The following is a 139,326-nucleotide window of genomic DNA, read 5'->3' as shown; positions in this document are numbered from 1 at the left end:
ATTTTTCCTGCTTAATTTACTATTTGCTAAGCCACTCCTTGCTTGTAATTCAACCTCTCTTCATTTCAAGTAAACTACTGAATTACAATAATGGCTCACAATAAAGCTCAAGAATTCAAATGAAGAACAGATACCTGTGTGCCTGTTTGTACTTGTTTACTTCACACTTTTAGCACTTTTCCCACACTGCATCGTCATATAACAACATGAACAACATATTCTCTTCCCCATGCCCTCCTGGAAGCTGTGATGTTTACCTTCCCCATGTTGGCCGGTTTGCCTGTGCCTTGCCCTGTGTGGTCCATCCAGCTCTTTGAAGACTCCCACCTGTCACATATATAGTGAATGTGAAATGCAGACTCTGCATGTGTCATTCATATTGTAATAGCCGGCGATCCTTTGTGTCCTCCTGAAGAGATGGTTATGAGTTATGTTTTTACAGGTGAGAGTTGGCAGGATGTTTGGGATTGGGCAGGAGGTCTTTGTATGAAATGCAACAGATAGAGCTGCTCTCTTTTTCATCAGTGTCCTGGGTAGAGCTTTTGTACAATTCAGAAAATTAGGTCATACTCCTTTTTTTCTGGTTTATATTATCACCCAAACAGCCATGAGCCAAACCTGTATGGCTGATCCAAGTATAATTTTAGGTCTTTGTGTGGATATTTTTTCTTTCACCTGCCTAAATATTGCTCTTCGACTCTAATTATATAAAGAGAAATATATGGATTCATGGGAAATTAGCTTTTTGAGACTTTCTCATCCCAGTATACTCAGTCTCCTAGTCTGTTTTCAATGCCCACCAACAATGCAAGATACATTTAAAATCATTCAGTTTGACCTTAAAATGTTTATTACATTGTTTAATTTTTCTCTTCATATTAAAGTTCATAAATTTGATCTGAAACTATCTTCTAAGATATTTTTTTGTATTTTTTAACAACAATTTCTAGTAAAATTTGTTTCATGTGTGTTTCATATTCTTATTTAAAGATAGTAATATCACTATTAGAACAGGAATTCAAATCTTATTGCTAATTCTGTACCATACCATCCACAAGATCAATATATTGTGAGAGAAATCATAATATTAAACTTACATTAACCTATTACCATCTCAGTATAGTGCAACTGACTAATAGCGGCCAACAGTATATGTCAACAGTATATTATGTTGACCTTTTAACTACAATTTCAACACTATATATTCTCTTACCCACTGCCCTCTGGTGGATGTGTTCAGTGATGCCATCATTCTGTCTTACCTAAAGAAGTGCAGATATAACTGCTCTTCAATGATTCATCATTGGTTAAAAGGTAATAATTTTAAAAAATGATTTGAAATGTTAAAATCCTTAGCAATGCTGGCTGAATTCAACGCATAATGATCCCTACATTCATTTGTAGTGGATTTCTTCCATGTGCTTTGGAAACCTGATTTCCAAAACAATGTAAAGGTTTTCAGTGTGCATACTACAAAGTCTGTGGTTTTATTTTGTTTTGTTTGGGTTTTTTTTAACTGAATTATATCATCATGTACCCATTAAAAGTGGATTGAGTGAGAGGTGGACTGTGGAAAGACCCTTCTTCAGCACTGTAATAGATAACGCTTGACTCTCGGTGTGATAAGTGTCAGCACTGCCAGTATTTTATTCAAGCCTCTGATCAGAACCAGGATGTCAGACCACGACCCCATCACATCCACACCGGAGAACGTGCCCTCCAAACGCAGAGAGCAAGAACAAAACTGAATACACTTGAGCACTGACACCATTTTATTCAGCGTGTGGAACAAGGCAAAGAGCAGACATTTCACAAGAACTGTTCTGTCTTTAGAGATCCATGATGCGCCTGATGGAGCCGATCCTGGGGCTCATGCCGCTCCAGTCGCTGTACCTCCTGTACTCGCCGGGCCTCAGGTAGTAGTGACGGCCTCTGTAGTGGGGCTGCTCGTACATCAGCCAGTGGCCGTCCATCACGTTGCAGGAGTTGAAGTCAGACATGCGGAAGTGGTCCATGCAGTTGGGGCAGTCGTCCATCAGCTCATTCATCTGACCTCCCAGGTCGAAACGCTCGTACAGCCTCATCCTCCAGTTGCCACGGTGCTAATGTGGGCAAGGAAAGGTCACAGGGTCACTTTACAGCGAGGACCATGTTCAAACATCTGGCAATGTCATTCAGACTTACAAATCTCAGTGCTGCCTCAGATAATTTTGCCTCATTAGGAAATACGTGAGAGTTTTGTTCTAAAATGAGATAAAAATGACATTGAGCCTAACACTCACTGTGGAATGTTACTACAGTTATTGGTGGACTTTGGTTATAAAACTGTGTTATATCTTGAACAAAGAGTCATGCATTTTTCTAAATAGATATGTAGCATTTTCCTTCATTTATCAACAGCACCTGCAGGTACAAAAGAATCCTTGAAAAACCCTTCACCGCTTTTGATAGACTTAGATCAATCCCTGTACTGTGAGACTATACTTGCCGATATTTGTCCAATACAATGTGTATGTAACACTATTATAAGAGGCCTTACCATGGGGATCATGCGGCAGGACCTGACACAGTCACTCATGTTCATCATGCGCATGTAGTCGGAGTACTCTCCCCTCCTCATGAAGAACTGGTTTCCCATGTAGTTGGTGCGGTCGTAGATCATGAACATGCCGCTCTCCACCCTGATGGACTGGCAGCGGTTGAACATGGAGTGCAGGTCAGCACAGTCACTCATGCACTCATAGTGACGGCCTCCAAAGTTCCTGTCCTCGTAAAAGATGATCTGATGGAGCAAAATGAAGCAACACATCACAATTAGCTCATTTTTTAAAGGAACATCAGAAAGGTACATCAGTTTGTGGACATGTTTGTCTTCTTTTGTAATGTAAAAAAACAGGATTAAACACAAACCTTTCCCATCATGGTTGCTGCTGTTGGTTGAGCTGCTTGCTGTGCTTCTGCCATGAAGTAGAGGTCATCTTTATATACTTTACCCTGAGGGCACAGGTGCTACTGTATGTGTTGTTATTCAAATGAGGCCTGGTGTCAGCAGAAACTCTACAGGAGTCTTCCCACTCCTGTTTGTCATGTCCTCTGTCATGGTTTACAGACACAGCTCAGCTTCCAGCAAGAGCCACAGCATTGACAGGCACTGGAAAGGTCAATGGCACTGTGATGTAATCAGATTCATATATAGGAAACTAAATGTACTTTGTATACATTAGCAAATAAATGTATACGTGAATAATTGTGTACGTTACTAGTACTTAGTGCTTGAGTGCGGTGGACTAGTCAAGATCTGTAACTGCGTACATTAGTTTATAGATATGTTCTATAGCAAATACAAAGATGGTTGGTATTGGTATAATAACTCCAGTCATATATTGGTCATATACTGTAGGTTCATGATTAGAATGTGGTGGTTTCACTTACTTACACAAAGTTACTAAATCTATTTGTATTTCTGTGTCACACAAAATAATTCCTTCTATTCAAATAAATGGAAAATAAGGAAAATGTGAAATTCTGGGATGCTTGTGTGGCCCCTTTGACCGTTCAGAAACTTTGCCAACAAGCCATTTTTCCCATCTGGTCTTGTGTTGTGTTGTAGTGTGGAGGTTGTGTCCTTTCAACGTTGAACCTTGTGTGACCCTGACCTACCAAAGGACAAAGGTGCCCCAGCAGTGTCAGAGCAGACTAATTCATCACCAGATTTGTACAAAAAAAAAAACCTTAGGAAAAGAAACCTTAGGCCTACTATTGAAATATCAGGCACTTTTACTGGATAGTAAAAGATAATACAATAAAATAATAATTATATTCATACTGATATTGATGAAGAGTTTTGCCCAGCAATCTCCATAGAATATTAATCTGGTCTGGTATTTTGAAAACCGTCTCTTTATGAATCCATCAGCTGAATCAGTCAATACCAGAATGTTTATTCACAAAAAGACAAAATAGTTTACAATAGATCAATTTATTCAGAGTCACTTTAAAACCATGTCATATTCATAAACCCAGGTCAATCCCTTTATCATGGCCAAAATTAAACATCCCACTCCTGTATTGTATCATATAATAAAGACACATTATTTTATTAACAGTGTCCACATAGAGATGTTTTTTAAAGGAGGCAGAAGGTGTTTGTAATGAAATTGAAACTTAACTAAAATTCAAGATTTTTTATCAAAAGATCCAACTCAGATTCATGATTAAAAATCAGTGATTCTACGGAAGGAGCCAGTGGTGGCACAGGTGGCGCCCCAGTCACTGAACTTGCGGTACTCTCCGGGCCTCATGAAGTACTGGCGGCCACGGTAGTTGGGATGCTCGTAGAGGGTCCAGTAGCCCTCCAGGACGTTGCAGGAGTAGATGTCACGGCTGCGGAATTGGTCCTGGACCGACTCGCAGTCGTCGCTGAACTCCATCATCTGGCCCTGGAAGTTGGGCCGCTCGTAGATGCGCATGCGATAAGGGCCTTCGCTGGTCTGGAGAAATACAGAGAAGTGCAGTACATGATTAGGTATATCAGTGCAAGGGGTTCTTCAGTGTTCGCTTTCCCTTTTCCACTCCAATTCCTCCACTACATCCCTCCATGGGTGTCTACAATAGCTTATCTATTGTGTAATTCAGACCTTCCACTTGAACCAGAATGGTCTACTTTCATATCTCATATATGCTGGGGAGATGTTGCTCTGAAGCTCTGAATAATTATCCTTCATTATCTTCATTATCCTCATCATCTAAACATTCATATTTGGAATTTAAGGCCTGCACAACATCTAACCTTAAATCACCCCTAGTTCAATTATATCCATCAAGTCCTCTTGAACTTGAAAGTGTTTAGTGTCTAGTTAGTGAAGCCAACAGGTTACTCACATAAGAGAAGGTACGGCAGGAGCGGATGGAGTCGTTGTAGCCCATCCAGCGCTGGTAGTCGGGGTACTCCCCCCTGGTCAGGACATACTGGTAGCCGGTGTAGTTGGGCCTCTCGTACAGCACCCAGCAGCCGCTCTCCACCTTGATGGAGTTGCAGCGGCTGAAGTGCGGGTGCATGTCGGGGCAGTCTGTGTCGCACTCATAGGAGCGACCCTGGAAGTTTTTATCCTCATAAAAAGTGATCTAGGTGCAGAAGAGCAGGCGGAGAGGCAGGAGAGGATAAATATGTAGCTTGTTATAATGTGATAACAAGCTCAAGAGATGAAGAACCATAATCATCAAGTCATGATTGATGCAGTGTTATGTTGGTGCTTTATAATCTGTAAAGACACCTGAATTTACAGACTTACATCATGTTTGTGTTTTGTCTTTGAACATGCATTAAACACATAACTTTATCTAACATGAAGGCAATGTAAGAAACCAAGAAAGTGATAACTAACCCTAGATGACTTAATGCCAGTCTTAACTACTCCTGACACTATTCCTTCTATATTTGCACCAGTGTGTGGTAACAGTACAGTATAAGCAGTTAGTTGCTCTGGATATGAGTTGCAGCTAAATGCCTAGAATGCAAACATTATATAAATCGCAGTTACATTACAGTTAGAGCAATTTGTTACATTGCTGCCTTGGTCAGAGATCTGAACAGTGTACAGTTTACATTGCTGCATGTCCTGCATTGGTCAAGGTTATAGGTTTTGCCAACTATTTTTTTAAGGATTAGGGAAGACAGATACAGACAGATAACGAGACAACGCAGTCTTACCTTACTACTCATCCTGCCTAGTGCTGGAGCCAGTCCCCGATGCAAAATGGTGGTCTCACAAAGCAGGACCAGAGCCCCACTATATAAACCTCAATCAAAGGGTTAGTAGATCCCACTTTAGTTGTTATTTCAATGAACGGGGATTTGACACCATGGCTTCGCTGCCAAAAGTCTTGATCCAGGGCATACAGTAAAAAACCCTGATTCATCAGCACAAAAGTCCTAGCAGGCAAATTACTGACCCTCCATGCCCTCTTTATTGATATGGACGTCGGAGAGAGACGCACTTTATCCACTAATCCATCAAACTGGATTAATCTTTCCACACAGAATGTCAGAAGTCATCACAAAACAACATGGCCTTTGACTATTTGGTAAACAGAGAAAGGGTGGCAAAAGAATATATTGAGTGGCCGGGCAGAAAATATCAATGTCTGTGTATTAATAACAAGGAAATAGTCCTGCAGTGTGGTTAGTGATACCACAATAAACATCATTATCACAGGTAATCAGCCACTACAACCACCATCATCTTTATTGCCATCATCATCAACTGTTAACGACAGCAAAATAAAATAAATAACATCACTTTTTCATTATCAAACACATCTAAACACTGAAAGGTTAAATTACTGCTACAGTTATCATTCAGTTATCAAGTGAACACCAAAAGTAATATGAAGGAAACAGGAGACTGAAGTAACCAAACACTTTTTCCCTCAAGAGAAAATACATGGCTGAACCCAAATGTTAAAGACCATCATGGGGACATTACACTGCTGGAACTGGTGACCGTCTTCAACAGCAAAACCATACTACTGGCTGAGGAAATACTAGAGGACTGCAGCTTCAGTCCTGCAGGGACTCTTGTGAACCTTCATAGTGTTCAGTTCTATTCTCATGGCACTCGCCGCTGTCCTGTGAGTGAGACAGAGGGGCAGGGGGTGGGGTGTTGGGTAGAGATGAGGTCTGGTTTAGATACATAGGGGGGCAGTAGAGGCCTTTCATTCACTTTTTAAACCACTAAGGCGAAGTTCTCAAAACTTCCATTCATTTGCAAAACATATTTTAACGATGTTTAATGATGAGTTTGTTATATTATTATTTTCAAATTAGCTTCTAATTTGAAATGTTGTTTATGCAGCTAATATAAAAATGGTGATAGATGACTACTGCAGAAATTAGTTCTAGGTATTAATTATAAATATATGATGCTACTCACACTGAGGAAGGAGTGAGATGAGGAGGAAGAAGATGAAGATTGCACTGAGGATCTACGTTCAGTGGGGGCGGTCGCCTTAAACCTCTCAGAGAGCCACCTTTTCAACTTCTGACCTAGGATTAAAAAAGACAGCAGCATCAGAAGAGAGTTTGTGAAGGTTCCTGAAATTATTGTGATACATCCACATGGTAACACAAGATATTTGTGTGGACGTGTTAATGAATAGACACACACATTCACACACTTACTGTGCTTCCTGGAGTGGTCCACAGCCTTGTAAGAGCCCAGCATGGCAAATGGATGGTAGGATAGGGTGAAGGGATGGACAATGGCGCTCTAAGGCGGAAAAAAGGAAAAGAAAGATTGTGTAGAATGAGCCATGTAACCAACATTTATATCATGAAGGTTGTAGATTGAAAAAGTTTCATTTTAAAAATTACAAAAGTAAATGTGTTACTAAAACAATGACAGCCGGATCCACGACTGTATACAGAATCATACAGAGTCCTCAGAATAATATCCTATTAATATTTCATCTGTTACTTGTTCACATGGACCTCAGTTTGAAACCTTAGCCAGGACACATGTTGCACAGTGTACCTTGGAGTGCTGAGTGGGGTGTGAGGCAGATGGTTTACAGCTATACAGAGCTAAGATTTCCTCCACCGGCAGGCTATTCTGGAGCAGGGAAAAGGTGCAAAGGTTAGAGAGCGGTCATACAAAAACCATTAAATCATAGCAGTTTAGTCAGTAAACATCTGGCATCTGCCTCAAGTCACAGCTGAGGAAGGCTTTGGAGATTCTAAGTGACTGGGAAGATATTTAATCTGAGTGGGACCATCTGGTTTAATACAAGCTGAATACATATATCAAATTCTCTCACCAGGATCATCCCAGCAAAGGAGGACAAGATCATAGCTTCCCGCTCCAGGTGGTTGGGATACTGGTCACTCACTGAACTGCTTGCTGCTCCACTGTGGCAGAGGGGAAAGGGAGGAGTAGTCACTTGATACAGCTTCTTGTAAACACAGTGTGGATTCAAACACTTGGGGCCAAGATCATGGCATTCAACAACCTCTACTTTAAGCTCCAACATAATAACGAGGCCATCGTTTTAATATACCAATAAAAGCATCCCTTTTTCAAGTGCAGTATATAATGTAAAGCCCCAAAGGCATGTAAACTGTAGTCTATGTCTATAAAAGGACAAGCAGCTTACATGATGTCTCTGTCAAGTGCATCCTGTCCTTCTTCCTTGTCCAACCACCAAAGGGCAACAGTAATGGCAAGGTCATAATGAGCCTGTAACATGCACACACACCAATACATAGGCAGACACACCCAATATATGTACTTTTTTTTTTTTGACCAACTCTGCTTCAGGTAAGTGAAATCCTGTCAAAGCAATGTAATGTTCTATTTCGGATCTTTTACCAGGTCATCCAGTATTGTGGAGGTCCCCTTCCCCTTGGGGTCAAAGGCATTCTCTCTGAGCTTCTGCCCAATGTAATCAGCACTGTTCAAATTAGAAAACGGGTGCACAAGTTAACGTTTTAAAAAGACACATCATAGCCACGTTGTTTTCTAACGATCTTTGGGCTTTAACATCCACTCACAGAAGGGCCTCGACGTCTCTTTTCAATCGCCTTGCCTCCATTTTCTGAATAAATGCTATTCATCTACAATTCCTGCAAAGAGAACAGGAAAATGTCTATATATTCATAATGAGGATAGTGACTGGAAATTGAGTAGAGGAAAGCCTGTGAAACCAATAGATGTTATGGTGGCAGAGTAGGTCAGCTTGCGTAACCATTGTTGAGGGGTTAATTTACTACTAAGGACGCAGTGCAGTGTAGTCAGGACATGAACCTGACACCTGTGTGGGCCCACACAGACAGCTACCAAGAAATGCAATAAGGTAACTGTACTGTTGTTAAAATAAACATATAGGTCCTATGGAATTAAATTAAGCCTTAGAAATAAATGTTCAGAATTTGCTGGTGAAGCAGTTAGCCTACCACACATCGAAAAAAGAATCCATCTCCTGTACAATATAATTACATAATAACAATGCAATCCACAATAATCTCAGAGAAAACGTATTCTTTATTCCATTTAAAAATGGGAAGACCTTACAAAAAATAAGATTGTCCCATGAAAGATGGGATAACTTGAACATGAACCAGTAAGCTTCTGTACTCACCATACAATTCTGTATGACCAGCAACTGTTGCACACCAAAGACAGTAGGTTACAGTACTTCAATTCACATGAAAATACAAAATCCTAAACATGGTTGACTGTAGTCAAGCTAGACTGCAGCTGGCAGTCTTTCTAGGGAGCACCCGCCTTCAAAAGCTATGTGGACCCAAGAGAAAAGACTTCTCAGGTGAACAGCCTGGACTGAATAATTTATGCCCCACCTCCTGTCAATCTCTCTGACAATTACCAACCAGACAACACTGGGAAACAGGCAGAACACTGGCCATCAGAAAACACACATTCATCTTAATGTTTGTCATGTTATGTGTGCATATTGCAGGTGCAAAAACATGCACAATCTTTGCCCAGTCTAGAAAATGGGATTGCCAGCAAACACATTTGTTAGTTTTACTAATGAACAAGTCTTTATTCAAGCATAAAAGAAAAGCAATGAGTTAAAACAAACCAAGTAAAATATATCAATCCACAAAGAGAGAGCTCTCTAAGTTTGGCCTGTGAAGGGTCTTCTTCGGTTTCTTCTTTTTGCCGTCCTTAAATATTGGTGAACTCAGGAACTTGGTATCAGTGAACTTGTCTCCACGCCTCATTTTACTGTTTTAAATTAAAAAAAATTCAAACAAATTATTATTCCAGGAATGCATTTTTTGCTGCTGGCTTGTAAAATTATCATTATTACCATTATCATTGGTAAACACAAAAAACAACAACACTCTGTTGGTTACATTATGATCAATAATAAAAATTAGTTTAGGACACTGTTTATAGTGTAGAGGTCCTCACCAGTTGAGGGGCGGCTCCTTGTAACTGACTTGAGCATTACGTCTCCTTGTTCGCCCTTGACTTCCGTTACCTGGGATTGTAATGGTGTTGGTCAGCGATGTTAAGACTCTTCCTGCTACAACACACAAAATAAAAGAATAAACAGCTTTGCCTTTAAGAATTAAGCACTACAAATAGTCCCAACAAATAAATAATGCACTAGTTTACAAATATCTGCATTTTTCATATCACTACATATCAAATATCTGCAAATAAAATCTTAAATTCATCCATATCAACACTCAACCATGTGGAAAGAGAAGCAATATATAGGATACCACACCTGGAGAGGCTTCAGCTGTGATTGCAGCAGGCTCCTCAAACACTGCCACCCTGCCTGAGGTCACCCTCCTGGGACTAGAGAACAGGCAGTCCAGTTCAGTGTCAGCGGCGCTGACATCCATGGCCACCCATGGCGGCATCTCATCCATTAGCAGGTCTCTCATATTCTGATGAACTGCCTCACCACTGGCGTCTACTGTGTGACTATAGGCCAATGACACATTAGAGGTCCTCAAATTGTTTGAGAATGAAACCCCATCTTGAGTTTTGCGACTAGAGACAACAAACGTCTCCCTTTTTTGTCTACAGGAATCAGGTGGATTTGTAGCTTGTGTGGGTCTATGTAGCTTGTATGTCTCTCTGTGCTGTTCTGGCTTCCGATCCATCCTGGGCTTTGAGTTTGTGGGTTTGGAAGTAAATAAATGTTCATAGATTTCATCCTTCTCACTCATGTCAGAACGTGACTCGACCACTTGTAAAACTTCCCCTTCTCCTTTATTTGTTCTATGATCTGGTGTTTCAAGATTTGCAACGTTAATATCATCCATGCATGCACTGGCATGGAGGGGTAGGGTGTCACTGGGGTCCTGAGGATAACATACACCGTCCTGAGGCCTAAATCCTTGGGTGCTATGACTACGTTTCTTCTTCTTTTTCTTGTCATTCAAAGAGTCAACAGACTCCTCCCTCTGTGTGGCTTTCTTCTTGCTATTTCGGCCTGTTTTCTCTCTCCTGGCCTTTTTAGGTCTCTGAAACTCTGTGACTGTAGTAGACTCACTACCCAATGGAAGTATTTCATGGTTATGATTGCTACTAAATTCCTCTGGAATGTCTCCTTGCTCCTGAGTGGCCACCCAAGGACGCTTACAGGAGCTCTGTGTTTCCGCAACAAACTCTCCATCGCTGTGTCTTGTGTCAGGGCAACTGTGTGGATTTGGTTCAGAAAACTGCCTCACCACATTTGCATCCATAACTGCTGGCGATTCTTCTGCCACCCAGTTGTATCCTGTAGCAGGAACAAAGACCTGCTCTACAGCACCGACTTCTGATGATGCGCTGTTTGATGCGGAGCTATCCCTGGTCACTGAGATAACAAATGTCTCTCTGCATCTTGTTCTGTGGTTCCCTCCAGAATCTGTAGGAGTCTGTATTTTGCTCTGAGGTTTGTTGCCACTGAGCGAAAGACAGCGCACATGTTCTGACTCTAGCAGTGTGACATTATCATCTGCGCAAGCCAGGAACTCTTTGTGTAATTGCTGGTCTTGGCATGCTTCGTATTCTACCTTATTTTCTTCTTCCAGTTCATCATCATGGTGATCTAAACTGAGTTGCAGAGTTTTAGACCTCTTTCTTTCACTGTGAGTTATTCTCCTGTCTCTTTCACAAGATGGCAAATCACTTGAGATGACAAAGGTTTTCCTTGTGACTGACTGGTCTGTCTTTGAAACTAAAGAATTCTTCTTGCATTTAGTCTTGGACCTTGCCTCTTTTGGAATATCTTTCTCTGATGAGAATTTTGCACTATCTTTGTTTTTGGAGCACTGAATTACTGGATCCATAAAATAATCATCCTGCTCAGGTAAGACAATGTTATGGCACTGTGACTTTGGCTTGGCAGGGTCACATGATTTGACAATCTCCTTTGATGTTTTCTGACGGTTGCAAGCCTCAGACTTGTTCAATTTGGGAATACGAGAGGTAATATTAGTTCTACTTTGTGCATTGTGCGGCTGAAGCTCAATGACCTCAGTGTCTGTAAAGGCCTCCTGTGTAAGGTTGTCTGCCTGGAACAAAGTGACAGTGGGTGCACTTTGCATCTCAGTCAACCCAGAATCTGCAGACTTCGGATTCTCATCCCCACTAACTTGTTCCTTATTCTTTTTGTCTTCCTTTACTGCCTTCACAACTGCTACATTTTTCGTATGTGTGTTTTTCTTCCTTTTCAGTTTGCTAGAGCTACCGTTTTCTTTGCCCTTGGTTTCCACAGTGACTATTTCAGTAGCATTACTGACAGTCATCTCCATCATTGTGTTCAGAAGCATAGTCTTTTGTCCGTTATCATGCTCTGGCTCAGTTGCCATAACTGAGCTGCTGGGATGATAAACGACATCATCAGAAACAGACGGCTGTGGCTGTGTTTTGTCAACTGAGGGGGTATGACCGTTCTGAAGACAGGGGACTGAGTTAATATCAAATAGGGACTGAGAGAATATCTTTGACAACCTCTCTACTTCATCCCTTAGGCTGCTAGACTGGCAGGATGTTCCTGTCGGGATAGCTTGCATATCTGAACCCAAAGGCCTTTCCATATCATTTGTGGTATCTGTGAAGAAAAGATGTGAAAAATAGAACATTTCAGTCAACACTGCATCTGTACATTAAGGCAGAAAATAATGTGAAAGTAATTGATTATAAAAATTCAAAACTTATATTCTCATACCTTTACAAGTATGACTGGACTTGCTGGGTCGGCTCTGGATACCTACAATGTTTGTAGAGGTGTCTTTCTCAGATGGGTCCATTGTTGTCTGTTTAGTGGGACACATCTCATCCCTTGAAAGTTCTGGCTGAGGAGGTAACTGAACTGTAGGCCTACATACGGGAGTTGGGGAGAGAGAGAGAGAGAGAGAGAGAGAGAGAGAGAGAGAGAGAGATTAATTCAAAAACATAAAAACTGTGCTTGGTCCAAAAGCACATATCTAGCCGAGATATTTCCTCACCTTTCCATCTGCATATTGTCATCATTGGTGTCGACAGATTGTCTGTTGTAGTCATCAGACAGTTCAGGTAGATCCTATAGGAAATAATCACAATCAAAGACTTTAGACTCTGGTTCCGTTGACTGCATTTTCTGACATTTTCATACCCTGAGAGACTTGACAGACAACTCAAACATGCCACAGACAAAGAATAATATGTTGATACATATTGAGAGGCATCCTCACAATATCAGAAGAGAAAAGGTCAGCCATCCTGCCAAAGTGATGCAGAGTGTTGCTACGGAGGTCTTTCAGGATGAGGAGCTGTGAGAGAACAAAATAATGAATTACAACCAATTCAGCAAGAGTAGATCTCTTAGACTGTTGGGAACAGACCAACCAGTTTCCTGTGCTTGTATCTCCTGGAGGCCAGCTCGAAGCACAGAGCCTCCACTTGCTTCTGCAGGTACACAGTGTCCATCTCCAACTGCCTGCTCTTCTCCTTCTGGGTCTGCAAGGCAACAGCTAAGTCCTTGTTGTTGGTCTTCAGAGAGACCTTGAAGAAGGAGGAGGTGTCTGGTGTGGGCATGAAGAAGCACCACAGAATTAATTCACGGTATATGAGAATTACTTCACGTTTTGTCTGCCTGCAGCCAAACAATGTCTGAAAACCATAAAGCCTCTCTTTGTAGTACAACACAGTGGAAGAATGCAAAGCACAAACTCATAATGCTCATAATGTGTAACTGTATCTAAGTGAATGACACACTCACTGAGCATCTTATTCTTGATCTTTGAGGCCGCAGCCGAAGTCTGCTTGGAGGCCTTTGAGGGTATCATATTTTTCCCAGCTAACATAGCCAGATGCAGGAAGAGTCGTGTGGGTGGGGAGATGAAGGAACTGAAAGAAAACACAGCTGTTAACTCTAGCAAACTAACGTCGCTTGTCTGGTATCCTGTAGCAATTAGATAACGTTAGGTTAGGCGGATGTGCCTGTCCAGTTGGGTCAAATTGAAATTCCCATATGCATTGATAAGCCGAAAACTGGTTTGAATACCGTGTACTTACTATTAACGGGAGACCGTCGTCCAAATTCTGCGGTGAAAAGAGAGAAGCACGTTAGAGCGGGACGTGTCCGATAATGGACTCAAGTAGTAGAAGTAGTTAGCTAAAGGTAGTTGGTATTGTTATTCTAATGTAACTACCTTAAATGTACGCTAACCTGTTTAGCGCCGTTAGCTCCGCTCATTGATAACGACAAAAGAAAAGAAAACTTAATGCGAGCTTTCTGGCTGAACAATATGAAAACCCCACGCAGTCTCCATTTAAACATAAACAAAAACCCCGCCACTTCCGCTCAACTCTTGGGAGGCGTATCCTGGAAACTGGCAGCCAATCACAAAGGTAGGACAGAGGGAAGACGGAGGAAGGGAAGGCAGGTGGAGAGGAACAAAAGTAAAGTTTACTGTAACGTACACTGTTAAACCAATGTGACATTTATAACATTCAAAATACTTAATAAAAACTAAAGCTAAAAAGCAACTACAAATATTGTATCTTATTAGCTACATTCCCCAAATCATACCACAACAGATGAATAATATCAGATATAAAAGATAATAATATAAGCCTATTTGCATTTAATAGCCTATGTCTTTCACAACTTCTGGAAGTTTTACTTTCTAGTCTTAATATTATTCCGGTAAGCTGAATAGACATCACAGCAATACATTTCTGTGTTCAAGTTAATGACAAAGTCCCAGGCTACTATATGATTTCATGGTTTTGTGTGTGTGTGTGTGTGTGTGTGTGTGTGCAGAAAGGTTTAAGAGCAGTTGGAAACAGTGATTGTGCAGTCAAGTGACTTCCCTGTCAGATGCTATTAAATGTTTCATTAGACATTAGGTAACTTTTAAAAATGTTACAAAAAATCTGTGAAAAACGGGGTCACAAGTGTAGATTTACGGTTGAATCCTGTAGTTTCTCATAACTCAACAGATGTTCAGTCCACTTCCTTATTGCTTTGGAATGAATGAGGCTGTGTCAGTTCCGTCATCTTGCAATCATTAACCTGCAACTCCTTTATTCATAGAACACAATGCCAGGGAAGACAAAGTAGGCTACTCATAATTGGATTCTTAGGTTATTTTGATTTTGATCATGGACTCAGTGCGCACCTGGCTCCTGGCTCAAAATAGAGTACATAGGTAAACTTGGTCTCTCTCTCTTTTGACTGACTGAATAAGGTACTAACTATTCATAATAATAACTTTACTCATGCTGTCTTAAAAAGGTGACAAACTAGGTATTGTAAAATGCCCAGTCTCTACCGAGTAGAAATAGCTCGACTCGTAGTGATAAATATTAGCATAGTCATGTGTAACATCGTACCTGTTATAAAATCACTGTTAAGCACGAGTGTGGCTATCGCTTATAATTAACAATGTTTAATCGACATCTCTGAGTGCTGCGGCTGCTGCCTTTTCTCGTGATCACAACAGTTCGATTTGATTATGCTCTCGATTCGTCAGGCCTGTCTGTGTATGGGAGTCGGCTTTTCGACACCAGTTCAGCTGTTTTACATGTCAAAGTCATTCATACAGTGATGCCGAAGACAGACAGTAAACTGGTAATTTAATGTTTTTGCTACAACAGCAGTTCGTTATTTTATGTGTCAACTGCTCCAAGTGTTGCGCTGTTGCAGCCAGCCATCTAGCTAGCTAGTAAAGGAAGCTAACATTAGCTAGGCTATTTACAGTAGCTAACGTTGGTTGGCTAGCTAGCTAGTTACTGTAACTTATCTCTAGAGACAGTAGTTGCTGGCTAAACTAGCGGATAAAATAGTCTATATTTATGAATAGTTGTCTTGATATGGCTGTAAAATATGGTGAGATATCCCTTGTGTTGAAATTTGATCAGGTTACATGCAAAAGTACCGGTAGTTAGCTTATCTAGTTCTAGTTTTCTTATGCTATCCAATTGCTAGCTAAGTTAGCCAACTTCATTCGGTAAAAATGATGATGGGCTGTCGGGGTCTTGAACGTCTTGCAATCTATCAGCGCATGCAAATATGGGGCGATGGTGAGATGCTATATTTCATCATCGGTTTTATAGTGTCACTGTCACTCCCGCTATGTGGTATGGGTGGAAGGCATGGTCTTGAGTTGTCAGATGTTTAGCCATACCTCGGCCTGTTATGATCACATGATGAGGTGGAGAGTGTGATGCTGCCTGGTGATTTTGTCATTTTCCTCCCGGCGACCCGATCCTCTACACTGTTAGCTGAAATGGCATGCATTGCAAACTCAAACTCTGTAACTTTCTTCAAAGGGTAAGATAGACAAGAGATTTATAGACATTTTCTCAATGTGTTGTACATGATCAGCTAATGCGGAAGAGATGGCGATTTGGTTTGGCCTAGGATGGCTTTGGGCAGGTTATTTTTTGGGCACGTTATTGAGTTCATCTGTTTGATATTACAGAAAGACGCGGAATACATTGTATGGCAGGTTTAGATTACAGGAGTTGGTAGGAGTTTAGATCACAATGTTGCATTTGGCCTGAACATTATGTTAACATAACTTGTCTGTGAATTTCTAAGAACATGTTGTTACTTGTTTGTTGCTAACTAACCTGAAGTGGATTGTTTAGTATCAAAGACAAATTAAGTTAAGATTCATTTCTCAAAATGTTTACATGAGTAAAACTAGATTAAACCTCAAACACGTGACAGGTTGCACTAAAACTGTTACTTCCTCAAATGTTGTGCTATTTGTCACACTTTCTTTTACATGTTGCTGTGCTTATTGTGTCCAGTTTATTGTTTCTCATTTTCTCTGTGTAGGTTCATTAGTATTAGAAAAATCATGTGCCTCCTTGAGTAAGCTTATATAGCTAAAATATGTGGTTCTGTTTCACCATGGCTTTTGTGTAGTCCAGTGTTTCCCACAGAATTCGAATGTACTTGTGGTGGTAGGTGGGTTGGCAAGGGGGGGGGAGTGCCTTTTTATTCTTGTATTCTCTTATATTGTCAATATATAGGCTAATATCAATAAAGGATCCCACTACCTGGATGGCTGAAAAATTATCTAATGTACTCCATTTTAAATAGTTCCATTTGTCAAACAAATAACTAACCTGTATATATCTAAAGTACTTTGTGTCAAAGATAACATAACTTAAAAATATAAACAGTGCTACACTGTTCTGTTTGTTGCTTGCTTTTGTCTACAAGGTGAAGAATAGAAATGAGACTCCTTTTACAGAGAAATCAGCTGTTCTGCCCTCTGCCCTGCTGCATCTCTCTGTGCTGTCAGTCTCACCTGTATCTTTACATCGTTACATTACAGCCTTTGACATTATTATCTACTCTGTTTTACTGCTCAGCAGCTCCTCTGGTCCAGACTGTCCTGCTCCTCCTCAGGACGAGTCCTGTTCCTTCTTTGAAAATATTTTTCAATATTAATCTGGATTGAGGGAGCAAACATTCAGAGTCAGAGTTAAAAAGTTAATATTAACGTTATCAGTCCACTCAGTGGATACTGACTAGCAGCTAGGCTATACAGCGTGCTAATCTGGGAAACTCAGCTGTATTCCGAGTAACGTTAACTGTTAGTTCTTCTTTTAGGGAATTCAGTCGGCCGTCTTCTTGGCATGGAAAAAAAATATCCCTCACGCGTGTGCAGTGGGAGGCAAACAGACGGGTCCGGTGAGAGAGCGAGTGAGCGAGAGAGAGAGAGAGAGCGAGAGAGAGAGGTCGCGTGGAGCAATTAGGGGCTGAGCGAATCAATGCGCTACACGCAGTTTTACGATTATATAGTTTCATATAAAGTTTTCTGTGTGTGGGAAACCCTGGAGGGGTAACTTAGAGTGAGGGGAGATTGTCCACTAGTTAATCGATCGCGGATGGCGTCGTTCTCTCGGACGGATAAAAAAATAAAAATAAAAAATGCTAAAATGGGTCGCCAAATATACTTTGGCGGCCGTTAATATACCTGGGCGGCCCGCCCAAGTAAAGTCTATGTGTGGGAAACACTGAGTAGTGGTTGCGCTTCTTGCAGTTGTAATTATTGCTTCTTCTGCTTTGCAGTAGGTTTGCATATGTAACCACAATGCCTTTTTTTTGTAAATTTCTATTTAGTAATGTAGATATTGAGCTGTTAAACATATTGTTTAAAATACAATGAAAAGACTTTGGCCAGTGGTGTACAGTGCAGGCAGGCTTATGCCTGGCTTACACTGATCATTCTATTTTTTGACCTTTTTAAACTGTATTTAATCAAGTTACAGAGGGAGGGTATTACACACATGTGTAACTGGGAGTTGTTCATTACAGCCACAATCTTGTCATATGCTGACCATTGAGCAGCTCCACTGGATTACTGAGGGGTTGAGTCACTTGAGTGCCTTGCTCAAGGGCTTTTTTAGGGCAATGGTGAGGAAGGGGAGAGCAGTTGCTTTTCCCTTCCCACATCCAGATTTTTTTCAGCTGATCCAAGAATCCATACCAATGACTTTCCAGTTGCCAACTTGCCTCTCTAACAGTCAGACTGCTTTCCCCTGTTGATTTGGATTACTGTTTTATCTTGAAGATTGGCTAGGCCTGGACTATTACTTTTCATACACTTGAACCTAGTTCTTGTTCCCTCTGTGCTTCTCAAGAAATATCAAAACAAATCGTTTGAAGCAAGTTGTCAAATATTGAACATCAGGAACTGAGATATCAGTAGAAGCAAACAAACCTAGTGTGATTACGGGGGAGCAGCTCCAACGACTAGATCAACGTAGAGCATTGCATTCCATGCTGATGGTGTAAAAATGAGCCCATAAAATTGGAGCAGCAGTGGATTTATCTTGACTTTTCTAATGCTGGTGACCAGAACTGACATTAACACAGACATGCTGGCGAGCCGGCCAATGAATGACACCGTTCCTCCAGATGGGCTTGATGAAGCCGGCACAGTTTGACTAAGAGTCCTTATGCCATTTGAAGTGAGGTTAATCAGGTAGACGTGCTTGAAAGCCTTTGTGACAGATTCTTGAAAGCACACCATTAGCCAGCCAGTAATCTAATATGTATTTTCTAATCCACCAGGAGTAGCAGTGACATGGCTGCTGATGACAAGTCCTCGTCTTCATCCTCAACGGATTGGAGTGTCGAGCCACCTGTCATCTCGCCCGCCAGCCCCTCCCACCTGACTCACTTCAAACCGCTGACGCCGGAGCAGGATGAGCCGCCGCTCCGCTCCGCGTACAGTTCATTTGTCAACCTGTTTCGCTTCAACAACAAAGGTCAGGGATTCACACCCACACACAAGGATCTAGATAAAGTAATGGATGTAGACCCATCATAGACCTACAGTTATGTCTTGTTTAGCTAAAGCTGCCTTAGGCCACTTCCATTCTATCCAGTATATGCGGGCCCTGTTGGAAAGTAAATCACAGCCGAACTCAAGCCTGTATTGATGATGTACTGCGTGGCGAAACCAAAAGTGAAGAAATAAATGATATCCAGTTAATTGTCCAAAAAATACATTGTTGCTGAACAGTTCAGGTTTGTATGGTGCCCCATTATCATATTTATCTCACTTTTGTAAATAAACAAGCATATGGAAAATGAAATCAATTATCATCCACATAAGAAAAACCAAGAAAGCTTATGATTTGCTCGGCCTTTTGACCTTAGCACTGTTAAAATTCTGATGCTTGAGAGTCATTAGGAAGTGACCTAAACCATGACCCATATGCTTAAGATAGAATTAAGCTGTAATTCAGTGAAAGGTCAGCACTACATTTGTTAATCTTGTTATGAGAAAGCTCACTGATTTCCAAACAATTGAGGCAGCTCAAATGTTTCTTAACCTAGATCTACAAAAAAAAAATTAAAGCCTGTTCTGAGTATCCTTTTGCCTCAGTTAAATCAAGTGAGTTTTGCTGGAAGAAGTTGGGGCATTTTGCCAAAGTCTTGTGAAGTCATGTGATAGAAATTGGCTGTTGGGACCAGTTCCAGGAACTAGCCAGCCACGTGACCGGTCTTGTGTTCCTAGTCCTGCTTCTCAAGTCCTGCACTCCGTACAACACTCCTCCCCTCGTTATGGCAACATTGTACTGTCACATTGTCTGTCTTTTAGAAATTCTTTTTAAATGAATTACAAGAGGAATAGTGCATCTTATTTTATATTATTAGATTAAAGGGAGACAGAAAACATTTGCAAAAGTACATTCATGTGCAAACTCGGTTTCCTTTACATGGTTACTGTACCGCATGTTTGTAAAGTGACAAGCCTATTTGATCGCTTGAATAATTGGTTATTCATCCGGCTGTCTTGCTCGTGTCATCAGAGGGATTTCCTCACCAAAGTAGTGTATGCATATAGTTTCTTGCTTCTCTCTGTGTTTTATGTAACAGCTGAAAGAGAAAAGTCCAAGCAGATGTTGAGAGGTGGAAGGGTTTGTTGTACCACTCTATCTTTAGACTAGTTATCTCTCTTTTACTTATACAGTCATGTCCTTGTGAAATGGACAAAAACTTTGTGTTAACAAACCTTGTTAACCTGTGTTAACACTTTATATGAAGGGAGGTGAATAAGGCTGACATGTCACTGTCATAACTGTCATGACAACTGACATGAACATGAATTCAACTTTATGAATGTTTACGACTGTTGTCATTAAGTGTCATTCAGTTGATAATGTCACCTTAAATGCAAAGTTGACACTGTTCTAGATGTCTCTGTCATGACAACTTGACATTAACCAAAGGGACATATTCTGTCATAAACATATGTCATGACAGACTTCATTATCAAACACAAATAAACCCTTTGGTTGTATGTGTTCAGATTACATTAAACTGTCATATGTGGTTGTCTTTGACAATGGCTGTCACGAGACCGTCATAGCTGTGTCATGAATGTTTTCCCTGAACTCAAATACAGTGGTAGAATTTGGGACTACATGTATACCTCGCCAGAGCTTTCTCTCCTGTATCACCCTTTATCTCCCTGTCTACTTTCCCACTGTCAAAATGAAAATACTAAAGGTGAGTTCCCAATCACCCTTAAAAATATGAACTGTTATTTGTTGTTTTATTCTCTCTTGACAAAACACTTTTTCAGTGATTATGTTGTTATTTAGCTCCCCCAGCCTCTCGTTTTCATTCTCTTGCTCACTGTCTCCTGTGTGTGTGTGTGTGTGTGTGTGTGTGTGTGTGTGTGTGTGTGTGTGTGTGTGTGTGTGTGTGTGTGTGTGTGTGTGTGTGTGTGTGTGTGTGTGTGTGTGTGTGTGTGTGTAGAGGAGGGACGGCCTCCCTCGACGGTCTCAGAGAAGGCAGATGTGCCGTCCCCTTCCCCTCAGGCAGAGAGGAGGAGCTGGTCCTCCAGTCCTTCCCACTCCATCCACAGCTCGGGGACACACCGGAAACAGCACCCTGACCTCCTCCGACGCACCTCCACTGCCTCCGGTAAAACACACACACACGCACACAGACACACACACAAAATATACTGATATTTGAGGCCTAGGTGGATTGTGTTTTATCAGTTAGCTAATTAGCTAACTGGAAAGAGATTTGTGATGGATAGAAAACACCTATTGCATAGTGTGTCCAGTGCTGTTTTTCAGGATTTGACACCACTCTTTTAGCTGTTTGTTTCAGGAATTCTCCAAAAGTAGTCATTAATCAATCTTGCAGAATATCTGCAGGTCCTGAAGAAGGCTTAAATGTCTTAAATAATATAATCCAAACTATACATTTAAACAAGGTCTTAAAGGGTCATGAATATGATTAAGTGTTGTATTTTATGTGTAACTTGAAACTCTGTGGCCTGTTATTGATTTTGAAGTCTCTGTCTTGGCGTGAATAAACTAATCAGAGGCCACTGATAACACTGAGAGCAGATAGACTAAAGCCAGCTGTAGCCCATAGGTGTTTCTGAGTAAAGGTCCGCTCCTTCAAGATGCTTTCTTGAAGCTCTGGGAAGAAGCTTGTCATGTTCATTCTTGCCATTTGTGGACTGGATTATACATGAAATTCTGCAAGGTAGGAAATAACTGAAGCGTTCTTTTCCAGTACTATATATCCATTATGGAAAAATATAATTTCCTGAAGTTCGGCATTCAGTATCTCTGAAATTTGGAAATCTGGAAATGTATAGAAAAATAATTTGGCAATTTCCAGGTTGATAAGTTCGGAAATGGCACCAAAAAGTTTGGAGTATGGAAAAGGAAGTATGGAAAAATATTGTTGTATTGTTCGATTTAGACCCCTGTCCTCTCACATGTCCTGATATTTGTCGCTTTGAAGAATAATCTTCCTCTATAGAGTGATATGGCATAGTTAGTAAGGGCAAGACGACATTCTCGAATGAAATCAGGAAATTAAGGTCTGGAAAGTGTGTGGAAACTTGAAATTGAAACTGTGTAGGAACCCTGCACAGTTAACCACGGAAAAAGTACCATGATTCGTTTTATTTTTGTGCTGTCAATATTTTGTAGTATTTGTAATAGAGTAGTTGCCACTATCTCAAATGATGGATATCACATTTTGGAACAAAACACTCATGGAAAACCGCATTCTTTTGGAGAGAGGGAATTAGGCAGGGAAATAATGTTTTGTTTTTCCAAATAATCCATGATGCTGTGCCTATAAAAGTAGCAGGCTGGTGAGAAAGACTTAAAGGAAGACTTTAAGAAAGACTAAAGAAGATGTTTGGTGTTGACAAATGTTTCAGCTTTGGAAAAAAAAGCAGAAACGTGAATGGATGCACTATGACGGGCTGTAACATCCATTCTCATGTCTTTTCTGATTACAGTGGATTGGCCAGGTGAGGGGTTCTACTGTGTGGTTTACTAAAGATTGCTTTGTGCTTGACCTTAACAACTTGGTCTGAAAGAATGGCCTAATACAAACACTTTTGTGTGTCTGAGTGCATGCAAGTGTGTGCGTGTGTGTGTGTGTGTGTGTGTGTGTGTGTGTGTAAGGTACTTTTGATATTGGCATTTACACTGGAGTGCTTTCTATTGGTCTTTGATTTGCCCTGATGTTTTCCACCCAGGCACTAATAATTGGAGCGATGTTTGTGGAAAATGAGAGAGCTAACACTTCTATATGTTTATGTTTCTTGCCCAGTTGCACTTTTTGTTGGCCATGTCATGCATTATTAGATCCACATTCACTCTCAGGAGAATGTTACTCACTTGGTGTTGCATTGTCAAATGTTCATGTTACTGTATTACATTATAGCTGTCAGGCCTAAAGGGCTACGGTAAAGCAAGCTGCAATGAAAAATAAATATTTTCCTTCTTTCAATCTGCATTTAAAAGGGGATATTTGACAATGTGGCAGCATGGATTTTAAAGAAGGCATGTGCTGTTTTCAGTTCTTTTGTTGACTCGTGCTGTGTGTGTGTGTGTGTGTGTGTGTGTGTGTGTGTGTGTGTGTGGCTCTGTGTGGTTGTGTATTCTTAGAGGGCCGCAGGAAATCGGAGACGCCTCTAGGCAGTCATGACCCTCGCACAGCTGTGCAACTCCGCACTGCTCTGAAGAGGCTGAAGGAAATCATGGAGGGGAAGAGCCAGGTATCAAATTAAACATACCCAATCCTTTTATGCAGTCATTTGAGTAAACTGGCTTTTGCTGAGAAAAGTAAAAAAACTTTGTATGTTTTTCGGCAGTTGCACTAAAATGCCTTACTACAAATCAAAACCATACTACTTTGATGTTTGTGGACAAAAGTGGTGCTTTGCGGTTGTTGTCCCCCCTTAGGACAGCGATCTGAAGCAGTACTGGATGCCAGACAGCCAGTGTAAGGAGTGTTACGACTGCAATGAGAAGTTCACCACCTTCCGCCGCCGCCACCACTGCCGACTGTGTGGCCAGATCTTCTGCAGCCGCTGCTGCAACCAGGAAATCCCTGGCAAGTTCATGGGCTACACGGGTGAGTGCTTTTTGTGGTTATTTGTCTGCCATGTTCAATAAACCCCACTAGAAACACAGTGAATCAGTGCTGTTTCTGTTAAAACAGCCTGAGTAGAGCTCTGAAATGGCATCAGTACTTAGTCATTTTCAGGAATGTACATTTTTGAATGAGTTTCCAAATCGGCTTTCACAATCAATATTTGTCAGGCATGAATCTGTCATAGCACGGCTTGATTGATGTGATTACATGTATGTATGTACTCTGTATGTAGGAGACCTGCGGGCCTGTACCTACTGTCGTAAGATAGCTCTAAGCTACGCGCACTCTGCTGACTCGTGTTCCATCGGCGAGGACCTGAGCGCCCTGTCGGACTCTCCCTGCTCTGTGTGTGTGTTGGAACCCAGCGAGCCACGGACACCCGTGGGTGGGCGCAAGGCCAGCAGGAACATCTTCCTTGAGGAAGACCTGACCTGGCAGAGGTGAACACACTCACACACACACACACACCTAGGGCCAAATCAAGTCTGGAAATCTTGTCAAATAAGAATCAAGTGAATACAGATTAAATTTGGCACTCCAAATCATATCATCTGATTGCAGATTTTTAGTATTTGAAAAGATTTCTGATTTGATTTAGTCCATGTCTGGTGAAAGTAGAGTCAGAAGCGAGGCACCCTGCATGATGCATGCGTCGTCATCTCTGAATCCATGCCTCACTCATCCTCACCTGTACCTCAGACCATCATGTTTACCACGTGTGAATGCTGCATGCCAAAACTGTCCCATTTACCCGCAACCAGAATCTTGACTTTTCATTGTCACATCTAAGTTAGCTGTTGTACAAATCTGTCATCTTCTCTCATTAGTATGTGCAGTTGACAGTTGTTTTGTCATGTTAGGATTTTGCTCAGGATGGAAAGACACTGCCGTAGTTTTTTTTTTTTCTTGCCTCGTTCTCCCTCCATGCTTGCTTTTCTCCTTTCCCTAACTTGATTTTCTCCTGTTTTAATACCTGTGTGTGCTTGGTGTGTACCCTGTACCCAGTCAAGACTCAATAATTGGCATCAGGTGGCATGGCATATTAGATATATAATTTCTATTTTAGAAATATCCAAACAGGTCAATTAGTGATGCATGACCTTTGAGGACATGAAGTATGCCTACACCATTGTATACCACAGAGATTGGTTGAATCTTCTCTTTCATTCAGTTATCTTTTCAACTATTGTTGTGGCACATTTTAATCTCATTAGCCATGCACAGAACAGACAAATTGGTAAATTGAATGTCTTTCTCAAGGACATCCTTTGTCTGAGGGATCATCCGACATTGCATTCATTTTGTAACCCCGTGCTTGTGTCCCTGTCATAGCAGTGTTACTGCCTTTGAATCAGTGTGCCCCTCCTGCTTATTTCTCTATTGACCTGTCTCAAAGAAAATCTTTTTCCTCTCTCTCCTGGCATAGAAAAACTCCTATTGGGATGAGAAAGAAGTGAGTCTTGCTGTTTGTTTCATTCATTTTTTCACATCTGTTTCAACTTTAGCTGTCTGTAAGTGGAGCCTGATGCAATCTAGCCCGATAAAAACTTGCGTCTGCATGCGTGTATTCACTGGTCATAATTAACGCTGGGCTGAATAGCGGATCAGGGGAAGTGAAATGAGCACAGCAAATAAAGCATGAATTAAAGTGTGTCTCTGTGTGTGCCTTAGTTTGATTCACCAGGAGTCTCAGAACAGTGGCCTCAGTTCCAGACTGACAACACTACAAGAAGACGTAGGCAAATCACCTGCTAGGAAGAGGTCAGTTACTGCTCCTGCTTTGCTGGTATAGTGCAGTGTATTCCAGCTTGATTCAGCATAGTTTGGTCCAGCAGTGTGACCTGTTCCTGTTTGTCTCTCCTGCAGGTCTGCCAGTGTGACCAATCTGTCCCTGGACCGCTCTGGCTCCTCCATGGTGCCTTCCTACGACAGTTCAGTCAGCCCGCAGACCAGCCGAGCCATGTCAGGCAGCAAGGCTGGCACCAAGGCTGGCATCAAGCAGGACCACAGCGAGGAGGAGAGGAAGATCCTACTGGTGACGCCTGGCTGCTATTTTCTTTCCCATTTGCTGCGTTTCATCTCCTTGTATACCTCCTTTTTAAAATTCTCTTTTTTCATTATTTTGCCCTCATTGACTCTCTGACACTGCCCCTCTCTGTGATCCAAGTTTAAAAGAGGAACAAACATGGAGCAAAAACACATGGCTGATATTTACTTAGTGTCATACCATATGTCATGCAGGACTCATCCCAGTTGAAGGACCTGTGGAAGAAAATCTGCCACAACAGCACAGGGATGGAGTTCCAGGACCACAGGTACTGGCTGAGGACCTACCCCAACTGCATTGTGGGAAAGGAGCTGGTCAACTGGCTGCTGAGGAATGGCACCATCTCCACCAGGTAACATCTTACTGGGCAACAGATGTACTGTATGTTCTCTTATGTGTTCCAAGGTGCTGGTTGTCTTTGGATAGAATACTGTGATAATAAGCTCCTCTTTGGAATCACTGGTATGTTTGGGGAAATATTATTTATGTCATATGATCACTGGCAAAATCGCTTTGCGCTGGCTGAACCATTGTTTTCCTATGGAGGGAGTGGTGGCGCCCACTTGAGGCAGCGCTACCTTTGGCATCATCCACTGCTCAACATTTTGACCGAGTCCACTTATTTGAACTTTGACCCAGTTTGCAGCTGACCTTGTGCTTCAAATTAGATTTTGATGTACAAAGATGGAGGAGAAACTCATCTTGTGTATGTCTGAGTTTCCAGAACTGTATGATCCAACGTTAAAAAGTTACCATGATCTCAGTTAAAAAGTACTGCATAGCTTTTTTTGATCTAAGCTCAGGTACATTGTACAAATGTAAAACAATCTGCAACCAATGGCAAAAAACAAATTATTTGAGGTCGCCTAATGTTTTTATATGCCCCGCCTTCCTGCTACCATGTGCACTTCTGTGATGATGTATCTGTAATGATGTGCCTTGCTTAGCTGTGAGCACAGTGCAGAAGGCTCATCATGAGTGGCCGCCCTTATGCATCTAATTTATGTATAAGATGAAAGCTCTTTGTCTTATGTTTTACTGTTGTGCTCCTCCCTCCACCCTCTCCTCCCCCTCCTCCTCTCCCTAAACTGCAGGGCCCAGGCTATTGCCATCGGCCAGGCATTAGTGGACGGTCGCTGGCTGGACTGTGTCACCCACCACGACCAGCTGTTCAGGGATGAGTACGCTCTCTATCGCCCCCTCCAGGTGACAGCCTTTGTCAATAGGGGAATGAGCACACATTTCAAGCTCAGACTTGATCAATGACCACAAATAATTTTAGGGTGCATACAATCCACATTGTTTTACATTTGCTTCTGTATACTGACCTCTTGCCTCTCTCAAATTCAAAGCTTTCATACATCACACATTGACACTTGAAAATTGACTCAACAGGAGCTACTGATAACACAAGAGCTATCACTAGCAGCTTAAAAGATTGATATGTTCGGTGAAGCAAAGTGTGCTGATGTGACGTCTCCCTGTCTGGTCTCCAGAGTACTGAGTTCTCAGAGACGCCGTCTCCAGACAGCGACAGTGTCAACTCCCTGGAGGGCCATTCAGAGCCCTCCTGGTTCAAGGACATCAAGTTTGACGACAGCGACACAGAGCAGCTCGCAGACGAGAACGATTACACCATGCCCAGTATGTATCGCGTATCTGGTGCCTTTTATTGTTGTGCTAACCTAAGCTGTAGCCATACTATGCTGGCTTGGATCATTCCTCTTTGTACAGGCTGTCTTCGGTGTATATATAAGTCTATACCAGGGGAGCGCAGTTCACTCAACTAACAGTAGTGCTGTTTGTAGCGTAAAATCCCAGCAGCAGCTCATTGCCTTGTCTGACTTGTCGTGTCCTGTGTCCAGACTCTGCCAGCCCCAGCAAGAGGACGTCGGTCAGCAGTTTCCAGTCAGCGGTGGACAGCGACTCAGCCGCCTCCATCAACCTTAACATGGAGCAAGACAATGTCAACTTCCACATCAAGAAACAGTCCAAGTATCCACATGTACCTCCTCCCACTGAGCAGAAAGGTAAAAATTATCCCCCCCCACCCCTAACACACACACACAAACACTCTTGCAAGAACTACAGGAACTTGTGTGTATGTCAAACTAGTTCTCTGTACAGTTCTCTATTGGATGAAGTGAATCTATGTGTTGCTTATCTAACAACCTGTCCCGCTATCTGTCTCTTGCTGTCTTACTTTCTTTACTCTCTACTTTTTTCTCTCTCTCTCTCTCTCTCTCTCTCTCTCTCTCTCTCTCTCTCTCTCTCTCTCTCTCTCTCTCTCTCTCTCTCTCTCTCTCTCTCTCTCTCTCTCTCTCTCTCTCTCTCTCCTCTGTCTGTCAGCTGAATTTCTTGTGTCTGAAGATGGAGGGCAGAACATTTCCATCAGTGACGCCTTCATCAAGGGTAGGAATTCTCCACTTCCCTTTTGACTTAATAAAGCAACATAATGGATTGCTGAATTGGCCAAGCAAACGTTCTCTTTCTTTTTCTCTTGGTGTAGAGTCTCTTTTTAACCGTCGTGTGGAGGAGAAGGCCAAAGAGATGCTGTTTACTCCTCTGGGTTGGCACCACAGTTCTCTGGACCAGCTCCGAGAGGAGAACGGAGAGAAGAAGGCCATGGAGAGGCTGCTGTGAGTTTACATGATAGCACTATTTGTGTCCATTGTGATTATACATAAATCCTAATAGGCTTCACATAGCAGAGAACAAGGCAAATGGAATTAACAGCAGTGTAGCACATTGTGGAACCGCTAAGCAGAATTAGAAGCAATTACAGAATTTACTAGTTAGGTTTCTATGATGTTTGTTGCGTTGTGTAGTGGCATGATGGAGCAAAATGCCTCAAACAATGTAAATGACTGCAATGTTCCATTGCAGGTATGGAAATGTACATGATTCAATGTATACAATGTACATGATGGCTGTATAACAGTTACATTAGAAATACATTGCATTTCAGATAACATGTTGTCTATACAGAGCAACTGTCTGACAAACAGTGATTGTATCAAGGTGAATATTTCCAGCATAGTTGCTCTAGAAAGCTCTATATTAGAACTTTGAATGAAGGCCCATTTCATTCATTTGAATGTAATTTCAATGAGGGTAGCATGACAAATGTTTTCGTAATGTGTATTCGAAATATGTTTTTCCTCATCTATCCATCTGCCTCCCTTCATTCAGCTCTGCCAACCACAGCCACATGATGGCGCTGCTTCAGCAGCTGCTCTACAGCGAGTCCCTGTCGCTGTCCTGGCGGGACATCATCGTCCCTGTGGTCCGCCAGGTGGTCCAGACGGTACGGCCCGATGTTCGCAGCTGCGACGACGACATGGACATCCGTCAGCTGGTCCATATCAAGAAGGTCAGGCACCATTCTCGTCACATCAGTCAAACTTTATTTATAGCTCCCAGTTTGTAACACAGACACATATGTTTGAATATAATAAGGATACAAGTGAATTCAACAGATGGAGTTCTGGGCTTGAGTTGGTAACTGAATCTCCACCTGTGTTTTAGATTCCAGGGGGGAAGAAGTTTGATTCTACTGTGGTAAATGGCTTTGTATGCACCAAGAACATCGCCCACAAGAAGGTAGAGTCACGTTCTTCTCTTCAGCAAAAATCACCTTTCCTCTCTTTCCATTATAGGGGAGTGCTACCTGATATTCTCAGTTCAGTCAAAATGTGTGAACACATACTACTCTGTCTCCTAGCTAGAAACCAGTTACTCAATAAGTGATGTATATGAGATGTACAATATGAGATGTTCTATAGACAAGCACTGGCAGATTAGGTTTGTGGATAAGCCGACGGAGGATTTGAGCAGTGGCAGGAAGAGTGGTGCTTCACAGAATTAAATGATCTCCTCTAGATAAGTAGATTAACTTAAATCCCTAGCATATTATACAGAGTGTGCAGTCTTTTCAGTTTTTGTAACTGTTATTCACTTCACCTGTGTATCTTGTTGGTGTCACAGAATATTCAGTGTTTATCTCTCTCTCTCTCTTATTAGTCGGTGCTCGATGTTCACTAAACTGGACTGAAATGAGCATTCTTGCTCTCTTATTCCAAGCTATGGGAAAATTATAACTGCACATGTTCATAAAAGTAAACTGTAAACTGATTACACATTTTAATGGCCAAAACTATTTTTGCCCCACAGGATTTATCTTCATTTTAGTTCATGAACGGTCATCCACAGATTTTGGAAAGCTTGACTCCTTGCCTAAAAAGAAATTCAAAACGATTTTCTATTATACATGTGCTTTTCACATCGTTTTCCTCTTTGGAATTAGCAGTAGAAAGTCATAATGAGTATAATAGGTAATGGTAGTGAATATACAGTCCCAGGACAGCTAATATTGGAAGTGTAAATGTTTCACCAAAAAACAGAGCCTTGTCTCATCTGTAATCAATTCCTTTCTGTAATCAGATGAACTCATACATCAAGAACCCTAAGATCCTGCTGCTGAAGTGCTCCATAGAGTATCTGTACAGGGAGGAGACCAAGTTTACCTGCATCGACCCGATTGTGCTACAGGTCAGTACTTCGCTCTGGAAAGGACTGCCATTTAATTTACCTATAACACAAGTAGCAAATATCTCCTGTTAGAATCAACCTTGTTTCTTCCATAACAGTTTACATTAACTACATATTAACTACAGTTAACAACAGATAATAGCAAAAACAACCTTCTTAGTCTGGGTTGCATTTTCATTTGCCCCACTAAGGTTTTCTGAAACTAAAAATTGGATGTTTTGTCTCACCCTTAGGAACGAGAGTTTCTGAAGAACTATGTGCAGCGTATAGTGGATGTCCGTCCCAACCTGGTCCTGGTGGAGAAGACGGTGTCTCGTATTGCTCAGGACATGCTGCTGGAGCACGGCATCACACTGGTCATCAACGTCAAACCTGTAAGTACAGCATCCACACTATACCCTCTGCATTAGCTGCTGCTTTTTGCTCATAACTCCGGTTTAAGTTATATTTTTGTTGCCCCTGAATCATGCCTGGTAGATCATTGCTTGGTCTTCTGTTTGAGTGTTAATCACCTCTAATATTCCTCCTGTGTCAATGTGTGTAGCAAGTCCTGGACAGGGTGAGTCGTATGACCCAGGGTGACCTGGTGATGTCTATGGACCAGCTCCTCACCAAGCCTCGTCTGGGAACCTGCCACAAGTTCTACCTGCAGCCCTTCACGCTGGCCAACAGTGAGTAGCACATCTCTGTTCTTGACAAAAATATTTTCTCAATAAATACTACTGTGGGGACTGGGGAGAAGGCTATAGATAATGACCATAGCCATGCAGCCAACCATAGCTGCTATTGAGCCATCCTGGATTATTTTGTCTGTCCTTCCAGATGAGGTGAAGACCCTGATGTTCTTCGAGGGCTGCCCCCCTCAGCTGGGCTGCACCATCAAACTGCGTGGTGCATCAGAGTACGAGCTGGCCAGGGTGAAGGAGATCATCATGCTGATGGTGTGTGTGGCCTACCACTCCCAACTGGAGATCTCTTTCCTCATGGACGAATTTGCCATGCCGCCCAGCCTGGCCCAGAGCACCTCCTTCCCCTGCCTGCTGGAGGGCACTACAGCCGAGGAGGAGGCTGACGGAGAGAGCAAAGGGAAAGAGGGAGATGGAGAGAGCCAGGAGAAAACTATAGGACCTGCGGCTGGAATGGAAGATTCTGCTCTAGGAGGAGAAGCAGTAGTAGGGCAACATGAGGAGGAAAGGCCTGCCTCTGAGTCTTCATCCAAGAATGGAGAGACAGACAGCCAACAAGTCAAACTGAACCCAAAGACGTCTTCCTCCTCAGTCCAAGGCGAGGAGGCTGGGGACACAGAGACCATGACCTCCACACCAGTTTCCAGCCCCCCTGCACCGCCTCTGTCTGTGTCTCCTCCTTTCCTCATGGAAGAAGACCAGGAGATGGGGTCAGACACTCTCATAAAAGCAACAGAGGGGGAGGCGGGGGAAGAGGGGAGCCTAGGGAAGGGGGAGTCATTAGGTATGGAGGAAGGGGAAGGTTCAGAAACGCCTCCTCCCAGGTTGTTCCGGGACCCGCTGCAGGATGACACAGGGCTGTTTGTGGCGGAGCAGGTGGCCTCGTCTGATGACCGTCTCAAGTCCATCTCTGCCGTCTTCAAGCAGGAGCTCAAGGACATCATCCTGTGCATCTCTCCCTTCATCACATTCAAAGAACCGTTCCTCCTTACCCCTGCTGGCCTGCACTGCCCCAGCAGGGACTACTTCCCTGAGCAGGTACCTAGTTTTATTATATATGTATTCATTTTACATTGACTGATGCCTGCAGTCTGTGTTCCCTGGCTTTATTCATTGTTTGCAGCTTAACATGCGGCCGGGCTAATCTGTCTTCCCTCTGCTGTAGGTCTACTTATCCCCCCTCCTCAACAAGGACTTGAAGGAGCTGGATGGGCGCAGGAAGCGGCAGCTCCTCAAAGACTCTGCCCCTTCCTCCCTGGTCGGAGGCCAGGCCAACGGGGGCCCCCCACCGCGGCCCATCGATGTTCTGCCCTGCCACCGCCTTACCAGCACCCGTATCATAGAGCAGTTGAACAGCAGCCAGGATCTGGCCAAGATGCTGGCAGAGTACAGAGCCAAGGGAGGCCGCATCCGGCAGAGGGAAGCCTCCGACCCCTTCAGCTCCGCCGGCCCTGGGGTTCCTGCCGCTGGCCAGAGCAGGGTGGGAGAGCGGGAGCGAGACGCACCAGTCAGGCCACCAGTGAAGGCTGATAGTGAAGAGGAGAAGCCAAGCGGACAGAGTGATATGAGCTGGGCCTCCAAGGTGAGACTGGATCTGAAGTTTAAGGTACAGCTGCAAACAAACCCTGAATCCCCATTTTTTTTTGTACACATCCTCAGTCCTCTTGCTTAATGCTTACAGGTGGTAGAAGGTACTTTGCATTTCAGGTGGAGACAAGTAGGTTAGATTGATTCCACCTAAAGAACAAGAACCACACATCTGACCTGTGTCCATTGTCTCGTTCAGCCAGCACTGGTCTCAGACCAGTATGATCTGTTGGTGACAGGCGGAGCCCTCCTCCACACCCCTGATCTGAGATCTGTGAGGGACACTGTGAGTGGCATGGTGTGTGCACTCATGGATTGTTGTGGCTCCTGTTGGCTTGTTTCTGACCTGTTTGTCTGTCTGTCGGTGCTGTGTTTAGCTGGACTGTCTGAACCCTGTCAACCACCAGAGACTGTGTGTGCTCTTCAGCAGTTCCTCAGCACAGTCCAACAACGCCCCCAACCCCTGCGTCAGTCCATGGTAAACTGCTCACATCCAGTGGATTAATGCCAATATACCATAACTGGCTTTAAATGAATTTTCAGTCATTGCCTTTTTTGTTAACAGGATTGTCACTATGGAGTTCTATGGCAAGAATGACCTCTCTCTTGGTGTATTCCTGGAGAGATACTGTTTCAGGTGAGACATAATAGTAATACATTTTGAATTTATTTTAATTCATTTGTCATACTTTTATCATCAATTTAGACTTAGTGAGACATATTGTTACACATCAGAAGTAACAAAATGAGCCACTTACATGTATGTGCTGAAACGAAATGTATCTCTTTGCTTTGTTTGTGTTTTTGTGCATGTGTCTGTATGTTTGCATGCGTTCATGTGTGTGGGTACTTGTGTGTTTTTTCCAGGCCATCCTACCAGTGCCCCAGCATGTTCTGTGAGACTCCCATGGTGCACCACATCCGTCGGTTTGTGCATGGTAGTGGCTGCGTGCAGATTGTGTTGAAGGAGCTGGACTCTCCTGTGCCTGGTTATCAACACACCATTCTCAACTACTCTTGGTGCCGCATTTGCAAACAGGTAAATGATGATAATAATAATACAGGTCACTAATTTATGTTGGCTCCTTTCTGCGCTCTTTAAAGGGGAAATAAGTCCGAGTTTTTACTGCCCCACTGGGGTTGATAGGGTTGTTAATCAAAACGAATCACTCAACAATTACTTGGCCAAACTAGAAGGGCACTCGGAGAGCGCAGACCTCCGCCAAGGTTCGTGCTATTATTGCTTGTTCGTGAGTCGGATCCGGATCCGCTCCAAAATTTAATGGGTTCTTCCTTGGCCCATGTTACACCCTTCCACGAAGTTTCATGAAAATCGGGCCAGTAGTTTTTCCGTAATCCTGCTAACAGACAGCCAAACAAACAAACAAACGGCACCGAAAACATAATCTCCTTGGCGGAGGTAAAAATGTGCCAGAGACTTGTGTAGGAGGAGAAAAGTTCCTGCAATGTTGTTCCAATTCCTACTGGTCCAATAGAGGTCAGATTACTTAAAACCCCTTTAAGCTTGGTGGAAAATGTGGAAAGAGAGACTAAATTATTCATCCTAATCATTTATATTTTCTGATGTTTTTGGTACCTTTCTTTTTTTAATTGGTCTTGATAACAGACCTTGTATACTAAAAGTTTACTTTTGATAAATGGTGTTTTGGTTGCACCTGCTGTTCAACTCAGTGTCTGCCCCTCTTTGTAGGTGACACCAGTGGTGCCCCTGTCCAATGACTCGTGGTCCATGTCATTTGCCAAGTACCTGGAGCTGCGCTTCTATGGCCACCAGTACACCAGGAGGGCCAACGCCGAGCCCTGTGGACACTCCATCCACAAAGACTACCACCAGTACTTCTCCTACAACCAGATGGTGGCTTCCTTCAGGTTGGCCAGCTCTCATTTTATCCTCCTATCCCATTTTATCCTCCTCTCATTTTATCCTCCTATCCAGCCAATCAAACCAACCGTCCATCTGTCCAATTCATTCAATTACCCATCCATCATCTATCATTTCATTAGATTAGATGAAATTTAATGATCTTTACGGGAAAACTGGGTCGTAGCAGCAGCATAGAGAAGGATATAGATGAGAATAGAATATGTACAGTGTTTAAGGTAACACATTGTTGATCCATCCATCCAAACACTGTATGATCTGTCTTATCGATTCCCCTTCCCTTCATTATTGTCAATATGAGCTGTGTGAAATGGTCACTGCAAACCCTACAAGGCCATTCTGTTCATAGCATCCTTGTGGATTAGTCATGATACTCTGACACAAAGTGTTTTCCTGTCTCTCTCCCTCTCAGCTACATCTCTGTAAGGCTGCTGGAGATTTGCCTTCCTCCTCCCAAGATCTTCATCAGGAACCAGGGGCCTTCTAAAGCCAACATGCAGCAGGACCTTAAGGACTTCTGTCAGAAGTAAATAACTACCATGGTCATAACTCACCGCACTGCATTCATTCATACATACATGTCCATGTTGTAAACACATAGGAAGGACGTCTGAGAACTATCTAGTTTGATCAGCGGATCCCTTAATAATAATAATAATAATAATAATAATAATATAATAATGTCAAGTCAAGTCATGTTTATTTATATAGCCCTTTATCACAACCAGGGCTTTACATATCATCATATATGTACATCACTATATACCATACTACATCCTATATACATACTACATATACCTCATATACTACATCATGTACATCATATACTATAATGAACTGTATTTGTGTAGCACTTTTCAAATGGAGTCACAGTGCTTTATAAGCAATAAAACAATAATTTAAAAAAGCCAATAAGAACCTTTTAGAACAAGTTAAAAAGGTATAGAACAGGCAAATACTGCAGTTATAAAATAGTAGAAAACGACTGCATAAATATGTGCTTGAAGAAGTGATTTACCAGCTTAAGAATGGTTTTTGTGTTCTTTGCACATGGCCTGACCACACCCACTCCTCGACTCTTTCCCCCTGCTCTCTCCTCAGAGTGACTCAGGTCTACCTGGCCATAGATGACCGCCTCACTTCCCTCAAGACGGACACCTTCAGCAAGACACGAGAGGAGAAGATGGAGGACCTGTTTGCTCAGAAAGACGTAGGTTCCCATCTCTCAATATGTCTTATCTCTGTGTGTACGGATGTGGTAAAAGGGTTATAATGGTGTTTCTGTGTGTAGATGGAGGAGGCGGAGCTGCGGAGCTGGATCGAGAAGCTGCAGGCGCGACTGCAGGCCTGCGGTCTGGACTCCCCTCAGCAGCTGCAGGCTGTTCTGGAGTCAGTGGTGATGAAGAAACAGAGCCTGTGTGAGACTCTACAGTCCTGGAATACCAGGTCAGACTCACTACTGACTTAATGGTTTTTCATTAAAAGTATTCAGACTCTGTCTTTGCCTCTTATTCTGCACCAGGTCTTATCCTGTTGCCTAGTGGTGGCTGGTGGTTCTGGTTCAGTGGTGACTGGACAGTATTCTAAAAAAAAACTATTGTCTAGGTTTAATGTTATTCTATCACAGACAATGACACAATTTGCCTTAGTCACATGGTGGCCCTATTTGATACATGTCACCAACCCTTAGACTTCTTTTTTAAAAAGATACACAGTTCCGCCATTGTTTTGATCTATTGAATCTATTTCGCTGTTGTATGCTGTAAATCAAATATGGCTGTCATGTGAATAAGGCAAGTTGCACAATACCTGTTGCCGGAAGTTAAATAAATACTTCCACTCTACCTCAGTTTTCTCAATGCTTGCTCTCCTAATTGATATGGATAATATATTACTATGGTTTACTGCATTACACTGACCAACTTTTTATTTCATACAATGACAGCATTATTGGCAATCTATTTAGTAGCCAAACGAAGCTTAACTAATGTAGTAGCCAGCTGTAGTAGGCTAGAGGTTGGTTGGTGACTGGGACACATATTGGATAAATCTCTCAGCGGCTCTTTTATTTGGTGTGATGTCATTTGACTGTCTGTCTGACTTTCTGTCTGTCTGTCTGTCTGACCAACCCCAGGCTCCAGGACTTGTTCCAGCAGGAGAAAGGCAGGAAGCGTCTGTCTGTCCCTCCCAGCCCAGGCAGGCACAGACAGACCACCACTGACGACAGTAAGGTTAGTAGCATCATTCATCTGTTGCTGCTCCTGGGAAAAACCTGTGGTAGAGTAACCTGTGTTCGTTTGATCGATCTATTCAGTCTTCTATTCCATCATATGTAAAATGTCAAGAGGTTGATCTATGCCATGCGATGCACATATGTGTATGTCTATGCACATATACCCAATACCCCATACACATTTTTATTTGCTGTAAACTATTACTACCTGTTGCTGCCAGGGCCCAATATCTCCACGGGGATCATTACAGTTTCATCTCATCTTATGTGATGATTTTTTATTGATAGACGAGCGCCCTGGAGTCCTCTCCTCGTAACCCCTCTCCCGTGGTTCTGAACGGTGAGAAAGGTAAGTTGCCCAAACCTAAACCGGTCCTGATTTACTGTTTGAATGAAAGTGATTGTGACCCTGATTGTGGTGGGTGTGTCTCCATGTTCTGAATGACAGAGGACCGTCACCTCAGCACCCTCCTGTCAGGCTCCTCCTCCATACTGCCGTCGCCAGGGGAACCGGGCGCTGAACCAGTCACCTCTGGCCCCTCCTTCCCCGACCAGGACACTCTCAGCATCCCAGAAGGTACACACACACACACAATTATACACTCACGCATAAACTTGCTTGCAGCTTGTTTCTCTGGTCTTGTCTCTGCTTTCTAAACTCTGTGTTCCCCTGTTGTCAGATGTGTTTGACGGACACCTGCTGGGCTCCAATGACAGCCAGGTGAAGGAGAAGTCCACCATGAAGGCCATCCTGGCCAACTTCCTGCCCGGCAACAGCTACAACCCCATCCCCTTACCTTTGTAAGTGATACACCCATTCTGGGCCATATCTTTTCCTGAACCTCACACTCTTGATTTATTGTCTTTTGGTCTGTTTTCTAAAACACAAGACCCAGGTGCATCACACCAACCACATGATGCTTTGATGGTTTGTCTCTTGACTGTGGTATGATGTGTGTTGCCAGTGATCCAGACAAGCACTATCTAATGTACGAACATGAACGGGTGCCCATCGCGGTGTGTGAGAAAGAGCCGAGCTCCATCATAGCCTTCGCTCTCAGGTAACCTCCTCCCTCCTCCCTCCTCCCTCCTCCATCTGTCTCAGCTCAGCACTGCAGCTTCAGGCAATGGTGTCAAATGGTCTCATAACTGTCGATATCTCATTTCTAAAACATGATGTTACTGTGTCGTTTCTCACCCTCTAGCTGCAAGGAGTATAAGACGGCCCTGGAAGACCTGTCCAAGGCATCAAAGACAGGAGGGGATGAGACCCCACAGAGCATCAGGTAAGCAGAGTTCCCACCGGTCATGGAATTTCTGGAAAATTGTGGAATTCTGAGAGGTGTAATCCAGACAGGGAATTTGGATAAATTCTTTGGGAAGTCTGGGAATATGAAAGAATTTCACGGGTCATTTTACCAGAATGTAATTTCCTCATATTCATTGCATTAGCTGGACATTTTCAGCTGTTTTTCTCCACAGTAAGCCCAACTGTATAAACCAGTCTGTTTACCCTTTTAGAACTCTTCTGAGCGAAAAACAACATTAACAAACCAGGAAGGAATAACATTTTTAGGTCATGGAAATGCAACAACGTCTTCTTGAAGACGTTGTTGCATTTCTATAAAACATATTTTTTACATAATACAAATCCTGTTAGCTTTGCCTGCATATTGGCCTCAATTGTCTCTTTTGTTCCTTTCCTTTGCAGCGCTGGAGAGAGTCGGGTGAAGAGCAGCCCCGCCAAGCCCAACGACTCGGCCTCATCCCAGCTCGGCCGCAGCAGCATGGAGGCCGATCCCCTCAGTAGGTGTCCTGGGCCAGCGGTCACATAACACCTTATTCAGTAAAGAATGAAGACATTAACACGTAAACCTTAAAGTGAAATACTTGACTTAATATGTTATTCTTGTTTTGCGCAGAGGAGTCTGACATGGTGGACAAACAGAAGAAACAGAGCGGGAATCCACATATCGAACTACGTGAGTGTTTCTAACTCCCTCACCCAACCTCACCGTTTATCACCCCTCTGTCCCTCTGTCCCTCTGTCCCTTTGTCCCCCTGTCCCTCTGTCCTTCAACTTCTAAATATATTCCCAAAGTTACAATACAGTACACTATCACATTGATTGAACGGAATTTAAAATACTTGTCCTCAATTCAGTCCCTTTTGGAGTGCATCAGCAAATGCACCCGAGCCTCGCTAACCTTTACCCTCTTCTCTTGTTGCGTCCTCGGATGTGTAGAATTCTCCGATGCCAATGCCAAGTTCTATTGCCGGATCTACTATGCCGAGGAGTTTCACAAGATGCGCGAGGAGATCATGGAAAGCACGGAGGATGACTTCGTCCGCTCGCTGTCCCACTGTGTCAACTGGCAGGCTCGCGGCGGCAAGTCCGGAGCCGTTTTCTACGCCACAGAAGGTTGTGTCTGATGACTAACACATCAACATCAACACACTCACATTAATAAATACAGTAGAATGGTTTAAGTTTAATTACCGCCTGCTCTTGATAACGGGGACCTTCTCCTCTGCCTGTGTGCTGCCAGATGACCGGTTCATCCTGAAGCAGATGCCCAGACTGGAGGTCCAGTCCTTCCTGGACTTTGCTCCTCACTACTTCACCTACATCACTGGTGCTGTGCAGCAGAAGGTACGGACAGAAAAGAATGGTTTCCATCTGTACTGCGTGGAGTTTTTTTGGTGTTGCATTTTATTTTGAGTATGCTGCATAAGCCGTAAAAACTAAGTAAAGAAAAAAAAGTAAAAACTGCCGTATTTGTACCACAGCGGCCGACTGCGCTGGCAAAGATCCTGGGTGTTTACCGGATCGGCTACAAGAACTCCCAGAACAACACAGAGAAGAAACTGGACCTGCTTGTGATGGAGAACCTTTTCTACGGACGCAAGATGGCTCAGGTTAGAAAGTGTTGGAAGTTAGAAAACATGTTTGTAAGAGTAATGGTTAATGGTTTTAGTGCAGGTTGTCTGCAGGTCCTGAAAAAGTCTTAAATATCTTAAATATCTTAATTCCAAGTCTTAAAAGGTTTCAAATAAAATAAAGCATTTTAAGTCTTAAATTGAACTTCAGAGGTCTTAAAATGTTTCTTGGTCTTCTTTCTAAAATTAAAACATCTTAAATCTTGAATTGAAGCTGATGAAACTGGAGTGTCTCTTACTTCATATTTCAACCTGTCCTCTGTCCAGGTGTTTGACCTGAAAGGCTCCTTGAGGAACCGCAACGTGAAGACGGACTCGGGGAAGGAGAGCTGCGAGGTGGTTCTGCTGGACGAGAACCTTCTGAAGCTGATCCACGACAACCCGCTGTACATCCGCGCCCACTGCAAGGCCATCCTCCGCGCCGCCATACACAGCGATGCCTACTTCCTCTCCAGCCACCTCATCATCGACTACTCCCTGCTGGTGGGGCGGGACGATGCTACCGATCAGCTGGTGGTCGGGATTATAGGTGAGAGGAGGAGGATGCACTGATCGCTGCATCACAACTCAGCAACGTCGTAACAGTTGTGGTGATTGTCAGTCTAAAAATGTGGGCGTTTTTTAAGTTGACATTTTAGAAATGCCACGTTTTCCCCCCCCAACATTCTTTCTTTTCCCTTTCATTTTCTTTTCATGTCTTATAAACTCATTGAGAACTATCAGCCTCCACTTGTTGAAAATGGATTCATGATCTGAGATTGTGGAGATGCCAAGATGTCTTTCCAACTCTTTTCCTGCTACTTACAGATTACATCAGGACCTTTACATGGGACAAGAAACTGGAGATGGTCGTCAAATCCACTGGGATCCTGGGAGGACAAGGTAGCTCTTCTTCTGCCTGCTCACACTGTTCTCCACATCCTGTTTATTACAGCTGTCTCGGCTATATTTCAATTCATAGGAATGTTCATGGCACCATTTGTCACATCTTTAGGAATCCACTTGCAAAAAGTTTACTTTAGTTAGTTAGCACATACAAAAAGATCATATAGAGAAAGAAGAGAAAGTTTTAGATTGTGCTGGTGAGAGCACTGGGGTCTTTTTACTTCTTACTTAGTTTTAATATTGTGATCACAGAGGTGCGTTTGTTTGTGTTTGTGTCACCAGGGAAGATGCCCACGGTGGTTTCTCCTGAGCTGTACAGAGCTCGTTTCTGTGAGGCCATGGACAAGTACTTCCTCATGGTGCCAGACCACTGGACTGGCCTGGGCATCAACTGCTGAGAGGCCTGGAGCTGTTGCAGCGCATGCATGTCCAAGCACACCAATATAAAACAGACACGCACACACACAGAGACGCCCTCTCTGTCTTCCTGCACACAAAAATCAATTTCCTGGACGAAGGCCTCCGTACGTGAGAATTTTTCCGGCCCAGTTGGGAACCACAAGCACACTGGACTTAACTGGACTTTGTAAATGTTTGAATATTATGCAAACAGAAGTATGGCCAGTGTACAGCTCAGTATCATTCCGTAGTAACAGTGCCACTCTGCCAGCGCAGGATTATTCTAACTGTTGAATATCTGTTTTAATCTGGGTCACATTTCAGTATTGTGAACTTATTTATCCCCCTCTGGAATCATGACGTGTTTTCATAGAGGGTGTGTTATTTTATTAGTGCCATGAGTCCAACTGTTTCAAGAGGACCCGCAGTGAGAAAAGCACTGTAAAAAGCAAACAATCTTACTGTTAGTTTGGTGAACAAACTAATTCATGTAATTTAAAGTTTGTAACTGTACAGAGATTATGTAACTACTAAGAGCATTAACACTGCTTTGTCAAAGCTTTCAACTGTTGTGCTTTCCCTGTGTTAATAAGGCAAATTAGGGGCTTGAACCCCTAATTATACTGTGGAGAATGAAATGAACATCCAGTGTGACTGTCTTATGTCCTAGGTAGACCACTTCTTTTTCAAGAAAAGTGCACCTCCAGACACTGACACCATATCAAGGGTCTTGAGATGCTCAACCTCACTTGGACCAGTGATAAGTGTGTCATCCGGGTAAATCATCACATGGGGGAGACCACGAAGAATCCCTTCCATGGTTCTCTGAAAGATAGCAAGACTAGAAGATACACCAAAAGGCAATCGTGTGTAGGTATACAATCCTCTATGTGTGTTCACAGTCACAGGGCTTTGTGGAATCATCCAGGACAATCTGAAGGTAAACATTGCTCATATCAAGTTTGGTTTGTGTGGAATAAACATAAGAAGGTAGAAGAAATATAAGAAGCAGCAGTCTACACCAAAGCAGTGACTGCTTATCACCAGAGGTGTCACCAAAATCAAGAAAAAGAACCATGCGTTGTCACCTTAAGTGCAAAGAGTAATGATGTTCAACACATAGAATTGGATATTTTTGTGTTTTACATCCTCACTGAGAAAACAAAATCTTCCCATATCCAACCCTCTCTTTCTTTGTCTTGTTCTTTCTCTATCCCACACTCACTTTCCTGTCCTGTTATGTCTCATCAACACGTCATTGCATCAATTTTCCAAATGTGCCTATCTGATCTCATACACCCCCGGGCTTCGTAAATTATGATTTGGGACCCATACTTTGTTGCCGTCTACTTTTGTGGAGGCCCAATGTTCCAGAAATGGCAATATGTTTTTATTAGCCTTGGTTAAATAAACTCTCAAAAAGAATGCACATCCAAAAAAGCCGCAAGTTATTGGTCTATAAAGCTTCAAAGACATTATTGAAAAAGCTCTCTTTTCTCCATGTAAACAGTTTTTATTTGAATTTTTCATGATTTAATCATCAGATTTGGTCCCAGGATGAGACTATATGTTTCAAACTTTGAAACGTATAGAAAACTCTGGTCCTTTCCAAGGGTCCTGGAGACACCAGCGGGGGATGTCGCTGCAATGTCAACAAGGAGAAATGCCACCCCCGAATGCCAAAACTGCCACAGAGAATCCCAAGACTGGACAGGTTGTAGGAGGGAATGAGTGACTGAACTGAGAAAAGAAGAGTGAGCAGTACAGAAAAGTATATTTAAGCCAAAGCTGACCATGCAGGACTGAAAGCACATGCATCCCTGTGGAATAAACAAACACCTGGCACAGCTGGAGACATCCTCAGTGTTCTGTTAGCAATGTTGTATCCGTCAGAAATGATATGTTGACACTTAGCTCTGCTTTTCACAAACGTATGTGACGAATGTGGGATGTTTGATTTTAACAATTCAGTGTTTAGTATAATCAAACGTCTCCAGTGATGACGGGCTGTCCTCAGAATGTCCTCAGAAGTATGCGGGTGATGTATTAACTTTAATTACATGCTGTGCCTTTTAAAAATGATTGCACTGCAAGTTTAGCAATACCGGTTTGTTGTTTTTGTTTTGCTAGTTACCAGGAAGCATTAAACTGAAGTGGCCTTATCGTTATAGTGCACAGAAGCTAGAGTGTGTTCTAATGACACAGTTTTTAGGGAAATGTCACTGAGGCGGTGGCTGCACTGCACTGCTGGCCAGATGGGTAGTGTATGACACCATCAATACGTGTCAAAGACTTTATTAATCAATAGTCTGATATTAACTGCAGTACTGAAGTATTTTGTTTAAGTTGAGTTGAGCACATGTAAACACATTTCGCTGATAAGCTCATATCCTGATTATAAGAAACTAAAAATGATAATGAGGATAGTAGCCGGGATACTTAACACATTTTCCTGTTTGTATGGCCTGTGAAAGTTCAGTTTCCATGGTAACATTTGGAATACTTTATAATTCATACAAACTTATCCTGAATATGACCTTAACAAGGATATGAGCTAGTGTTCCCACCAGCTGTACTCTCTATGCCTGACAAAAAGAGGAAGGTGTTCTCCATACACCAGAGTTCACCCTCCATCACACTGCTGCCCCCCTGAGAAGCCATGAGTAACTCTTGTTTACTGTTTGTTGTGAGTAAAAGATCATCTCTCTGCTGCTGATGTACCATTGTGCCTTAATTGTCAAAAAATACCCTTTAAAGTCACAGTTCTGTGTGTTCCTGTGTGTAGGTTTTGGTGCTGGATAAATTGGTCTGGTCTGTTAATTGCACGTGTCAAAACATTAAACGGCTCAGCATCTGATACCATCAAATATGTATCAAAAGGCAAAGGATTTGGGATTGCCCGCAGTTAATATTATATATTTCATGGCCATAGATGGATACTCCAACCAGAAAGTCCTACAAGGACTTACAGTGTCTACAGTGAGTCTATAGTGACCTTATCATACTTAATGATGTTTTTTTGTTTTTTTTTATCTCTTATGGTATCACTATAATATTCCTTACAGTTTTGTTTTGATATTCCTATTGTATCCTTTATAAAATTCATCACAGGATCACTGTACTAGTTACTAGACCACAGATGTTACTTTTCAACACAACACATGCTAATACCAACATATGCAGGGATGTAGTGGAGGGTAATCCAGGTTGCACCTTTTATTTGCAGAAGAGACTTTACCCAAATGTTTAAAGGGTGATATAAATCTCTATGACCTAAACTGATATGATACATAATAGGAAGGAGAATCAAACTGATGCAAATAATGAGGAAAAGGTCCTCAGACTGGAGGTTATATTTTATCCATCTTTTTATTTGTCATCAGCTGTTATTACAGTCAATTGGGCGAGTTTTGATAAAATTATATTCTTACTAGACTGAAATGTAAACTGTGCTGAAAATTGGAATTTAGCCTAATTTGTCCTGCTATGTCCTCCCTTTAGAGACGCAAAAAGCACTCAATTCAGAGGAGATCAATTCAGGTCGAGTCTTTTAAAGTTCTGGATATGTATACTGTTCCCAGAATAGGTTAAAGCCCCTGCCGGCCATAGTTTGGAGCTGGAGCAAGATGACACCTGGTATGAGTCGGAGAAGCAGACAGGCTGTATGAGAGGGACGCACAGCCGAAGAAAATGTGACTACATGTCAATAGAGGGTAAATGTGTCTAAAATCCTATTAAATATGATTGAATATGTGTTAATAGATCGACAATTGCTTATAAAGTTCTTATTAGCCATAATTAATCGGTCCCGCGCGGGCACACACACACACACCCGTGCATAATTGCGCACAAATCCAAAGTCTATCTCTCCCTTTAAGAATTTCAACTTATAAGAGAAATCAAATATTAGCCTATCATTCCCTTAAAATATAGGTAAAATATAGGAAAACAACTGGATGTCTTTGCTAGGTTGTAGCCTAACCACGTGTTATGAGTGATTCTACCTCAACACACTAAGGCAGAGAGACTTGGGCTTTAGCATGGGTTTGTGGCACTTTGTGGCATGGTTTACTTAACTCACAAGTCAAAATATCTAGTTTCTTCGGAGTGCCCAGTAACACATTTCCTATGGCCTAATGACAATCTTTCAAGCAGTCCTAGAAGAAGCAGAACCATCACTGAATTGTTTTCGTTTCTTTAATTGCCAGTCAACTCATCAATGAGGGAAGGCGGTCCTCACATGTGCAATGAATGGATGAGTTGTATTTCTTACAGTTAGGCTATAAAAGATACAATTTACTGAGTCTACAGATCATATTCACAAAGCTTAGCAACCATTCCTCCACTTTAACAAGTGGCCTAGGCCTATATTTTATTTTCTGAATATGAAGCCTACTAACTTTTTAAAACTGAGTGGAGCATATTGAGTTTAGTCTTGCACTTCTAACGGCTGTTTAAACAGTGAATGCATTTTATAATTTTGAAAATAAAAATAAGATGGATTAATTACGCAATTATTTTTTAAAAGATTAAATTGTAGCCTAATTAGATCACTAAATGAATGTAATAAGATGCGCTAGGCCTACTATGATGATCGATTCACTCGTTGCTTTTCAACGCATCTTCACGTTTATTCCATGATAGAGATTAATATCTGGTAATAAATCCAGGTTAGAATGACAAGTAGGCTACAACCATATTTGGTAATAAACAGGCTACTTTTTCCATTCATTCATTTGAAGTTGATATGTTAATGGAATCCTCCATTATTAAATCATCCAATATTTAATAGTAATTGTCATACATCATCAAAGTTCTGAAATCCCTGGCAACCGCGTCCAAAACATCAGTCATAGGGTTCTGAGACTGAGACGGAAACCTACGAGAAATTTCACAGCTCTTTGACAATTTATCAGCGATTTCGACGATTTTCGACGTTTTTTCAACATTTCTTCGACTTTCTTCAGTTTTCTTCAATTTTTCGACGTTTTTTCAACGTTTCATCGACTTTCTTCAGTTTTCTTGATTTTTTTTAACTTTTTTAAAACGATTTTCGACGTTTTTCGCCAATTTTCAATGTTTTTTCAACGTTTCTTTGACTTTCTTCATCTTTCTTAAATTTTTCAACGTTTTTTAAAGGATTTTCAACGTTTTGTCGAAGATTTTCGATGTGTTTTCAACGTTTCTTCGTCTTTCTTAAGTTTTCTTCAGTTTTCACGACCTTGTCTCATGGACCAGGTGAGGCAGAGAGAAATTTTAGGCTAATTTTGGGGGGGTTAAAAAAATAGTATAAATCAAAAATAAATCAAATTGCTCCATGAAGTGTGAAGCTGTGTGAAAATGCTGTTGGTTATTTCACTGATGACTGGACTCGTGTTAATGAAATGCCTGTACACTGCCACCTGCTGGAGGACAGCTAGCGTTACTGGAGGAGAGACAGCAGGCTGTCCAGAGCGAGGCGCTGCCGGGCGCCGGAGGTTAAACTCTTTATACTGTCACAGCACAAAACATGATGTAGAGACTGTAATATACAAGAAAACTGCACTCTCCTGTATCATATTACATGACCTGACCTCTCTTGTGTAAATGTATCTTTGTGTTTACTATACACTTGTAATTTCCTGTACTATTTTTTGAGTTGTTTTAATTTATGTAAATGATCTAAGTAGCCTACTAATCTGTATATACCTACTGAATGTATACATATGGACAGGGTTTATTCTCAATAGTACGTATTAAGTCTGCTTTGACATGCCTTGTATTGTGAGGAAAAAGTCCTGGTACAACAATAAAAAGTAGAAAAGCAGTAGAGTGTTTGTCATTGTTTGTGGTGCTGCTGTTGCTCTCAGGACAGCGAGGCTCTGCGCTCCTCTCCAGCCGCTCCTGTCGGCTCCTCTGGCCCGCAGCAGGCTTCCCCTCGCTCTCTCCCAGCTGAGGACCAGCAGCGTACAGAGCTGGTCTGCCTCCCCCCCTCCACTGCTAAGCCAAACGCCTCAGAGGTCAAGGGTCACCGTAAAAAGCAGGCTCATCCCCGGAGACAAAGCCCTGACCTGCCTGAGGAGACTAGGTTAGCTGAGTCAGCCTCACCTTTCAAGTCTCTTAAAAACTGACTTTAGATTCTTCTACTATTTCATTACTATTTATTTTATTTTACTTTAGACCTTTCCTTAAAGAGACTTTACACAGTGCTTTAGGCAAAGGAAAGGATTAATTCAAACTATAGCCATACAGATAAAGTTTGTTATTGTCATTATTATTATTATTATTATTATTATTATTAAAGTGGAGAACAGATCTCCCAGATCTCCGCTGCGCCCCTGGTCTCCAGGCTGGCTGGCCGTAGAAAGGCCCTGAAGGCTCTTGGTCCAGAGCTGAGAAACGGCTCATGGACCAAGTCCAGACCTGCATCTGCTCAGTCCTTCCCCCAGCTGGCAGACTCCTCCCACGGGGCTGAGGTACACTCACTGCAATACAGTACAACACACTACAATACACTACAATGCAATACAATACATTGTATCATGTCATATATCATATAATATATCATATATATCATATATTATACATATAGATTCATAATTTTTCACACGTGATTTCAGAGTATCCTCCATCGTGACAAATGAAAAAACATACAATTTAAAATCATACATACAGCTTTTCTCTGGGTAACAAGAAGTTCAATGTAAGAGTGTTGAAATATCCTTGGGAAATGTTTCCTTACAACATTGCTGTAAACCAGTGGTTCTCAACCTGGGGGTCGGGAACCCCCAGGGGGTCGCAAGATCATTTTGGGGGGTTGCGAGTTGATTTATGGGATTGGGAAAAAACATGTTCATCACCTTATGCAAAGTGTTTGTTTGTGTGTTTGTTTTTTCATTTATTTTATCACTGTGTGGGATGCTCTGACATGACCTGTTTGAAAAATGATTGATAAGGTTACACTTTATTTACTCAACTGACTATCAGGTGACACAAAGTAGATGATCAGCAATGTGTCACTTGCCTTTTTGATGCGTCTCCACAGACGATGTAACCCTGACCTTAGCCTAACTCTAACTCTAACCCTAAGATGAACCCTTGCCCAGACATTGAAAATGCATAGACTACTTGTCACACAATTACGAGTATCACTTGAAACTCAGAAGACTCTTTAGTGACACTTTAGAGTCACTTGATAGGAAGTTGAGTATCAATACTGGACTATCCAAATCATTGATAGTAAGTGAAGTAGGCTGTGGTGTCTTGGGTGTATCAGAAATAATCAGGCAAATAGACAGTAGCCACGGTTGACCATTTACTTAGAAGAGTCTAGAGATTACAAACAATCATGGCCTGGCTGGCCTGGCATGGCATGGCTGCTGACTGAGAACAATAGACTACCTTTATTTTATGGTAGGAGGTATGGTCGGCAGGCCCTGCTGGTCTAACAAGGAAATACATGACCATACTGCACTCCCCTCCCTCTGATAATAACAGCCCAACATTCTGATTCTACATTAGACAACAACACAATGATGTCTGTCTAACTGGCCATGACAATTAAACATTTTCACACACACATCCATCCTGTATACTGAGTTCATCTCGCCTCTGGAAATAAGGTGTGAGACATGGGTTATCAGCATCATTTGGCCATCCCCTGAGAACATACTCACACACTCGGGACAAGACTGCATCCTTGGCCGTCTACTTACGCACCTGCTGAGCGGTCACCAGGGAGGAATCCAGATGGTCCAGCATCAGAGCTGTCTCTTCAGTCGCTGCAGGAACTTCCTTTCCAGGAAGGGGAAAGTCTGCTTAGGGCATCTGCATTACCATGCTCTTTCCCTGCTTTGTAAATAATCACATACTCATAAGCACGGAGAGTCACAGCCCACCTCTGTACTCTTGGTGAGACCATCTAGGGTACAGCTTTAACTTCACTGAAAAGGCTAATGAGAGGCTTATGATCAGTTAGAATTGTATATCTCCGCCCATACAGGTAATTATGAAATTTCTTCACTCCAAAGATCACAGCAAGTCCCTCTCGATCCAACTGAGAATAATTATTTTCTGCTGGAGTGAATGTGCGGGATACAAACCCAACAGGCTTCTCCGAACCATCAGGCATCTTATGTGACAGCACAGCTCCCACTCCATAAGAAGCATCACAAGCCAGGAGCAACTCTTTTTTGGCATCATAGTGCAGCAGGACCTGTGAAGACTGCAGTAGAACTTTTGATTGTTCAAACGCCCTCTGCTGGGCAATTCCCCACCTCCACTTCATATCCTTCTTGAGCAATAAATGAAGTGGGGCTAACAGAGAGGACAAATTGGGCTGAACAACCCCAGCTAAGCCTTCAGCTCACTGACATTCTTGAGGATAGGTGCCTCTCTGATTGCTGCCACTTTCTCTGCAATTGGGTGCAGTCCTGTGCTATCTAAAGTCGGGCAGCTTTTTTTTGGGTTGAGGGGAAAAAAACAGCACAGCAGTAACTTAAAACAGATTTTTTTTAATTGTACAATTCATATAAAACAAAGGGTAGCTGACAAACAGCCCTCAGCGTTTCATACTGCATCAGGAACTGGTATGAAAATCATCAGACACACGACGATAGCGATTGTCAGGACTGGTGAAGCTCATTCTCTGGTAGAGTAATACTGGCAGACATCCAATCTCTCTCAGCAGACCTTCAGCTTAGGGACAGTAGAGGCAGACTAACACTGTGCTTCTCAACAAGGTGTGTGCTTATCAGGCGTTAGGGCCACCTCCATTCCAAACCGACAGGCTAATTGGGTTCACAATTTAAAATAAAATTAGTAATATACACCTTCTGAAAGATAACTAAAGAAAAACATGCGCTTGTTATTCATCTTTTCATCGTTTTGACTGGTTTGGAATGGAGGCGTCCCTGTCTGTGTTCAGAGTCTTCTGTAATGGAGATTTTTTTTACATACAAGGCTGTGCTTTACAACAACACTATATACAAAAAGCAGTTCAACTTCATATCGTTACCCAAGGTTACACACTCGCACGCGCACCTACACACACACACACGCACACGCAAGCACACCTTGCCTTTAGGAGTAAAAACACTGGTGCGAGATACTATTTTTGCAGGATTTTAGGTCCATTCATCAACAGCTCTGCAGAATGGTCCCTCATTTTGGAGCAAACTCTTCACATACTTTTTCATTCAATGTAACACAACCTCTCACATTATGCTCAACCTAAACACACACAAAATTATAAGGGTATTAGCATCCACTATCAGAGGATATGTAAAAGAAATCGACAAAATTAAAATTGAATAGACATCTAACAAGGCACTGGACAAGTTTGCGACACTGGCACATAGCTGGTAGGTAGACAAACAGTAGTAGATGGGAAAGAAGGGATGAAGGAGGAGAGGAGAGCAAAGTGGTCAAGGCCCTGTGTTATTTTACATTTAAGTGCTGGCAGTATTTGTACCATCATGTCATAGTTAATAAATACCATGCTGAAGTGGGGAGAAAATCCCCTTATTGACCTAGAAGAGCTTTTCCTCGTTTCACTGGAGCATCTGGTCGCCTGGGAAACTCCAGAAATTTGGTTGTTTGACTTCTCTTTGTATGGAAACATCGGGCTTGCAGGGTTAGAAACCGAAGTGTTCCCCAAGGTGGGAGAAAGGTGTCAATTTTAGGCTAAAAACATTTAGTCACCACTGGCTACTTCAGGCTACAAAGTGTGCAGCCATGTACTGTAGGAAGGGATGAAGGAGGAACAAAGCACAGTCCAATTAGTAAAACATTTCTAGATTCCTATTATAGAAAGTATGGATCTTAGTTCTTTTTAAAAACACTTTTCGATGTTGCTTTGAATCCCAGCCTCGAGTGATGCTACGCCAATCTTCACAAACCCTGTGTTCATCAATGTGTCCTACCCTGTTTCCTAGTATGTGTCCTGGTCAATGTTTCTACTCTTCAACACCTCATGATGACTGTACACTTCACACTGGAGCCGCAGGCCGACAAGTGAATTCCAGATTTGTGCTTTAGTTGTTCGGTGGGCAGTTGCTGCGGGCGCTACGTACCTCTTCATGTAAAGACCCCGCCGCAACAACGACCCTTCAGTACGTGTTCAGTATCGATGCGTGGAAGTCAAATATTTGGTACATCAACTAGCCAAAATCATAAAAAAAAAAAACGGTTAAGATTATACTTAGCTTTCTTAATGGTCCACTTCATTTTGTACAAACAGTTAAAAATGGCTTTTTTTTAAGACAAGAAGACGAGTCTCAGAGGCTAGTTTCTACGCCGTGCAGAGACTGAGTACCGAGGTCGGTTTGGATTTAAGCACCCGTGAGTGGAGAGAACCATGGTGTAAGTCCGACACAAGCATGCAGACCCGAACTGTAACTGTGCTGCGCTGGCCCACATCCAATTCTTCTTTAATGTTTTCAACCGCAGTTTCCAGGGAGCAACTAATATGGCTGCTTTAACCAGTCCAGGGCAGTGCAGCTGCTCCGTTCATTATCTGTGAACAAGGGCACTAAGAGAGAGAGAGAGAGAGAGAGAGAGAGCTGTAGGCCTCCAGCCTGGGGAAGAGGGGATTGGGGGGGGGGGGGGGGGGGGTTCTGTACATGTTTCCCATATGGTGATGGGAGCTCTGGGGACATAGAGGAGCAAGAGCGGGGAGAGGGTACACACACTGCAAACATCCAGGCTGTGTCGCAACCAAGTCTCTACCCTTCTCCCTGAAGTGTGCACATGTGTACTGGAATGATAAGAATAACGGACTACAGGACTACAGCCCCGCTTCATTCCTTCAGCGCTGCTTACACTCCATGAGGGGGGGAGGGGGGGAGTAAATAAGTCAGGTGCACACTTGGAGGTAGGAGGGCAGAGAGTCGGTCGGGAGGGGTCAGAAGGTCTCCGAGTCTTCCGAGTCGTTCTCGGTGGTTCCCTCGCTGGAGGGTCCCGAGGGGTTCCTGGGGCTGCGCGGCCCCCGGGGGCCGACGGCTGGGCCCTTCCCCCCCTGGCGGGGCAGCTGTCTCAGCAGGGAGCCTGGAGAGGGAGCCCCGGAGCTGCAAGGGGAGCAGAAAGGCATCATGGTAGCCAGAATGAGAGCCAGACAGTCAGCCACCTCCCTGCTGGGAGCGCAAGCCAGAGCGGGGGTCAGACCTGAGGGAGAGAGACAGACAGAGAGAGAGAGAGGGAGGGAACAGAAGGAGGAGGAGGAAGGATGGAGGGGTGTGTGTGGGAGGGGATGTGGGAGGGGATGTGGAAGAGATGGAGAGAGAGACAGAGAGAGAGAGAGAGAGAGAGAGAGAGAGAGAGAGAGAGAGAGAGAGAGAGAGAGAGAGAGAGAGAGAGAGGGGGAGGGAGGGAGGAGAGCGAGACGTGGACATGGAGGAAGCGGGAAGGCGAAGCAGGAGACAGAGGACAAGAGGAGGGGAGACAAGGGAGGGATGAAGCAGCATTCCATTAGTCTCCAGCCAGCCGACACAGTACACCAACAGAGACATGGGGGGGTACACAGAGCACACAGGGACGAGCTAGACCACACCTGACCTCTGTCGCTACAATACAAATCCAATCAGTGCAAATAACACAAGAAACTAACGTCTGCAATGACACAAGGGACGAGCAGCTAGGACTAGGACAGAGGAACGATGCAAAACAAGCTGCACATACAGTTCATACTTTCACAGCAACAGCAGGGGTTGAGATCAGTTCCACTACTTGCTCTGTTTAAATCAGGGATCCCACCGTGGCCCTGAGGTTTCAATTCTTTCCTTTGTTGTTAATGTTTCAGTTCAGAAAAATGTTTCAGTTCAGAAAAGGTCAGAAGGGTTTCAGTCTGGTTTCCACTACAGTTGGGCTTGTTGTGGAGAAAAACAGCTGAAAACCACCAGCTAAAGCAATTAATGTGTGAAACAAGTTGGAAATACATTCTGGTATATTCCTGTAAAGTGACCCATTTGTAAAATCCCCTCATATTTCCTGACTTCCCCAGAGAAATGTATCACTGACTTTCCGTGTCTGAATTCCATGACATTCCAGAAATTCCATGACCGGTGGGAACGCTGACAAAAACAAATGCATTTGCAATGCATGCAGAAAATCCAATTAGAAACAATTCATTCGACAGGTGGAGTTCATGATGGAACGGGGCCCAACCGCTGACGGAGGAAAAACATTCATGCTGACCATCGACGGGGAGGCTGGGCCGGGCTTGCAGCATGCGGTTAGGGCCTACAGCGAACCCCTTCGTGCCCGGGGGAGACCGGACCAAACCGGATCACACCAGACCGGACCGGGGCAGACCTACCGTTCTCATCCACCGTCTGGACGCTGGCTCCTCGGGACAGCAGCTCCTGGACCGCCTGCTTCAGACCGCTACGGGCCGCCAGGTGGAGGGGACTGGCAGAGACAGAGAGAACATGGACAGAAGGTGTTAAAAAAAAAAAAAAAAAAAAAAAAGGTAAAGTGATACTGTCAAAATGTGTGTGCTGCTATCTTCCTCTTCTCACCCGATCATGCTTCTGCCTTACTGATGTATAAATAAAAGTCTCCCCTTTCTAAGGCCATAAGGCCATAAACCCCTATTAGATAGACTGGGAAGATTTTGTTGTTATTGATTTAGTATTGAATGGTATGACTGTCTACACTGTCCATGGGGAGATGACTGTGGTGTGAAACCTATCATTATACATTCACTAAGTGGGATAATTTCTGGTGCATTAAATTACAGTAAAATTAAATTCTTCATTTTTCTGGGGAGCCCCTAGAACCCCCTAAAGACCCCTAAGGGGCCCCAGACCACAGTTTGAGAACCACCACTCTATCGCATATGATCATTCATAGGGAGATATGGATATTTGTTACATCTGTTGTCTGGGCTCTGTGCCTCTGACCCTTGCACTAATTTCTATTGGTTGCTTGTAAAGTTGGCAATGTAGGAGTTTAAGCTTATTCCAGTCCATCCGCCTCAATATTGTAAATGTAAACTGTAATGTGTCTTTACCAAGTCTTTACAGAAGTCTTAGACACTCACGTTTGCAGTGCTGCATTTGTGGCATTGATGAGGGCAGAGTCAGACAGTTTCTCCAGGATCAACAAGACACAGTCCTCCTTTCCCTGGAGGTAGAAAGATGTCAGGTTACAGTATAAGCTCTATGAGCTGAGAGAAAGAGTGAAGCAGGCAGAGGGTGGAGCCCCCCTGTGGACACTTACGTTACTGCAGGCTAAATGCAGGGCAGTGTTGCCGTCTTTGTCAGTCAGACTGAGGTTGGCGTTGGCGCCGGTCAACAGCACCTCTGGAGGACAGGACAGAATCAGAGCCATGTCAACACACAGACACACACACACACACACAATCAACTATACGGAAACAGAGCCATGCCATGAGGATAACACAAACACACTATTGAGGCTATCAACCAAGTGAAGGAATGCACTATGTACCGAGGGCCCCGACCCCGCCCTTCTCCGCCGCCATCATCAGCGCAGTGCGGCCCGATTGGTCCGCCGCATCGACAGGTGCATCGTGGGACAGGAGCAGCTGGACACAGTCGACGTGACCCGAGAACGCTGCCGCATGGAGAGGAGTCCTGGAGGAGAGCGAGAGGGAGGAACGTACAGTAACGGATGATACAGCGGCACAGCAGCAGTGTTACAGTGCGCTCACACCAGCACACACCCAGCTCACCTGTCCTTAGCGTCCTTGCAGCTAGCGATGTCTGATCCCATGGCCTCCAACAGCAGAGACGCACAGGGCTCATGGTCATTCACCCTAACGGATTAAACACAACACAGGATGTTGAAGAGCCAACTGAGACATCCATATTCAATGCTAAAATTCTTGGTGGCTGGTAAAATACTGCGAGTGGCTAGTGAATTTTGGAATTTACAAGGCATTGTCGCTTGCGGACAAAAAAAGTGTCCAAATGTCTCATGCTTCTTTTTTTTTATTGTAGTTCCCATGCACAATAAAACATAAGCATTCCAATACAAGTTTTCCCTATAGAATATTACAAAAACAAAACAAAAACAGAAACAGAGAATGTCCCAAATGGTTTCATGTTTCAAAGTGTCAATTTGTGTGACTTACACAGCACAGTGCAGAGGAGTGAATGGATTCCCATCGATACAGCGGCAACCCTTCTGCTCCAGCAGTACCTCTACGCACCCCTCATGACCTGGACACACACACACACACACACACACACATTAGAAAAGACAGCCAGACAGTAGAAGTAGAAGGCAACAACACCCTCCCAGACAAACACACTAACCGTAGTAGCAGGCCCAGTGCAGCGGTGTGTATCCGCACTGGTCTCTCAGGGGGGGCAGGGAGGGCGGCTCGGAGCAGGCGATGCTCAGCAGTTCGCTCAGCCAGGAGGCGTGGCCTCGCGCCGCCGCCAGGTGGATGGCCGTACGCCCCCGAGAGTCGCCCAGCAAGACAGACGCTTCCTGCTCCAGAAGACACTGGACACACTCCTCCTGACCACACAGCAGCTGGAGAGGTGGAAGCATGGATTAGATCAGATCGGAATGAAACTTGAATGATTCCTGTGGGGAGATCAGGTCATCGCAGCAGCAGAGAACAGGATATATACATAAGACTGGAGCAGAGACAGCTGTAGTACTGAAGATAATACAACAAATATATACAGAGAAAACCATAGTAAAGATAATACAACAAATGAATAAAGATAAACTGTCTTGTAGAGCAGATGTATAAGTGTGCATCGCTAGCTGTTGACAGTCAGATACGCACTTGGAAGAAAACGCATAGAGACTGTGTCCAGATGTGCAAATGTGCATTGCAAGATATTCACATTTTCTGTACAGATTACATATGCACAGGTAAAATATGTACAGAAAGAGATAAAGAGGAGAGGGAGTGAAGAGAAGAGAAGAGAAGAGAAGAGAAGAGAAGAGAGGCAGGGTTATCAGCTTGAATTGGGCGCTGATAGGCTTTACGAGCTCACCGTAACTCATTTGCAAACAGTCACTTGCATACATGCAACACACACACACACACACACACACACACACACACACACACACACAGTGAGGCTTACCCCGAGGTGCAGTGCGGTGAGGCCGTGGTTATCGGCCATGTTGACGTTAGCTTCTCTCTCCAGCAGCAGGGACACGGCGTCGACGTGACCTCCCGCCACCGCCAGCATCAGAGGAGTCCTGCGGGGAGGGAGGAGGCAGAGGACAGGTGACAGAAAGAAAGGAGGAATGGACAGAAAGGAAAGATTATGCTCATTTGTAGGAGGAAGAAGAAGAAGAAGACACGAGGGAGGAGACAACAGAGAGAAAGAGAAAATCACTCACTGTCCCTGGGAGTCGGCGGCGTCCACCAGGTCTGCACTGTCCGAGTCGTCCAGCAGGAGGCGCACACATGTTGTATGACCGTTCATCACTGGAGGGGGGGAGGGAGGGAAGGTGACAGAAAGGCTACATTATTAGTCAATTACATGAGACACCAATTCAGGGAGAGTGAGATAAGATGAAACTTTAATGATCCCTGTGGGGAAAGTGGGCCATCGCAGCAGCAGAGAATAGGAAGAACATGACAAATAGTGAGCACTGAATACAATACAGACAAATAATTACAACAAACAAAACATCTTGTGAAATTTACAGATGTCAGTAACATATATATGCGTTGTTAGCATGTATGGACCGAAGTAGAAAACATTCAGAGAAGTGTCCAGAAATATGTACTGGCTCTTATACAAAGATATGTACATAAATATGTAAAGGTCATGTGAATGGACAAATTGTGAATTGTGGAAGCAGGGCAAAGAGAAGCAGCATATGTACAGAAGTATGGAGAGAAAGAAGGAGAGAGACAAAGGAGGCCCTACCTGCCAGGTGGACGGGGGTGCGTCCGTACTGGGTGTCGGTGGTGCGCGGCGCCGCCCCCTGGCTCAGGAGGGTGTGGACGCAGTCGGTGTGCCCCCGGAGCGCGGCCAGGGCCAGGGGGGTCCTGCCCGCCTCGTCCCCCTGGTCCACCTCCCTCTCCCCCTGCAGCAGCACCTCCAGGGCCTGGGCGTGGCCGTGGTATGCCTGGAGAGACACGGAGACACATGAATCAGCTAGGTGACACACACACACACCATGACATCAGCAGAGATATACACACTTTACAAGTATTTACAGTTCATTTACCGCCTTTTATCATCTTAGAAGCTTTGCCAAAGTGCAACCATTCCCCTCCCAGGCAGATACGGAGAAGCTACTAGTACATGTTTTTATTACTAGCAAGCTTGACTATTGTAATGTGCTCTTCTCCAGTCTACCCAAGAAGGCTATAAGTAAACTACAAATCATTCAGAAAGCGTCAGCACACCTACTGACTAAGACCACACCTGTTTTAATGTCCTTTGATTGGTTGTCTGTTACTTTTCAAATTGATTTTAATGAGGCATTAAGTTGGCGATCATTAGGAATACAGGTTGATTCATTGATTAATTTGCACACAGAAGGCAACACAAAGATCAAAAAACACAGGTTGTGCCGGTGAGATAATTGATCAATATGGAAAACATGACAGAAACTTAATACATAGATTTCACGCTAACTTTTCAAGGATTTTGTGTGTGTGTGTGTGTGTGTGTGAGTGTGCAACTCACAGCGAGGTGCAGGGGGCTCCTGGCGTTGAGGGAGTCAGGATCATCTTGGTGGCTCTCGTCTCTGTCCAGCAGCTGCAAGTCACAACAACACGTTTACCTCCAGACCAACACACAGCCTGTTAGCCTGCAGCCAGTTCACACACTGACAATTCACAGTAGGTATCATAGTCAAATGTTCTATGGCACCGGTTTTAATGGATTTACTTCTTCCTTCCCTGACTGTGAAGCACTCTGTAACTAAGTAAGTACTTTGCTTTGGAAAACTGTGACACAAATCAAGTTCAACACTGTAAAAAGAGACAACAGAAAGCTGGAATGCATTTGCGTGGCGGCAGTGAAAATATGATCTACCAACAGATGGAGAAACGCCTGGAGTCACTGCACAAAAATAAAACCATTTCCTCCATGTGGCCTCAGGTGCACTCAAACATCAGTATATGGTTTGTGTGTGTGTGTGTGTGTGTGTGTAAACTGACCAGTTCCAGACAGTGCCTGTGTCCATATGCAGCGGCGTAGTGGACGGGACTGTAGCCCTGTTTGTCCTTTAGAGAGGCTGTGGCACCGCTCTGTAGCAGGAACTCTAAACATCTGGAACACAACACACAGTTCACTTGTCATTTAACACTGTCATTAACATCACAGCACAATCCAGCTGTTACATACTGGACAAGAACTACTCTGAAGCCTGAGGGGCATTTGCATATATATTGTTATGTAGGTCTGTGTTCATTTCAAGAGTCACGTTTCAGGCGGGAAGAGTGCGTGTGATGAGGTTAATGGGCCGGATGATTTCTATAGATGTATGCAAAGGTTATTTAAACATGAGAGAGAGGGTTTGTGCGTGTGTTGGTGTGTGTGGGAGTGTTTTCTCATGTGTTCATAGGCATGAGCAGAGAGAGAGACTGGTTATTCTCCATCTCCTGGCTTTAGACAGTATGTTTGCTCAGAGCCATGCACAGTCATGACACATGCACGGATAACTAGGCAAATAAGAGTGATAAAGAGGTTTTGATGAAAAGTGAAAGAGGAAAGAAATATATGAGGAGAGGAGAGAGAGAGAGATCTTCCTATATGTTTCAGTGTGGACTCACAGCGCTGCCTCCTTCTCCTTCTCTGCCTGAACCCCTTCGCTCTCCGGCTCCAGAGCTACACGACGCCTGTGGAGGCGAAAAGGAGGGAGTGTGAATGAGAAGAGAAAAAAAAAAAGACAAGGTTGAGATATTCAAACAAGAAATTCTTTCCCGAGGTGGTATCTGCTAATATCAATAAGTAATAACGGCGCCAACTCCGACTGGATGCCGGGCTTTTGCGCTGCATCGTAAAGGGTGGGGCCGCCAAAAACCCCGGAGGCCGGACTCATCGCAACTACCACCAGCGTTACCTTAATATAACCTCCGGTTGCCATGGAAACAGAGAGGTGCGAGCCGCCGGGTTTCTATACATAGTTGATAGCAGACAGCCACCCCAAGTGTTTCAGTGCAACAGCGAGAAACCAGTGTGAGGAGGAGCGGTTCGATCTTAAAAGTCTGCTCATCAAAACTGAAAGAAGAAAGAAGGTTCCTCCGCTCTGAACCTCTTCTGCTCTCGTGCAGTTTGGAAGCATAACACGTGATATGATACTGTCCCTCACCTCCTGTCCAGGTCCGAGGCGGCGGCGTAGTGCAGGGCAGAGCGCCCCCACTGGTCAGTGGCGTTGATACAGGTACCGCAAGCCACCAGAGTCTCCAGACACTGGTAGTGACGACTGGCAGCCGCATAGTGGAGCGGAGTCCTGGGAGATAACAGAGAGAGAGAGAGAGAGAGAGAGAGAGAGTCAGGCAGACAGATGGACATACACACCACCAGGAATGCACAAACACACACACACACACACACACATACATAGCGATGTGTATGCACAGGCAGAAATGCACAAGCAAACCAACAGGCAAGTTGTGCTGCATACCGATGCGTTGAGTCAGACTATGAGCGTTACTGAAATGGCGCATTGCACGGCTGACTCAAAGAATTAGGGAGAAATGGCTCTGACCACACACACACGCATACCTACACACACACACACACACACACACACACACACACGCACACACACACACACACACACACACACACACACACAGGAAGTAGGACTGAAATAGCACACAACCCGTACAGTTCTACCAAATACTGTTCTGTCACTGGGTTTCCTTTCTGCACTTCCTCATTGGTTGTCTTGCAAACTAGTCGGCCATATTTCACTTTACTTTTACTTTTCACTGCCTCTAACTGCATATGCATTGTTCAAGAAGCAATTTTCTGTTTGTAACTACTGACAGAGAGAGTAGGTGAAAAGAGACTGAGCGCTGACGGTGCATACGGCCTCCAGGAAGACAGCCATGTTGGAGGTGAAATAATGCTTTAAGTAGGCCACCAGTGTACAAAATGTCTACTTCCTTACCTGCCACAGTTGTCCCTCCTGTTGTGGTCTCCACCGCTGCTAAGGAGCAACTTGACACACTCCACATTACTGCCCACAGAGAGGAGAAGGGTGAAATGATTAGACATGAATTGCTACATTTCTCCCAGCAGATTTATAGTAGTATAGTGGCTTTCTATTCTCTTAAATAACAAAATACCATTAAAACAGGTTTTTGTCAAGCATTTATATGAGGAAGGTTGGTAAATAATCCACAAAAGGGAGCAGAAATATTTGTTGCCATAAACATGAATTATCTGGCCATGTTTTTGGATGTGTGTACTAGGGTTCGACTAATACTGGTTTTTGAACTTTGATACTAATACCGACACTGACAATTTTGGATTGAGGCTGCTGATAGCTAATACTTTATGCAGATATTCAATATCTTTAAATTTGACCATTTTCATGCCAAAAAATTACAAGAAATTACAAGTATTCTGTGTTTCCTCCAGAATTTTATTCTTGGCAGGATGGAAAAGCCTCTGAAACAGTATTTAGACCATGGGACACTAAAACTCGCCATTGAAACCCAGGTTAATAATAAGAATAACAATACATATTCATGCAAACTTGTTGTTGAAACTGACCAAAGTGTTGCATTAGAATCAGTTAAGGTTAAGGGCTTCCCATAGACAACCAGTGTAGTATTGATCAATGCTACAATAAATATGTAATCAATCAAAAAGCATTATCCATCATATCAGAGGTGGACAACACTATATGCTTGACTATGTGCCTGATATATCGGCAAACCGATCTATCTAGTGTATACACCACTACCTTGCTTAAAACAGAATCAAATCCACAGACACACACACACACACACACACACACACTCACACACACACAGTGAAACGGTGGGACTCACCCTCCGGCGGCGGCGGCGTGCAGGCAGGTCCTCCCAAGAGTGTCAGGAGTGTCTATCTGGAAGCCTGCAGACAGGACCGAGTCGTTACACATTATGCTAAACCTCCGACCTGAGGAGGGCGGCGCAGGCCGGGGAGGGGCGGCCAGACAACACACAGCAGCAGCCACAGAGAGAGAGGAAGAGAGACAGGAGGAGGAGGAGGAGAGAAAGACAGGTGTTAGTGTGAGGTGGGAAGAAAAAAAAACACGAGAAACGAGACAAGATTACAAGGTTAGGTGAGAGCGCACGACAGGCACGCGTGCACAGGCAAACACACAAACGCCTGTGTGCCGTAAGCTACATATTACAGACGGTGATACCTACTGACACATTATAAGCTCACAGACACAGTAGGACAGGCTGGACGACTGGTAGAGGGAGGAAAAGTGCAGAGACAGAGTTCGATTTGAATCTCTATCATGTTATTATCAGTCTTTGGGACTAGATTCAGTGTCTGATGGCTTTGACCAATTCACAGAACAGGGGGCTGTAACAGTTAAGAAGTAATGAGTGCAGCAAATAAAACCCCCTGTCCACAGTGGTCCTGACCAGCCATAAAACTGCAGCTGCATACAAAACTCAAGCACATGTAAATTACTCCTTTGTTGTTCATTACAGCGAGGCAACAGAGCTGCACGGGGAGCCCAGTTCCATCCTGCCTCAAGCCTCCAGACACAGAACTGGGGAAACTGCCAGGGCCTTGTTAAACGCAGAGGGGGATCTGGAGCCAGAATGGATACTTGTCATTTCCCTATATCTGCTTAACGTTTGTTGAATCTACCAAAGTCTTTTCTCTTGTGTATGGCAAAGCCCTCTGTCAGAATACATTGGAGGATACGGAGTGGGAGGAGAGACAGATCTTTTCCAGCGAGGAAAACTTTTCAGATGAAACCTAGACATTAAGCACCAATATCAATACTCCGAGAGGAGAGTGGTGGAGAATACACTCTTGTCCAGAGGGAGACAGATCCCATTGGTGATGAGTAACCAGCCTCACTAAGGCCCTGTCTGTCTCTGGAACAGTGTGACTCAAATCTGGCCAAGGCTGAATACTTGTGCCTGTGGAGGAATTCACCACTGGGAGGGAGAAGAGCAGCGGGGCGCTAACTTTCCTGCTCTATAGCACCAAAATGACACTGCGGGATGATCCTGCCCTTGGGAGCCATCTGGGGATCAGCTTTTATTCCCCTTTCCTGACCTTCACCATCAGAAGGCTGCAGGATGGAGGGACAACGTGCACCTAGTGCAAGTGCTGTCACAAATATTGGTGATAAATACGAATAGCAAAGTCTGAATTTTCAGTGACATTTGTTTTTTTTTGACTATTCACTTAACGTTACTGAATGGACGTTAACCTAATGTTACTGAATGGATCTACACCCACTGTTTCCAGCCCTGTTTTTGTATATTTAGTGGTTATTTGCCCACAGCCAATTCTCCAACGGTGCCAGCCGTCTAGGAGATTTGTGACACAACTGCAAAGTCTCTACAGACACCTCTCTCAAGTGCTCATGGGTAGTGTAGTTTGTGTACTACCTGAGGACAGCAGCTTCCGGCAGCAGTCAGAGTGGGCATTCAAGGCAGCCAGGTGGAGAGGGAACATGCCATGGACCCCTCGCCTGCGGAGAAAGATGCATAAAGCATTAAAAAAACACAGGTTTGGTAACTTTTATTGCATACCACAGTGTCATTCAAATCATTTACCAGGACTTTCTCAACAGATGAACAAACACACACACACACCTTGTGCAGTCTGCTCCGCTGGTGATGAGTGTGTTGATGAGGAGTTCATGACCATAGCGGGCAGCAATGTGGAGAGGGGTGTTGCCATCCTTGTCCACGCTATCAATCTCCCCACCTAAAATGAAATGATCATGTATAAAGTGATCGTGCCAAAAAGAGAAACTTTAAGAGATCCTGAGACACAAACAAACCCCCAAGAGGTCTCACCGTTCTGGATGAGGGTCTGGGAGCGAGTGAAGCGTCCGTGAACTGCCGTCATGTGAAGAGGGCTCTTCCCGTCCCGACTCTGAAGGACGGGGAGAGAAAGATAAAAGAACAGATGAGAGAGTGCCAGACACACACCGTCGGAGGAAATGATGCAACAGACGAAAAAGACGACGACGACAGCCCACTGTTCACTGACCAAACCATCACACTAGCAGGAACGCTTCCTCCGATTCAAATGAGAATGTCAGAGCTGAAGTGCCTGTGCTTGTTGATAGTTGACAAGTCCAACCACTCATACTTTCCCCCCACATTCATTTCCACTTATTATATTCAGGACTTTAGCTGATGCTCTTATCCAGAACCACTTACAATGAGTAGGCAGGTAGGGGTTCAGGGTCTTGTTCAAGGACACTCTAAAAAGTACGATGTGTAGCCTTTGAACATCAATAAATCGTTACCACATTACATTTGAGACATTAGTATAATTACTGTAAACAAACGAGACCATCACCGATTAGACTGGCAGCTCCTATCTGCCTCTACACTGTATTTTACATTGTGCGCCACCTGGTTGGATTTCGCAGGAATTCTGTTGGATTGCTTTACGGCACAAATCAGGAAGAGGGAGCTGTTCTTCCAGAGCAAACAGAGCTAAAGCTTTCAGAGTTTCTCCCAATGGCAGACGGTAGAATGAGTGAAAGGTCAATAGAAAAATCACTTCCAACATGCTTATGCTCTTCAGTAAAGCCAAAGAGAAAACCTTTGACCGAAGAAGCAAAGAAGGCGAGGCCAGGGAGGGAGATGGGGGACAAGTACCAACATCTTCTTTGCAACCGGAAGAAATGGGGGTTCATGGGAAATGTGGTCTTAATTTTGAAACACTAGTCCTAACAATACCACAGGTGTGAGATAGGGGCTACCAATCATCTTGTCCATGGTCTCATTTGTTCACGATAATTAATTTACCAATGATATATTGATGTTTAAAAATGCCAACACTTAACAGGGTGCATGATTTTTGCATGAATCTTTTGGTTACGTGCGGCCTCTTTAGCCACCCTGCCACCTCACGTACACCGCAACCGTTACACCCGAACCCTCCCGCTCAAACGCAGCCGTTCAGCCTCTGTACCTGTACGTTGACGTCGGCCCCGTTGTTGACCAGGAACTCCAGGCAGAGGGCTCCGTGTGTGGAGGCGGCGGCGAAGTGCAGCGGGGTGAAGCCCTTGTTGTTGGGCTGGCTGACGTTGGCGCCGTAGTCGATCAGCTCGCTGACCACGGCGTCCTGGCCGTTAAAACACGCCACGTGGAGCGCCGTGTTCCCAAACGCATTGGACTCATCTATCTGCAGCCGGACAGAGAAAACAATCCTCATTATGGCCGGGGAAAAGCCTGTGTGTGTGTCTGTGTTATTATGCTTGAGTAAGTGAGGGTGTCTGTATGCATGTGTGTGATTGCGAAAGAGCGAGTGTGTGTGTGTCAGTCAGCGCACACATACAATGTGTGCTATTGTGCTTGTTTAAGAGTGAGAATGTGAGTGTGAGTATGTGTCATTGAGCTTGCATAAGAGGGAGCATGAGCTAGTGAGTGTGTGTGTGTGTGTGTGTGTGTGTGTGTGAGTGTGTGTGTCCTGACCTCCACAGCCAGGTTGAGCAGGTGTTTGACCACAGCGATCTGTCCGCTGGAGGCCGCTGTGTGGAGGGGAGTGTATCCCCGCTTGTCCTTACAGCTGATCTCGGCCCCCTGGCTCACCAGCAGACACACTACATCCAGATGACCTGTAGGGGGCGCGCCGGAGCACACAAATCATGCATAGGCCACACAGCCGCCCCTCAGGCCTCGGAGACTATGAAGCAACATGAAAGCGTTGCTCCAGCAAACTGAATCCTGCAGTTGATTTATGTAAGTTCTGAATCGCATCAGTGCGAAAGAGAAAGTCAACAAAGAGCACTTCTGAGATTTCTCTTATACTTGCCTAGCTAATCACTACCTGCAGAAGAGATTTCACAAAGGGATTGTGAATCAGAGTAAGTTCTTTGGCCATTAGGTGACTCAGAGCCATTGATTTTTTTTAAAAGCACATCTGCAAATATCTGCTTCCAGGAATCAAGAACACAATGTGTAACGAGATAAAAGTCTTCGGCAAACTCGGTTTTTATCTCTTACCCATGAAAGCCGCCCAGTGCAGCGCCCGGCCGTCCTTCTTATCAAAGGCGTTGATGTTGGCTCCCTTCGCAAGGAGGAGGTTTACCATCTGACGTACAGTGAGGGAGAAAGATAGGAGTTAGGTATGCATGTGTGTGTGTATGTGTCGGTGCACGCCCACCTACATATGTATATGTGTGGGCCTCAGTGTTTGTGTCTGTCAGTGCGGGACTGTGTGCGGGGGCGATGCTCTTTACATAACTGCGTTGTAAATACGTCTCATCACTTGGCGGAGTTGTTGCATAAACACGCTGGAGGGGCCATCGTGCAGAAACAGCGAAGCCGGCCATTCAGTTTGGCGCCAGAAATGTGCCGCCTCTGTCATTGTTAATTTTAGATGCAGCCTATTTATGACTGATTCTATCAAAAGACAAGGAGGATGTCGAGTGTGAACAGCCCACATGATAACCTCAATGACATACCTGCTCTCACCCAGCTATTTCCTCTAACCGAGCTGCTCACCCAGAATAGCACAAGGGACAGTTGCATCATATCCTGTTCATTAGTAATCTGTACCAATAGGGTCAAAGGGGACGGGGTGTTGCAGAAATGATACTAATCGTGTGATTTTACTGAGAAATCGAGTTAAACAGAATTGATCTGACACTATCGGTGGATCAGCTGCAGTACCTCGGTGTGGCCGTTGAGGGCGGCGTGGTGCAGGGCGGTGCGTCCGCCGCGGTCCGACACGTTCACACTGCTCAGCAGCGGGATGATGACCTCAGCGCATCGCAGCGCGTTATTGGCTGCGGCCACGTGCAGCGGCGTCTGCCAGTTCTTGTCCCGCGCGTTCACGTCGGCCGAGTGGCGGATCAGCACTCGCACCGCCTCCTAAGGGAGCGCAGAGGGACAGGGAGTCAGCATGTGTGTGAGTGTGTATATATATATAAATAAATAACTAATAATAATAAATAATGAATAAAGAACTGACAGTTACAGTAGGTCAGAGTATCTGCAGGCTTCAGAAAGCCAAAAGCTTTTAATGGTACCTTGAATTGAATTTAAGACCAATTTAAAAAATCAAAATAAAGAAACCAAGCTGGCAAAAGTATTTTTGACTGAACATAGCCAATGAAAGTTCTGCAACTATAAATGGGCAGGATGAGAAAAAGGACAAAAGGAAATTAATTGTCAAGGGAGATGAAGTCCAATTATGTTTAGTAAAGCAGATATAGATATAGAAATCATGTTTTGCATATTGTGCTACTAACTCTGTATTAGTACATCTGTATTAATCAGTGAACAAAGAAGCCTGTCATTGCAGGTGAAAAAATAAAACCTCTAGTAACTGTATTTTAGACAATTTAATACTTTTTAATGCCTCATATTTAGATTTACTTTAAGGATCTGCGGATACTTGTAAGTATTTAAGGTTATTACGACAGACACAGAGTTCCCCATTCATAACCACACAAGTTCATACATTCCTACACCATGTGTAGTAGTGTAGGATGTATAGAAAACCTCAGCCACACCAGTAAAATTTGCCTCCAACCATCCAAAGCATCTTGAATTACCTGTTTGGACATCAAGACTGACGATTCATTGCTCTGACCCAGATTTCTGATGCTTACACAGATAAATCAGTCTTGTGTGGCCTGAGTATGCTATGTAAGAATGTTGGGATAGGCTAAGAAATTTTGTGTGTGTGTGTGTGTGTGTGCGCACGCGTGTGCATGATTACAGGTAAATAGCATGCAGTGCGGCTTAGCTCCTTGACACCTGTGTCACAGTGTGTGTCACTAAGGATCTTTCACCATGCTGTTTGAGTTGTTGTTATGGAATAAAGGATTGGACTCAGTAGGGGTGTGTGTGTGTGTGTGTGTGTGTGTGTGTGTGTGTCCGCCCACCCACCTCACTCCGAGACGCCACGGCGCGATGGAGAGGGGTGAGCCACATGTTATCTTTGGCGTTGACCCGAGCCCCTGCAGAGGAAGAGGAGCAGAGAGAGAGGGAGGGAGGAGGAGGAAAAAAGTGTGGCATTAACAGAGATGAGGGGAAAAGTCAAATTCTACCAGCCGCACTGTAATGTCACTTTTAGCTACATGTGTCTAGCTAGCAGGAGGAAGGATATAAAAATGATCCTTGACATCCTTGATTTTATCACCCGAAAATCTTGAAGAACATGATAAAAATATAAATGTAAATAAAAATATATCTGCCATATAGATGTATGGCATTTGCTATCCATTGAGTCCAAGGACAGCGATAGTGATTTGTTTTATATATTACAGAAAATGTATGTAAGCAATTGATTTTCAAGATCAATTTTTAGAAATCCCAAATTTGGTAACAAGCACAAAATCTGTGATATTTTAGAAATCTTTGGTAACTAGAAGAGCTAAAATAAAACAATCCTAGAAAGATGGAAGGAGGGGAAAAGTGGCAGAGGGAGGAAGTGGGAGTGCAGGGTGTGAGCGGCGAGAGAGAGGTGCAGAGGAGGGAGAGAAGAGAAGAAGAACCAAAGGAGGCTAGGAGGAGAGGAATGGAGGGAGCGGTTTTACCAGAGAGGATGAGGAGCTCGGTGATCTCGGCATCGCCCAGGAAGGCTGCTGCATGGAGCGGGGTGCGCTTCTCTGCATCCTGAGGGAGGAAGGCCAGTTTGGGACGGACATGAGTGGAAGTCTATTTCTAATTTCAAGACCTGATCTACAGTTGCACTCACTCTAAGTTGCTGTGGATGAGAGTAAAACAACATCTACAGCACTCAAAAGCCCAGCCCTTTCACAGAAACCGCTGCCTGGGATACTACAGGTTAGAAATCCTTGATCAGAGAGTCTAAAATACCAGAACTCTTCGCTTAGACTGGACACAGAGGAGGCAGTGATATCAGAGTACAGATGATGAGCTAAGCTGAGGGCAGCTAGGATCAGCAACAGGCCTGTCAGCATCAACACATCCATTGTTCTTCTCAATGAGCTCACACACACACACACACACGCACACACACACACTCCGGCCCGATGACCACCCCAGATGTCCATATGACTGGGCTGTGTGCCGCCTCTCCAACAAAAACACATCTAAAGCGGACAATGACAGAGACGCGGCCGTCCTGCGACAGGCGGCCAGTGCCCAGCGCAGGAGACTAAATACAGGCAGGAGGAGAATGGGACAGCAGGCCCGCCCACGTCCTGTCCTGCCTTGGAATAGTTATACATACACACATATATGAGCTGGTGTAAATAAACAATTACTCTGAACTTTGGCCCTGCTGACCCTTGACCTGTGACACCGCCCCCAACCCAGACCCTCGGGTGCTGGCCCGCACAGGAAGTGATGGTAAGGAGAAAGGAGAAGAGAAGGTTGTTACTACTGAGCAAAGCTCAAAGAACAGAGGTGGCCTTGCTTGATTTGCCTATAAGCTGATGATGAGCAGTGATGTAGTGGAAAATAAAAAGGTGGGTTAACTATGACTTCCGCTCGGTGATCATCATAAGGCAAACAACCACCAACATGCAAAACTCAAATTGTATTTTCAGTAAAGCGTTAATTTATGGGGGTTTTTCTTTCTTAAAAGACCCTACCTGATGTTAATTACTATGATGTATACTAGAAATGTATGCCAAAAAGACTTCTGTCATCCTAAAAATGCAGGTAAATGCTATTCTCTAAATATAAAGGTGTATAAACTGGGTTTAGGTGGTTTACCCTGCACAACCTCCATGATTATAAGGATTAGGCCTGACCTAAAGACAGATCTGAGAACTCTCAATGTACACTTTTTTTCCCCAGGGATAAAAGGTCTTGCATTGCTCCGGCCTTACCAGAGCATTGATGTCTTCAGACTTGTAGATGAGCATACGGATCTCCTCAGGGTCTCCATTGAAGATTGCCTGGATGAGCGGAGGCTGGGAAGAGACAAAGACAGAAGCATGAAACAAAGTCAGAGTCGAAAGACCCAACACAACTACGCCTTGTCTGAAACACATTAAACATGTGACCAGAGGCAACAAGTCAGAAAACTAAATAGAGACGTTATGTTAAAGACCATGTGCAACCATCGCTGATCAATGTAAACAATCGCCGCATTTATCAAACCGAGCTCGAAGCGACATGTGAGGGAAATCACACTCATCCACTGGACATTACACAAGAAATGTGCGTAAACAGGGTCCAGTAATCATTCCCACGGTATAGAATACTGGCTGTGTGTGTATGTGTGTATACATATGCGTGTGTGTGTGTGTGTGTGTGTGTGTGCAAGAGCAGCTGCCTAAGCCGGCTTGTGCTGTGTTTACACAAGCTGGAGCAGAGAGGGCTACTAGTCTGCAGCCTACATTACTTGGTACACAAAAATGCTCTTTACTACAGACAAGATTTTTTAAAACTCTGCTCACTTTGCTTGTATGTAGATGTAAATAAGCTGTCACTGACTGGCCGAGGGGAGAACTCAAAGCCATATAGAGAAATTGGTTCTTAGTAGATAGAGATCATAAAAATAGAAACTGTGTGTAAGGGAAAATCAAACAAAGGGCATTGAGTTGAGGTCATGCCTCCAAAGCCCATATTTTCTCTCCGTGATTACAGATATGAGGTAAATACAGGTACGAGTCAAACACACACACACACACACACACGCAGCAGCTATCAGTGTCAATCAGCACACCAGCAATAAAGGTCAGATTCTGCTAAACAGACGCAGGCTTGGGGAAAATGCCTGCAGTCCCAAACAGCTCCAGTCAGAATGCTCATAGTCAACAACGCTGACGAAGCTTAATCCCTACAAAAAACAAGTAGTAGGTAAGCCACAGTGGAAGCCTCTGCAGATCAGGGCAGAAAATGTAGGCTGCAGGTTAGATGTGGTGCTGATGAATCAGATCAGGCAGAAGCCGGCCTCGCTAAACTTCCTGTGCGTCTCTGCCACCTCCCGCCTCACTTCCTGTTGCACAGTCTCTCCTTCTCAGAAACACGAGAGAGGAACCTCAGAGGAGCGTTTCACTTCTGCTTCAAAACCGCCCGCACACACACACACACACACACACAAACTAACACTTCCTCATGCATTAGGCCTAGAATTTGATTCTAGTGTAGTGCCATATCATCACATTTTAGATCTCAACCTCTATTGACTTGCAATCCCTAAAAGCAAAATGGATGTGTTCTTGCTATGATGACACCAATTTTTATTTTCCGTCAGTTTACGTTGCTGGATTTGTAAATGAAGGAAGCCTGGAGGCTGCAAATATTCAATAACTGAGAAAAAAAGCAAATGTTCCAAAGATAAACACACATATAAGTATTATTTTTAACATTCCTTAAAGGTGCTACGTGTGGCATTTTTTAAAACATCAATATATCATTGTCAAATTAATTGTGATAACTTGGCATAATTCCTGTAGACCATGGTTAAGATGGGATCTGTTTTGGGGTCTTTGACATTAAAAGGTTTGGGAGCTCTTGTACCAGAGGGAAGCAGAGAGAAGAGGAGACAGACGCGTCTTTATTCCACACCTCGGCCGGGACGACAAACTAAACTGGCAGAACAGGAGGAAGGTGGGTGGGTGGGTGGGGGGGGGGGGCGAGATTCAGATTTATCTGTCACATTTCCCGCTGTGAAACTTCCACCTATTCTCACGCACACAAATAATTTCACCCCAACCAAAAAAAGAAGGAAGCATATCAATAATACAGCATAAAGCGGGTGACACGGGATGAAAGGAGAGAAGATGATGTTCACATTAGCGATTGTCCTGACTTCCTCGCTCGTCGTTTTTCCTCCCGATCTAGCCGATTCATTCAAGTTCAAAGCTTGCCTCAGCAGCTCAGTTGTGATTTAGGTTTGAGCGGTGTTTACTTCTCCAGAGTGAGAAGAGAGGGAAGGAGGAAGGACACATTTAGGTTACAAAGTAGTGAACGAGGCCCCAGCTGGACAAGAGGGGCTGTGCCTTTAAACAAGCAGCCAACACTTGGCAGCATATGGCCTCTTTAGCTATGCCTTTCTTTCAAGTGCTCATGCACTCACACACACACACACACACACACACTTGCATACATACACACACATACACACACACACAGGGTTGGCATCACTCACTGGTCACAATGCCGGTGTCTGTAATTGCCATGGGGACTTGGGGAGCGTGGTGCTACCAGCATTTGGAATAGGAAGCACAGGGAGGTTTAAGGAGTGTAGGTGTGTGTGTATGTGTGTGTGTAGGGGTGGAGTGGGGGGTGCTGGGGGTGGACAGCCCCTGGAAGCAGCCGTCCCGTACGAGGACATTCCCCCGAACCCACACCACCATCCCTCCAGGCTATCTAAAAGCATCTCAAACACAGAGCTCATTGTTGTAGCACACACACACACACACACACACACACACACACACACACACACACACACACACACTGCTGTACACTGCAACACTTACACACTGACACAAACATTTCTCACTAGCCTTAAGGCCCAGCTGAAGCCCTCCAAGCCCCACTGTTGGCCAATAAGAACGAGGCAGCGTACTTGTCAACATTTAGGGCAAACTAAAGCCCAGTAAATCACCCAATCCTGTCATCGCTGGTCTCTAAGGAACAGAACCAGGCCCTCGGTGATACAACTCTGGCAAAACACACGCATTTCCCCTTCACTCTTCCTCTCTCATTCTTATCCTACACAAACTTCCTCCATCAGATAAACTCTATTTTCATTCCTCAAACAGGCTACAAACACTCGCAGGCTACCCTGATACGAGACGACACACACACATATTAGCTTTAGCTTCGTTTTCCACTGATGCCTGAGGTGTCACACGCCTCTAACTGGCTGATCTCCCTCAATGAGCAGTCAATGAGAAGCTGCTGATGTCCTCATACCGATGAAGTGCTCAATTAAAACCATACTGCGCCGCGTGACTCTGTGTTTGTCCCTCCCTGAATTCCCTAAACAGTGAGACAGAGAGGACCATGGGAGTCGCGGTCTACAAGTTTCACCTGTCAGAAACATATACAGGAAACAATAAAGGAAACTACATTGAAACACAAGGGTAAAGGGGGAAAAACACAGGAAACCTAACAGGCCTCCTGCACACATGCAGCTATTACAGACACACTCACACACAGTAGTGCAACACAAGACGTAGCGGAGGAAAGCCGAAAGTCAACAACTACCTGTACCTCCATTCTACGGCACATATTCCATTTGGTACCATGGGTGTATATACATTATACTGCCATGGGTGGTAAAAGTCCACACTGTAAATACAAACCAATTAGCCAACGGGAAACAACCGAGTGATCCGATTCTAGAGGAAACAAAAGAAAAAAAAAAAGAGATGAAAGCTGAACTGCATTCCTCCCATACACACACACACACACACACTGCTGAGCTGAAGCTGTGATCCCTGAGCACCTGAGCTGGGGCGAGGCTGACTGCTGAAACCATGTGACCCTTCTGTGCCTTCACCCAATGTGACCTTGACCTCTTGACCCTGTCAGTAGTACCTGTGCAGCAAAAAGCACTGCTTCCTTTCACAGGCAGCCCACATGAAGAAGCCAATAAGCAAAGCTGGTGGTGTCGTTTTCTACAGGCGGCTTATGGGTTTGTTTTATTGTAGCCACCAACCCCATGCCCCACTCTTGGTCTGCACATGATAACTAAACTGCTCTTATGTTTTGCTTGTCCGATATGCAAGCCATAGAAATCTATAGCAACTTGAGTTATCAGGCATAATCAGCATGTTGTCTGAAAATAGATATATCAAAGAGTAGCATCCTTTCCTCCCTCCCTTCCCTGAAGTCACTGCTGATCTGATATGGCTGGACTGACCACGGAAATGATGTCCCAACAAGACAAAGGCATATCAGATCAGGGATTTGTGACAAGAGACAGCTTGAAAGGCACGGTGACATTTCAGGACGTGGACTCAAGCCCAGCTACTCTCTTCAGATGCCAGCGTCTCGCTGAGAGGGCTCTGGTTGAGGTACATCATTTTGAAACCGGGGGAAACTGGATATCTGAGTCCCTGACTGCACTATTAAGAGAGACAAGACAGAACCCAAACTGAGGTCCGGGGCCCTCCAGGGGTCCCCGAGGGGGTTCAAGGGGGTCTGCACTAAAATGAGGAATAGTTTAGCTTCACTATAATAGCAGAATGAATGAGAATGTATCAGGAGGATGAATATTTTGATCATATTTTTCAGTCTCCACCACCCCATCTACAGTTGTGTGATTCTACGCCAAATCACATCCAACTACATGAATCTCCTCAGATGTGGCTCCTTGAGATAAAATCCTATCCTTTCTTCTACTGTGCATCTTTTTGGAGGCTCTTGGCATGAAAAAAGTTTGGGAACCCCCCAGAAAGAAGACATAGAAGAGCCTGGGCCAAACATTTCAGCACCTTGGACACATTAAATCAGCATTTGGCTCAGCTGGACAGTGACTGACCCGAAATTTCAACACATAGCTGCAGGGGCTAAATTTCATTATTGAAGAAATTTGCGTCTCGTCCTCGCGCTGCGGGGATGCTTTACGGAAACACAGAGCAGGAAGTATCCGCGCGGGCTGTCCTCATTTCAACACAAGACAGACTATTTAGCCAAAAACTAACCAGGCGAAAACCAGGACAGCGTCGTTGAATTTCACGCAGCGTAATATGTACAGCGGACTGGAGGGCAGCAAATACATTTTTCTCAATGATGTATAATGTGTTAGCATTGATAAAACGCTCAGCCGGCGACACAAAGACACGTCGCGCTAATAATAACGCCACCAAATGGAGCAGATAGGTGAATAAAAAGGTAAAATGTCGTGTTGCCTGTTTGTACAGTGGCCGGGCTAGGCTAGCAGCAGCTAGCAGGTCTACCTGGTCGGCCAGTTTGAGAACAGCCATCTCTCTCGGTCAGCTCGGGCTGCACATCCACTCCCTCCGACACCACCACACCATGCAGTCCGCGATGCTGCAGTCCAAAGCCCGCTGTCCTTTTCTCCTAGTCCACTTGTTCCCGCTGGACCTCAGACGGCGAGATGTTGCAGCTCGGTCTCTCGCACCTCCCTAGGCAGCTATAGGCGGATGATGAAGGCCGGGGCGAGTACCAGGGCCATGGCCCGCTCCACTGGCGCTATCTGCGGCGACGGTGAGCCGAGGCGGCCGCTCGGAGGGAGGCGGGGAAGCAGGAGAGGCTTTTCCCACCGATGTAAACAATCCACATTTATGGCTGCTGCTGCGCGGGGGTCACGGTCGTCTCTCCGAGCCATACACCGCTCCACTACCTCCCTCCTCTTCCCTTTCTGCAGAGCCAAAAAAGCCTCCCTCGGTGCTGCGACAGCTCCGGACTGAACTCAATTGAACAGACAGAGCTCGCACAGGAAGTTGGTGCCTCTCTCTCCTCCTCTCAGATGCAGGACTGGAGGAGAGGCTTCAGCATCAACAGCAGCCCCCCTCGCTGCTGCCACCCGCTGGACAGAGGGGGCCTAACACAGCTGACACTGGATCATCCAGAAGTAAGCATGTTGCATGAGAAATGAATAGGTGCAGAATGAAACTGTACTTTTGGCTGGGTGTCATATCCAGGGATAAACTCACATAACCTCAGTTTACCCACTCTTTTTTAGGCAGACATTAATCCTTATGATATGACATTATAATAATAACTTTATTAATATAGCACCTTTAAAAACAGAGTTTACATTCATAGTATTAATCATAGGAAGTGGTATCAAACTGATGTAGGTTGTATGAGGATATGGTCTTTTAATGGAAAAAAGAATACATGAATGCTTGTCTGACAATATAATTCAAGGTTGCTGTTTGCCTTATGACTGGAAATCATAGTTTACCCGCCTTTTGATTTACCACAACATCACTGCTCATGTCATTGCATCATGTACTCTATCTTGCATTGTGGAAACTTTTCTAATCATAGCCTTCCTGCCTTGATGCTGGTTGTAAACAAGGGAGGTGTAGCAGCTTGCTAGGCTACCTCAGTGTTGACTCAACAAGCCACCATCACCAGACAACCAGACACACACACACACACACACACACACACACACACACAGAGAGAGAGAGAGAGAGAGAGAGAGAGAGAGAGAGAGAGAGAGAGACAGACACCACCATGCATTTTTGCCTAGTTCGCTGTGCTCATGAAGATGCATTCCAAAGGTTATTACTTTGTAAGGGAAGGAAACTGAAAGCAGTACAAATGACTGGCTAGAGGATAGTAAGTGCAAACTCCTATTAGACTTTTAGGTTTTTTTAAGGAGAGTACAAATAATGTAATAATGGAGCCAATTATATTCACTAAAACCTTCTAATTCAGCCTACATTTGTCTCTGAGGATTACATTAGAAATCCAAATATTAAACAAATGACTCTCAGGATAAGATACTGACAGGCAAATCACACAACAGCCATACAGCAGGAAGACATAAGCCCTCTGGGACCATGTGACCTAGGGCAGCTACAGCCAAATGTGAATAAATCTGAGCCATTTCTGCTCTCACAAGGCTCAGCACTGTAGGCCTGTAGTAACAACCTTCTCTGTAACACAGACACACTCTGCCTGTCCTTACTCTCACTCTCTGTCACTCACACACACACACATGCAAAACAGACTTCATATTATTCTTTTCCTCAGATTAGCAGATCCAAAGCATGGATGGCGGCTGCCAGGGAAATCTGGGTCAAAGCGTAAGGGCCTCGCTGTGGAGCAGTGGGGAGAGGGAGTGAATGGACGGGAAAAGTGGGGGAGGGTTTTCCATTGTGTGGGTATGAGCGTTTGTGCATGTGTGTGTGTGTGTGTGTGTGTGTGTGTGTGTAGGAGGGTAGAGGTTGATCTCTGTGCTTTGAGTGCGGCTGAGTTCCCCATTCATTCATCTATATGACTGTGACCTGACCTCTCCTCAGCATGGGACAGACAGAAAAGGGTGAGAGTAAAGGACATGCAGATGGAGTAGAGGGAGAACTGCTACTTCCAGATCATCAGATCAACTCACAATTTCACACTTAGTGTCCTTATATAATACTTGAAATATTATATAACACTTGTATACTTAAGATTTAGGAACCATGAGAAAACTGAGATTAGGAAAATGGTTGGAGGGCCGTGTGTTTGAAGAGAAAACTATGTATGTAACCCTATGGGCTTTTAACACAGCCATGCGTCAAAAGATTTCTTACAGTTTGAGCTTGTACTGCTTCCAGCCCCCCGGGGCTTAGTCCGCCCATATGTGGGTTGAGTTCATCCTCAACAAGGCCACTGGGACAGGCTGCCAGTCTGCCCGCATGGTCTCTTCTTGCTTTATCTGGTTGTTGTGTCTCAGCAGGATGACAAGGTTGATAACCGGGACAATAGGCTCGTCGTGATGGCAGTGCCTCCCTAAACACACACCGTCCGCTGATGTGCTGCATCTGGGTGAAACATCAGCGGAGGGACTTGTTTTCTCCTTCAAATGCTCAGGTTATGGTTGTTTTCCATAGTACTGACTGAGGGAACTGTCTAAATACACATCTACACTGGACTCCGATTGTCCCCCACAATGAAATTGGATTATCCATATGCTGAATTTAACAGTGGACCTGTAACAATTCAGGAAAGAGCTTTTCCTGTTTTTAAAATAACTCTTAATACTCATCACTTTTCAGTATTAGGCTCCCACTGAATGCAGCATTTGCTTTAGACAGAGAGCAAGATAAAGAGAGTGAACTAAAAACAGATTAAAAGGGTGTAAAGGAGTTGGATGTAGAGGGTGTGATGGCTCCACTGGTGGAATGGGAGACATCAGGAGAATGTTGGCTTGTACAAGGTCATCTACCCCCCCGGGCCGATATGCCACCACCAACATGTCAGTGCCTTTAATCAGGCATCTCAATACTTTTTGTTACATAATGTGCATATACAAATAAACACACCCATTAATCTTTTCCCCTAGCCATTATAGACAAGTACAACAATGGCAGTCTCCTGGATTGACAAATTCATGCCCATCTCACAGAAAAATGTGCATCCACGTTATGCCTGGATGCCTTGTTGACTTTGTACTGAAGGACAAGCATTGATGTCATTGCAGGAGGTCGCCATCTTTATGTCCATTCCCCTTGTATAAAAAAAAACAAACACACACAGCTAGTGTGGATCTAGTATATCCATCTCTAGCAATATCCACAACTGGCATGCAGTTTAAGTGAAAGAAAATAAGCCCATCACTACATAGGATTTGAATTTTATACACAAACATTTTATTTGGTCAAATAAAGCAACATTCTAATAACAGAGGAGGTGTGAACTGGTGGGAGAGCATGTAGAGGGAGCAGCCAGTACAGAGGCCTATCAATACACTGAAAAACCTAAGTATTTTAAAACATTTTGATGACTGCTTTTCATTCCTCAAGCAAGGCTACTCTGACCTCAATCATTCCTTACAGGGAACACTCACGAAATAGAGAATAAAAACAAAAGTACATACAGACTACATTGTTCTGTTTTATACTTCTCCTAATTCCACACTTTGTTTTCAATTTAAACAAAGTCAATAGGTGGCAATCCAACACTGAATGCGTCAGTGTTGGATTGTTTGACACCTATGAAAAGACCGACACAGCTAAATAATAAAAAATGGACTCAGTCCTACAACAGGGTAGGCGGGACAATGGAGAGGAGATATTGTAGAGAGAAAAACCAAGAGATAAAGGAGAGAGGAGAAAAATTGTGAGAGCACACAAGTTTGTATTCACAAGACATACTCCAGCTCATAGCGGATGAAAGGGTTTTTCTCATCATTGTAGACTTGTGGGTAGTGGGCGATGAGGGCATCCTGGGAACCAATGTAGATGGAGTTGTAAATCTTCCAGTAAACGTCCCTCACCTTCCTGGCTGGGTGGAACAGGCCCTGGAGACACAGGCAATACAGCAAGGTTTAACACGTTGACTTTTTTGTGAATGGTTTTACATCCACACTCATCTCATGCTACAAGGGTGAACTCGTTTTGTAGTACAAGTACAGGTAGTTGCTGGGCACAAAACGCCAAGAGTTCAGTGACCTAAAATATTGTTTCTTCTTTTTTCCTGGGCCCTGCTGAATAATTTAACAGAGGTACACAATATGGCTGTGCATTTATGGCAAAAATGCTAATCCAATTTTACCAAATATTGTGATCACAGCTGTTGACCACAATTATTAGTCTGTTTCAGGAAACATTTTATTTTACATTTATTTGCACCTCAACATATTTTCACTTTTTTCAGTGCAGCATTCTTAAACTAGCAGCAGCCACAAAGGCCTGTTTTCACTCTTACTGTCATTCTCTCACTTACTGTCATTTTATTCACAAAATTTAAATAATTACAACTTTATTATTTTAGGGCACAGCTATATCATTAAGGCAAACTTTACCCAGAATCTATACTTGTTTGTAGTCAAAGCATCTCCAAATGGCCTTACCTGTAGGCAGTATTGCAGCATGCGGCAGGGCCCGATGGCGACCCTCAGTCCCTCCAGAGCACCCATGACGGCCTGGATAACGTGGGGTGACGTTTCAAAGACGTTGGGCCACACGTAGTTAAGCAGGTGATTGAGTGAATCTTCGCAACCGAAGCCGTAGACGCCCAGAGACATGTGCTGGACCACCGCACTGGCTGTCTGTCTGTGGACCAAGTCTCTGCAGAGGAAGAGAGGAAAGGGGTCAAGGCTCAGCATTTACTGGAATAACTACGCTGGAAATGATAAAGCAAGCCGAGTTTATTCAGGGAATGGATATAGCTTGTTGGGCCAACAGTTTACAAATGACAGCGCAAGATGGCAGCTGCTAGAGGTTCTATTTTCTATGGCTTTGGAGGGCTAGCAACATTTACATTTAAGGTATTTAGCTGACACTCATCCAGAGCAACTTATGAACGCAACTGAAAAATAAGCTTCAAGTCCCATATCACCAAAAATTACAAGCAGCCAAAAATAAGGAGGGCAGAAGGTCAGGGCTTTAGGGCAATATTCCTGTGACAACAGAATAATTATGTCAGTGTGAGTACTAAATAAATAAATACATTTTTTTACTGAGTAAGAAGAGTGTAAGTGTGTTTGGGAAGGGGTCATTTAGTGGGAACGTGACACAACATACTTCTTGAAGAGATGACTTTTCAGTCTATGATGGAAGATAGGGAGTGATTGCGGATCCAGTAACATAGTTCTCTGACTCACCTGTCCATGAGTGCGTCCTCCAGCAGCGGTGTGACAGCGTAGATGTAGTCCTTGCCCATCTCCCCGATGTACTCAAACAGGAAGGACAGGGACTTGAGCACACCGTTCTGCACGTTGAGCTCAGGCACACGGTATTCGTTCATGAGCGCAGGCAGCACAGTGAACGGTGAACAGGTCTCAGCCACGATGGCGATGGCCACGGTGGTGCAGACACGGTTCTGACGCTCCTGGACCTTCAGGTTATTGAGCAAAGTGGCCAAAACATCGTGGGGGCTGGGAGGAGACGAGGGGGCAAAAACAGTTTAGGATGGCACTTCTTGAGAGCAACAGGGAATGGTTTGAACCTATTTACTGCGGTTTATCCAGTGATAAACATTTCAAATCCTAAAAGGAATCAGTGAAATAAACAGTAACAAAAGACTTGGTCAGAGAATGTAAGGCATAGAGACTGAAGATCCCTATGGTGTTGTGCTGGCACTCACCCGATGGCCTTGGCGATGTAACCAAATGTGTTGACAGTGGCTCTGCGGATGGCCTTCTTGTGAGCCTTGAGCAGTTCCAGCAGCTCAAAACAAATCCTCATCCACTCCCTGGCTGACACGTACTCAGCTCCCCTAAACGTACACAAGTAGAAAGGCTAAGGTCAACAGTGCTGTGATGCTTCACTTTACTAGCAAAAAAAAGGTTGTGCTATCAGATTCTTGTGTATTTCTAAAGTGACTATTCTGGCATATTATGCCGTTTTCCCATACTGACCTATCAGCGATCCTGCCCACCAGGTCGATACAATTCTCCTGCACCTTCTCATGTCTGTTCTTCAGGATGGGCGTCAAACGAGGAAGCAGGTCTTTGATTGGTGGGGTCATCTTGTGCATACCTGCAATGGGAGAGAAAGTAACCCATCAGCTCTCCACATGTTCCACATGCTGATTGGACTGCTATGCAGAACAAGCCCATTGCAACTGAGTGTGACAAAGTTCTTTAAAAGGTATCAGGCAATACATGAGATGACTGCAGTAGTAAGTTGATGAAGCAGTAGAGTGACGTACCGATAACGTTAACAATGGCCTTCAGTGCTCCCAGGATGCTACCCAGCACCTCTGGGTACTCCTCTCCCAGGTACTCGTACAGCACCACACCCAAGTGACCCATCAGCTTCTCCTGCAATGGCAGAGACAGGGAGAACATGCGTTAGCTTGTTAAGTGTGTTATACGGTTGAATCCGCACGTGTGCCTGTGTGTTCATATCAAAGCGTACCTCCTGGCAGGTCTTCATGACCACAGCAGTGCGGGAGATGAGGTCGGCAGCCTGCTGGCGGACTTTGGCCGACTTGTTGTTCAGACGCCACAGCACCGTACCACAGATCTGAGGCAGGTAGGGTTTCACACGCTTCCCCAGGGCATTCACCACAGTGCCAAAACCATTCAGCATCACAGAGTCCTGGAGAAAGGAGGGAGACAGGGTTGAATCACTAACAAATACATTTCTGTGGAGCTGATCTGGCTCTTCCCATAGTTATTAATTCAATGTTGTTGGGGGTGGGTATGTTTCCAAATTAATAGATGTTCAGTTCAAGTCTAAGGATGTGTCTGATATATTCCCCCACTTGCTCTTGTTTAGCCTGATCACCATCATTCCTCACCTCTGTTGTCTGTTCCTGGAAGGCGTATAGGATACCGTCGATCAGCTGCTCCTCCAGCTTGTGGTCAATGTCTGCCGCCCCCAGGTTGCCCATAATCTTTTCAATGGTCTCCATCACCATCTTCCTGTACTGTTCTGCCTCATCTTTCAGGTCATCCACAATGCGTGAAATGATCTCTGCTGCTCCCACCTTGTTGGCCAGCTCCACTGTGGTGTCCACCAGCTGCAGGCGGAGAAAAGACAGTGCAACAACTTATGAGATGTGTGCATATGCTTCAGTAGTTTCACATCGAGATTACCCTTTACAACGGCCAATTTCTTGTTTTTAACCACAGCACCGTGGTCTTGAAGAGCCAATGTCAGGCCAGTCAGAAAGACTGAGACACTTCACTCTTCAATACCTGGCCACTATGAAACTTTGTCATTGTGTGCTAAAAAATAAAATGTACATTCAGTCTGTGCTTCATTGAGCAGTATCTAATAAAAAGGAAGAGGAAGTTGTATCATTCTTCACATATGCAAACCACTGGATTTCTGTATACATTTGCTAGTAGTTGGACATGTACTATTTGTGTGTATGCTAACCTGTCTGTAGTTGCGTCTGTCCAGAGCCATCCTGTGCTGCCAGAAGTGCTTGAAGAAGGGGGGCAGGATCTCTGTCTTAATGTAGTTGGCTTCCACACCATCAGTGCCACAGCACTGCTTCACCACCTGAGAGACAAGGCAGGAGTACAGGACAGGTCAGAGATGGAACTGCATGCAAGGTGACAGAAAACATCTGAGGGTTTCGAGAACCAAGGGTTTGCTTGGTCCTTCACATCTGAGTTAAGAGAAAGACCAGATAGGTTAGTCAAGGCTTCATAATTGTAACCAACAGGTGCAGGTTGAGAACAGAGAGGACATGATTGTCAGGTCTGCTAGCTCTCATGTTGGTGTCTATCTAGCGAACTACTAGCCCTGATCTGACCATAGAGAGGTTGAACAGGCGAGAATTATTCGCAGGAACTGCACAAAGGCCTAAAATAGCAAGGTTTGCTTCACTGAAGTTGAACATGGCCAAATACTCTTGCCCTCTGGTACCTTGAGTACAATCTTTTTCATCTCCTCGTCGGGGGACTGGAACTCTCTGATGAGGATCAGCATCACCTCTCTGGTGTAGTAGTTGGCATACTCTGCGTCCATCAGGGGGATCAGGTAGCCAATGGCCTTCAGGAAGGCAGCCAGACCCTGGTAACAAAGGGGGACAAACAAATGAGTGGTGACTTCAAACATCTACTTATGCTTATTCACGTTAATAATAAATGTTTTGTCTGCTGCTCCCAGCAGAATATTAGTGGTCTATCTGACCTCTGAGAGCAGCAGCCCCTCATAGGAGGTTCTATAGCAAGCAAAGATTCACACTGTAGCCACACAGAGGCTTAGTGCTGGGTGTTGATCTTGCACTGGATACCGTTTGTACTTCTCTCCATGAACTAAATAACAAAGTAACTGCTTTCATCAGTACATAGCATTTTTCCTGTTCATTCAAGGGTGAGTCGGTGTCCTTACCTTTCCTCTGTGCTGTCTGATACCCTTCCAGAGGGGCTTGAGGACTGAGTCAAAGGACTCAATACCATATGGTGTGGCAGCTTCAGCCAGAGCAGCAATAGCCAGGGCACTGATGGTCCTCACCTTCTGCTGCTCATCCACCAGACCTGTGGCCACAAAGCAGTCAACACCGACATTCAGAGCTCAGATACATTTCATTCTAGACATTTTCACAATTTTATTATTCTTAACATTTTCTTGCAACAATCATTATACAGGGTATATGCAGGTTTTTAGCAAGTTCAATTTAGATCACTTTTAATGGCAGTTTGAAGATTTAAGAACAATTTTACACAAAAAAGCTGAAAGAATGGGAAAAAATATAGGTTTGCAAAATGGGGGGAGAAAAAGGGTTGAGATCTCAGTAGAAAAACAGTATACTGAGAAAATGTTTTTAAGACCGTAATTACGACCTAAAAGGCTGTAATTAACTGCATTTAAGACCTTTCAAGGCATTGATTTTATAATTTTTTAAGACTTCAAGGACTGCAGGCACCCTAATATATGTCCAATATATCACTGATGGCAGTGTGGTGGGTGACTAACCGTGCTCTATAATCTCCACCAAGCTGCGGAGATGGGGCAGGATGGCACAGCCCATAAGGATGGCAATTTGCTGGACAATCTTGATGCCTGTGTGTCGGGCCTGCCAAGACTTCTTGCTTTTACACACGGCTTTGAGGAAGGGCAAGAGGGAGGGAATGCCCAGGGCAGAGGCCACCACGGCAAAGGCTCTGGCTGTGGTGTTTCTGACGTACTCGTCCATGTTGTCAATATCAGGTCGCATTGTGGAGATCATGGTGGCCAAGCCAGCAGCCTAGAAGATAGAAGAATGGACAAAAGTCAAATATTAAAGGGAGGCGTTAGAGTCAGAGCTAGATTATGCCAGAGGTTTTATTCACCAAGTGAAATAACAGAAGTGAATACAATAAACGAAATAGCTTTCTAGATGCAGTTAAATATGTACTGGTACTTTGTAATTGTAACCAACGGGTGCAGGGTGAGAACAGATAGGACATGGATGTCAAGTCTGCTAGCTCTCATGTTGGTGTCTATCTAGCGAAGTACTAGCCCTGATCTGACCATGGAGAGGTCGAACAGGCGAGAATGATTCGCAGGAACCATATTGTGCCCAATGTATGGACTAAAAAACAAAAAACAAAAGCAACATCGAGTATACAACTACAATGAAGTGCTCTGCCTCACCTTTGCCAAGTTGGAGATGATCTCTCTGCCTTCTACTCTGGCATAGTAGTCCTCATCAATCAGTAGGGGTTCAATCACCACCAGGATCTGGAACAAAGAGGACAATCAGTCTCTCAGACACACACAGCAGACATTCCACTATCATACACACGCACCTCTTATGCTGAGCCTACCTTGTGTACGTATGGTCGGACCAGGTCGTCCAGTTTGTAGAGAATGCGGTCAATGACTTTAACCAGCAGGTGGCGCTCCTGGTCCTCCAGGGTGGGAGACATGAGCAGTGGCAGGATCTGGTTGAACAAGGGGCCTGCTCCAAACTCACGTGCCTTATCTGTGATCTGACGCAGAGCCGCCTAGCAGAGAGGAGAGCGAGGAGAAAGGGTCAAACTTGATGGCTGAGATGACATGGATCGAAATGGCCTTCAGTCTAAACAGATCGGATACATTTGGTCTGCTGCTCCCAGCAGAGCATAGTGGTCTATCCTCTGACTTCTACTGAAAGCAGCAGTCCCTCACAGAAGAAATTCTTTAGCAAAGATTCACACTGTAGCCACACAGGCTTAGTGCTGGGTGTTGATCTCGCAGTGGATAGTGTTTTTGTGCTACATCTCTTGAGACGTTTCCTCAACAGATCTGGCAGCAGGGGGAATGAATAGGCTTACCAAGGAGCCCTATTGCATACAAAGTGCTTCAGGAGAACATAAGAGGTTTGAGGCCTTAATTACAGTGGCGAGGGAGTATTTTAATTGAGGATTTTATAATTGAGGATGAGGGTTCAAGGTCAGGTTACAATAATGGTGACTGACCTTCCTCATAGGTGGTGTTCCATTTTTAATCTTCAGCAGCAGCTTCATGATCTTCCTCTCCTTCTGCTCCTCAGGGCTCAGTGTGGACTCATCCACCTCCACCTAACACAAACACACAGCCACACATACTGTTAACCTACTGAACTTCAGACAGGACAAACATCCAGTTGTGTGTTTTACACTGTTCTGCATGTGTTGGGTGCACATGCTGCTGTATACACAATCTAGAAATATGTGTTTGATACTCACCAGCAGTTTGTCAAAATACTGGATGTCATCTGGTTTGAGGAAGGGGAGGTTTCCAGAGGGCTGGTCGTTGACCTGCTTCATGGAGCGGTCCTCTGTCTGCATGTGGAAGCCTGTCATGCCTCCAATAGGGGTGGGGGTGGCTGACAGCTTACGGGCCGGGGTACGGATGGGCACGTAGCCTGCTGGTGGAGGCAAGACCTGGCAAGAAGAAAAGCATGTATCAGTACTTTGATTTCTCTTTTAAATAAAATGTACCAATACATTTGTGTCATTGGTAATTGTTGAAACTAATAAGACTGGAGCGGGGCATGTACCTTGTATCCCTCAGGGAACATGGCATCAAGCTCCTCATCTGTGAGCGGACGATTCCTCTCGTCAATTTCCCTCTCCCACCTCCATGCCTGCAGCTGCTCTGGGGTCATGCTCATCAGATGACCTGGAGACAACAGAAGGGAAAACCTTAAGTTAAAACACAGATGAACCATTAAGGACTAGAGGGCCAATGAGGCTAATCATGGCAGTTACTTATTTACCTGGTGTGGGTGTAGCCATGTTCATGGCTGGGGTTCCTATGGGGGTCTTCCCTGGGGTAAGCAGTGGCGTTGACGATCCCATCTGACTGGCAGGGGTTTCGTCCCAACGGGACTTCCTCTTACTGGCCCCTGGGGTGGGGGTCTCTCCCACCGACTCATCTCCTCTGTCTGTTCGCGGGGTCTCAGCCCAGCCGCTCCCATGTCCGGGGGTCTCCCTTTCTGTCTTTGGGGTTTCGTCCCAGCGGTTTTTGCGGACACTACCCGTGGCTCCCCCGTGTCCTGGTGTTGCGTGGCCGGGTGTGTCTCTGCCAGGGGTGGCAGCGCCGGCTGGCGTGTGGCTGGGAGTGGGATCCCACATACGGGTGCTAGGGGTGGCCCCTGGGGTCTCACTGCCCTTTGGCCTGCCGGGGGTTTCATCCCAGCGGCTGTTGGAGGGTGTGTGTGCAGGGGTGTGTCCCGGAGTCTGTGAGGAAAGTAGAGAAAGAAAATATGAAAACAAAAATCATAAGTGATTATCTACAACTTAAAAATGTCCTGCCATAGTTTACCGGGTTCCCTCTAAGATACCAAGTTGCCACTAGCATTAAACTCAATCCCTTAGAAGTCCAAAGACATATACAATAACAACCGATGTTCACTGTAAGGCACTCAATCTGTATTCATTAGAACTATGAAAACCTAGCCGTCAAGCAGTACGGTGTTGAAACTTGGGCCATTCACCTCAGCTGAGGCATCAGCCTGGTCCCAGCTGGACATCTTTTTGGGCGTCGTGTTGGTAGGGGTTTGGTTTTGGTCAGCTGTCTGGTCCCAGCGGCGCTTGCGCTTTGCGGCAGCTTGGGAGGCAGCAGAGCCGTTCACAGCCTTCAGGTCCCCCGATTTGGCCTTCTCTGCCAGCTGCTGACGGATCTCTTTCTGCAGGGAGAGACACACAAATGTCAGGCCAAACAGCACAACTATCCTAGAGCAAAGAACAGGATTCTATTCAGGATTCACAATTGTCACTTGTGTCTGAATGGGGTCTGTAAATAATCTGCAGCCGTATGTCCAAAAGGCAGTGGGTAGACCGTACCTCCTCTTTGGTCAGGTGCTGCTCTCTCATGACGTCCATATACGACCTGACCTGCAGCTTGGGGTCCGGCGTTTTGCCCCCTGCGCGAAAGAGCACCAACAAGAACACAGGACACTCATCAGAACACACTCTAGAAACCCAAATTATAACAAACACAGCAAACACAGACACAGCCAGCTAACCCTGACTCTTTACCAACTGATTAATTTATTATGTTCCATTTGTTTTACAGCTGAATCACAAAACAAAGCCCTACAGATTTACATATACATTCATCTTTTTCTTACATACAGACATAGCAGTCTAAGGAAAAACAAGCAGATACATAGAGAGAAGAGCTGAGGTTGTTGAGATTAAGAAGATATAGCCATCACTGATGCAGGGGTCCTGGGCTGTGCTCTCCAGAATACGTACACTTTCAGTGCCAAGGGTCCTTCTGCAGTCAGACTTCAACCGGCAGAAAAGAAGCCTAGAAAATTTCTCTTTACCATTAGTAACACTTTGGAAAAGGGTTGGAACTCACACACAATAGTATACCACCTGTGTTGCATTGATTTACGGCACTCAAAAAATAAAGTATCCTCTTGATGCTTAACCTCAAAGCTAAAAAAATAAAAATAAGAGACTCCAGATTCCCAATTATTTATAACAAGTGACAAAAATTAAGTCAAGATTTTGAGGCTGAATCTAGGAATTACATGTCACCACAGCACAATCAGAAATAGCAGATATGATGCTACCTTAGGAGCCAAATATGAAGAGGCAGCAAAATTGAGCCCAACTATCAGTACACAACTGCTGGTCAGAAATATGAGCAAAGACCAGCCAGAGCCACACTCTAAATTCTGACTGATTCCAGCATTGCTTACTATTCAATCATCCTAAATTTGGATCTTGACTTCCTTTTCAGGACAAAGGTAACTAATAAAAAGTAAGGCAAAAGGTTACACTCAAATATTGGGCGGTAAATTGCCATTTTGCTATTAATGCATAGAATATTTTATATATGGTTGTTGGGAAAGTGATAAGCCAAATTAAAAAAGGTAAGAGGCTCTTGGGGTTGAGGTTTGTTGGAGCTCCAGCAGCCAGTAGACCCTGACCAAACTGAAAAATGCACACTTCTGTGTTCACCATAACCTACACAGGATGAGTTGCTGCACCCTTAACAGAGTGCAGTACAGGACTGGCAAAGCAGTACTGCTGTAGGAGAGAAATTAAGGACAGTTAGTATGGGCCTGTGGTATTGTGGTACACAGTTTTCTTGATAACATATTTCTATTTTACAGAGAGAGTTGTAAAATAAAAATATATTTACACAACATCTTTGTAAAAAGAGCTCTCTCTACATGCAGGCTTTAGTTAAAGCCCTATCTAACCTAAACCTGAGGCACTCAGGCCATCTTAAGCTCATATTCTCAGGGGAAATGAAGATGTAATAAAATAGAAGCCAAGTTAATCTAGCTGGCTCAGAGTTATCGTTTGTGGTGTTATGCAAACTAAACCCTAGATGGTCGCATGTTGCTACACTTGTAATGCTATCTCTATGTCAAATTTAGATAAGTTCTACAGGACTAAGAAATGGTCTACCATTGGTTAATTAACAATAGGCTATGTAGTAACAAGCTCAACATGCCTATAGGTTAGGACTTTCAGATTTGTAAGCAAAGCTGGCCAGTCTTAGACAAATTAGTAAATATTGTTTAGACAAAAGCAGTAGAAGCTTAAAATGCCAAACTAATACTTACACCCCTGAAGCCCTAATAAGTTTACTCTGAAAGGACTTAGATTAAATTAAAATGCAGGACTTGAAATCTGACTCCGAGACATGATGGCTTCAAATGTCCGGGCAACTGCACTACACCTGTTTATATCTAACAGTGGAAGCATTGAGACTAGCTTACATCCTGTCACTCAGTGTCCTGAGCGAAGGCCCAATGGACCTTGCATACCTATCAAGTCTGACAAGCCAACAGTGGAGGTAAGTCACCACAAGCCTGTTAAATTACACCACAGAGAAGGGGGAATTGGGCAGACAAACAAGACCTGATTGTCTAATTCACTTTATGGGTGTTATGTCCTTTTAATACTTGGAGGTCACTCACTGAATATAACCCTAAAAACTTTGGTTAACTGAGCCAAGGTTAAAAGCGAGCCAGCACATTTCTCTCCTCCGCCTGCCTCGTGACATAAAGCTCCATGTGTACGAGTGGATAGGTCACTGCTTGCTCTCAGCTACTGAGCACAGCAGGGTGTGGCACATTGCATTGGCAGGTGAATTACACCAAAGTTGACCCTCAAACCTTCAATTCTCATCCCTGTTGCTAACATATGCTACAATACGATAGGAGGACACTGCACCCATCATCATTTAGACTGATAGTCACATGGGTCTGTTAACCCTTCGACTCACACACAACCTATCTGCGACCCATGTTTGTTAGGTGAATTAACCCTTCCAACAAGAGAACACCCAGCCACCTCTCCCAATGAAATGTATGGCAGTCCTACACTGGGTTCAACTTTATTTCATCACACACATTGGCACAAAATGTTCCCTTTGCATACAATGTTCACAACAATAGTCCTTCTCCAAACCACAACAATGAACATAAACTATGTCCACTTTAGAGTTTGTTGCAAAATTGAAAGAAGATTCAATTGGAAATCAATGGATTAAGAGGAAAGGTTACGATGGCACCAAGTGCTCTTGGACCAAAGAGGATTGACCACAGGGAAGGCATGAAGTCTGGGAAGCAAGCCATTGCATTGTGGTCGAAGGGTTAAACAGTAAAAAGGTGGGCATGAAACCCTTGGTATTCATGGGGTCACAAATACAAAAGAACACCATGAAAGGGGAAGGAAATGGGTAGGATGCAATGAAGACAAAAAAGTGGCGAAATTTACCATCTGCAAAGGGGTCAAGACGCTCAGGGGAGATGATCATCTGTCTGCGACGGGCTTTGTATTCGTCTTCCCGCTCCGCAATCTTCTGGGGACGGTGCTCTGCAAACGGGTCATACTGCAAAATGACGAAGGGGGAGAAAGGGAGTAAGAAGACATGGACATGTTAGTTTCCCATGATAAACAAAAGTCATTTTCTCTTCCATCACTCCTTAGGAATACTTTGCAAAACGACTGCACTACACACAATTTTACATCTACACCACAAAGGCCTTTTACAAGTGGCTTTGCATAACATTATTCAAAGGAAATGCACTCTGGAGGTGGTGGAAAATAGCAACATCTTAATTCAGCTTGGCCTGTTTCCACAATAACAGACAAGTCACTTTGATACCACATGTGAAAAATGTTTTTGCTGGTGTAAATATGGTGATAGACATGGAGTAGTTGTGGCAAAATATGACAATAAACAAACACTCACTTGCTCTTCTGACTGGGGTATGGCATTGAGTATTGCCACCGGAGCATGATACCCTGGCTTCTTCTGTCCCAACAAACTGGTTGATGAATCCTCTTCATCATCCTGAGGAAAGAAAGAGAACAGGAGTCTAGTCAAGTCCTGCCACAACGGCAAGCCTCTCCCAGCTCGTATGCAACAGACAATGGGGAGCAGTCAAGCTCCTCACAAATTTTGGAATGACAACAGGAACGACAGTTGTTTGCTAGTGTCTGACCAATGGTTAGAAAAACAGGGATATGCAGATTGCAGACAAAGGATGTGGTGCAACTAATAGGGAAAAGAGAGTGGATGGAGGATCTTTATTGTATAAAGAAACATCTATTCCTGATTAACGGAGCCTAAATAAAATCTCATCCAAGCAAAGTAAAATACTTACATCCTCCTGCTCATTGGCAGCAATAGATGTGACATATCCAGCAAAGCGACTGTCGTTGCCTCCGTAGATCTCCTGGTCATAAAAACCAGTAGAGTCAAGGCCCACTCCCTGCTCTCCCTCCTCCAGGAGGGCAGCCTTCATCCCCTGGATCTCCAGGATCTGGGCCTCTATGTCTTGAAGGACAAGAAGAAACACACAAAGTAAGCACATGACAATCCTGTCTGGAGGACAGAAACAAAGTACGCTGATGGTCAACACTTTATAACGCTCCTTAATAAATTATATGAACATCCCCATTAACTCCATCTGACTCAGAAATACAAACGTAATAAATTCAGCAACATACAGCATAATTCGTTGGGCATAACTCGCTAGTAAATATAGCAACGCCATTTTGTTGTTCACATACGCACTGTATAGCGATGTAACAAAAGAGGAAGATAACTTGCACACATACTATCTCAATTATATCCATCTGACAACGAAATGCATTTATTTTTCTAATTCTGATCGCATTCTGCAGATTTGTTTGGGTCCAATTAGCTAGAATGTACACAGCGACTCCATTTTAGCACGGTGCAGTATGGCCTGGTGAACCGTTTACGCATACATAACGTTTGGTCAAGGTGTTTATGTGTTTGTGACTTAAGCTAACGCTAACTTGATAAACCAGATCGAGATAGTATTTAGCAGATGTACATGACCCTTAGGTTGGGAATCTTTCGTCGTATCGGTTGTTGCCTCTCCACCGATACGACGCAAGATTCCCAAAGGGCCCTGTAGCGTTATCAGGGCTAGACATATCATCAATTAGAAGTTACGTGTAGCAGGGTGGTCGTGTGATTACAATACACGAGTAGTTCTAAAGGGTCATATTAGCACGCCGAGCTTTATTGTAGTGAAGTCATATGTTAAAAAACGCTAACCCTAAACGGTGGCAAGTCCCCTCACGTTAGCTAGCTAGCTAGCTAGCTCGGCAGCCAGCGCCATTATCTACCCCGTCCGCGTTGTGTCGTACCTTGGCCTATTTGGTTATCACGGTTTGAAAAGGGCATACATGCATATTTTGCTACAACAAAAATACCTTGCAGCGTTTTTACAATTTCTGACATACACTTAAGTCAAAAGTAACATGAAAGAAGCAGCCAATTATATATTTTTTGCAATTTAATTTACCTTCGTGTGTTTTGGCGATCTTCGCCATTTTGGTGGTGGTGGTTCGTGTGTGGAACCGGAAGTCAGTAATCCTAAAGTTCCGCTACTTGCTGGCTGTTCTTGGATCAGTTTGCAGCAGCTTTGTACCTCAGGGAAGCGGATTCCGTGCGTCTTTGTTGTCAGATACAATTTACATGGTAAGAGAGAGAGAGGTTCTATGTGCCCACATACTGTAGTTCTGACTGTACGTGCGTATACGTGTTCATGTGGCTAATACAATGCAAATGGGGAATTATGTGAGGCCACGTACAGATTAATGGACATTTTGCCACGCACACAAATTTGAAATGCTCGCACATTCATACATTCATGTGTTACATGCATAAATGACACACGTTGGACATTTTTGCGTTTACGTGTATACTTAAGATGCATAGTACGTATGTGTGAGTTCATATTTGTGTGTGCAAATATTTAAGTTTGAATTCAGCCCAAGCCACAACACAGGCTCTCACATAATTATTATTCATATTCACGGCCACACTGACTATGACTGCTTGCTTAGCTGGTTATAACCACAGAAACTAGAATCAGCCAGAGGTGTGACCAAGTCAACTTTGCTCGAGTCCCAAGTCAGTCTCAAGTCTTGAGGTACAAGTCTAAATGTAGATTACCAAGTTAAGTCCATGTCATTAATGTCAAGTCTAAATGTAGAACATCAAGACAAGTCAGAACAAATCAAGAGTCCAGTATCAATTTAATATCTTAAAGAAAACTAAATATCTAGGACTTTTCAATGCAATATGGTTTTAATAGGATAAAGACTTGGTAAAGGCATCATGAGTTTGATTTCTATAATAAGTTTCAACTTCAATAAATTCAGTCATTCCACAAACACAAGATCTTTTGTCAAAATGTTCAAGTCATCAAAGTACAAGTCAAGTCCCAAGTCTTCTCTTCATGCATCAACTCAAGTCTCACGCAATTAAAACTGTGACTCGAGCCTGACTCAAGTCCAAGTCCTGTGACTCGAGTCCCAACCTCTGAAATCAGCCAAATAAAAGCAAACATCAAAGGTAACTTTAATTGGTTAGTAGATAAATTGATGAGCCACAACATAAGATGAAAAAAGTGTAATCGAAATAGTTAACATTGTCGGTCGTCTGCGCTCAGCAAATGACTATGCAGCGAGTGTGTGTTTAGTTTTTAACCATAAAGTACACTGAACTTGAAAGTAAGGTTACACAGGTCGACACAGCAACCTAATCCAACATCTCGTGACATTTTTGCGTGTGCGTGTATCACGCACGATGCACAGACGTCATAGAGTTTCTCTGGGTGACGAACGGGAGAGCTGGCCAATGAAAACCCTGGCTTGACATGGCTCGTCCAATAGTAGGCCGAATGTCAGAGGCTGTTTCCCAGTAGAGGCGGGGCAAACGGGTGGGTACTGGAGCTGTCAGCCGGGCAGCAGAAAGACCGTCAAGAAGAGAGAAGATGGCGAGAGGTAGTCGAAGCCTCCGAAGAGTAGCTGAGTGTATTAAACAGCTACCGTCCACAGCTAGCCGGGAAACACCGACAAGGAACAACGTGAGGTAAGTTATTTTATCTTGTAAGCACTGACTTAATCTGGGTGGTAATGCATCCAAGAGAAGAAGAGCCAGCAATAGCCAATGTTAGCGCTGACGTTTCCGAAAGTGTTCCCATCAAAAAATGTTAGCCTAATACATTTACGAACTTACATGGACCATACTTGAACTGCTGTAAGAAATGTATTCACAATATTATTTCACACTGACCAGCCCCACTTTGCACTTTGTCTCAGTTTACAACAAGGAACTTAGCTACTCACTTTAGCTTAGTTATGTCTCTGGAATTTTAGTAGTGAAGTTAACTAGGCCTTCAACATATTTTGACCCGCCCTTTTCATTATTATGCTTTTAAAGCAGCTGGACTGGTTATCTTGTTACTGATTTGATTTCCAACTTTCTGACACTGACCTTCTATTGCCACAACTTGATACACCTCTATTGTCCTGCAAAATGTCGGAGTCAGTTGTGCCAAACACCTGTAGTCCAGGTGCAAAACACAATGTGATATCAGACTAACCAGCCATGCATGTATAAGAGGCTAAAGTTATTAGGCTATAGCTAGATAAGTCAGGATGTTTTGCCACGCTTCCACTCCTACAGCTACTGTACGGTGTTACGCAACATCTCTTGACATCCATTTTTATCCGGGGTTTTAAATCCTACAGCTCTGCTTTGTCAGGGAAAGGCTTTTTGCATGCCAGCTGACAGGTGTTGGGCAAGATAAGACCACTAACCATTACTCTCTCAACGGGGGATAAAACTGAAATCCAAGTTAACCTCCAGCACAATGTTCTGGAAGGTGGTAAATTGTTTAGAAGTCCTAGTTCTCAACCATACCGATTTTAAACTCCTAATACCCCCACCCCCTTCCACACACATGCATGGACTTGGCACATTGAGGTCAATGCCATGTTGCAGGCTGTATCACATTTCACTTCATAGTGAATGGGCTATCTGTGGAGTGAGTAATGGAACAGGAATCCTAAGCCCCACATCATCAGAAGTATAGAATAAGTCCTGTGGGTGCATGTTGAAGATGACACTGATATTGTCACGTTACATTAGGTGGTGACATATCGGCTACTTATATCTAAACATCTGTATTGAGAGTTGTGTGACTGTGTGTGTGTTGTGTTATCGCAGCGTCTAGTGCCAGGGTTGTTGTGGCCAAAGTGGCACAGGGGTAAGCAGGCTGTGGGTGACAGCCAGGCACAGTGGGCAAATATAACTGTGTGACAGATCCCTTGATAGTAACCAGTCACAGTGAGCCCTCATACCGCTCCAAAACAGCAGGAGCTAAGTTGAATTGTATGCTCATAGGTTACCAACAGTCCAGATGGCTACAGGCAGTTTTTGTCCCAGCCAGACTGAATGGAAACCACTCATTCATGGTGTCAGAGAGGATCTGACTTGGGGATTTCACTATGATCCCACTGGCTCCTGTTCAGCAGCCTAGCCTTGAAGCAAAGCTATGGGATAAGGAAGGCAACAACATGGGGAATGCATTTTGAATAAAATTTGAATATAAACCTGAGTTTGCTCTTGTGATCAGATGACCCGTGCATTTGACCTTTTTTGGTTTAGTCCCATGTTAGTACCTTGCAGCACAGAGAAGCACACCTTATTCTCTGGACTGAAAACAGACTCCTTGACATTGGAATTTCAATTGAAAGATTCTTGCAGGCTCAAACGTTTGTTCTTTTTGTTCTTCTAGGTGTTGGGCTTCAGTCAGGTAATTGGTATTTCAAAGAGTGACTTAGTAGCAGGAGAGGAGGTGAGGTGTTAGTTTTCACTGGGGCATCAGGTGGATTGAGCCCGTGAGAAAAGTCAGCGTGTAACTAGCCCTGAAGCTTGAGCCAGTGTTCGTGGAATTCTTCCTGTATTACCTGGTAGTGTACAGTCAAGGCCTAATCATTAACCTCGCTCTGCAGCGTCTCCCCCCAGGCCAAACAGAGGGTACATGTGTAGAAACGTAAGGCAGGCAGCCACACTGTAGAGTTGAACAAATCCTGATTGTTAGGCCACCCCAATGCTGGTACTAAAGTAGGTACCCTTAACCTGGTTCCATTCTGCTTTACTGTCTCTGTTGGTTTATATGCCTGTGACCTGTTTGATTTGAATGACGAATGCTTAGCAGGTGTTGAATGAGGGCTTCAATGTCTGCTGTTGCCAAGGCCTAAAGGCTTATGTTGCAGCTTCCTGTCACATTGTCCTTGATTAACAGGTATAGTCAGCTAACTAGCAGAAGGCTTTGTATAGATCTGGTTCCTGAGAAGTTAAGGTAATGTTCTCAAGAAAGATTATGTTGATCAAGGCCAGTATGTCACCGAAAGGCTGTAGCTCATACCCAAAAATACACTTTTCCTGCCATTCTGCCCCCCCTTATGGTTTTAAGGAAATCCTTTGAGGAGGGTTAGGGTTAGGGTCTCTAATTGAAGAGTTCCAGTTTTCATCTCAGAGTTTTAAGTAAATTGAACAACAGAAGATCATCAAACAAGTATTCAAATTAATTGTTAAAGAATATCTGTAGAAACAACAAAATAATTGCGTTATTCTGCCCTCTCTGTACTCCAAGTCAGATTATTGGCCCAGCTCTGGTTTATGTTTTGCGAGAGCATATGTATTTAAGTCCTCACCTTGGTTTTCTGACCCCTCTGTTCTTATCTATGTTTGTTTTGTGATCAGATACCTGTCATCATGTGGGATCCTGATGACGCGCGTGCCCCCCCTGCTGGGTGCAGCCATGCCAGGGCGTGGCGTGGTGTTGCCCGCCCGCAGCTTCTTCAACCTCGCCGATTCCTTCTCCAAGAGGAAGGAATACTCGGAGAGACGCATCATCGGGTGAGTCACTCCAGTCTGGTTTCACTTACTGTACCACATTTTAAAAATGTATTTTTTTTTTTTATATGACTTCTAATTTGCTTTTATGTGGTTTTGCCTGAGGACTTTCAAAAGACCTAACCATACTTTGCCAATCACCAGTGACTAATTCATACCAGTCACTTTTTTGGTCATGGTTTTGATTCTTTTTTTTTTTTATGCGTCAACTCAACATTTATTTCTAATGGGAGATTACAGTTTTCTTGCTTACTGTTTTCCCGATCACACCCCTGATTAACATGCAGATCATAAGTTTATGAATGAAAATTTTCAAATCCTAGAGCCCTATCTGAGGCTCAAAAATTGCGTCCCGTGTATGACGCACTGAATGTCCCCATGTGTTCTGAGGAAAGGTCATAATCACTAAATCTGGTTGTATAAATAGACGCAGGCAGCACCGGCTATTTTCCCTGAGCAGGAGCCATGCAGTTATGTAACACTAGAGTGGGAGACTCTCGCTCTGTCTCTCTCACTCATTAGCTCTTGCCTTAATTTATCTTTCTTTCTATTCGTTTCTTCCTCTTCTCTAAGTCTCTCTATCCCTCTCTCTTCCTGGCTTACGTTCTCTCTCTCTCTCTCTCTCTCTCTTTCTCACTGACCTGGCTCAGACATTAGCGGGTCATGAGCCTTGCGCCTTGTCAGTCTCGTTTAGTGTTATGTCACAAGTTACTCCACTGACGACCTTCACCTGCTTTCTCACATACAAATGTGTCTGGAGGTTTTATGGCTTTCTCCTCTCCGTCCTTGCCTCTTCCAGGTTTTCCATGCAGGAGATGTATGATGTGGTGGCCGGGGTGGAGAACTACCGCCTCTTTGTTCCCTGGTGTAAGAAGTCCGACGTGGTGTTCAAGCGCTCCGGCTTCTGCAAGGCCAAACTGACCGTGGGCTTCCCTCCTGTGGTGGAGAACTACACCTCGCTGGTCACCTCCGTACGCCCCCATCTGGTCAAGGTAACTGCTTCCAAACCATGTGTTAAAAGTCCATTGTGCCTGACCAAGGAGGGTTCAACATTAAGATGTTTTTTTTCTTGGCCCTTATTTCACTGGCCCAATTGGCAAAAATGAAGAGTAATTTATTACTATAAAATGAATGATATTGATAGTTAATAACATACAGCAGCAAAATGACTGAAAAATAAACAACAAAAAAACATTGATTGTAGGTCAATTTTAAATGTTTGAGGTTAAATAACACTGTCAATTTCCAAAGTATAAATTATCCCTTGTTCCACTTAAAAGCTGTACTAGGCAAATTTGCACATTGGTGGCGCTCCAAATGACAATGAGTGGAAACTGAACTTACTGAACAATACCCAGAAATCATATAATGTGTTGTCAGTAAACCGCACACAGCAGTGTTTTCCACAGGCTGTCAGTTTAGTTCGGAGGTGGTGGTGGGGGGTGGGGGTTATTGATGACTTGTTATTGATGTTTCCTTTAGTGAGCCCAGTAGCTCATCTTTTTTCAGACAGTAAAGTCTCTCAATCTACTGTAAGCTAACGGCATTGCAACATTAGCTGACTATCATACTTCCATCTGATTATGGAGGCTATGTTTCAAGCTGTCCATTCGGTTTGTGTCATCACAGACACACCACAACTCAGAGGAGCACAGATGCGCTGCATCATAGGTGCTGAAGATCTAACACTGGTGAATCCAGTCTTCTCTAGACTGCTCACCTGCTGTTTAGGAGACAGTTTTGTATTTCGATTTGTCACTTCTGTGGGTGGAGACGTTTTCCCGTTAGTGCCCATACCCGACACCAGAATTTCATTTGAGCAAATATAGTGAATATACAAGCTCACTATTACAAGGGATGGGACACCCTTCTTGTTGCAGCCCCACTTTGTGATTTAGGCTGATAAGACAGCTGTATTTTTACATAATGCTTGGTGCAGCTTTAATGTATTCATGGATTAACTGTCCTTACCAACTTTCTGTAAATGTAATCAGCAATAAGCTAGAAAAACAAAACAACAACCAGAGTAGAAATTCACGAGGCTTGTAAGTTTCTCTATTCATCTGTCTTGCCAATCCATTAATCGAATCTAATATGTGTTTCTGTGTGTGTGTCTTGCTTCTCAGGCGTCCTGTTCAGACGGTAAACTGTTCAACCACTTGGAGACGGTGTGGCGCTTCAGCCCCGGCCTCCCTGGCTACCCTCGAACCTGCACCGTGGACTTTGCTGTAAGTACTAGGACTTTATCAACCTAGCAGCCTGATATGGCAAAGCATCTATGTGAGGAAGAGATTGTAAATTAATCTTTCTTCCCTGTTAGTCCTTGTCTGATCATGTGTAGGCTCGTCCACGTGTCTTAGCTTGGCATGCACATGCAAGTGTTGTATTTCTCATTGGCTCAATTTCAGCCTCAAGGCCACGCACACAAATGACGTACATACAGTGTCAAATAACCTGCTAACATTAAGGTCTCTCCCCCCTCTCTTCTCCTGCCCAGATCTCCTTTGAGTTCCGCTCCCTCCTCCACTCCCAGCTAGCTCATGTCTTCTTCGACGAGGTGGTGAAGCAGATGGTATCGGCGTTTGAACGTCGGGCCTCCAAGACGTACGGCACCGAGACGAACATCCCCCGTGAGCTCATGTTCCACGAGGTCCACCACACGTAGCGGCCCACACACACAATGCCAATGTCAGAGAGGAAAGAGAGGAAAGGGAGAAGAGAGAGAATGACGGGGGGAGAGAGAGACTACCTGTGTCCCAACTGAAAACTGCGGTGCCTTTCTCACAATAACGACCAATGAGTTTATTCCCAACAACTGCCTACGGCTGGATCTAATTTTCTATGAATTATTTACCAATAAGTAGCGTGTTGCTGCTGGGCCTGAAACTGTCATTTTAGATCCACCAACCAATTGTGATCTTGGTGCTACAAAGACACTGACCCAAATCCTTTAACTGGTGTTGTGGGTCAGGTTGCTGCTAGTGCCGGCACTGCATGGATAGAAGAACTAGATTAGAGCAAGGTTAGTGAGGGAATTCATATGTCAAGCAGAGAGGATGTCACCAACCAAGACCTGGGTCTAGATTAGTATTAAAAACCTTAAACAAAGGATCTAATAGAATAATCTCAAAATTCATGCAGTGCAACCCCAAAAAATCTGCCCCTGAAAATCTATGACAGTGGTTTTTCACCTCTACCTTTTTAAAAATTAATGTGGGATTGGGGCTAAACTACCATATCTACCATAGGGAGTAGCCACATCAAGCTTATCTATAAGGAGGATGTGTAAAAACAAGACTGCAGATAGATGTACTGTATACTACCAGGCATGCACACACCTGTTAAAAGGTGCTGCATTTTTTTTATTTTAAAAGGATGTCACTAGGGACGGTGTCTGTTTTATTTGTTCTTTATATTTCATAGCCCTATGCTCTCGTCATTCTGAATGTGAGCAATGCTGTACAGAAGAGTTGCTAAATGATATATAACAGTGGATGTTTTTAAAGTGTGCAATATCAGTAGTACAAGTATAGTTAGCAAGATAGTAAGCAAGCCAGGATATCCACTGTCTATAAGGGCCCAAACTGGCCTGGCAGAGGCCAGGGTCACACACCTTGACCTGTCCTGTCGGTCAGATTGCTGATTCAGTGAGGTATCTACCATCCTGAAACCTTTACAATTCCAACTTTCCAACCCACACCGCTCACCGAGTGCCTCTTGACATAGTGGCAGCATATTTATCTTTATTTTTAAACATTATACTCATTTTATCATATTTATTATTAGGCTGAGTTTAAGTGTAAATATCTATTTGAAGATCACCTGAGAAAGACCTATACACTGCTTATAAAGAAAATGATAATGGGTTTGTGTCTTTATGCTTCATGGGATGGGGGAAGGTTTTTTTTGAGTGTAAATGAAGTTGTGTTGAATGGCTTAAGAGAGATGTACTGACTGCATGATTTATAAACTATTTTTATAGAAAAAAGACTCTTTGACTCTTTTTGTGCGTGGTTGTGTTTATCAACACTGCTTCAGACTGGTTTGTGGCCTCCTGGCTGGACAGAAATAGGGTCGTCATGTGAGTGGTAAGAATAGAAGTACCACTGACTGAGGTATGGCTGCTGCTGAACAGTCAATCATAAGCACTACAAATGTCACTGCTGGCAAAGGGCAAAGTTCAATTTGAATTCCGAGGCTTTCCAGTATTCCCTGCGCCCTTTGACCTGAGTTTTGTTTTCGCAAAAAAAGGAATTTGGATCATGTTCACAGAGGATCACTGGAAAACTTTAAGTACACTTTGTAATAAATACCAGCATATTTATAATAAATATGTATATTTAATCATATTTACAGTCAGGCTGTCAGGCAGTGAGCTGATCATGTAAGGCCATGGGCTTCATACTTTCCCAGGAAAGTTTCATTTGGAATTTAGATAGCCATGTCCCATTGTGTGCTTCCTTGCATACTTCATGACTATGTTAATATCACAAACAAGAATGTTTTGGAAAAAATAAGCCAAATATAAGCCACTTTGTCTAAAGCGCCTTTAAGTGGCCCAAGTGGGAACTGACTCCACATCCCTGGCATGCTAATGCCACATTCACTGAGCAACAGGATCGCCGAAATATAGTGAAATAAGAATATTGTCAAGTATGATCCTGAATGAACAAAACACGTCAGGAAAATTGATTTTATTATATTTATTAAATAAAAAAACAAATCACGAATAATCAATGCCTACGTTGTACAAAACAGAATTTGAATGATCACTGCTGTTTTCTCTTTTGCAATGGAATAATGTACCGGAAAAGAAACACCACTTTACTAACAATGTAAGAGGGTAAATGTGAGCAATGACGCACAAATGAAGGTCGATATTTAACAGCACGAGGACAGGAAAGGTTTTCACAATAAAACTTTGAACCATTCAAGGTCTCAACCACAAACGGCTTTGTAACTGGAGCCAGCCTACCCAGTCCAACTCCTCCCTCCCACAAGGCATACAATCAGCAAGATGATGTAAAATTAATTGAGCATTATTCAGCTGACCTTCTTTCAAATGGCATTCAGGACAGTCAACCAAAGGGCTGACAGTCTGGTCAGTGAGATGAAGATACTGCAAAATGTTGCAGACGTGAAAATGACTCCCTAAAGACCGACTGCTCTGCACATCTCAGTAAACACTCTGCAGCTTTCCACGGTGTAAAACAATCCCCTAGTGATTAATACTCTTATAAACGAGGCACTGTTTATCCAATTGTGCGTTGAGATACTAGGTTGAAGGAGTTCAATGGAATCCAGACAGCAGTCCTTTCTCCATCACCACATGAATACAGAGTATTGAATCAGTATCATTATCACTTCAGAGAGAAAGTCACAGAAAATGCTCGTGCTCTGCAAGAAAATTGCTTTAATTATCTCAAATGAAAGGTTCTGGTTTTATCCCACTCAAAATATTAGCAGGGTAAAACCATGACAGCTATAAAAAAACGACGAGAATTAACAAAACATTACAACAGAAGTAAATGACAGTGACACATTCCTGGCTAGGCTTCTTTTCTCCTTCAACCCCTCCTCTCTTTGTAGTAATAAGAGCATATTTAATAAGTGTACTATATTAGTTTCTGTAAAGTCTTATCTTCATATACCATACTTTACTATCCCATAGAAATATCAAAATGCCTTCACCAGCATTTGCACTATTCTTTCTGTTGAGCATTTTACATGAAGAACTATATGAGTATTGTGTGCATGTTGATGGTTCATTGGACAGAGCCGGTAGGGTAACAGGGCGGAGGTGTAAACAGGGTTCTGGTGTAGTGTCAGGGCTTGCTGGGCTCCCATCCACAGCTATTGAGCAGACTGGGTGTATGGGTGGGCTGGGGGAGGAGTGGGACGGAGAAGAGCCGAGGCGGGCGAGGCTGGCTCTTCCAGGAACCAGGAGAGAGAGGGAGTAGGCAGAATCGTGAGAAGTAGCGGGGTTCATCAACCATTTTGCAGCTCCAACAAACTCATGGCCAGTCAATCTGGGCAGGATTTGGTGGAGGGGGGGCGGGTTCTTGGAGGATCGTTTGTCCCTCGGCCACCCCCGGCACCACTCTGCCTATTAGTCTGTACAGCACTTCAGAAGGGTTGGCTTAGAAACCCATGCCACCCATGCCGCCCATACCGCCCATTCCTCCCATGCCACCCATGCCGCCTCCTGGCATCTCCTTCTCTTCCTTGGGTATCTCCGTGACTACCGCCTCAGCAGTGGACAGCAGGGAGGCTACTCCTGCAGCGTCCAGCAGTGCCGTCCTCACCACCTGTAGAGGGAGACAGAATGAGTAAGACTAACTTCACAGCATTTCTCACATAAACCACAGAGGGGCAGCAGAGTTTTAGATTAGGTAATGGGAAAGAGCACATGAAAGCATATACTTTGTATCAGTCACCCCAACAGTTGTGAGCATAGCAAGGCCACAATCAAGTTTGCTTGCGTGGCCAAGAGTAAGTAATATTACTGTATTCCTGTATATATGTTCCTCACTAATCTATGTCTGATTTTGCCAGCCTAGCCTATTTACCTTCATACCCCAACCAAATTGTGATGTAGGCTATAATCATGAAATAAAAGTATTATTGGGGAAACTGTCGGTCAGTCTGATTTTTTTTTTTGCTCTCTGTACAAAAACAATAGAGATGTTAAAAGTCATGTGCATTACAGGATCGTGATCATGTACGTTCAATGATAAGAGTAACTTGTTGAACCTTGAATTCACTTTCAACGGCACCACAGCATCAGTGAAAGGCGACAAGGTACAATTTTCTATTAGCACACCAGACAAAATCATACCATTTATTTGATATGACCTTTGGGTTTGGGTGCATCAGTCTTTATTTTTAGCTCCACTGTGCAGCTAGAGACTGCACAGTGAACTGCACTTTAATTAGGGCCTACCAGTTGATAGGCAACAATAAGTTTGTCGATAAGTTTGTCATTTTCAAAAATCTAAGTTTGTGACCAGTCATCTCATCACTCATATTTGACCGGTTGCTGTTGTCTTCACTGTATGTCCAAAATGTCAGTGCATTGTACCTTGGTGGGGTCAATGATGCCCTTCTCCACCATGTTGACGTACTCCCCCAGCAGAGCGTCGTAGCCCAGCTCAGCTCCTCCCTGCAGGATCTTCTCCACTACAAGCGAGCCCTCCACACCGGCATTCTTAGCGATGGTCATGGCTGGGATACGGAGCGCCCGCCTGATGATGTCCACACCTGATGGCAACAAGGAAGGAGGAAGAGACGAGAGGAAATCAGATTCATGTTCATTCTATTCAAAAAGTATCTGCATGAGAGATAAACCAGTAGGTTTTCAGCGTGTTTCTGCGCCTTTATGCGTGCGTTTTGTGTTCTACTCACCGATCTTCTGGTCAGAGTTGACAGGCTTGATGGTGTCGAGGGCGGGGATGCAGCGCAGCAGGGCACAGCCTCCGCCGGGCACGATGCCCTCCTCTACGGCCGCCCGCGTGGCATTCAGAGCGTCGGTCACACGGTCCTTCTTCTCGTTCACCTCCACATCACTTGTTCCTCCAATCTAAAATAGATTGCAGGTGTCATTATGGTTGACCATGAACGAGCACCATCTTCAAAACAATTCCCCCCCATGTCTGCGGCAGTTAAGGAGGACACAGGTGAAATGACATTGAGCATATGGCCATCTCTTTAAGACCAGCCCTTCCATCTCTCTTCCCTAAGGTCGTGTTCTCACCTTGAGAACAGCAACTCCGTCAGACAGCTTGGCCAGCCTCTCGTTGAGTTTCTCCTTCTCGTAGTCGCTGGTGGTGCTCTCCAGCTGCTCAATGATCTCCGCTGTACGCTTCTCAATGGCGGTTGAGCTGCCACCTCCCTTCAGCAGCATGGTGTCGTCCTTGGTCACCTGCACCTCGCCGACCTTGCCGAAGTCGTGAGCCTGGATGTCTTCCAGGGCCACGCCCAGAGTCTCGTCTCCAAACACCTGGCAGGAAGCAAGAACATTTTATCTGCACGTCCTCTGTTGCATTAAATCAAATCACCAGCACTGACATAATGGACCTCCAAGTTTAATTCCTTTAACATAGTGATTCTGAGACTGTGATTCTGTACTTACAGTGCCTCCAGTGGCGATGGCCATATCCGTCAGCTGGTTCTTCCTGTTGTCTCCAAAGCCTGGGGCCTTGACTGCCACCACCTGGAGCCCAACCTTCAGCCTAAAATAACAAGACATTCACTATGTCTTAACCCAGCACATCTAACAACATAGACTTTATATGAGTAATACAAAGACCAATGATTTCATAACCCCAAAAAGCTTAAGGGCTTTTTGGACAGCACATCATCTAAAGCTTACCCAACAGGTTATTTTTTATTGTTTCTTCAAAAACCAAAAATTCACTACTTCTAAGTTTTCATTTAAATCTGTTCTCCTATGTAATGAAGTCCGCCATTTGGCTGATTATTTCAAGCCGTACTAGAGAGGCTCGGAAAAAAAAACTTCACATAGTTTAAGGAAAGGCTATTAACACGCACTAACTGTTTAAGTGGTACCGAGAAGCAGAAATGAATGAGACGAATGTACCTGTTGAGAACCAGAGTACTGAGGGCCTCTCCGTCCACATCCTCAGCCACAATGACCAGGGGTTTGCGGTGCTGGTTGGCAATCTCCAGGGCTGGAACAATGCTCTGGACACTGGAGATCTTCTTCTCACTCAGCAGCAGGTAGGCATCCTGGAACTCGCACTTCTGGCCTGGTGGAACAAAGACATGAAGTAGGTTAAACATGGTAGTAGACGCCATAATTTTGTGTTTCAGGCAACTGAGATGAGGGCAGAAAGGGGGCGGTTACAGTGTAGAATGGACTAGTTCAGCTTGATATATAGTAAGGCATAATGTAATGTGTACAATAGAGGCTAGACAAGTGGTCAACATGAGCACCCTTACCTTTGGCTGTGTTGATGAAGTAGGGGGAGATGTAACCACGGTCAAACTTCAGACCCTCAATGATCTCCAGCTCATCGTGCAGAGTCTTCCCATCCTGAGACGTAAAGCATGATTACATCAATTCACATAATAGACAAGGACACCAATTCTGTTTACTGGTTTTACTCAATTTGATGTAATTAAATGATCAGTAGAGCAGTGAAGAAGTCTTACTTATAACTGCAGGTGAAATGCTGAAACATACCTTGACAGTGATGACTCCCTTGCGGCCGACTTTCTTCATGGCATTGGATATGATGTTGCCAATCTCTACATCTCCGTTGGCTGAGATTGTAGCAACCTGAAAGAGAGGGAGGAAATTAATACATTACTTCCAGTGTTGATTGTGATTAAATAAGTCACAGATTCATAACGGTACATTATGTAACTACTAAGTTCTAACAGTTTGGTAGTTAGTCATTTGCCAGAGCATTAGTGATGTTTACCTGTGCAATCTCCTCGGGGGTTGTGACTGGTTTGGAGAGCCTCTTGAGCTCATTGATGACGGTTTCTACAGCCACCATGACGCCGCGGCGGATCTCCACGGGGTTGGCGCCTTTGCTGATGGTGTCAAAGCCCTCCTTGGCGATGGCACGTGCCAAGACTGTGGCAGTGGTAGTGCCGTCACCAGCCTCCTCGTTGGTGTTGTTGGCCACATCCTGCACCAGCTTGGCACCGATGTTCTTGTACTTGTCCTTCAGGTCAATGCTCTTGGCCACCGTCACGCCATCCTTGGTGACCTTTGGGCTGCCCCAGCTCTGCTCAATGATGACTGTGCGACCCTGGAACAGAAGCAGAAGGGGTGGGAGGAGGAGAGAAACAGTTTAGTGTGAGGAAAATGGAAGTAACAAGGAAAATCAAGAAAATGACAACTGGGTCCAAATTACATCTTAACATTAATTAACCCTGCATTAGTAACTTAGTAATTACCCAACCAGTGGATTCAATAACAGACAGAATAACCTCATGCATTACCTTTGGGCCCATGGTGACAGCCACAGCATCAGCCAGCAGATCAACTCCCTGCAGCATGAGGGCACGAGCATCAGCTCCGAACTTCACATCCTTAGCGTAGGCTCGTGTGAGGTGAGGGGCCAGCGCCCGGCACACTGGCCTCACCTGCCTCATGACGGTTGGTAGACGAAACATTTCTATGGGGAGAAAAGAGACAGAGGGAAATTTATCAGACCACATCCTCGTTAATGGTCACAGTGATGAACCGTCAAATCGTCAAATCAAATCTGCATACATTATTATTATCCAGATCTTTAGAGGGGATGGGTAATTATGTCACAAGAATTGTATATATATTGAAAATAAAAGTAAATATAAATTATATTTGCCAATGTGCACTCTATCATTCTTCTCAAGATACATTCATCCCCTCCCCCTGGTGTCACAGGAGGACAAACTTAGCTTGTGACAACGGTTAACTTTGCCCCTAGTGGTCACAAATGGCAGTTACTGCAACAGCCTCAAGCACAGTGAATGAATGAACCTCCCCCCTTTTAAAATGGTGAAACATTCCTGCAATCTCCAAGTCCAAGACACCATCTAGAAATACTGTATATCCAATCATAACCATACAAAACCAGTCACAGCTAAACTCTTTTCCAGAGTTTGCAGATGGTGAGCAAATGTGTCAGAGGATGGATACATTTTAATTCCCAACACCAAACTAAGTTTCATGTCTCATACTTGAGTTACATGGTTTGAAATGTTACATATGTATGATTTGGCTGACCACACCCACAGCCCCCAAATTACAGTCAATCGTATGAGGGGGGTTTTATGATATAAATTCTCTATATGGCCAGGTCCCAAGGCCCTGAAGACAAAATGACAACCTGCGCCCTGTCTGCTTGCAGAATTGCCATAATTCTGTACTTAGCTAGCACCGGGCTTAGGTGTAATTCGTAATTCAATAATCACGAATCAAGAAGTACTGTTGTCTCGATCATTATTGGATTATGAAATGGATCCCCAGATTGGTTCCTGGTTACCCCACGTGTGCTCTTCAGGTCGTGCGTCACAAGGTCAAATTGTAAAAGCATGTGCGGAACTGCCTCCCCATCCCTGCTCAATGTAACGAGTTACCATCCAAGTATCAGTTATTCTTGCATCGCGAAGACGGAAAATATTCGCATGTTGGACTGCAAATGATTAATATGTCTGTTCTCGATTGCCACTCAAGTTGCCGGTGCCGGACACCGGCACTACTGAAAATGATAGAGACAGACAGCGTCCAAGACCTTATGCAGAAAATGAGTTGAATTTCAGTCAGTCAGTCAGACACGAGACACGACCTCCCTAACTCGCTGTCTTTATAAAAATGCAGTGTTAATCTAATATGGAATAGATAACTACTGAGCTAGCTGGCTAACTAGTTAACGTCTATAGTAAGATTTTTTGGATGTGTGCCCTTGCCGTTGAGGAATGAGAAAATTAGCCTGCTAGCTAGGAGTAAGTAAAGCTATCATGCCTGAAAAGTGTTGCGTTAAATGTTAGCACTTGGTTGGTACCAAAAGGCAAGCATTGGATGACAGTAAAAATGAGCCTGTAGATAGCTTTGAAGGCTTAATGAAATGTCAATACTTACTTGTGAGTTGAAAAGCTTGAAGGTAGTACAATCTTCACGTCTGAGAGACGGAATGATATAACGTATGGACGAAAGGACAGCGGTGTGGTGCAAATGAGCCTCTGAGATGGGACTGCACATGGCCTATCACATCCGGGTAGTTTACCGGTGCACCCCGGACTATGAGTAACGACAAACAAAGCTAATTAACTGGGTTTTATTAAGTTGTTCCGTGAAGCCAGCTTATGAGATGCGTATAATGATAATTATTTATGACATAAAGTTGCAATTGGTATCTACAACACACCTAATTTAATACATATATGCAGAATACACGTCAATGCTCGTTCCCGGGCACAGGGTTCCAGAATTTTCCGAAGCGCTATTGGAGGAAAAAAAATAGAGGTCAAAGTTGACATTGTGCAACATTGCTGCTAATTGCGATCACATGAAAACCAGAGAAAATTGCTAAATAAAATGTCCCACAATCGCCCCGTTAAACTCCCCTCGTCTTAATGTGTAAATTGTACTGATGTAAATTGGTATCGTGCTGTTTGCACTGGGTAAAATGTCTGGAATATTCCAGTAAAGAGTCAACTGTCAAGTTGAGGGCATTTAACGCGCATGCGCGAAACCTTTCTGGATATTTCCTCACGTGGAGAGATTCCCGTTTCCCAGTGTGTTACATCCACGCTCACGAATAACCCGGGGTTCAGCTCCACGTCGATTCAGAGACCTCTCCCACACACAGAAATGGTAAGACATTTATCCAGAATCGGGGACAGCTAGAATGAAAACTACAGTGCTCTATAAAATAGACACCGGATCATCTAATTAACTTATTAAGCTTCATATGGCTAGCCAGCTCGTTAGCAGCAGCTAATGTTATGTAGTCTGCCGTTAACATTGGTTCATTGGCAAGGTCAAACAGTAAAAGAATGAAACGAGAAATGGAGACTTGCTAACGTTTTAATTCAGGCAATTATATATTATACGATACATTGCAGGGACCTGTAACGTTAGTGAAGACGCCAATTCCACCCGCATTCTCTCGGTAGCAAAGTTGCAGCTGTTGGGACTCATTTAGCTAACAGATTTTTGTGCTTTCTCACTGACTAGCAGCTCCAGCAGGGGTTAGCTAAGCAAACATCTGGCAACTGGGATCAGACTGATGTGTTGAGAACATTACAGTTGATCTTTGCATTCATCGCTGTAGCAGAGTCACATGTGAGTGAAGAATGAATGAAGTGATGGTGGCAAACTAGTAGTCCCACACGCTGGGCTAATATGGGCTAGTTACTGTTATCTTCATTCTCTTTGAGACCACATTGTAATTTCAATGATTATCTGTTGGTCAGATTGCTATTCCTTATTACATTGTGCATGCCCTTGCGCACTGAAAAATTACATGCAGCCACTTCCGGCTTCCGCTACGTTGCTCTGACCTCATGATCCAGCCTGCGTCAGAGCAACATTTGGCAGCACTTCTTTTACATGAAAGCATTAACTACCTTAGAATATTTGACTCATGCTAGGATTCAGTTTCCCTTTTTTTTTTTTTTTTTTTTTTTTTTTTTTTTAACCTTAATTTAGTAGTTAGTAGCTTTAATAATCCCAGTGGAGGAATTGGACTGTTGAAGCAGCGAGTAGTAACAGGATATAAAAAAGAAGAATAGGATACACATAGGTGAAATGAACTGACAATCCAACACTCAGACATATTAACTTAGTAAGTTCTTGTATTTTGATGTCTTAACAGCAAGATCAAGAAAAAATATTTTAATAAGGTTTCTTGCCAGAAACTTGATTAGTCTCAAAAGTTAATGCATTGGTTCTAGGCTTTTTAAGAATTAATTCAACCAATATTTTTCCCTGGTACTACGATGAGGACTTTGTGAAGCCCCAGACAAACAAGCCTTGAATGTTATCTCCTTGATGTTGAAAACCTTGAGGAATTTGGACATTTGACCACCTGTGAAGGTTATCTACATACCATAGTGTTTGTATATGTGAACAAACTACACAAGTCAGTTGGAATGCACATTGTGGCTGATTCCAGAAATTTCCAAGATGCTCCTGACATTATCATCTTAGTAGTTTATCAGTAAGCCGGCAATCTTTGTCCCTCCCTGCGGGTAAACATTCACATGGAATTAGACCAGTAACCCTAACCTCAACCCCACCTCCTCTCCCCATCTACTGCCTGTGGCCAGTCACCAAACTGAAGCTGGAACCCCTCCTCCTCCTGCCCACCCTCCTCCTCCTACTTCCACCTCTTTCTCTGGCAACCTTCAGCCAAGGTCAAGTGTGCATCTGCTGGTATCAGACTGTTGGCAGCTGGTGTTCTAATCTTACAAATCCCCTGTCCTCCCTCATTCTTGTATCTTTTTTCTGCTGCTAGAGACTTGAAACATTGCTTGAAAGATGTGACTTAATGAAGGAATGTTGAAATCACTTTTTTTTTTAAATATTACAATAATTGACTGTACAAAGGCTGTCTCTGTTAAGTAGCCACTCATTGATTGTGTAGACGCTGTCTTCACTTAAGCTATCTGTTAGCCGAGGCCTTCCTCTCTCTCTCTCTCTCTCTCTCTCGCTCTCTCCCGCTCTCTCCCAGCAGAGCAGCCACAACTCTTGGTTAATCATTCCTGTATTTTAACCGTAAGATGTTTGTACATAGTGACTGATTAACCAAACCCTGAGCTTGTCTTGTGTGGCACATGTGCTTTAATAATATAGATGGATGTGAAAGTGTTTTTTATCAGCTTTGCAGTCATACTGCATCAAGTCATATTGAGATTCCTGGGTGTTGGCGAGTGCTTGCAGATGTTGCAAAACCCATTTTACAGTCAATGGAGGCCCCACTTTGGCTTTTGTGTTACACAAGGCCCTTCTTGTCTTACACAGTTGATTCAGGACAGCCCTCTAGTGGTCATATTGGGTTGTTACAGCAAATCGCAAAGCTTGAATCAATGCTGGCATCATTTTTTGAGAAATATTGTTTGATAGTGTATCTTAACCTTATTTCCTCTCTCTGTCGTCACTTCCAGGCCTTTAGAAGATTCCTCCCCATGTTTGACCGGGTGCTGGTGGAGCGCTTGACAGCAGAGAAGGTGACGAAGGGGGGCATCATGCTGCCGGAGAAGTCCCAGGGCAAGGTGCTACAGGCCACAGTGGTGGCAGTAGGACCCGGCTCTGTCAACCAACAGGTAATGCCTAATTCTCGGCCTGTTACTAGAGCATGTTTGGCAAAAAAACACATAAGACAGCTGAAATTATTGTTCACTTTAAAATATTAGAAATTTGTCTGCTCTGCATGATACAACTGAGTATTTCTATTAAGTCTGTTTTAGAATGTGCTGGCCAACACTGCTGCATTTTGGTTCTGAAAAGTGTAATTGACTCTTTGCCTGATGGGTTTTTTCTCCAGAACGGGAACTTGCTGCCAATGAGTGTGAAGGTTGGAGAGAAGGTCCTCCTACCAGAGTATGGTGGAACTAAAGTCATGCTGGATGACAAGGTACAATATCATTGACTGTTAACTGTATCTTGTAACAATTTTTTTCATTACTAAACTAGGAATGTTGATGCATTCTTGGTTTAATTACCTCTCTCTTATTCTGTCCTCCAGGACTACTTCCTGTTCCGCGATGCAGATATCCTGGGCAAATATGTAGATTAAGTAATTTTGCTGTAGAACATGTAAAGTCCCTATCCATCCCTGAAGAGAAGAAATAAGGTTGCCTCAGTCATGTCTTTGTTTTCTTTTTTCTATGTCATTCAATTGTAAATAATTCTAATCATGTTTTGTTACAATAATAAAAGTGAACGGTCGGATGTTGCCTGTTGCCTCATAATTTCATACTGCTCCTGAAAATGATCAGCCAGTGACTTTCAATACTGTATATAATATGTAGGTAATGTTAAGATGATTGCCATGCCATAGCTTCCTCAAACTGAAATGGAAATGACTTGCATAGTTGCATCTAGGGGTGTAGTGGAGGATAAACCTGAACTCAGTTCAATCATTTTTTGGTTTTAGGAATGGAGTTTATCCACATATTTAGGCTGACATAAATCTGAGGTAAGTTTATAGTATACATCTTAGTAAGTAGTATCAAACTAAGAATGTGAGAATAGGGTCTTATAAGGAAAAACATTTCTTTATGAAAATGTACTATTGGTGTATCATTGTTTGCTTCATGATCATGACTGCAGTAATAGATTATCCACTTTTTTTTAAGTCAAAACGATATCACTGATGATATGTATTGTTTGCAGTCTGTACTTTATGAAAATATGTTTACATTGGTGGTTGTTTAGATAATAATAATCACGACTGGAGCTCATATTTTACGAGCTTTTTAGTTTCCACTACATCACTGGTTACATCTCAGTGTGGTGCAGTGGTGTTTGGGATAAACTGTGCTTGATAAAGAAAACAAAATAAAATGTGGCGTGCGCGTGCGCGTGCGCGCGCGCGACTGTGTTTCCGAGCGTGCCGATCATATCCGAGTCTGCTGCTCCGCTGGTACAACAGAGAGCCTCAGAAGCATCCGGGTATTCTGTCGAGATGGTCATGGCGGAGGGTACTGCAGTTCTCAGGAGGAATCGGCCTGGAACCAAGGCAAAGGTACGTTTTCACACATCAAAAACATTAGAAAAATAGTGTGAATAAGTCTCACGAATATATGATGTTTAATTGAACTCATGGGCTCGACTTTTCTCGACAACTGGGTCACAGACTACAGATAGGAAGGGCCTGGCCTGGAAATGGCCAGCTGACTGAGGCTCCGTCTATGTCCCGGAGTAAACAAGTCGCTTGACTTGTGTGTCGCTCCAGCTTACATTTCGGAGATATTTATGATAAACAATGTCACCGAAATAGCTGTTCTAGCTAATAAAGTTAATGTACAATACTCAAAACAAACAGCAACGGTCAAACTGTGTTGCCACCTAATGGTCTCTGGGTGTCTCAATAACAGGAATCGGTCTCATCCCAGCTAACATGCTAGCGCTAGCTCTGTAGGTGTTTGTTATGTAGCAAGAAAAACTAACGTTTGCTAACTTTGGCTTTAGCGTTACTTGTTCAGCAAATGTCACTCGCTAGCTGCGTATTACTCTGAACTGTTTGCGAAACATTTGCTTGCTACCAAACGTAAGCTAACTGTATTATTTTACTCCAGTCATATTTTTTCCGGTATCATAACGTGATGACAGTGACATTCAGCTAAGGTTAGCTTGCCTCACTAATGTGGGTTAACGTCAGCTGATAGTTAGCATTAGCCATGCTACTGCGCCAGCTTTGTCGACTAATGAGTGTGGACTGAATTTGCCCTTCCTCCATGCGTAGGATTTCTACAACTGGCCGGATGAATCCTTTGAGGAGATGGACAGCACCCTGGCTGTCCAACAGGTGTGTTGTCATGTTATATGTGTGTGTGTGTGAGACAGAGATTAACAGAGAGTGGGTGTTAGTGTGAGTCAGTCCATGTTCCCCACCCTTCTAGTCTTTTTAACCCGGGAGAAGTGGCATGGTGGTAGATTCTTGTCAGGTAGGGTCAAATTTGAGCTACCTTTCGCCTGAGTGTATGTTGTATAATATAGCAATGGTCCATTTTGGATTTGGCCATTGCTAGGGCCCTCAACTGACTAGGATCCTCAACTGAATTGCCTAACAAAGACCCTAATTTTAGAATTATTACAATAAAAAGATGCAGTGTGGCCTTGCAGCAGATCAGGGCTATATCAAGGTTGATGGAAATTATGTTGCTATGTTGCTGTGACTGATATAGGGTTTCTACTGTTGTGTCTGTGGCGTCTGTGTTACAGTACATTCAGCAGAACATTCGGTCAGACTGCTCCAACATCGACAAGATCCTGGAGCCTCCAGAGGGCCAGGACGAGGGGGTGTGGAAGTACGAGCACCTCAGGTATGTAGAAGACCAGCATGACCATCTGATAGCTTAAATACAAGTCTTGGATGCATCAGACTGGATCACACACTCATGTTCTCTTTCCTTTTCTTTTTTTTTTCTGTGCTCTATCTGGTTGTCTCTGTGTCTCCATTGTAGGCAATTCTGCCTGGAGCTCAATGGACTAGCAGTCAAACTGCAGGTAAGTGTGCTCCACCCTCCAAACATTCAGGTCAAGTTTATTGTAAATGTTACATTCTTCTGATTTGAGGACACTCGTCAGGTCCTGCTGTCTCAATCCTTAATGAGTACTAAGTGTAAGGATCTGGGTGACATCTTAAAACAGCTTAAAGGATAAAGGAGATTGGCTGTTGGTCAACTTATCTGTTTATCAAGAGAACATGGACACCAAAATAATCCATACGTTCCCGGTAGATCAGAATTTTGCACTGACATTCAACAATCATATAGGGAGAAATCCATCATAGAAGAGGTAGAGATACCAGTTTCTCCACCAATAGTAGCCTCAGTAGACCAGAATGCAATGCAGCTTCAAGACGTGTTGCGTTTTGAGTAAGGGGCGTGACTTTTTCTTGACTGGACAAGCTCTCGCTCTCTTGCAATTACTATGCTATCACTGTTGCTCTCCCCTACACTTATAACCCACAGCTGGATGCAACAAGTTCATGCCCGTTCTCTGGGAGCTGCTGAAAGGCATTCTGGGAAATGTAGGAAATCGCTAACTGAAGTAGAAGTAGACGAGACAGGTCGAGGGAAAGTTGGTCCACCAAAAAAATAAATCTTTAGTCCACTTCATCACAAAATAACTCCTGGAATGCAATGAGCATCACAGATTTGTGATATATATAACAGTGTATGAGTGAATTTTTAAGGGTGAATTTTTCCTTTGAGGAAGATGTCTTTAAAGGTATGTCCAGTTTGATTAGTCTCAAGATAATGTCCACTGTGGTGACCCTTGCTCTTCCTCCTTCCAGAGTGAGTGCCACCCAGACACCTGCACCCAGATGACAGCCACAGAGCAGTGGATCTTTCTATGTGCTGCCCACAAGACGCCCAAAGAGGTGAGTCCAGACTGTCCTTCTCCTCAGCTGCTGGCTAAAGGGGATTCCTGTGTTAACGGCATCATGTTCTCAGGGTTGTAGTTCACTCCTTTGCTGCAAGGGTCATATATTTTTGAGATTGTAAAGGATATTGCCCATCACTTCTGTACAGGCTACTATCATAAACATAAATGTCACCCTTCCCTTGAGCGTGGTGTATTTGGATTTGGCTTCATGTGAGGCAAAACAGAAATGTTGCTGTTACTTGTACAGTAAGCATTGTGTTTTTTTGCTGCTGTGTCCACAGTGCCCTGCCATTGACTACACCAGGCACACGCTGGACGGAGCTGCCTGCCTTCTCAACAGCAACAAATACTTCCCCAGCAGGTTAGTCACCATGGCCACAATGGGAATATGAAATTAAATGGAGTTGCTATGAAGAAGACCAATATGATACAACACAAATGATGGCACAGTACTGTTGCTTCATATTCACTGTGAATAATTTGACACAACAGTAACTAACAGTTTGTGATTTTCTCCCCAGGGTTAGCATCAAGGAGTCGTCTGTGGCCAAGCTGGGCTCTGTGTGCCGTCGTATCTATAGGATATTCTCTCACGCCTACTTCCATCACCGCCAGATATTTGACAAGTATGAGGTGAGTTTGCTTGGAAAAGGGCAGGGTGCCTGCAAAGAGCTAAAATAAAGTCCCAAGACAGTCCTTATAAATCCAAGGGGAAAATTAAGCCTTAAAGTGCTCTTTTATTCCCCTCTGTGTGCCGTTGTTGAATGGACAGCTTTCTTGAGATCAATTTGTTATTCCCTAAAATCCAACCTTAATCACAAGGGTACAAGAGCTTGTGACCAACTGTGCTAGCTATTGAATAATAGTCCCACATAGACTGCCGATGGCAGTAATGGCTTGTAAATTGGATCATTAGATTAGAAATTACCTCACTGAGGCAATTTGGTTTGCAGTTTAAAAACACAGTTACAGCAGACAACAGTCAACATTCAACGCACAATTATATCACATGGGAGAAGTGGATTCACCTATTAAAATATAATACAGCTTCAGAGTGTCAGTGCTTTATCATCGACCCTCAGGTGACATGCACATATTAAGATAAAGTACTAGAAAGTGCATCCAATATAACATGTACATATCCCAAAGAAGTGCACACCATATAATGCAATCTTTGTCAGTTTTCCCATGTCTGGCTTATATTTATTATGCCTGCCTCAATGAGCATGAATTGCTTTCTAGAGTGGATGCATTGAGCCCTGTTCACTTAAAAATGAATAAAGAAGAGCAGGGCCAGAGAATGACGTAGGATCAGGATGCAGCATTTGTCATTGTTTTTTTTTTTCTTTCTTTCTTGTGTGTGTGTGTGCGTGCAGAATGAAACGTTCCTGTGTCACCGGTTCACGCGCTTTGTAATGAAATACAACCTGATGTCCAAGGACAACCTGATCGTGCCCATTCTGGAGGAGGAAGTCCAGAACACCTCATCAGCTGGGGAGAGCGAGGCCTAAGATATAGCTGCTGCCATAAGGGACACACACGACACGTGCACACACACACACACACATTCACATATATACATGAAATTTTACACACAATACAGAGGAGACACATTCACTCTACCGGCATTCAGACACCTGCATATACAGCACACACACACACTCACACACAGACTCACACTACAGTGTATTATGGCTCCTGTCCAGCAACACTGTCTGTGTCCCTCCTCCCTAGTCACCTGTGTCTATCTCTAAGGACGTAAGGTTATAGGTTATTGGGTGCAGAGTTGGGCCATGCCTGCAAAGGATGAGATGGCATTTCCACCATCCTATTTACACCCTTTCTGTCCGCTCAGATTCACACTAGTGTCTACGCCACAGGGCTGACGCAGTTGTCTCTGGATACAGCCATGCTCTCACACTACTCTTGTAGGGAACTTTTGCTTTAATCTTTTGAGCAGCTGGATTTGCAAAACCTATGTAATCATGGTGATCTGTGTTGTTGACAAAGGCACACACTGACAGCCGCCCCCTTGTATATAACCCCACTCCCCTGTCTCTTAATTCACTATCATGTTTTCTGATGGTGCTTCACTTTTTTTTGTTTCTGTCTTCCCTGTTGCTTCTGTTTTCTATTTGCTTGTGTTGCTTACCAGCCCGTTTGGGGGTATCCAATGGAATGGATCACTAAATTAGCCTGCTGACTTCTAAATGCTATAAAAACACATAATGTAGATGTGGCTTGTGTAGTAGTGAACAAAGAAACTTCAAATCTAGCTTTGTAAGTGTACTAGCAGTCAGTTACGCTATTTCTCTTTCTATATGGCCTCTGAAATGTTATTTCAGAATATCTAGGAAGGTTTGTTGGCTAACTCTCTGATCCTGCTTTGTGACATGCCCCCATTTTATTACTGTGTAAAATGTGTCTGGTATTCCCTTTTCCTTCTCGTAATAGTAACTGATGTAACATGACCTGATTGGCAAAAACGACGCTGCTGAAAGCTAGTTTTTACTGGTTCAAGCATTTCAGATGAGCAAATACTGCAAGGAAGAGTGGAATGTAGGCTACATTTTCACTTATTGGAGCACAACCTCCCTTCTCTTTTACCCTCCCCCTCATTAAGTTATTTTGTGGGAGGAGTCTTGTCTATCCGACCCACTTTTTATTTTTTTAAATGGACTAAAAATTTTGTTACTGTCGACATTTTCATGATGTCTGTTAATAAAAAAGAACTGTTACCCAACTGGTTGTGTTGGCATTTTTCATATTAAGGAACACTAAATTTCAGTTCTTGAAATATAGGTGTGAAACTAGCAGTGCCACTCATGTAAAGATGGATTGGGATTGGAATGACTCATAATTATTAATGTATGAGTATGAGAAGACCAAAGGACAACTCATGAACAAGGGAAATAACTATTTTAATACAATAAACACCAAGGATAAAAGAAGCAAAATGTACAACTCTCCAAAAAAGAAAGGCTGGAATATTAATACTGACATTTATTGATCCCTGATGGGGATTCTGAGGAGCCAAAAACATCCATTTAAAAAGATCTACGAATCATACCTGGGTGGAGAATACATCATTGGAATAACTGAACTGTACTTGTGGTGCACTTGTTTTTTTTGTTGTTTTTTTTCCCAAAAAGGTAAAACACTAAAAGCAATCCAATTTAAGAGCAACACAAGTAGTTGAAACCCGGGTCTGTCATTACTAATACTATGTTAACATCTAGGATATATACAGCAGCATGGTGTCCCCTTAAAAAAAAGCCATTGTTTCCCTTTCTTGCATTACAAAATAGTTATTTAGTCATTTCTTCAACACAACAAGGGGTTTGTTTCTGAAGAACTGCATCTGTTACAGAGCGGAACAAAGGAGGTGGATTGCCAGTACCATTAAGCTGTGTAACAACAACCAGCTATTTGCAGTGTTGACTGGAGAAAATATGTGCATTCATACCATGACTGATGAAATAATACTTGCAAACGTGCATGAAAACCCATAAACATTTCCAGAATGATAACAAATTAGCACCGATCAGGTAACAAAACAATAGAGTGTGTGTGGTCCTTTGCTTGGGGTCAACTCAGTTGTATTCAGCCCATTGAGAAACTAATGCAAAAATGGTTTCCAACTGAAAATGAAAAGCATGCCTATTAAAAATGCATGTTAAATGAACTGAACCGACATTCAGCTGGCCCCAACCAATCCCCAGTTCACAACACTTGTCAAATTACTGAGCACCTTGCTGCGATCCCACATAACTGCATGTAAAATCCTCCAGACCCTCTGTCCTCACACAGATAAATCTGTAAAACTGAGTTATTCCAGGCAACCAGCACCTTCACTGAAGCCAGAGGGGCTAACGCTCGTGGTGCGGCTGCATATTGCACGGCCTGGCTATTCTCAGTACCAACACACACAGACAACTGCATGCCGTCTGCATGATAAATATTCACATCCTGCCTTGTGTTTATAGGCGAGGAGAGGAGCCGTGAAGACGAAGCGCTGTTTGTCTGACCTGTGTCACCTTGAGACAGAAGAGGCGTCGCAGGGTGAAGACGAAGAGGTGTTGGAACATCTCGGAGGGTCAGGAAAGGGCTAGGGGAGAGAAGAGGGGAAGCTCCCAAATCAAGAAAAACTAATATGTTCAGCTGTGAAGGAACCCAAATGTAAATTTCAAGACTGGTGAGCTGGATCCCAAGAAAAAATAGAGCCCTCCTCCCTCAGTGTGCTGTATTTCCTCGCTCTCCTGGTGCTCTCCAGCGTGTTGTGTCCATAATGTGCTGATGGCTGTGTTCGGATGACAGTTGTGTGTGTAAGTGTGCATGCTTTCTATAGTCATCCGGCAGAATCCTTAACAATATTAGTGACATGATTTCCTTTGAGCACCAGAACTGAACAGAAATTGGCAATCACCTAAGAGTGAATGTGAAAATGTGTCATTTAAAGTGTCTCCCATGGACTAGTTCCCCCCTCCCAGAACAAATCTTTTAAAAAAAAATGGCTGGACATAGATCCACTTCTAAATAATACTTCATACTCATTATGGCTTCATTAAAAACATGAAAAAGTGCTGAGTTCTTTTCTTCTACATTACGGTCTCTGTTAAAAAGGAAGGGGTTAAGAACGTGGAGGGGAATGAAGAGTCTGTTGACCGCGCCGTCACACTGCGACGCTTCTCTAGGACCTACAGTGCAGATGTGGTCTTCTTAATAGTCTGTCCTGCCACCCTGAGTTCCCATTCTTTGCCTCGGATATTCTCTCCAGCCATCTGCCAATGTTTAAGTCAAGGGGGAAAGCTGAGATGCAGGGCAGGGTGTCTACATGCAGGTCACCTCCGCCTTCCCCTCCTCCTGCTCAAAGCCCCCTTCCTCCAGGTGGGACAAGGCGCTGGGGTACCCCCCTCCGAACACCGGGAAGCCCCCGATGCCTCCGGTAGTAGGGGACAGCTCCTCGGGGGGGACGGGGCTGGCCACTCCGCGACTCACCGAGCGACTGGACACCTCACTGTGTACAGACACAGCCTGCTGACAAGGAGATCGATAGAGAGATGGGTCAGAGAAACAGACAAGGAATCCAGTTCAGCTTGCAGCACAATGAAGTGCAGTTTCAACTTTGTCCCACAGGGAGCAGTAGAGTCCCATAAATAGCTTTTCCCTGTTACTGCTACTACTGAAGATTTCTAGTGAGGGGAGGCTGATCCATCCATCCATCCATCACTCTATCCATCACTCCATCCATCACTCCATCCATCACTCCATCTTCATCTTACCTGGTTCCTCTGTTGTCCTGCTGCATGGCTTTTGACTGGCCTCTGCAGAAACACCACCTGCTTGGTGGCCAGGTTCCCATCACTAGACAGACAAACACAGAAGGACAGTTAGCCTATGGAAAATACATAAAGAAAAATCCTAATCTTTTAACAGTATGCAAGCATGAAATGACCAGAAGTGCTTTGTCAATTTTCCAAGACATTTTAGATAGATACCTGTGTGGATGCAGTGTGTGTGGATGTGTGTGTTACCTGTCGTGTCGGATGATGGGTGTGGGTAGTATGCATGTGAGCAGCCATCCAAACTCAGCCAGAGTGTGAAGGAGGGGCCCGTAGTCTGTTTTCACATTGGAGCCCTAGGCGCGCACACACACACACACACACACACATTAGGGCCAGCGATAGATAAGGCAGCTACTGAATGAGACAAGAGGCCGAAATGTCTAGCTGTGCCACCAGTTATACATCTTGATGAAGGAAAGTAAGCAGAATGATTGAATTGTCCCGAATGGGGTGGAGTTTTTGATAGAAGTTGAGTTTTTTTGGGACCAGTACCCATTTCACAAGCCATTAAGTAAAGAGTTATTGTGCCCAGACAGAGTGGAGTGGTTCAGTCCTCCAACTGGAACCACATATGTCTCCCTCTCTACGCCCCCACAGTCTAAATAAAAGAATAAAATGGACTACCCACTCTCCTTTGAACAAATCACACTGCCTACTGAATTCAGCACTCTTTCAATTCCACATTAAGTTGTTTTCCTGCAAATGAGGTCATGCACAATCATTATTAGACGCACACACACACACACACACACACACACACACACACATGCTGAATCCCTTACTGACCTCGATGACAGTCCACTGCTCCACAACAATAGTGTCGTTGGCAGGAGGGGAGGTGCTTCTCTCCTCATAGACAAATAATCCCTCCAGTGACCTGGGCACTGGCTCACCTGAAACACACACAAAATCACTAAAGCATGCACAGAAAATCATATCATAGACTAACATGGGGTCATAATGATGATTGGGTCAGAAGAGTAGACAATAACTATTCCAACATTCACCAAATTCATGACACTGCCAGGCAACAAAAGACCAATATATAATAAATCTTCAAAGAGGGAGCAGAAAGATTCTGCTAAGGGGGAGAGAATGTCATTGAGATGGCAATGAACTAGTTTGAAGAAGTAGGGTAGGTCGTGTGTGTGTGTGTGTGTGTGTGTGTGTGTGCATGTGAGTTCCCATGCGCTCATGAGTGCATGTGTGCAAGCAGTTAGAATAAGAAAGACCGAGTGTGTAGTAGGGGGGGTTATTGTTGCAGTACATGTAAGAGTGTGTGTATATTTCTATAATTCCAGGCATCAGATATCTACAGATGATGTGGATGGCTGCCAGTCCATGGTGGAAGAGGAAGTGGGGTCGCTAAGGTCAGGAAGACAGTTCCAAATATAGATGCAGTGGGAGAGACAGGGGGGGACAGCCAAAACAGGAAGTGACTGATCGTGCTTGTGTGTGTGTGTGTGTGGTGTCCCAACCAGACTCTGAACTTTTTATGAGAAAACGCAAAAACCGCAACGAGCGGAATAATGAGCAGAGAGAGAAAGAATGGCAGCGGTGGAGGCAGATTTGTGAATATGGTGATGGGTCGAGGGCGGACAAAGTGTTCCTAATCCCTCTCTCTCCCTCTCTCTCCCTCTCGCTAATCCCACCCTGTCTCCCTATAAAAAGGCATGGGACATCTCATTTCTCTTGGCTCTTTGGTGAACTCTTCATACATCAACTATCACACACAAACACTGCTGATTACTTTCTAAGCCTGCTGGGAAAGAAAGGCTATAGGAGTATTATATGCTAAAGGAAAGGCCGTCTATAGGATTATTATATGATATAGAGTCTGAGCTGGATCAGCGGTGATGCAGCTGTTCATCAGTGGACTGGGTGTCCTGTTGTATCCTGATATGATGGTTATTCCCTCTGCGTCTACACTGGCAATGAAAGTTCTAGCTGTACTATGGCTATACTGGCAGGTCGGGATGGTTTCAGACAGTCAGTGGGACATGGAAACTACCTTTAGGCGTGTCCCAGTAGACGAAGGAGTCCACCAGCGACCAGCCTTTGCGGTAGTAGGCGGCGGTCAGCTCCAGCCAGTCGGCCTCCAGCGCGCTGACCACCTGGCCCTTCCTGGAGACGCGCATGGAGAGCGCCCCCTGGTGGTACTGACAGGCCAGGGAGTCCAGAGGAGCGCAGCCCGGGGCCCAGGAGTGGAAGAAGACCAGCAGCCGGAGGTCTGGAAGGAGAGAGGAAGAATGAGGGGAGAGAAAGATTAGAAACAAAGACTGGAGTGCGGGATCTTCCCTTGGCAGCCGGTGAGAAAGATTTGTGAGGTAAAAACAAAAAGTGAAGGGTGTATGAGCGTGAATGGGTGAGTTAATACCAGGATTTCCCAGAGACATGGGTTGAAATAAAGCATTTATTGCTCTGCCTCAGAAAACGAGAGAGGAGGGTTTTAATCCCGGGATTGAAAATAGGATATTTTGGGGAAAAATTAATCCCTAGTGAGTAGGCAAAGAGACAGCTGCCCCACTGAGGCCAGACTCAAAGCCCCAGGTATGAGACAATTAAACATGTTGAAATGGTACTGTGGTACAACTTCCCCCCTCTAGCAAGGTGCATGGAATTGGCAGATAACACTGGGAAAAAGAAATTCAAGCAACATTTGCAGTATTTAGAAGAATGACTTTTATTAGTAACAACCATGTACAATAATTTTATTAAAAATCATTGTTCTCAGTACTGCAAGTATTGCTGGAATTTGTCCTTTCCAAGAGAATTAAAGCTACATGTGGCATTTTCAAACATCAATATATCACTGTCAAGTCTATCGTGTTACCTTGGTTACGGTAAACAGATGAGACCAGGTTGGAAACGATTGGTGGCCTCTGTCTTTATTTACCCAATATCCCCACAGGGATTCATTAAGTTTTATCTCATCATCTTATCTCATGCCAGAGGTATTGTTAGTGCTAGTGTTTTGCGAAATGAAGACCACATTTCCCATAAAACCCGTCACAAAGAGGATGTTGCTTCTTCAGTCAGAGAACAAGAGATGTTGGAAGTGATTTTTCTGCCATTGCGAGAAACTCTTAAAGCTTTAGCTCTGTTTGCACTGAAAGATCAGCGCTCTCTTCCTGTTTTGTGCTGTAAATCAATCCAGCTGATTTCCCATGAAATCTGACCCAGTGGCACACAATGTAAAATGCAGTGTAGAGGCTGCTCTCATTCGTTTAACTTACAATAATTATACTAATGTCTCAAAATGAATGTGGTAAAGATTTATTGATGTTAAAGGGAGAAGAGGAGAGAATATCTCACCTGGGCTGTAGGTGTTCTCCTCCAGCTCCCTGTCCCCCGGTGGGGTACGAGGAGGGGTGCGTGGGGGCGAGCGACAGCCCCTCTTCGGACTGTTCACCCTGCCGTTGCTGACCCCACTCACCTGCTGGAGGACGGAGCCCACGAATCGAACGCCCCCTCGGGCACTGCTGTTCACCTGCCAGACAGACCCCACCCAGTGTAAACCAAATTGTCTTGCTCAGCATAATTTATACAAGGCAATGCAGGAGAGTATAAGTCAAACCCACTATTGAATGTGATATGTTCCCATCATCAAGAGGCAAATTCAGGTCAGTCAGTGAGACACTTCACTCCTCTAAGCCAGTATGTTATCAGACTTTGTCAATGTGTACAGAAAATCATTTACTACAAATCATGTCTGTACTTTATTGAGCAGTATCTAATTCATACAAGGAAGTGAAAGTTCTATTAAAAGTTTTTATTTCACACCTTGGCCTAAACCTTTGCTTTTCGGATTTTGACAATCAGTACTTGTTTACAAAGCAGTAACATTTTAGAGGATGTAATACTGTGCAATGAACATCAGATAGGTGAATTGAAGACCCTTAATTGCCCATAGGCATGAGTGTATTTGTGTGTAGTATGGTATATGATGTACTATGGTATATATATTCTTTTTTTTTAATGTAATTTTATGAATTGATAATGTCATTTTACCTGACAAACTATGTATTTTTTGCGTTTTATGTGAAGCACATAAAATTGTGCATGTGTATGAAATGTGCTATATAAATAAAGTTTGCCTTGCTTTTGCCTATGGTATATAGTGATGTAGTATGTATATGACATGTATATGATGGTGTGTTAAGCCCTTTGAGACATGCTTGTGATAAAGGGCTATATAAATAAACATGACTTGATTAGACTAGATAACATTTTTCAACTTGAGGGTTTCTGAGCTGCAGTAAATAACACGACTGACCCTGTCGATGAGGGCTCTGACAGTGTCTCCAGTCAGTGAATCTCCAGGTAAAGGCCACTCCTCCACCCTCAGCATTGGCACACTGTGACACATGGACATCGTCTGCTTACTGGAAGACACACACACACACACACGCACACACACAAAAACACACCAACATCAGCATCAATATGGCAATAACTGTTATAAATACATTACAGACCGTTTGAGATGGCTTTGATTGTTAGCTATTATATTCACATCAGTGGGGAATTGCTGGGTTAGTAGCACCAACTCTATTGAACTCCAGCTGGAGAGTTCATAGTTCATTTGTTATTGTCACTCAGTTGCAGACACCAACCCATAAATCATTCATTGGCTCAGCATGAGGCGGCTACCGGCTACCTTCTAAGCAATTACACAAAGGGTAAACAACAATTTAGGCTACAATAGTTTCCACACAGCCAACACATTCGCTTTTTCAGTATGAAAGAGAGTCGGCTTCTGCAAAACAAAAGAATGCGGTCACACAGGTTATTTCCCTGTTGTTCAATATTCATTTAGCACAATAAAACTGCAATCATTAACATCACCTATTCACCACGATCACCACAGTCATCTTATAAAATTATTATCATAGTTGTACGACCCCAACCTATCAAACCTTTCAAGAGAGATGCTTGGATTCCATTGGCTGCTGAGGGAACACTGTCGTCAGGGTAAATTCCTAGCCAATGGCAATCCTGGTGTTTGCCTATAGGCACAAGGACCGAGCCAAACCAAAACATCGTCTAGAGCAGCGCCCCCCCTTCCAGGCACGCCAGTCTGACCTCCTACTGGGGCTCCGCATTAAATATGAAACTGACTTCATCTATCATTCATCTATTTACTAGAGAGTGAGCATGTGAGCGAATGTGTGCGCACGGAGGCTAGGCGGGTGTGTGAGGGGCGGCTGTGGCAGAGGAGTCACAGACAGGTTGTGTGTGTATGTGTGTGTTCTTGTATGTCTAGACGTATGAGGGCCAGATGTCCTCGCAAGGATAGAAGGATGAGGAAAATCCTTCAAAGTGAGGACATTTTGCCTTCTTTAAGGGTTTAGGGTTATGGCTTGATCTTTAGTTTAAGGTTAAAATGAGGATTAAGTTAGGGAATGAATGTAGTCAAAGAAGGCCTTCACTAGTCTAAACATGTATGTGTGTGTGTGTGTGTGTGTGTGTGTGTGTGTGTGTACCTGGGTCTGGGTCGTGCCAGGATGGCGCGGTACAGCAGGCTGAAGGGCAGGGAGCGGGTTCGCCCCACAGACAGGATGATGGGGTGCAGGGCGGTCAGGACGTAGCCCTGGGTGTAGTAGGGCTGCAGGGCCTGGGGCAGCTCGCACAGAGAAGCCACATACTGCACCGTAGGACGGCTACCTGCATGGATGGAGGGGTGGGATAGAGAGAAGGGGTGGAAGATGGAGAGAGAGGCAGAGCAAGTCAGTAAATTGCATTTGAAAAACATTAAACCTGCAGTAGGTAAGATTTTTATGTAAAAATACACCCGTCTTATCAGCCTAAATCAACAAGGACTTACTAAAAATCCTACAGTTTCTTAGTGACTACAGCAGATCGATAGGGAGGCATAAAAAGGGATGCAATCCAACAGGTGAAGACTCATAATGTGGCTTGCTGTGTTGCCCTCTGGCTGCATGAAAATGAAATATAACCCAGATCATAGACAGATACAACAGATCTTAACATAACTGGAAAGACCGGATCTTCTAACTGACAGCGTAAAAATTTCAACAACTCGCTAAAACCCATGAATCATTTTAGATTTAGTAGCTTGTTGGTGGATCAGGGCCTAGCTGGGGGAGTTTCTGTAAAGGTCTGATTCTGCTGCATAATGACTTTACCATTCCTATTCCCTTGTCGCTAGCGGAGAGAGGAAGGGACACAGACACACACACACACACACACAAGGTCTGCAGATGATGATGAAGCGTACCATTCATTCAGTCTCAGTCATGTATTACAGCAGGGAAAACACTCTTCACCGCAACATGTCATCACTGCAACAGCACAGTAAAAACCAGGGCAGGAGGCATTTTACGGCATTTTAACACACATCTAACGGGCTGACAGCTCTCTCTCTGCCCCGCCCCCTCCATCTTCCATCCACCTATCCATCACTTATGAATGAAATATCCGGTGAAGCAATAATCACCATAACTGAAGTTGTAACTCACTATAAAGTAAGCCTTCACAGACAGAACCATGTAAGACTGCATTTAATTCGTATAATTGCATCTACTGTCTTATAATATGAATGTCCACACCACTATCTACCAATTATAGATACTGCAATGTGAAAACTTTGCTCATCTGAGAGCTTAAAACAGACGTACAGTATATGCTTCTTTGTCTGAGGGATTCAATATCCTGGGTCAGTTAGTGTTTCCAAAGCACCGGCTTTGATGCGTCCAAAGGCTGATCTGAGGTCTGCCTCTTCCGAGAAACCCATAATGAAACCACAAACCCAGGCATGTTGAGGGAAACACCACATCACCGCGTGCTTACGTAACGTTTCTATATACGCATGCACACACACACACACACACACACACACACACACATAATGTATATTTTTAGTGCTGCTGCTCCAGCTGTGGTGTGTGATGTGGTGGGACCGGTTCTCTGTGCCAGGGGAAAGGTGTGGTTCTGAGACTAGGGCACACACACACACACACACACACACACACACACACACACACGCTGTGTTTAGCTGCTCTGGGCATAATCTTCATGCTGCTGTGACACAGTTTGTGTGATCAATCAATGCATTATTAAAGAAGTAATATCAGAGTGGAACATTTTCTAATACTGTCATATTGTAGATCTGATTTCTGTTCACTTGTTATTCATTTGTTTAATGCTTAGAGGAGTAAAGAGTGAGGTGTTACGGAGTTGTTTGTGTGCTGGTTGAGTCTTGTGTTGTTTGCGGAGTGCTGTTGCTTTTCTCACGGCTCTGGCTAGCAATCCCTGTGACCATCACCATACTTCCTGTGTCCACAAAGAGGGGCTGTTCACAGAGGGGCTGGCTGTGTGCCCCACACACACACACACACACACACACATACACACACACAGGCACACACACACACACACACACACACAAACACAGTGTGTGAGGACAAAAAATACATAAAACATACTTAACGCATTCCAAGTTTTCAACACACAAAAATGGCATTTTACAGAGAGCGAGATAGAGACAGAGCAAGAGAGCGAGAGCAAGAGAGAGAGAGAGAGAGAGAGCAAGAGAGAGTGAGAGAGCGAGAGCGAGAGAGAGCATTCCTCACTGCAACCCCCACATTCTCACACACAAACACCCCTGAGACCAGTGAGACCAGTACACAGCTGAGACCACTGCAGGGTGTGAATGGGCTGGTTGGCTGGCTGCATTATGAGACTAAAGACCACCAGAACCAGTGAAACTAATAAACCAGGGACTGGGAACACACAACTCAGGTTTACGGCCAGCTCTTTGGGTCCAAACACTGTAAAGTCCTCCAGGTGTATTTACATTAGACACAGGAAAACATGCTGTAGCTGGTGAACACAAATAACCAAAGTTAGTAGAGGATGGGCAACTTTTAAAAAGAGCCCATTGAAGTCAAGTATTTGTTGGAAACTGGCAGGATCAGTGTGTACGGTGGGTCACACCTCAGGACGGCGAGACAGACAACTACACCGCCACTAATGGCTCCCAGGAGGACTGTGATGTCATTCACACACACACACACACACACACCTCTAACCAGGGCTTTTGTTGCCGCTTTTTGCTCTTCTCCTCCCCTGTTTTCAGTCCCCTCTAACACACACACACACACACCCACACCCCTCCCCTCCTGCTGCCACTCGCCCCCGTCAACCCACACACTGAGGCCTCTGTTCAGTGCTGTGTGGGAGCAAAAGAGAGGAGGAGGAGAGGAGGAGGAGAGGAAGAAGGGAGCATTGGAAAAGGGGGGAAAAGGGGAAGAGAAGTAGTAGAGGGGGATGCATGGTATCGGAAGGTGGGAACTGGTAGGAGGGGTAAAAAAACAAGAGGAAGAGCGGAGCCGAGCAACAACTGAGGGCAAAGAGAGGGGCGACCGAGCTGAGAAAGCGGGGCGGAGGGAGGGAAAGAGGGGATGGGTGGGGGGTGGGGGTGGGGGGTGGGGGTGGGGGAATGAGCTCCCAAGAAGGGGTGGGCAGAGCCAAAGAAGGGGTTACAAGATAGATTTTATGAGCCAGAGAGCCCATGTGTGAAAGGGAGAGCTTGTGAGGGTGTGAAAAGGAGAAAGCTGCTTGGCAACTGGAGCAAAGGAAAGAACAGTAACACTATTAGGGGGGGAAAAAAACGAGCAGGAATGAAGGTGGCAGAAAGGAAAACAGAGAGAAAAACGATGCACTGTTTTCAATATGGAGCGCTCACTCAAGAAAGACCGAGGAGAGACAGAGAGACAGACAGACAGAACGAGAGGAAAAGCTAATCCTAATATGATTAGAGGAGGCACTTAACCTACTAATGTGGCCATCTCTGTCAGCAGATCATTACATTACATTAGCTCAACATTAGGCACATTATGCCAATCAAGAGTCCTTTGAAGTCAGGCAACGAGGGAATCAGGTTCAGGGCAAATCGATTATCCACAGTGTGTTTAGGGTGAAGTTCAGGTCTGTGCCGCCTTGCTCTGCCCTTGCAGTCTCCTCCAAATTTAATAATCGAAATAGTGACTTTAATCTGAAATAATCCATCGTAGGCCACTAGACTCCCAGATTAGACAGAGATTATGGAAGATTGCAGCACTCACCCCTGGAATGAAATAAATATGGTCGAGTACAGGCAGACAGGACAGTATACTAAGACCTAGGTAGGCATCATCATCACAAACAACCTTGGAACAAATCAGTCACTATCTCTCGGCGGACTGGGGGAAGGCTGCAACTCATCCCTCAATCCCCTCATCCTTCATTTCATCCATCCATCCCTTCCTCCATCCATCCAGCTACTAATGAACACACTTCACTTCAGGTTAAGCCATCTCTCCATCCGCAAATCCCTGCGCATCCTCCCATTTATTCATCTCCTGACCTGCCATCTCTTTGCCCCCGTTCGAATCATCCTTTATTCCCGTCATCGCCCCCCTTTGAGTTCAATGACTCCACGCATGGCACCGGTTCCCTTGTAGTGAAATACAGGCCAGCACTATTTCTCTGTTTGAAGCATTTAGGCTAGATTCATACTTTACTGTCAAGTCATTTGTCAGAAGAAGAAAAACACTTTGTTTGTTTGTTGTCTTCGCAGGTTCGTACCATTTTTCTTCACAGAGAAATTGTGCTTGTAGAGCTACATGATGTGCAAATTGCAAAATCGAAATTTGTCAAAACACTGGAAAAATGGGTGAGGTTCAAAAGTTTAATGAGCGTTTCCCTATGACTGCTGAATAAATAGGCTCAGAAAGATGTGAACGGGAGGTGTGAAGTGGCTGAATCACCGAAAGCAATGGCCGTTATGTTCACTGGAGGGAGCTGAACAAGTAAGAAAACAATGTGTGCAGCACACCATGGAAAGAACAGATGGATACCCCAGAAGATGTGGCAAAGTATGAATCCCTCTTTAAAGTTTCAGAACTTGTCTCTCTCTCTCTCTCTCTCTCTCTCTCTCTCTCTCTCTCTCTCTCTCTCTCTCTCTCTCTCTCTCTCTCTCTCTCTCTCTCTCTCTCTCTCTCTCTCTCTCTCTCTCTCTCTCTCTCTCTCTCTCTCTCTCTCTCTCTCTCTCTCTCTCTCTCTCTCTCTCTCTCTCTCTCTCTCTCTCTCTCTCTCTCTCTCTCTCTCACACACACACCTCACTAGTGGGCTATGGACCCAGCGAGCAGCAATCAGCTTGGGGGAAGCATTAGCCATTAGGTACTTTGATGTGCTGCCTGCCCCTGGCTCCAGTCTCCGCTCTCAGTAGGAGTAATGGGCGTCTAAAAGGAGGCCAAGCTGACTGGGAGGACTACTGCTACTGGGCACAGGGCTGGGAGACGGATGGGGGCTGGTGTACATGTGTGTGTGTGAGAGAGTTCGAGAGTGAATGAGATGACAGTGAGAGCTGAACGTGTGACAGTCACTGTGTGTGTGTGTCCCAGAAACGCTCCGTCGTTTCAAGGAGCGGGGTGGGGTGAGCTGGGGAGCTAATCTCCTCACGGTAGACCCAGCAGTCATCTATCAGCTAACACCAAAACCTCATTTATTCAGCGGTGATATTATCCACAATCAACCAGATCCAAAGTACAGAGAGTTATCAGTATTACCATCCGGCTGCATGGCCTGGACAGTAATCAATGGCTGCCGGGAGACAGCGGGTAAACGATCAGAAATTCAGTCTTTAAGATCCCTTTGTACCGACTAGGTTGGGAGGAAGCTGAAAACAATAAAGGCATTAGCTAACTAGTGCAGCTTGGCTGCTGTCCAAAGTCAGACCGATTTCTCTCTCTTTCATATTCACTGCCACCCAGTCCCCATAACCTGAGTGGTCTATCACAGCTGAACTAGGGACAATGCCTTCTCCCTCATGGACATCCCATACCACTGACTGGCTGCACCTCACTTCATCATCAAGTCAGCCTGTGGATTTTTTGGCCACCGACCTGCAGACCTGCTTGCCAACTGCTGTTTGATCCCATTAACATTGCATGAAAAACTGCATGTGAACAGTACGGCAAAGCTGATACAGCATCTTTAGAATCTGTTTGTTTGGATGAACATGTGGCTCTGAAAGTGCAGGAGGGGTTGGAGACAGTCCATCATCATCACGATGACCTGAGCTGACTTAGAGATGCAGTGATGTTTGAGAAGACCTTACTACTGAAGCCGGCATCGCCGCTGCGCCATAAGGAGAATCGACATTTGCAGTAGAGGAAGGCACGGCGCACCACACCTACCCAACCCAGTGGAGGCAGACCGTTCAGTAAGTTCCACAACAAGAAGATATATGGACGACTCTTGACTGTCAGGCATCTGCGGGCCAGGTGCTGCTCAGGAATGGAGCGTACTGACACATGTGCTTATTAACGCTCCAAAACGATACATGCCCTAAAGCAGACTACTACTGGCTCTTCACTCCTCTTTAAACTGGCTTTTTATCAAAGGGCAAGTTCACCCAAGTTCACCAGATTGAAATCAGTCTGAAGAAGCAAAAGCAATTTGTCTTTGATATACAGTAAATATGTATAGTTTTTAACCGCAGTGCTGTTGCCAAGTCGCTGTGATCATCAAGAGGCACATTCAGATCAGTGAGTCAGGCGTCGGACACTTCAGTTCCTCAGTTTGTAGCAGTTCATTCATTCATTCATTTGCAGTTCAGCAAATCATTTATAACAAATCATGTCTGTTCTTTACTGAGCAGTACATAATTATTAAAATGTATTATTGTGAAATTTAACTAGAAATATCTCAACATGGCATCATGTCGTCTGCGTTTGGCCAGTTATCCACAGAAATAAGAAAAATTCACCACCAAACAACAAATTGGACCCAGGAATGCAAGACATATCACCAATAGCTGTTTAAGTGTTTTAGGTTGTTTTTTTCCTTTAATATTAACACATCATTTCAGTGTACTTTCACACCTCCCTTGTTTGGCGCTGTTCAATCAATCTGTGGGCCTTTGATCTCCTTGGTTGAGCTCCTTTGGGGAGCTGAGATAAAACCCCAGTGAACTTGGGTGCACATCAAATACCCTCTCCCTGGTCCCTCTGAGAGAGGTGGCTTCAGACCGCCAAGTGAACCCTGGAGGGGCTCGTTTGAAGTGAGAAAGGCTGGAAAATAGCCAGGGAAACACACATCTAATGAAACTGATTGGCTTTTTGGTGGTCACCTCTAAGAATGTTTTCAAGACATTTTTAATTTTGTTGAGATTTGGCAAATAATGTGATAATACTAATAAACAAGCCACAATCGTACTCACCGACAGTGAATTGAATAACTCTAACAGTACAAGTCTGAAGTCTGGAAATAAGATTATTTGTTTACAAATCTGCTTATTAGAATTAAAACTTAGTCCAATAAACTCCAATAGTCTGACGCCCAAACCCACGTTGTCCGCTGGCAATAGGAAACGTGACTGAATCAACAAAGAGCTGCAATAACGTTAGTTTCACTTCTTTTTTGGACCAAGTCAGACACTATGAAAAGATAAACTTAAGACTTAATAAAGCAAACACTTTGTAGTCTTGTTAAACCAAAGAAATGCCTCTGGGGAATGCCTCTAAAACCAAACTATCAGCAGACTGCATATGACTGCTGCAGACTGGCATCACTGTGGTTGTCTTTGGCAGTGCCAGCCACTATGATTCACTGTGATTATGAGGCTGGCTGAGAGCAGAACCCATGACTCCCTGCTGATGACAGGCAGAAAGAGTCAGACGGCCTTAACTTCCCACAACTGGCTGCTGCATCGACTGCTGTGTGGGTCATGGGCCTTTTACTGGTGGGGGACAAGAATACCCCTCTGTTTTAACAAGGCACCTTTCAAGACTAAATGCACTACATTTAGGCCCTGAACTGATCAAGTTTAACACTTTTTTTTACCATCGTACTGTGGAATATTGTTGAATACCTTGCTGCTCACGCATAGGAATCCGACATTTCAGCCAAATCCCTTGGGATAGACAGAGTTATTAGACTGACAGCAGTGGTAGAGAGAGGGAGAGTGCTGTCCATCCACCATATGGACTGGATAGCACCCTCTGTCTCCATCAGGGGCAAACCAACTGCGTCCCAGTATGTTGTTCCGAGGTGAATCGACACGATGGGACCCCTCTGCCCAGGCTCCATTCTGCCTGCTGGTCACAGTCCCAAAGTCATTAGAAGGCGGTGTCTGTAATTTACTTCTCTGACCCCCTAATTTACAAATCAGTGCTTCCCTCCATCATTATCACGTCGGCCTGCTGTTTACATGGTAGGCTCCCATTCACAACTTAATCGCCATTTCCTTCCAAATAGGTCACAGTCAAAACAGCCAGTCAGAGGCCCCAATGGAGGGATTATCCTTCAAAAATGGCAACCGGGGCCATCTGAGATTATCCTGCATATTCAAATTACATTCCATATCACAGCAGGTGTGTTTTTCTCTGGTAGGGGTGTTTTGCTTCATAGGCCTAACACATGGGAAGGGGTGTGTGTGTGTGTGTGTGTGTGTGTGTGTGTCAAGGGAAGAAGGGCTACTCTCTGACCTATTTCTAGATAGGCTGAAATAACGGCTCTGTTGCTAGGAAAAGTCCAGTACTACATGCAGCTCACACGTGTAGTGAGTCATATTTTGAATGGGCAAAATAGTTCCATTGTTGAAAAAAAAGCATTAACAGAACTACATTGAAAACAGGCTGATATGGACACTAACTGCATCCTGTCTGGTCCATATAGTGTCATTGCCCTTACAAAAGTAATTCCATAGTAAATTGGATTTTACAATACCAGTATCACCAGTATACATAGGAGTAGTATATGGATATTATAGTGATATCATAGGGTATAAAAAAACACAATAAAGTACGATAAGGACACTATAAACTCCATATAGGAGACCATATAGGAATATTATAGGAATATTATAGTGAGTTTTCGTTAGGGAGTACTGATATTTATTGCATTTTCAATATCAATATCATCATCATCATCATCATCATCCCCTACCTTCCAAGCTGAAGTCGAGCAGCACGTACTCGTACACGGTATCCGTTTTGGTCTCCACTTGCGGTCTCTTCAAGGTGGAGTAAATCTTCCCGGGGCTGCTGTCCTCCGGGTCTTCCAGTTTCCGCAAGCCGCAGCCCATGGCCTCTGAGGCGGGGACAGCCGCTCGCACAGCGCGGTGGGGAGCACCGGAGGAGCCGCTCTGCCGCCGACAGACACAGCTTCCCTTGTGCTTTCAACTTTAACGGGATGGCTCCATCCTCCTCGGTCCGCGTCGTTAATCCCTCAGAGCGGTCACGGATAATCAGCGGTAATGCCGAATCGCGAAAGCCCACCTACTTATGAGCAGAAGCGCGGGTCAGGATGATTTAACGCAGCGGAGGTTTGGGCAAAGCGCTCCCGCTGGAGTGGCCGCAGGTCTGAAGCGTGGAGAGGAGGAGCGCTCCCTGGAGAAAAGTTTTACCATAGTCAAGCTAGGAGCAACAACACATAGAACTTCCGTCTGTAAATTTCAAAATAAAATACTTATTGACGACCATATGTTCCAGTTTAGTACCTAATGCAGCTGTAGTTTCACTCCATATTTAATCTAATGTTACTACTGAGTATTTTGATTCTTTTTGTTGTTCTGTCCACACAACTCAGGGGTATCAGCTCTAAAACCTAACGTATGGTAAAATTGCTGCATCTTAATAAGTGCCTGCCACATGGGACACAGTGAGCAATGACTGATGACTGACAAAATATTATTTGATTAATGTGATAAATTACGAAACGTATCAGCTTAGAGGGAACATTCATCCTAAATGTTCCTGGGATTTTGTTTGATTTTATTTATTTATTTTTTAGTTATGGCTACCAAATAGATTTCTTGCTATTTTTGTTTGATGCTTTCTCTCCATTATATTGATAAAAACTATAAAATCATATGTGGTCTGACTTAGACTAAGGTGGACTAGACTAAAGACTTAGACAAGTGTATCATATATCTGTTTTCCTTCTATTGCATCCCTGCAAATTTACTGATATTTCTATAATTTCATACTGCATATATGTCATATTCGTGGTATATTTTCATGTCGCATATGCTTTATTCATATATTTTTCTTTGAGTCAGTAAGTTCTACTGCTGCTATTTTGCACAATTTCTGCTGTAAGCCATATCTTTTCTTATACTTTTCATTCATAAATTTTATGAATAACTACTGTTAACGTATGTGAATATAACCCCTTTGCTGTATTCTCATTTCTATTGTATTTTGCCTCTGTATCCTAGTATCATTATGTGCTGCTGCAACGACCCAATTTCCCCACGGGAATCATGAACGTTTCATCTTATCCAATATTAATTTGTTTTGGTGACAAATTCTACGCTTTTATTTTGAAGGCAACATCGCAAAGCTTCCGGTCTTATCTTGACTAACTCTGGCTGACTTGACGTAGCTGAAGTTTTGGGGGGAGAAAAAAGTTCTATCCTACAACAGCATAGCGCGTGGTGTCCGGGCGTGTGTTGACAAACTCCTATGAATTTACCACCAGAGGAGATAAATCATCAAAATCAAGCCGTGAACTTGACATCCAGCAGCAGAACAGCTAGTCTTGTCTCGCAGACAGACAGGGGACGAGGCGGAGAGCGTGGCTGGTAGCAGGGAGAAAATGGGAGGAACATAGGAGGGTTTTGGAGAGGAGGTGATTTGGGGATCAACAGCCATTATTCCTCTATTTACTGGCGGAAGAGGTTTCCCAGCAAAATATGTATGTGGCTTCCTTAGTTTTCTATTTTAGACTTTCACTTAGGAAAAAGAACTACAGGAACCATATAATATTTTCTGACAAATAAGCAAAACTTTGAAGTATCATGCACCTTCTGTAGGTCCAAAAATATACAACAGAAAATCCTATATGTTAATATGTTTTACAATAGGGGGTTGGAAAAATATATTAAGTATGATAAGGTCACTATAAACTCACTGTTGGGTACCACAGATACATAAGTGCCTATAGGTATATTAGGAATTTTATAGTGATACAATAATCCATAAAAAATACTATAATGTATAACAAAGTCACTATATAGAAACACACTGTAAGTTCCTATAGGAATACTACAGGGATTTTTGTTAGGATTGGACTTTAGTTTTAGATGAAAGTTGTAGTTCTCATATTTTGCAAGTTAGCTGGTCTTTGCAAGGCCTGTTTCTTCTTCATACTGAGTCTAATAACATCTTGTATGAATATGCAACAAGGATCATTTGGCCCCAGAATCCAAATAAGCAGCTGTCATCAGCTTAAACCAGTTTTTCTAGTCATTTCCTTATTTAAACTTTTCCAGAGAAATCTGTGTACATTTCTTCTTAAAGTCATTCCTTCCACACTCCTTCTACCTCTTCAGTTTAAAGTTTTATAGAGGAAAATATCATTGTCACCTCTGAATAATTCCATTACACAACATGAGTCAAAGTCAGTCCAGGAAGTCCATAGTCCAGACCAACAGCCTCTCAGTCGTGACTCTGTAGCTACTGGAACAGGCTGTGCAGTGCTACACTGACTGTCAGCTGAAGCACAGGCAGTGCAACAGAAGGGCTTCACACACACAGCGATGCACTCAAGCCTCAGAATGGGCCTTTTGTTTTCTGCATGTCCCTTTCTCTTTACTGCTGCCAACCATCTGCCACTTCTCTCCTCCATTAGCAAAATTACTGGTAAGTAATTCAATCAATAACCATTAATCAATATAGTCATGTCAGACCGTAAAGATATAAGCAGATCACTGTAACCCAAACCCTGACTGCATACATGCACACACACACACACACACACACACACACACACACACACACACACATCCGGACCAGTGTTGAGAGGCAATGGAACGCATGTGGCTGAGGTCAGGTCAGTCATTTTGACCCTGCGCAGACACACACACACACACACACACACACACACACTCCTCAGTACCTCTGTCACTCAGCCGCACATTAACTTCCGCTGAGGACCATTAAGAGCACAGAACCAAACACCGCTGCACAGCAGACTGCCACGCACACACTCCCCATTAAGTCCTTCATTAGTGATGGACAGACACACATAAAACTGTGCTCACTCATAAATGTGACATGGCACCCCATCAGTGTGTGTTTATGTGTGTGTGTGTGTGTGAAGTTTAAATCCACCTGGGATTTAGCAGGACCCTTTGGTGCTTTAATGGCATCGTATGAGTCTCCATCTAGAATATGGGGATAGTCTCAGTCTCTCTCTCTGTCTCTCTGTCTCTCTCTCTCTCTCTCTCTCTTGCATGCAAACACACACACACACACTCACACACTCACGCAGTGTTTTGTAGGAAGGGTAACTGAAGTATCAGAGCGGCAGCTGAGGCTGAGCCAGTAATGCCAGCTGCGTACCCTTATGCATAAACCACTGCCAGGTGCTGCCTGTGTCACACACACACACACTCACACACACACACACGCTCACACTCACACACATAACCTGTCTCTCTGCCATACAGATTTGGATCCATTTCAACTCTCCACTAATTGCTGCATCTGGGCTCATTGAAAAGGGCCTCTAGGAAGATAATTGGTCTTGAACTATTTCTTTCACTGCTTCAAAGCACATGACAGAGACTGTTACACCATACACTGTTATTTTTATATACAAGACATTAATTAATGTTGATGTGGAAAATGATCAAATGACATGGGAAGGCTTTGGTTAATAATGAACCTTTCAGCCACCTTATTATTCCGCTGTGATTGATCTAAGTCACACTTCGTTAATAAACGGCACAATACGTGCCCGCCTCTCTGATGGTGTACGGGACATTTTCAGCCCCCTTAACCATTATTTTGTCTGAATGAATTAAAGGAAGGAGAGGAAGGAAGGAAGCAGCTGGGGGGAGGAGGGGGGGGGGAGGATTATTAGAGGAAAAGGGGGAAAATCAGTAGAAATCCTTGAAAAATGTAGACTGTGTATATTTATCCCTTTGTGTGCAGTCGTGCAAGGTAGATTTCCTCCTGACCAGCTGTTCAGTACAAACACCTGCAGTTCTATTCTATTCTATTCTATTCTATTCTATTCTATTCTATTCTATTCTATTCTGACTTCTAGAAGCCACAAATATACAAACATAACCACTGCTAACTAACAGATTAGCAATGGGTCCAGTTCTCCACCACCATGCACAATAACATACAGTGAGAAGTTCACAGTACAGCTAATTCTTTGTGAACATCACTGCATATTCTAAGGTTTTGCTCCAGCCAGACAGACAGCCAGCATGGAGCATGAAACAGACCCAGTACAGCAGAAACACTGACAGACACGCGCCAGCCTTGCCTCATTTTAATGCTCTGTAATAACTCACACATGGTGCTGTATGTACTTAGCGCTCGGGATGAAGGAGTGCTTCAAAAATAACCCCCGACTGGGTGAAAAAATAAAAAATCGAAGGGACTTGACCGAGCCTCCGGCAGGAAACCACTGTCATTCGGGAGCCCCACCCGGCCAAGACGCACTGGGAAGGAAACCTGGGGCCCAGCCTATGCTAAACACAGACCCCAGCATGGGAAGGAACTGGACAGTGTATACAGCAGTACATTAAACACTTGTGATGACCTCAGACCAGGCAATGTCTTCCTCTCACCTTGAATTTGCAACATCAGCATTACGTCAGAGAAGATTCTCAGCTAGTTCTGAAATACTGAACATCCCAATGTGTGCTTTTCCAATGAGAGGATCTGTTTTCATCTTCCTTGGTGCAGTAGTTCAAGAAACTGTGCTTCAGCTGGAGGACCCGGGTTCAAGCTCCTGTGTCGGCAAGCATCTGCCCTGTTGAAGTGCTTTTGAGCACAACACTGAATCCCTACCAGCTCTATGGGTTAAGTCACTGACCCTTTGCTCTCACCTCCCTGTGAATGAGGGCAAACGGAAAGTCAATATCCCAACGGGCCAAAGCCTGCCTTGGTTTTTGAAGCCACTGCAGAAGTCCTGGGACAGACAGGACTCTCCATATATTGCCCTCTACTGGCTGGCTGCAGAACAACTAGAAATTCCACCCACTTCAGTGTAAGTCATTGGGACCAAGGCCCATCTTGTAAGTAGAAATATAAAGTTTTTTCCCAAACATTATGGTCGAAATAGCTCATTTCATTTCTTCTTCTGTGTCCCATCCTAAATCTCTCCCTTCATATCTTTGGCAGTGTCTGGGTGGTCAGTTGGGTGGCCCCCACTGAGTCTGCACCTATGGTCTGCACCCGCCTCTCTGTCCAGGCTTCAACTCTAAGACAGGTAGACAACCCCGGCTCTGATCGGTATTTGCAGTGCTGTTGCTTTGATCTGAATGTGTCAACAACCAAGGGCCATGACTGAGCCGCCCCAGTTGTGTTGATGATTGACAGCAGGAAAGTGTCATCATAACATAAGTGAAATGAAAAAGGGGAAAGCAGAAAAGATGAGCCACTTAGAAATGTGTCAGCCTGAAAATAAATAGCTTTTTTGAAAAAAGCCCTTTGAAAATGAAACTTCTTATTATGAAATAACATTTAGATGAAATGTAATC

At 44.0% G+C, this 139,326-nt stretch overlaps 11 protein-coding genes, 1 long non-coding RNA gene, 1 other non-coding gene and 1 pseudogene across 25 annotated transcripts; 4 read left to right on the top strand and 10 right to left on the bottom strand.

The window, feature by feature from the left end:
• LOC139927441 (gamma-crystallin S-1-like) overlaps positions 1-367 on the bottom strand; it is a 1,782-nt pseudogene extending 1,415 nt beyond the window's left edge.
• Positions 368-1,829: 1,462 nt separating this feature from the next.
• LOC144539938 (gamma-crystallin M3-like) lies at positions 1,830-3,088 on the bottom strand. 2 transcript variants are annotated; one of them, XM_078286307.1, is made up of 3 exons: positions 3,062-3,088; positions 2,540-2,782; positions 1,830-2,102 (listed from the first exon to the last, which is right to left on the bottom strand). In XM_078286307.1, the coding sequence occupies exons 1-3, from the start codon at positions 3,086-3,088 to the stop codon at positions 1,830-1,832; spliced, it is 543 nt and encodes a 180-aa protein (XP_078142433.1). The 2 variants fall into 2 exon arrangements, with proteins under 2 accessions (XP_078142433.1, XP_078142434.1); XM_078286308.1 differs by lacking the exon at positions 3,062-3,088 and adding an exon at positions 2,911-2,922.
• A 1,056-nt stretch (positions 3,089-4,144) lies between these two features.
• Positions 4,145-6,001, bottom strand: LOC139927458 (gamma-crystallin M2-like). The gene is made up of 3 exons (XM_071919598.2): positions 5,711-6,001; positions 4,882-5,124; positions 4,145-4,490 (listed from the first exon to the last, which is right to left on the bottom strand). The coding sequence occupies exons 1-3, from the start codon at positions 5,720-5,722 to the stop codon at positions 4,215-4,217; spliced, it is 531 nt and encodes a 176-aa protein (XP_071775699.2). The 5' UTR covers positions 5,723-6,001; the 3' UTR covers positions 4,145-4,214.
• Positions 6,002-6,516: 515 nt separating this feature from the next.
• c9h2orf80 (chromosome 9 C2orf80 homolog) lies at positions 6,517-8,589 on the bottom strand. The gene is made up of 8 exons (XM_071919616.2): positions 8,549-8,589; positions 8,367-8,448; positions 8,152-8,234; positions 7,816-7,906; positions 7,533-7,610; positions 7,181-7,268; positions 6,933-7,045; positions 6,517-6,628 (listed from the first exon to the last, which is right to left on the bottom strand). The coding sequence occupies exons 1-8, from the start codon at positions 8,587-8,589 to the stop codon at positions 6,560-6,562; spliced, it is 645 nt and encodes a 214-aa protein (XP_071775717.2). The 3' UTR covers positions 6,517-6,559.
• A 459-nt stretch (positions 8,590-9,048) lies between these two features.
• On the bottom strand, positions 9,049-13,433 carry LOC139927468 (uncharacterized). The gene is made up of 7 exons (XR_011785346.2): positions 13,356-13,433; positions 13,202-13,279; positions 12,977-13,050; positions 12,697-12,848; positions 10,258-12,579; positions 9,936-10,050; positions 9,049-9,746 (listed from the first exon to the last, which is right to left on the bottom strand). It is a non-coding gene; the product is annotated as an uncharacterized LOC139927468 (long non-coding RNA).
• Positions 13,434-15,502: 2,069 nt separating this feature from the next.
• Positions 15,503-42,215, top strand: pikfyve (phosphoinositide kinase, FYVE finger containing). 4 transcript variants are annotated; one of them, XM_078286077.1, is made up of 44 exons: positions 15,503-15,585; positions 19,051-19,247; positions 21,250-21,417; positions 23,424-23,533; positions 23,721-23,892; positions 24,146-24,353; positions 25,340-25,366; positions 25,585-25,674; positions 25,780-25,948; positions 26,155-26,312; positions 27,055-27,166; positions 27,457-27,604; positions 27,826-27,990; positions 28,310-28,372; positions 28,470-28,599; positions 29,153-29,333; positions 29,489-29,563; positions 30,404-30,511; positions 30,745-30,885; positions 31,056-31,182; positions 31,334-32,235; positions 32,363-32,779; positions 32,984-33,070; positions 33,162-33,262; positions 33,350-33,421; positions 33,652-33,823; positions 34,496-34,674; positions 35,100-35,213; positions 35,789-35,897; positions 35,979-36,133; positions 36,822-36,918; positions 37,209-37,269; positions 37,369-37,497; positions 37,601-37,721; positions 37,886-37,981; positions 38,126-38,206; positions 38,632-38,726; positions 38,843-38,902; positions 39,166-39,342; positions 39,470-39,573; positions 39,711-39,839; positions 40,128-40,389; positions 40,668-40,742; positions 41,028-42,215. In XM_078286077.1, exons 2-44 carry the CDS (start codon positions 19,064-19,066, stop codon positions 41,141-41,143), a joined length of 6,447 nt encoding a protein of 2,148 aa, XP_078142203.1. In that variant the 5' UTR covers positions 15,503-15,585; positions 19,051-19,063; the 3' UTR covers positions 41,144-42,215. The 4 variants fall into 4 exon arrangements, with proteins under 4 accessions (XP_078142203.1, XP_071775666.1, XP_078142204.1 ...); XM_071919565.2 differs by lacking the exon at positions 25,340-25,366; XM_078286078.1 differs by lacking the exon at positions 32,984-33,070.
• Positions 42,216-49,616: 7,401 nt separating this feature from the next.
• On the bottom strand, positions 49,617-74,551 carry ankrd44 (ankyrin repeat domain 44). 4 transcript variants are annotated; one of them, XM_078286122.1, is made up of 28 exons: positions 74,082-74,551; positions 69,048-69,131; positions 67,785-67,863; positions 67,135-67,205; positions 65,911-66,111; positions 65,242-65,329; positions 64,711-64,853; positions 64,208-64,420; positions 63,076-63,154; positions 62,869-62,983; positions 62,662-62,744; positions 61,087-61,195; positions 60,198-60,266; positions 59,391-59,531; positions 58,852-58,917; positions 58,237-58,348; positions 57,761-57,832; positions 56,993-57,194; positions 56,457-56,544; positions 56,195-56,312; positions 55,403-55,625; positions 55,219-55,306; positions 54,817-54,900; positions 54,573-54,718; positions 54,342-54,424; positions 54,163-54,245; positions 53,437-53,528; positions 49,617-52,286 (listed from the first exon to the last, which is right to left on the bottom strand). In XM_078286122.1, exons 1-28 carry the CDS (start codon positions 74,106-74,108, stop codon positions 52,027-52,029), a joined length of 3,219 nt encoding a protein of 1,072 aa, XP_078142248.1. In that variant the 5' UTR covers positions 74,109-74,551; the 3' UTR covers positions 49,617-52,026. The 4 variants fall into 4 exon arrangements, with proteins under 4 accessions (XP_078142248.1, XP_078142251.1, XP_078142249.1 ...); XM_078286125.1 differs by having other exon boundaries at positions 49,617-52,189; XM_078286123.1 differs by having other exon boundaries at positions 61,087-61,150.
• A 2,882-nt stretch (positions 74,552-77,433) lies between these two features.
• sf3b1 (splicing factor 3b, subunit 1) lies at positions 77,434-91,528 on the bottom strand. 6 transcript variants are annotated; one of them, XM_071926328.1, is made up of 24 exons: positions 91,477-91,528; positions 90,301-90,473; positions 89,886-89,987; positions 89,408-89,522; positions 86,504-86,583; positions 86,155-86,346; positions 85,435-85,897; positions 85,216-85,337; positions 84,902-85,099; positions 84,653-84,754; positions 84,020-84,199; positions 83,847-83,933; positions 83,187-83,457; positions 82,602-82,747; positions 82,134-82,280; positions 81,639-81,764; positions 81,055-81,276; positions 80,670-80,852; positions 80,461-80,572; positions 80,168-80,288; positions 79,894-80,025; positions 79,412-79,684; positions 78,659-78,875; positions 77,434-78,106 (listed from the first exon to the last, which is right to left on the bottom strand). In XM_071926328.1, exons 1-24 carry the CDS (start codon positions 91,502-91,504, stop codon positions 77,948-77,950), a joined length of 3,951 nt encoding a protein of 1,316 aa, XP_071782429.1. In that variant the 5' UTR covers positions 91,505-91,528; the 3' UTR covers positions 77,434-77,947. The 6 variants fall into 6 exon arrangements, 5 of the variants coding, with proteins under 5 accessions (XP_071782429.1, XP_071782428.1, XP_078142382.1 ...); XM_071926327.2 differs by lacking the exons at positions 89,408-89,522; positions 89,886-89,987; positions 90,301-90,473; positions 91,477-91,528 and adding an exon at positions 86,918-87,630; XR_011785550.2 differs by lacking the exons at positions 77,434-78,106; positions 78,659-78,875; positions 79,412-79,684; ... (13 more) ...; positions 85,216-85,337; positions 85,435-85,897 and adding an exon at positions 86,918-86,972 and having other exon boundaries at positions 86,287-86,346; positions 91,477-91,522.
• Positions 91,529-92,918: 1,390 nt separating this feature from the next.
• On the top strand, positions 92,919-99,875 carry coq10b (coenzyme Q10B). The gene is made up of 5 exons (XM_071926365.2): positions 92,919-93,050; positions 95,733-95,888; positions 96,685-96,877; positions 98,012-98,113; positions 98,383-99,875. The coding sequence occupies exons 1-5, from the start codon at positions 92,953-92,955 to the stop codon at positions 98,548-98,550; spliced, it is 717 nt and encodes a 238-aa protein (XP_071782466.2). The 5' UTR covers positions 92,919-92,952; the 3' UTR covers positions 98,551-99,875.
• Positions 99,876-100,553: 678 nt separating this feature from the next.
• hspd1 (heat shock 60 protein 1) lies at positions 100,554-107,591 on the bottom strand. The gene is made up of 11 exons (XM_071926363.2): positions 107,485-107,591; positions 105,861-106,036; positions 105,332-105,667; positions 105,091-105,186; positions 104,847-104,940; positions 104,485-104,653; positions 104,017-104,116; positions 103,639-103,884; positions 103,290-103,464; positions 102,967-103,145; positions 100,554-102,193 (listed from the first exon to the last, which is right to left on the bottom strand). The coding sequence occupies exons 2-11, from the start codon at positions 106,032-106,034 to the stop codon at positions 102,026-102,028; spliced, it is 1,737 nt and encodes a 578-aa protein (XP_071782464.1). The 5' UTR covers positions 106,035-106,036; positions 107,485-107,591; the 3' UTR covers positions 100,554-102,025.
• On the bottom strand, positions 102,628-102,759 carry LOC139932583 (small nucleolar RNA SNORA68). Its single transcript, XR_011785552.1, has one exon. It is a non-coding gene; the product is annotated as a small nucleolar RNA SNORA68 (small nucleolar RNA).
• Positions 107,592-108,073: 482 nt separating the features above from the next.
• hspe1 (heat shock 10 protein 1) lies at positions 108,074-111,297 on the top strand. The gene is made up of 4 exons (XM_071926335.2): positions 108,074-108,219; positions 110,514-110,672; positions 110,894-110,983; positions 111,095-111,297. The coding sequence occupies exons 1-4, from the start codon at positions 108,088-108,090 to the stop codon at positions 111,143-111,145; spliced, it is 432 nt and encodes a 143-aa protein (XP_071782436.1). The 5' UTR covers positions 108,074-108,087; the 3' UTR covers positions 111,146-111,297.
• A 729-nt stretch (positions 111,298-112,026) lies between these two features.
• On the top strand, positions 112,027-117,208 carry mob4 (MOB family member 4, phocein). The gene is made up of 8 exons (XM_071926333.2): positions 112,027-112,096; positions 112,817-112,879; positions 113,296-113,396; positions 113,538-113,580; positions 114,374-114,460; positions 114,747-114,826; positions 114,987-115,098; positions 115,842-117,208. Exons 1-8 carry the CDS (start codon positions 112,037-112,039, stop codon positions 115,974-115,976), a joined length of 681 nt encoding a protein of 226 aa, XP_071782434.1. The 5' UTR covers positions 112,027-112,036; the 3' UTR covers positions 115,977-117,208.
• Positions 117,209-119,295: 2,087 nt separating this feature from the next.
• rftn2 (raftlin family member 2) lies at positions 119,296-134,014 on the bottom strand. The gene is made up of 9 exons (XM_071926388.2): positions 133,767-134,014; positions 125,297-125,477; positions 124,087-124,195; positions 123,126-123,300; positions 121,822-122,040; positions 120,597-120,703; positions 120,000-120,103; positions 119,748-119,829; positions 119,296-119,499 (listed from the first exon to the last, which is right to left on the bottom strand). Exons 1-9 carry the CDS (start codon positions 133,903-133,905, stop codon positions 119,296-119,298), a joined length of 1,320 nt encoding a protein of 439 aa, XP_071782489.2. The 5' UTR covers positions 133,906-134,014.
• Between the last annotated feature and the right edge of the window lie 5,312 nt (positions 134,015-139,326).

Source organism: Centroberyx gerrardi, chromosome 10, assembly GCF_048128805.1.
Source record: "Centroberyx gerrardi isolate f3 chromosome 10, fCenGer3.hap1.cur.20231027, whole genome shotgun sequence".
In the NCBI taxonomy this organism is placed as follows: Eukaryota; Metazoa; Chordata; class Actinopteri; order Beryciformes; family Berycidae; genus Centroberyx; species Centroberyx gerrardi.
Note: the sequence above shows the minus strand (reverse complement) of the source record. Positions and strands in the feature narration are given on the sequence as shown.

Bases quoted from the DNA above. Each gene is read 5' to 3' on its own strand.
- hspd1 (XM_071926363.2), bottom strand. From the start codon at position 106,034: ATGTTTCGTCTACCAACCGTCATGAGGCAGGTGAGGCCAGTGTGCCGG. The intron at 104,941-105,090 runs GTATGTTTCAGC...TTTACGTCTCAG, and splicing joins AGGGAGTCATCACTGTCAAG to GATGGGAAGACTCTGCACGA. The intron at 102,194-102,966 runs GTACAATGCACT...CTCCCTCTACAG, and splicing joins GCATCATTGACCCCACCAAG to GTGGTGAGGACGGCACTGCT.
- LOC144539938 (XM_078286307.1), bottom strand. From the start codon at position 3,088: ATGACAAACAGGAGTGGGAAGACTCCT. The intron at 2,783-3,061 runs GTAGAGTTTCTG...TTGCTCCATCAG, and splicing joins ACAGGAGTGGGAAGACTCCT to ATCATCTTTTACGAGGACAG. The intron at 2,103-2,539 runs GTAAGGCCTCTT...TGCCCACATTAG, and splicing joins CCTGCCGCATGATCCCCATG to CACCGTGGCAACTGGAGGAT.
- coq10b (XM_071926365.2), top strand. From the start codon at position 92,953: ATGGCGAGAGGTAGTCGAAGCCTCCGAAGAGTAGCTGAGTGTATTAAA. The intron at 93,051-95,732 runs GTAAGTTATTTT...TTTTGTGATCAG, and splicing joins CCGACAAGGAACAACGTGAG to ATACCTGTCATCATGTGGGA. The intron at 98,114-98,382 runs GTAAGTACTAGG...TCTCCTGCCCAG, and splicing joins CCTGCACCGTGGACTTTGCT to ATCTCCTTTGAGTTCCGCTC.
- pikfyve (XM_078286077.1), top strand. From the start codon at position 19,064: ATGGCTGCTGATGACAAGTCCTCGTCTTCATCCTCAACGGATTGGAGT. The intron at 24,354-25,339 runs GTGAACACACTC...CTCCTGGCATAG, and splicing joins GAAGACCTGACCTGGCAGAG to AAAAACTCCTATTGGGATGA. The intron at 25,367-25,584 runs GTGAGTCTTGCT...TGTGTGCCTTAG, and splicing joins CCTATTGGGATGAGAAAGAA to TTTGATTCACCAGGAGTCTC.
- rftn2 (XM_071926388.2), bottom strand. From the start codon at position 133,905: ATGGGCTGCGGCTTGCGGAAACTGGAAGACCCGGAGGACAGCAGCCCC. The intron at 122,041-123,125 runs GTGAGATATTCT...CTCTCCTTCCAG, and splicing joins GGAGAACACCTACAGCCCAG to ACCTCCGGCTGCTGGTCTTC. The intron at 119,500-119,747 runs GTAAGATGAAGA...CCTTGTCAGCAG, and splicing joins CAGGACAACAGAGGAACCAG to GCTGTGTCTGTACACAGTGA.
- mob4 (XM_071926333.2), top strand. From the start codon at position 112,037: ATGGTCATGGCGGAGGGTACTGCAGTTCTCAGGAGGAATCGGCCTGGA. The intron at 112,097-112,816 runs GTACGTTTTCAC...CTCCATGCGTAG, and splicing joins GGCCTGGAACCAAGGCAAAG to GATTTCTACAACTGGCCGGA. The intron at 113,397-113,537 runs GTATGTAGAAGA...TCTCCATTGTAG, and splicing joins TGGAAGTACGAGCACCTCAG to GCAATTCTGCCTGGAGCTCA.
- c9h2orf80 (XM_071919616.2), bottom strand. From the start codon at position 8,589: ATGGAGGCAAGGCGATTGAAAAGAGACGTCGAGGCCCTTCT. The intron at 8,449-8,548 runs GTGAGTGGATGT...TAATTTGAACAG, and splicing joins AGAGACGTCGAGGCCCTTCT to TGCTGATTACATTGGGCAGA. The intron at 7,046-7,180 runs GTAAGTGTGTGA...TTTTAATCCTAG, and splicing joins GGACCACTCCAGGAAGCACA to GTCAGAAGTTGAAAAGGTGG.
- hspe1 (XM_071926335.2), top strand. From the start codon at position 108,088: ATGCGCGAAACCTTTCTGGATATTTCCTCACGTGGAGAGATTCCCGTT. The intron at 110,673-110,893 runs GTAATGCCTAAT...TTTTTTCTCCAG, and splicing joins CCGGCTCTGTCAACCAACAG to AACGGGAACTTGCTGCCAAT. The intron at 110,984-111,094 runs GTACAATATCAT...TCTGTCCTCCAG, and splicing joins AAGTCATGCTGGATGACAAG to GACTACTTCCTGTTCCGCGA.
- ankrd44 (XM_078286122.1), bottom strand. From the start codon at position 74,108: ATGGCTGTTCTCAAACTGGCCGACCAG. The intron at 62,984-63,075 runs GTGAGACCTCTT...ATTTCATTTTAG, and splicing joins CCAGACCCTCATCCAGAACG to GTGGGGAGATTGATAGCGTG. The intron at 54,719-54,816 runs GTGAGCTGGGTG...GCTCTCCTCCAG, and splicing joins TGCAAGGACGCTAAGGACAG to GACTCCTCTCCATGCGGCAG.
- LOC139927458 (XM_071919598.2), bottom strand. The intron at 4,491-4,881 runs GTGAGTAACCTG...GTATTTCTCCAG, and splicing joins CCTGCCGTACCTTCTCTTAT to ACCAGCGAAGGCCCTTATCG.
- sf3b1 (XM_071926328.1), bottom strand. From the start codon at position 91,504: ATGGCGAAGATCGCCAAAACACACGAAG. The intron at 89,988-90,300 runs GTAAGTATTTTA...TTCTTTCCTCAG, and splicing joins CTGCCAATGAGCAGGAGGAT to GATGATGAAGAGGATTCATC. The intron at 79,685-79,893 runs GTGAGTGCCAGC...GTCTCCTCCCAG, and splicing joins TACATCGCCAAGGCCATCGG to CCCCCACGATGTTTTGGCCA.